Here is a 144,179-nt window from a genome sequence, read left to right on the forward strand (position 1 = left end):
GAGTCCCATTGTGAACATCCAGTCGTAAAACGTTTGCATCCAGTTAGTAAGTATCAAACAGTACAAAGTATCTATCCTTAAATCTAATAGGATCCATTTATTTACGCACTAATAAAAAATGATCTAATTATCAAGTCTCGCATGTAGAATCGTCGATGCACATTACTGAGGAATCCCAAACTAAGACGAAATGTCTATTCAATGCTTCCAGCTTTTCAATAGTGATCTAGCCTAAATCAACCTATACAACTCATGTTACATAATGAGAAGGAAAGAAAGAAAGAAGAGGGAAGTGACAAATGTTCCTTCTTTTTAAAAAAAGTTACTAACCTGTCATTGTTAGTTTCCTATTTTTCATTGTTTTATTTATATTCTGTGTATTATTCAATGAATTGGTATTATTGATAAGAGGGAATAATCCTAAATTTTGATTCATCATATTATATTGTGATTGATGTAGGACATTGTCATTACCATTATCATTATGATGATGATGATTAGTATGTACACCATATTGTTCCATATGTGTATTTAACATGGAATGTTCATTATCAATATATTGTGATGGTTGATGTTGATTTTGATGTTGATGTATTGATTGTTCATGACGATGATTATGATGTTGATGTTCTAATTGATGATTTGTTACATTTACACTTGCTACAGCTGCTTGTGCAACAACGGCAGCAGCTGCCATAGCTGCTGCTGAATGATATGCTACACTTAAATCACCAATCATTTGATCATCTTCAAATCCTCTTTGTCTTTGATGTTGTTGTTGTTGTTGAGGAGGAGGAGGAGGGAGATTTGAATTATGATGCATTGCTTTACATGTATCTAAATCATTCTGTATTAATGAATCATTATTTATTCTTCTTGATTGAGATTGTTGTTGTTGTTGCATAGGACTATTGAACTTCGAACTAACATTCATTTCATTTAATTCATTATTACTATTAGTGTTTACATCAAATTTCATTTCATCCGAAGATATTTTATTAAAATTGTCTACTTCACTACGATTTAACATAGAACTTGAATTCAAATCTAAATTAGTTTGTAATATAGAAGGTAATGGTGATGAAGATGCACGACAGTCTGATTCTTGTCTACTATTATTATTATTGTAGGTGGAATAGTTTGTAGACTCTATATTCATATTTTGATGATGATTATTATTAAATATTAAACATTTTCTAAAAGCTATCTCATTTGAACAAGTTGAATAGAATGATGCTAAATGTTGAGGTAAAATATTAGTTGGATACTGTGATGATATTGATGTATTCCATGTATCTGTAGTAATAGTCGTCGTAGTAGTAGTAGTCGTTGTAGTAGTAGCAGTAATAATAGAAGTAGAATTCATAATAATACCATGATCATTATGATTACTAGTACTGATCATTGTTTTATATGCTACTTGTTCTTCTTCATCTTCTTCATCAACATCATCATCACCATCTCCTTCATCATTCATTGAATTCATTATATTCTCTGAATAATTATGTTTTAATGAATAATTTATAGATAAACTATTATAATGATTATCATTATATTCATTTGATAATAATTGATTTGTATAATCATTCACTTTTGTAGGTAACATATTAAATGGATAACTTAATTGTTGCTGTTGTTCTTCTTGTTGTTGCCGTTGCTCCTGTTGTTGTGATGGTGGTTGTTTTGTATTAGATAATTTTGCCTTAGATACAAGATTGGTTTTCATAAATTGTGATTGATTTTTTTCATTTTCTAATGATGTTGTTACTTTATTATATATCATATCTTCCATAGATTCATTTATATATATTGAAGGGGGTGGTGTTTTTTCTGTTGCTGCTGTTGCTATGCTATTATTATTATTATTAATTATTGATTTATTTTCTATAAAATTCATAGAATTTAATTTAGTTTTTTTATGACGTTTTCTATGATCATTTGACCAATTCTCATAATTGATCATATTGGTAATATCTGATTTCATTGTATTACATAATGATGAAGAGGAAGGGGATTTATTTAAGGAGAGTGAACTTTCTGATTTTATAATTGGATCAAATGTAGATGATTTATTAGTGGTATCCATATGAGATTTCTCATTTGATAAATGTAAATCTGTATTATTACTATTAACAGTACAATCAGGAGTACTACTACTACTACTAGTAGTATTAGTAGTAGTAGTAATGGTGGTAACAATGTTCTCATTACATTGATTTGATAAATCTTCATTTAAATAACTTGGTTGAATACGATTTTCTTGTGATCGATAAGTTTGATTAAGACCACAGGTATAATTAGGTCGTGAGAGAAAATTTGAAGAGCTAGTAAGTATTGCTGATGAAGTATTATTATTATTTACTGAGTTTTGATTAGACAATGAAGAATTATGATTATTATTAATATACGATAAATTATCACAATTCAATGCAGATCCAATGTTTTGTAATGCTTCAGTATTAGACCATATTAAATCGGTTGATGATCGTCCACAATTCACTGGATTCAATGGAAATGCTGTCATTGGAAACATTCTACAATGTTAATACAAGAAAAAGTCATTAGGATTTTATATATTAATTATTTAAAAATAGAACGAATTGCTTATTTTAATTTCAGAACGGGTTTTGTGAAGATTTCAGTATTTTTCATAGTTGAAATCATGAGTGAATTGAAGTTAGACTACCATGGAAAATCTGGAAGCACTAGACGGCCTTTTCGTCCTATTGTTGGACTTCTCAGCAGTGTGCATCCACGATCCCGCTTCGCAAGATTCGAACCCAGGACCTATCAGTTGTGAGATATCAACTCATTGAAGACAATTGGTGAATGGTTGCTCAACTTCCTGGATTGGTTGAAGTTAGATATTAACACCGTTGGATGCCGGCTTAGTGGTCTAGTGGTTAAGTGCTCTGGCGCGAGACTGGTAGGTCCTAGATTCGAATCTCGCGAAGCGAGATCGTGGATGCGCACTGCTGAGGAGTCCAACAATAGGACGAAACGACTGTCTAGTGCTTCCAGGTTTTCCATGGTGGTCTAGCTTTAATTGACTCATGATTTCAACTATATAAAAATACACTATCTAGTTATCTATGAAGCTTTCACACTTTCTATTCGTCACAGTCGCGTATATGTACTAAATGAATCCGAGATGATGATCTACTATAAAACAATAAAGCACTGGATAACTTTTTTTAGATACAGGTTGTTCAGAAGTCCCTACCACAAAATTTGGTCAATGGGATCGAACTCATTAACTTTAAATCTCATAGCTTTATCTGATTCAAATTTATACTGACAAGGAATCTCCAATAAAAATCGATAAGCTCTCCAAAGCTTCCCTAGTTCACCAATTGAGATTGGTTCCTGATATTTTAATCATTTAGTTAATTTTAAAAGTGGATAAAGTTAATTCTTCCCTTTAAACATTAATGATGACATCACTTTTGTTCACTCCTTTTATGGCTACTATTTCATCGACAATGATTATGATAATTACACTTATATATATACATATAGTTAACACTTTAAATTACGTCATAATCACTGTGCATATGAATATATATTCATTCTATACAAGTAAATTATAGTCTTTAAAACTGTTACTAATATATTAAAATGATTTAACTTGTTCATAGCATAATTATTCACTATACCCCTTTACCAACCAGAAAAAAACTTTTGATTACTCCCTATCTAGATTAATCAGGACATTTATTCATTACATAACTAGTGATTACAAGGTATCCAAAAATAATAATAATTACTACTTAAAAGAAGTTCTTCATTTTGAATAAGGGAGAGGGGGAGAGGGAATACAAAAAAAAACAGAAGACATGAAAACTGATTTTCCTGGTATTTTTTGTTTTACCGAGTTGATCAATAGAATGTTCTGGTTTTCATATTTATACAAAAAAAATTTAAAACTGATTATAGCCTGTTATAAAATTTTAAGAAATCCAACTCTAGTTTCATACGGAACCTAGCAAAAAATATCTTTTACATGTCAAAAGAGTGATCAAAAGCATGGAAAGTCTAAGATGTCCAACATACAGGTTTCATGAGATATACGTGTGTATATACATATACCAATCAACAGAATCATTCAAATAACAAAATGAATGATACACAGAACGAATCTCGCGAGGTGGGATCGTGGATGCGCACTGCTGAGGAGTCTCACAATAGGACGAAACGGGCGTCCAGTGCTTCTAGGTTTTCCATAGTGGTCTAACTTCCATTGACTCATGATTTCAACTATATATACAGAACTATAAACTTGTCATCATTGAATATTTATTCAGTGGGTTTTTTGTGGAGTCTTTAAAAATCAAACTTCTTATTCTTCGTTATATATCTTCAGTGTATTCTAGTTAATGTTTCTTCCAAATAAAACGGGTTATATGACTTTTAATACTTTTCATAATAGTCCAATTGACTGTCTAAGTTTTTAATTCATAATATTAACTAGAAAATTTAACAAACTCTACGAACCTCTGAATTATTATTTAAACATATAAATATTGGTACAAAGGGGTACCAGATATATATGTGCCACACAAATCTCATTTCATTTGTGTGAGGGCTATGATACTGCCCAGGTGCCCAAACTGAAGCAGGTGGCTTTCTTAGGGAGCCACACCTGGAGCTCTCGACATAAAGGTCTGATCCACAAGGCAGTGGAGCATCGTGAGAAGATGCAGTCACATGGTAGCCGGTGACCAACGATTGATTCATACGCCATTTGTTCACTCAGGATACTGGAGTCCATGTGCACCATTGGTTTGGAATCAGGGTTTTCCAACTCCCCTATGTGTATCCTCCGTATCCACCACTTCAGTTAAAGCGCCGAACATTCACTTTTCATCCTCTCAATTTCGTAAACGACACCCCCACCACGAGAAGGTAGTGAGTAGGACTTCCCTGGTAGAGGCTATTTACGCGTGGCCATATGAGAGCATTTCGAGAGGGAGAGCGGACTCTCCTCCCCCTCGACCGTACCAGGGCTTTTGAGGGCAAGTATACTGAATAGATGAAATGAATACTGGATCGTATGATGTATGCTACTTATGTCCGTCAACATATGTAGTATGTTATACCAATTAGAAGTAGAATGCCTGGTAGAGCAAGGTTAAATTGGTCGAATTGAAGAAAATAGAAAGGAATTTTGAAGTAGATGAATCATACCGAATATGAAAAGACAATTGGTGAAAGATTTGCAAATAAAGTATTTAATGTATGATTCTTGTTCATTGAAATATAGTTCCTACATCATTCAGAAGATTGTAACCATCTTCAAGAAGTTATTCACTTTGAAATTACATCTATTACAAACATCTTAAAAAAAGTAAATTCATTTAGTATTGTTTGTTTGAATCTTCCCATCGATATGTTAAGATTGCAACTGGTCAGTCTCTAATTGGTATATGTGCACAGAGTGAACATCAACTCTGAGATTCAGGTACATCCAGCTGACGAGTCCCGAATAGGACGAAACGCGCGTCAAACTGGATTCCACTGCTAGCCACTATCCATCTTTGCTTACCATCTTAAAAATAGTCCATGAATAATAATCTTCAACTGATTAACACCCTTACTAGTGTTTAATTAACCCTGAGAAAAATTACTCCTGCTATAAATTATCCATTAGTGATAAGAAGAGAAAATATTTCATCTACAATTATTCACAATGTTGAAATTTTGTTTTTAACTAAACCAAATAAAAAGTTGTAATTAGTTGTAGAAAGCAGAGATATATATATACCTACATTATATACATAAAACAAGTGACAGAACGAAAGTGAGGGGGGGTAGACAGAGAGTGAGGCAGGGGGGGAGAGTGATACCCAGAGTAGGGGGAATATCAACAATGAAAAATAAATTTTTCAATGTTCCATATTTCTTCCCTTTTTTAAAAAAAAAATAAAACTGCCTGTCATTCTGTTATCATTAAATCAAATCAAGATCGAAAATTGAACGGAAGGAACTAAATATATGTGATTATGTATGTATCTTTACATAACATAACATATTTGACACAAATTTTCGTGTCAACTCAAATATGATCAGTCATGTAATGGTAACTCTATGTGTAACTGTTCAATTAAAGGTGTATTTCTGTGCACATATGTATCAATGTATGTATGTGTGTTAATAAATGGCAAGTAAATGAATGTGGTCATATTAATTTATTCATTTATATAGTTGAAAGCGTAAGTCAATTGAAGCTAGACATCTAGGGAAAACCTGGAAGCACTGTATGGCCGTCTCGTCCTATTGTGGGACTCCTCAACAGTGCGCATCTACGATCCTGCCTCGCGAGGTTCGAACTCAGGACCTACCAGTCTCGCGATAGAGCACTTAACGAACAGACCCCTGAGCCTACCGGCATCTGATGGTGTTTATGTCTAACTCCAACCAATTCACGAAGTTGATCAACCATTCACCAATTGTCTTCAGTGAGTTCCTACCTCACAACAGACGTGGTTTGAACTCCACTGGTAACTGCTTCTCATTAAAACTCCTGAATATACCTCTCGAATTCAGTCACTCGTGAGCATATGCTTATTATTATAAGTTTTTTTTCTGGAGATTTAGTATTTTCATAGTTGAAAGCGTGAGTCAATTGAAGTCAACTATTCATTTATGCTACAATTAATTTATATCACAATGAACAATGCTATAGACATTATTTTCTCTCATTTCAATGATAAACATATATTTTGTTAAAAAAATATTTCCACTTTGTTTGTTGAACACGATCAAATATTTGTATGATGGAGAAGATTTGTAGCTCAGGTAGATGATTTTGATGGAGTTTTGTTCTCTGAGCTGGATGGTTTAGTCGTGGAGCTTTCATCGAGGTGTACAGGACAAGCGGTGAACTACATGTGGAGAAATTCAAACACTTCACTTCTACCTAAAGTTTGTGCTGATGATGTCGTTTAGAAGGACGATGTAAGCTCCATGACTAAACCATCTGGCTCAGAGAACAAAACTTCATCAAATATTTGTGTATATCTATCCGAAGGCGGTCTGCTTGGATATCTGAGTTACCTGTTCCTATCATCTAGATATTTCAACAAGTTATGTATTTCGTTGTTTGTTTTAACACATCATTATGTTTATTAATAGCGTGACCTATTCAGAAGTGCTTATGAAAAGTTTACGATCTATAACTGTACAAGTTACAAAAATATACAACCGGAGACATCGTGATGGCTGGCCACATTAATCGAAAAGAATGAATATTATTCAGATGCCGACTTCTGAAATGCTAATATCTAACTGACGATCACTCAATATTTATTGTCAAGATCAAACAAGAAGTAAGGAACGGAAACTTGTTGAAATACTTTGTGCTGAAAACTCTATATTGTGCCAAAAATATGATATTGAATGGAGTTAATAATAATAATAAAAGCGCATCCAGCTGACGAGTCCCAAATAGGACGAAACGCGCATCAAGCTGGATTCCACTGCTAGCCACTATCCATCTTTGCTAATAATCAACTTACTTGTACTTGTAGCTATTTCTAACAACTGAACAAAAAGAAAGTAAACTAATCTTTCTACAAACTATTGACAAAAATATGTTTCAGAAGTGGTTTTTTGGAGATTTCAGTATTTTTCATAGTTGAAATCATGAGTCAATTGAAGCTAGACCACCATGAAAAACCTTGAGGCACTGGACGGCCGTTTCGTCCTATTATGACCAGTGGATTTAAACCAAGTCTGTTGATGAGATATCAACTCACTGAAGACAATGGTGGATGTGCCGCTCAATTTCGTGGATCGGTTGAAGTTAGACATGAACACCATTGGATGAAAGCTCAGTGGTCTAAAGGTTAAGCGCTCGTGCACAAGACTGATAGGTCCTGGATTTGAATCTCGCGAGTGCGGGATTATGGATGCGCACTGCTGAGGAGTCCCACAACAGGACGAAATGGCCGTCCAGTGTTTCCAGGTTCTTCATGGTAATCTAGCTTTAATTGACTCATGATTTCAATTATGTATATTGTACTTGTTAATATATTTCATTTCATTTCTCCACCCGTTTCATAATTCACTTAATTAAATCCTATTGGTTAGTTTATTAAGAACAGAATGTATTTTTTTCTAAAAAAATGCGGGTTTTGTTTTGTTTTATTGTTTAGAACCATGACATCTGGTTTCTCTTCTCTTTTAGTCTATCCTTAATTCTTTCTATTTCTCTTTACCGATTATTGTTATTTCAATGAAAACATAATTATGTTCTATATATAGGTATATACATAAAGATGATATAGAAAAGGGAATATTAGAAGTAGGAGGGAGTAAATAACAGATAATCTGTAATAGTGAAATAGATCTTTATCATTATAATTCATTACATTCTTGTATAATTTTGTTATTTTGAATGGTTCATGTTTTGTTTCCTCTCCTCTTCTTGTTCTTCTTGTTCTTCTTTCATTCTATTAGTCTCAATAGATCGACATTATATTCAACGACAGAAGTGAATGTTTGTGTATATGTATGTATGTATGTATGCATATGTGTGAGTGTGTGTTCACAGGTCAAATATACTGATCATGATGATTTCATCACGATCTAGAATAATATACAACTAAATTTTAATTTCAACATATTTAAGTATCCAGGTTTTCCATGGAGGCCTACCTTCAATTGACTCATGAGTTCTACTAGGCAAAGAGTGAAATCTCCACAAAACCCCCTTCTGATAAAACATACATTTGTAATAAGCTTCAATATACTTGATAATTATGTTTTTAAGTATACATTGTTAAACATATTGTGAATCAGTATACCATGATACACACATCTACACCTATGCATCGGAAAATGATTGTTTGATTATCAGATGGGGGGGGGTTTGTGGAGATTTTTAGTAATTTTATATATAGTTGAAATCATGAGTCAATTGAAGCTAGGCCACCATGGAAAACCTGAAAGCACTGGATGGCCGTTTCATTCTTATTGTTTTATTCTATACTGATCTAATCTTACTTCTTTTTTTTCCTGAACCCAGTTCACTTCATTGTTACTTTGGTTTATTTCACTGTATTGTACTCTTTTAATAACATCTTCAAACCCCAATCTTTAACATTAATGCTTATACTCTTACTACTTCTACCACAATGGGATTTGAATCGACAACTTTATCTCTGTGCTAATGTGTTATGGCAACTCGAACTGATGTACGTATGTACGAAGTTCTACGTTGTGACTGACTGACTGACTGAATTTGGTTTATTTAACTTCTTTAGTTTATAGAAATCTACTTTGGCCAATTATAGATCCAAATGAAATTCTTACATAATTTCTAATATTCATTCAGATCTCTATTGATATGAATCTGTATCATGCTTAATAATGAAATACAACTTACACTCATTATTACTATTATTATCATTAATGGTTCTCATTAATTCTAACCTACTTGGAGAATAGACAATTTTGTTGGATAGTAACATAAATTTTTAAATCTTTCAATACACAAAGGGAATTCATTCATAATGATAATGATAATAATAATTTATTCGACAGATGAAAATTCTCTAGAGATTATAACTATAGTCAAATAGGTTCAAGTTGTATTTAAGATCAGAAAATATGATATGAAATAATGATAATAGGGCTGCGACTATCAACTATTGAATGATGATCAGAAAGGGGGGTTTGTGGAGATTTTAATAATTTTATACATAGTTGAGATCATGAGTCAATTGAAGCTAGACTACCATAGAAAACCTGGAAGCACTGGACGACCGTTTCGTCCTATTGTGGGACTCCTCAATAGCGCATATCCACGATCCCGCCTCGCGAGATTCGAACTCAGGACCTATCAGTCTCGCGTAATTATACTTTAACTAATTCACTTGTATTGTTGATAAACCTGATACAGTATTAACTAGCATAAATTTGTACATGACTGATGCATTAGATTGATTGTCTGTTCGTTTTCCTATTCCAGCGTTTTATACAACAATAAAAAAACACTTATACTTGTCAAGGTGTATATATTTCATCTTGGCATCAATGATGAATGGATCCAATTAAACTAGATCATACAATACAAATATAGTAATCATATTAACATATTATGCAACATCAATACTTAATATTCCCTGTTCATTTTACAATTTCTATCATTTAATTTCATTGTTTAACCAAAACAAACTATTACGTCATAAACAATGGTCACTTAGTGACCAAATATTGAATTTGTTACATATATATGTATATACATATTCAATGTATTTAAATGCTGTACAATTGAAGAAGTTCGATGTATTATATAGGATTTTAGTCACTAAGGTATTTATGTCTTGTATATAGATTGAACATTCATTATAACAGATTAATGACAGAATTTACTAGAAACTAATAGTTGTCTAATATAAAATGAATACATAGTTAGTTACCTTTATTTTCGTGTGTGTGTGTGTGTGTAACCTAAGAGATCAAAAGATTAAATGAAAACAGTGAGTTTCATCGTGCAAAATAACATAAGCCAAAATACAACTGGAAATAAGTAAGCATAGCTGTGTTGAGGAACATTCACTCTAGATTCTACTGTTGATCATTGCCGAATCGACTTAAAACTTGTAATTTAAGGCTATGTTGAACAAAATCTACATTTGGTATTGTTTGTTTGAATCTTCCCATTAATATGTTAGGACTGCAACTGGTCAGTCTCTAATTGGCATATGTGCATACTGTACGTATTGCCTCGATATAGCCTTAATTCACAAGCATTGTAAGCAAAGATGGATAGTGGCTAGCAGTGTCTATCAGGACTCACTGGCCGAGTGGATAACGCAATGGCGTTTGGAGCGAACGGTACTGGGTTCGAGTCTCAGAGTGAACATCAACTCTGAGATGCAGGTGCATACAGTTGACGAGTCCCTTATGGGACGAAACGCACATCCTGGATCTCACTGCTAGCCACTATCCATCTTTGCCTAAAATCTACATTTAGATTTTCATTTGGCAACAGAGAGTGATCAATCGTAGTCTTAAGCATCAACGATTGGAAGTTATAGACCGTTATATTTAAGTTCAGAGCCGATAAATGTGGTAGTGATGACTTCGAATCGGTCTTTCAGTTTCTAATATGTTGATGTTTGAAACGACAGGCACTGGGTTCGAGTCTCGGAATGTACATTTACACTGGGATGTACGTATATCTATGCGACAAGTATCAAATACAACCAAAAGCATATCTATAACTCTGCTGCTAGACACATACTAAATATATAAGAAATTGTCTTAGTTTCTATACCTCATGTTCAAAAATCAAGAATCTACAAACTAACTAACGAATATCATGACATTAGTTGAAATCTAACAGTTTGTAATTTTGATTTCTTGAAGCAAATTATTCTTCAATGTCATCGGTAAACAACTGTAAGCCTTATATTGATTTGGATTCACTTGAATAAAGACTGATTTCCTGAAACCAAACAGTGATGGATAAAGGTTTTGCATGATTTAAATAATTTGGTGAGGATTTTAATTTAACCCGGAGAGTAGTTAGTTACCTTCCTTATATTAGTAGATATAAATAGCAGATTACTCGTACGTTATTGTATTCATTGTATGTATTATGCAATACCTTTAGATATTACTAACTTTCATATCTAATCAAAGTATATGAATTTGAATTTAAACATACAGTCATATAAAAGTCATATCTGAATAGGCCAGTTATTTAAATCATTGAGCTATACCCCTAGCAAACTCATTAAATTTCAATTTATTAATAGAAGTAACTATCTTTATTGTTGCTGCATGCGTAACTCTTTTAATTCATAATTTATCCGATGAACAAGGAGGATCGGATGCAGATGTAAAGGTGAGGATTGGCAAAGCAACAGTGGCATTCCTAGAGCCAAAGAATATATGGAACTCAAAACAACTGTCAACTAACATCAAAGTCAGAATCTTCAGTACAAACATCAAGACAGTCCTACTGTACGAAGATGAAACTTCGAGAAATACCACAACCATCATCAAAAAAGTACAATTATTTATAAAAAAAATTGTCTACATGTGTCACTCAATGTCCGTTGACTGGATACCATCAGCAACAGCTTACTGTGTGAGAGAACAAATCAGCTTTCAGCTGAAGAGGAAATTAGAAGAAGACAATAGAGGTGGATAGGATATACATTACGGAAATCATCAAACTACATCATGAAGTAAGCGATAACTTGGAATCTGAAGGGAAAAAGGAAAAGAGCAAGACCGAAGAATGAATTGCACCGGGAATTGGAAGTAGACATCAAAATGATGAATAGCAAGTGGAAACAACTGGAAAAGATTGTCCACGGTAGAGTTGGATAGAGAATGCTAGTGAACAGCTTATGTTTCTCCACGAGAGGTAATAGGTGTAAATAAGTCAACATCCTGTTATTCATTCTATTGGTTCAATCAATAAATGAATCCATTTTAGAATATATATTACTAGGTTTTACTTTAGCTTGATCTTCCATTATAATTTTAACTGTTAATCCGTTCAGAGTCGTAAAATGTATCTTAATAAGGAAATGAATACCTGCTTAATAGACAATGAACTGAGCTTAGTTGTTTAAAACTATCGGTAGTAGCTTATTGATTAAACATTAGTATATGGTCAGGTTAAATGAATCATATTTTCAACATAATTTGTCAAAAAAGGAGGAACAAAAATGGGATAATACTTTGATGATAGAGAACACATCAAATCCGACTAGGTGGTATATATCTTACGACAACTAGAAATCTTTTCGGATAGTTTACTTTAACATTGTCTGTGTAAATTTTCCGATTATATATATATGGTTGTATTTTTCAGTCGGTATAAATAGCACTTTGCTTAATGAATACTATCTAGTGATTGACTTTTAAACGAACATTTTGTGATGATCTGGTGATTGGTAGAGTTTAAATGTATGTCATAAGTTTAGGAATTATATTGAAGTATATCAGAATGGGAATTTGTGTAGATTTTGGTAATTTTAACAATTGAATTTATGAGTCAATCTAAGCTAGATCACTATCGAAAACTTGGAAGCACTGAAAGATCGTTTCATTCTAGTATAAGACTCCTCAGCAGTGCACATCCAGTGAAGTCCAACCGTGTCTGTTATGAAGGCAGTTACTCACTGAAGGCAATGGTGAATGTTGGCGCAATATCGTGGATTGACTAAAGTTAGACATTAGCAGCATCGGATCATCAGCTAAGTGGTCTAGAGGTTAAGCATTCGTGCGCTGAGTTTGATTGGTGTGTGTGGGATTGTGGATACGCACTGTTTAGTAGTCTCATACTAGGTTTTCAATGGTGGTCTAACATTCCTCCATTTATGTTATTTAGATCTGTTTAAAACAAAATCTTCGGTCTGAAAATTCACCAAACTGATTTTAATTGAACTATATATTCCAGTATAAATTTGTTAAAACGTTATCAATAAGTATAGTAAAGATTATCGTTACACATTGTACTGAGTGAAATCTAATATTTCCAAGATCGATTATGCATGTAACTATAATCTCAATGATATCCCAGTATTTCATTAAAATCAAGATTTGTATGACTAAACTACATTATACGAGACTACTTCAAATGAATCGTAATTAAATCTCAATTAGTGAGAATCATTCGGGACCCATAATGTTTCGGGAATTCTTTCCAATTTCCTTGGCTTATTTTTTTTATTTGAATAGAATACATAAATGGTTCACACAAAATAGTAAACAAACTAATAAGTCTATTATTTAAAATAGAGGGTATTCCTTTCACTTAGTTTTCCCATGAAGTTTTTACGTTTGAGGAAGTAGCACTTTCCTGTTTACAAACATTTACATTCCTAAATAATTCTTTTGAACTTCAAACTGTAGTTTTAGACACTAGAAAGTATTTTATTAACCTTAAACAAACCAGTTGACTCTTCGTAATAATGAATTTACCCCATTCATGATCTCTCCTGATATTGAATTGTTTTTTTCGGAAGGGGAGGAAATATCTAATGTTTACTCCATGAAACATTCTGTATATTAACTTGTTGTTGGTTACTTATATCTTCCCACTGTTATTTTGGACTGCAATTGATCAGTCTCTCGTTGGCATATTTGCATCCTGAGCGGACTGCTTCGATATTGTCTGAAATCACAAGCTTTATAAGTAAAGATGGATAGTGGTTAGCAGTGGAATCCAGGGGGAGCGTTTCGCTCTATTTGGAACTCGTCAGCAGGATGTTGATGTTCACTCTGGGACTTGAACTCAGTACCGTTCGCTTTAAACGTCATTGCGTTATCCAATTAGCTACTGAGTCCTGATATTTGTTGTTCTCCTATAACTCTATATAACCTTATATTTGATGAATGTATTATTCAACTAATATGTTAGAAAGGCAATGTACTGACAAAAAAACTACCTAACAACTCAAGACATTTCAAGTGTGCATTAAAAATTTTGGATGGGGGGATCTTTTGCTTAGAATTCATTATTATGATAATACAGAGTTACTACAGTACCTTATACTGTAATTTTATATGAAGTCTCCTAGAAAGTTTTATTATCAACCTTATTATAGTAATTGTGAAACTTTTGAAAGTAAAAACGGTGATATTATTCTAATAGTTGACATCATGAGTCCATTGAAGTTAGACCACTATGGAAAATCTGGAAAATCTGGTAGTCTAACTTCAATGAACCCATGATCTTACCTATTTAAATTACTATAATATCCATATAACCCCCCCTTCTGATATTATTTATTCCATAAATATATCAAATGTTACAAAAAGTTGTCAATTCATACCCCTCCCATCACCAAAAAAACAACAACAACCATTTAAATGATAAGTAAATAAATTTCTTGTTTTCACTAGTTCATATAAAAGGATACGTGATTTTATTGAAAGAGAGGGATCTTCAATGATTAAGATACTTATTATAATAGATTTACATATATATATAATATGAAGATTACCTACTCTACTGATTACATAATATATTACATTATCAATATATGTATATATATGTGATTGATCTAATAATTTGGTACCCCTTTGATAAGTTCCTTTTTTTTTCAAAAAAACAAACAACTTCAGTATTAAAATCTAATGGTATGGTAATTTGTTTGTTTATAATAAAAGTGATCTTCAATATACATTGACACGTATACAAGGTGTATACATTTCATAGATGAAAATCGCACCTTTTTTATTTGTTTGTTTACCGCATTAATTATCATATATTTTTTTCATTATTACTGCTACTACTCCTACCACCACCTACCACTACTCCTACTACCACCTACTACTACTACTACGACTACTACCACCTACTACTACTACGACTACTATTTTGTCAACATTAACATCTTTACACACTTACTTGAATTTATATTGAATAGTTCTCATTCCTATAGTTTTAACATGTTTAACAAGGATCTTAACACTTTACATTGTAAATGATTTCATTATATTGTACATAGATTAACCACATTCTAATGCATACATTATTCCTATCTTGTAAGAGATGACAAGAAGTGTGTGTGTGTGTGTATGTATGTAGGTAGGTATGTCGGTAAGTAGGTAAGTATGTTTTGTTTACCGGAACACTTCTGTAATGTAAACATGAAATCAGGATAATTTTTACCAGATGCCACATCTGCTTACCTTTTCAAAGATTTAACTCCTCTAATAGTGATGTTATTATGAAAATGAATATTGAAAAGTCAAGTCTTGTCGAATGGATCATGAATTTACACTTATTTATTAAGATTTTGTTTGTTTATTTAACATGAATGAATAAGAGAGAGATAGAGAAAACAAAAAATGTTTATGTTTATATTAAATTAGTCAAAGGAATTGCCCCCAAAATCGAACAAGCTAATATGAATGGTAATACTACTACTATTACTACTACTACTACTACTAATAGTAATAATAATAATACAGTATACTCATTTAAAGTTTAGTTGACACTTCATCTGCGTGGAATTCTCCATATTTGACCTTTATATGATCATTATCTATCGATATATATACTGTATTTAACTAAACATATTAAAGTGAAATTACACTGATATGATTATTTTATGTATTTAAACACAAAAAACATTGGTAAAAGGAGGCACCAAATGGATATGCGCCACATAAATCATGTGGTTTATGTGAAAGCTGAGATATTTCCCGGGTGCCGAGACTGAAGCAAGTGGTTTTCTTACGGGGCTACAACTTGAGTCTTTGATCTAAAGGTCTAGTTCATAAGACTGTGAAGCAACATCAGGAAATGCGATCCCATGGTAGTTGGTGACAAACAATAGGTTCATATGTCCTTTGTTTCCTTAGGATCCTAGAGCCCATATGCACCATTGGTTTGGAATCGGTGTTTTCCAACTTCACTAGGTGGATTCTTCGTATCCACCGACCCGGTTAAAGCGCTGGACATTCACTTTTCGTCCACTCAATTTCGTAAACAATAGTAACGCCACAAGAAGACAGTAAGTAGGACTTCCCTATCAGTGGTTGTATACGCTTGACCATATGAGAATATTTCTAGAGAGAGACCTGACTTTCCCCACTCTTGGCTGTACCAGGGCAATTGGGGGTCTACACTAATATCAACATGCTTTAACAATAAAAATGTATTTTATACTTTAGAAAATAGTGAATCAAATTTACATACTAATATCAAATTAACTTTTTATGATTAACTACATAGTTAGTTATTTTCCGAATAATTTTCATTGTAACTATGTTATCTTGACTTAATGTCGGCAGTGTCTAGAAGGACAATGAAAGCTTTACAATTACACTATTCAAACTATAGAACAATAGATATTTAATATTCTCATTCTGAGCTACAAATTTTCCCTATTCTCTAATACTTATAGAGTGATTATAAAATTACAGATGAAAGTAAAGATCAGAAGGGGGATTTTGTGGAGATTTTATTAATTTTATATAGTTGGGATCATGAGTCAATTGAAGCTAGACCACCATGGAAAACCTGGAGGCACTGGACGGCGAGACGGGATCATGTATGCGCACTGCTGAGGAGTCTCACAATAGAACGAAACGGCCGTCCAGTGCTTCCAGGTTTTCAATGTTTGTCTAGCTTCAATTGACTCATGATCTCAACTATATGAAAGTAAAGATCATTAAACTAGAAAACAATAGTTCATACTATTCATTTAAGTCAGTTACTGAATTAATGATCTTTTCACTTATTGTTATCAGTAGCATATTTTATTCAGATTCAATTTGACTGCACATTACTAATGTTTACCATATGAAAATATCAGTCATTCAGTCAGTCACAACGTAGAACTTCGTACGTACGTACATCAGTTCGAGTTGCCATACCACATTAACATAGAGATGTAGTTGTCAATTCAAATCCCATAGTGGTAAAAGTAGAGTATAAACAGTAGTCGGACAGATTAGGATTTAAAGATGTTATTCAAGGAGTATAATCCAGTGAAATAAATTTGAAAAGAGAAAAAAGATAGGGACGTGAAGAATTCAGAATATTAGAGTTTGGGAGAGCACAATGAGTGGATGCACCTTCGCCATTGCAAACGATTTTGAGCCATGTCATTCAAGGTCACTAACCATCGATTGCTATCATCTCGCGAATCCCAACCAGGTAGTCTACACCTACCAGCATGGCTCAGTTCAATTGTCAGTGACTTCATGGATTTGTGTCACGTTTTGGTCCAATCATTAATTAACAGTTTTCTAATGTATTACATTAATCTAATGGGTAAATACGCTTATTCATGTTTAGACACATCATACATTTTACAAACTATAAAACTGAATTCTCATTCAAATACTTTTGTAGTGTGGGCTACTTATATCTATACAAATAGTATATAACGATGGTTGGGCATTGAATGTATTTCAGTAGATGGATAAGGAGAGAACGGGAACGGGACACAGTTGGTACAAAAATACATGAACAATAATAATCGGAGACGATGGACTGAAATTTTCAGAAGGAACGGTCAAGATTGAGACTATTGATTGATAGTTTGCACATTAACTGTTTACTGTATGTTTGTCAGATTGTAGTGAGATAGTCTGTAATTTTGTGCTCAAATACATTCGATTGTCCTCACTCATGTTCTCATTCACTACACTTAAATGTGTAAAAATAGGAAGTATGACATGAGACTAACTTATTTAAAGTTAGGTGTAACAATTTGATTTACACAAAGAAGATTAAATATGAAACTTGAATGGATAACTATCTCTATTTCATTGACATTCTTCTTAGAAATAAGATCTTAATATTCGAGGATTCCACTTTATTTATCTGGCATATATAGATTTACTTGAGTGTAAATAAAAGAGTAAAATGGGGTTCAAACCTATGTAGTAACTGTAAGTAGAATAAGTTAACTACTAGTCCACCATTTCATAGGAACAGTATAAAGAACAAAACAATGTTAACTGAAATGCAAAATTTCCAATGTGATTTATTCACTGAAGTACTTGTACATTCAGCTAACATGTTCCAAACAGAAGTGAATCCGTGTCTTGAATTTCATTGCTAGTCGCTGTTTCAACTTTAAGTTATCAATATACTTTAACAAACAAATTTCATTTTAAGGTTTGTTCGGACAGTTTGCTCTTACAATTTGATTGGTTAAGGAAAACTATTCCTTCTGGTTGTTCAATAAGAGCCTATTATCTAACATTTTCAAATACTTTCATAACCTTTTAGTATATCAGTGCCACACGGTAGAGTGTAATTTACACTAGTTACCCAAAGTTATCTACATATGCCCCCCCTCCCCGGTGAACATATTACTGAAATGAATACCAAATTTCCGGATAAAACAAGGCTGATAAAGTATTGTCTGGAGCCTAAAAAATGAAATTCCCAATGAAAAATATACTGCTCACTTAATGAAGAGAAAAAGAGTTAGATATTGCGCACTTATTGAACAATGAAGAGTAAATATACTAAAAATTCACGGACATGTATCCTATCCCATCTAAATGACTTAGAATTCTTAATATGAATTTACATAGGATGAATAATTTAAAACAAATAAATTGTCTATATTCAATGTTCCGCGAATCATTTAGAAGTATTGGTGAAATATTATTTAATATTGAACACTAAAATTATTTAAAACACCTATCTTTTCGTTAAATAAAAGTTAATGACCCGGCATTCAACGGTGTTAATATCTAACTTCAATCAATCCACGAAATTTCGCCACCATCCGCCATTGTCTTCAGTGAGTTACTATCTCACATAAGACCTGATTGAACTCCACTGGTTACGGCTTCTCACTAGAACTCTAGGAAATACCGTAGATACGCACTGTCGAGGAGTCTCACACCAGGACGAAACGGCCGTCCAGTGCTTTCAGATTTTCCTTGGTGGTATATCTTTAATTGACTCATGAACTAAACTATAAAATTAATAAAATGTCCACAAAATCCCCTTCTGATAAAATTTAAATAATAAATTGCTACCTTTAATTGTATGAAGAACATTAGAAAAACTAGTCTACAAGAAAAATTGCCCAATTATCCTTCATACTAACAATTAGTTGATACAGAAATTAATTCAATCGAAACTGAAACTGTTTAAAAATGACACTTTTATACTTCGACGTTTTAATATAGTTCCCAATGACATTTCTAAACGTTTATCTAACAATATTTTGTTTAAATGTATATTTAAATGTTATATGAAAACTCCATAAACAAATATAGGAAGTGCTAGCAGTGGGATCTAGGACGCACGTTTCACCCTATTTGGGACTTGTCAGCTGGATGTGCCTGCATCCTAGAATTGATGTTCACTCCGGACTCAAACCCAGTACCATTCGCTTGAAGCGTCATTACATTATCCGCTTAGCTACTGAGTCCTGATAGCCACTAACCTATGTAACAGGGTGAAGTTTAAATTCACTTTCTATTGTTTGTTAGCTAGCCACCATTTATCTTTGCCTATAATGCTTGTGACTTAAAGGAATATCGAGGTAATCCTCACATGATGCATATATGCCAATCAGAGACTAATCAATTACATTCCTAAACATCAATGGGAAGATTTAAACAAGCAATTCAAAATGAATTTATATGAAGATAGCTATGTAGTTCAAAGATGAATAATAGTCCAAATTAACAACAATGTAAAAGAAATCATTGAACATCAAGTTTAGACTAGACTGATATAGTTACATTCTATTTGTCAGTTCGTTTTAAAGAAATCCACTTTACAATATTCTATATAATTTTAAATTCAGAAAAGGATTTTATGGATATTATAGTAATTTAATAGTTGAATTCATGAGTCAATTAAAGTTAGATCGCTATGGAAAACCTGGAAGTACTGGACAATCGTTCAGCAGTGCCCATCAACTCACTAGAAAATTGTCATTTATCAACTATCCAATTGATCATAATTATCTAGTCTCAAATTAGCATTAAAATATTCACTGTTCAATTTTATTTTAACTAATTTAATACAATTCAATATATATTCATTGTGTTACCATAGAAACTCATTAATAATGATAATCGATTTGTATAATATGGGAAATAAGGTAGCCAACATATTGCAATACATAGTTGATATTCTTCACTTTGATAGTAATAGAATTCCGTAAGCAATAAAATGTATAAAAATAATGGAGAAGTTTCTAAGGTCATTAATTAAACTGCCTCTAATTTGTTATATATGTGTGTTGTGTATCTACCCGAATTATGTGCTGATGATGTCGTTTAGAAGAACGATGAAATCTTCACTACTAAACCATCCAACTCAGAGAAGAAAACTCCATGAAAAATGATGATTTGTACCATTATCATGTGAGCTTATAAAGTGATACTGGTTACCATATAATTCTACATTATTAATATGTGTCTTCATTGATCTGTGAATATATATATGCGATCTTAGAAGACTATGACAACTTTAAGAATAAACTAGTCAGTTTACAGAATACATTATTATGAATTGATCAAAACTATAGACATAGTCATCATTTCGCTTGAAGTTAACTTAAAGAATGAAGCAAACATTAACTCATGAAGTTGAAATTGGCAATGTTCTTCGAAACAACACTAAAACATTAACAACTTAATCAATGCGATTGGAGAATCGACATAGCATCGGTTTCATATAATTGGGTATGAATATCATCTATGCATATTTATATATACTAGTATTTATCTAATGAGAATCTTAGTATGATTATATTCTTCTATAGTCTTTTAAGAGATGTCATATGCTTAAGATAGTTATCAGTATGAACTAAATTACTGGATATATTTCATTGAAAAAGAAACATAAGATACAATACATCGAATGAATCATAACTAACTACTAAAGGTGGCCTATTTGAACATCGGGGCTATTTGTACCTCCCATCTAGATATTTCAACAAGTTATTTGTTTTTTATGAGTTTATGAAAAAAACAACTTACAACCTGTACAGGTTACAAAAAAAGATCCCAATCAGAGACATTGTGGAACGAAAACAATGTACATTATCCAGATATCTATTCATGAACTGTTAACATTTAATTGAAGATCATTCAATAATTATCGTCAGAATTGATCAAGAATAAACAAAAAGAAACTCGGATCGTGAATGCGCACTACCGAGGAGTCACACAATATGACGAAACGGCCGTCTAGTACTTCCAAGTTTTCCATGGTAGTCTAGCTTCAATTGACTCATCATCTCAACTATTATAAAATTGTTAAAATCTCCACAAAACCCCTCCTTCTAATAATGTACTATTTGATATCACATAAAAAAGTAGTATCCACAGTAAAATATACATTCTACTAGTTCAATAGTTCATGAATAGCTTTTATTTTAATGAATATAGGTAACTTCACATTTCAAATAAGAAAAAAACTACTTTCAACAATTATGATTAAGTTGAAAGGCAAATTTTAAAATAGTGACTAAGTTCTAAAGCAAATGATTGATGAATACTAGTTATGGACAAACTAGTTTTCCAAGCAACCACTTCTCAATTATCAGAAAGGGTTTTGTGGAGATTTCAGTATTTTCATAGTTGAAATCATGAGTCGATTGAAGTTAGACAAACATGGAAAACCTGGAAGTACTGGACGGCCATTTCGTCCTATTGTGGGACTCCTCAACAGTGTACATCCATGATCCCGCACTCAATTGTTTAATATATATATATATAAAAGATGGATTCATTATTGAAATTGTAATTACATACTACTACTACTACTACTACTATTACTACTACTACTACTACTAATAATAATAATAATAATAATGGTAAACTTACATATATGTTTATGTAGTACTATATATATGTGTTTATATGTATATATCAATTTCAAATAATGTGAAAGACCAATTTCGATACGAATCTTTTTGTTGTTGTTGCTGAGTAGTCACAATAAATTAAAACAAATTTGATGGTTCTATTACAATTTCTCTGTTTAATGTTCAATGTTAAATTCCATTACTATTTTTCATTTAAATAATTACTGTGTTTTATTTTTGTCACTATGGAATGGGTAATTCGTTTCCTTTTCCTCTTGAATTCATTAAAGTATTCAATGTAGATATCTATCTATTATGTAATGGTTTACTTGGTGTATAGAATAGTAGTACCAAAAATTGTATAAAGAATAATTTGTATTTACTGGGATATTTCAAATATCAAATGTATTACATAAGATGATTAATAGACAAGTGATCATTCTATTCAATTATAAGTAATATAGGTGTATTTGTAAATGAAGAATATATTAGTTAAATGTTAATTAGGAATAGGAAACTCTTAAAGATGTACGATATTGGCTTGTGTATATAGTCGTAACCGTCTATCATTGTATATGTATGTATATATGTATGTGTGTATATTTGTATGTATGTGTGTGTATGTGATGATATTCTTTAATCATCATTGTATTGGATACATTTCATCGTTATAACTAGATTATAGGAATGTCACCCAAAAAATTACAACCAATCAGCAATAAGCTAATGACGACCACCACCACCACTCACCCACCCCACCCCTTCAAAAAATGATTAGTCGTTAAAATAATATTTTTATTAGAGAATCAATGTGGACATAAAAATAAAAAAAATAAATAAATAAAGGAATCTCAACCAACTTTTCATCTAATTTTTTTTTGTTTGTCTTCATTTTCATTTACTACCATACAAACAGTTTTTCCAATACATATTCGTTGTTAGTGTATTTACATGTTTGTGTGTTTGTATATATGTACATAATTAACCCATATACTACTTACCTCATGTCTTTCCAACACTAACCCATTTTATCTATACATATAATGGAAAATTTGCCAACCATCAAGAATCCTACAGAAGTAAACAAAGCGTACCAATTGAATTTCTATAGGTTACATAGAATATTTTTACTCAATCATGTAACGCCCTTATTACTGATTGGTTTATTCATCTTTTTATCAATGATTTACATCGGTTATATAGAATGATTATCAATAATGATTATTTATATATGGAGAGAGATAGAGAGACAGAGTGATAGAGAGAAACAGAGAAACATTTCACAGGGAAGGATTATTTTCCATGTCTATAAAAGTGATAGAATGAATGAGTTTAACAAATAAGCCAATAAGAGATATAAAGATATAGATATTAGAATTATATGAGACAAGAATGATATAAGATAATTATAGACTTAATATAGACATTATTTATGTAGCAAAAAGTTAATGATCTATTTTGAAAAGGATCCAATTTAAGACCTCCTCGTGATATTCCTGGGCAGTCGGGGTAACCCTACTAGTCAACTTAGGTTGTCTCAGAGATCGAACTGAACACTCACTCTGTTGTAGTTGATCAACCCTGGGTCATATATATACTAAGGGCTAACTTTACCACTAGGGATACCCGATGTGTATGCTTATATATGAGAATTGTAGAAGTTCTCGAGCCTAAGTAGTTTCTAGTATATAGTTATGTACAAATGGTACGGATGAGTTATCGTACAAAGGAAACGTTGAGCTGAAAAAACAATCTACCCCATGTCTAATAAAATCAGTGGTTTATCTACCAGGTCGCAGATATAACAAAAAAGAGGTGATAGCAAATACTAGGGTAAGGCGACCAACAATTTCCTCTGAGAGAGCGTTTATACTTATGTATGTGTGTGTGTCAAGAAATATGGGGGCGGTAGCCATAGTGTGAATGATATGCATATAATGTGTAAGTCAGTTTAGTGTAGCAAATACGTTTTTTTGGAAGCGGTGAGCAACTACTCTCCTAGGTGGGTGAATATACTTATGTGTAGGCTATAGGATGCATGGAGTAAAACCTGTGTGTTACCGGTGTACATGTTATGTATATTTGTTCATAGGGTATGTACACCTGCATGTATACCAAGTGATACTTGGATGAAAGTTCGTGTGTTAACTAGTATGCAATTAGGCTATACATATCCATGGCAAGTGAAATCGCAAACTTCTTTACTTGTTCTTTTGGTGTGACACTATTATGAATATAAAGACCCGTAGGGCTGTGGTCTCCACTAAATCACATTCACGTGGTGAGTTTGTGAGCCTCTAAGCAGTCAAACTAAATACAGATTATATCAGAAGTAACGCAAATGTACATACTAGAAGTTGTCACCGTTCACGTACAATATAGACCGAGTGAAGAAATGAAAAAGGCGAGAAATCCTCTATGAGAAACAATATTAAATATTATAAAAAATAAAACATAAAAATTGTACTTCAGCGGGAATAAATAAAGTTGAAGAATGAAAAGAATATATGTAATGCCAATGATACTAAAGTTGTAGCGAATGTATGGAACGGTACTAGTGTTATCTTGTTAGAACCATATCATTGAAAGTCTTCATCATTATAGACTATCTGGTGAATAATAACCTGGGAATTTGTAACCTCTTATAAAACTTAGATTAATCGGGAAACACAAGAGTTTATGCAATTTGCTATTCTGTGATTTTCGATGTTTCTCTAACGGATGTTAGTTTGTAGACCTGGTTGAACTCCACTGGTCACTGCTTCTCACTAGAACTCCAGGAAATATCTCTTCAAGTCAGTCACTAGTGAGCATGTGGTTATTATCAGGAGGGGCTTTGTGGAGATTTCAGTAATTTTGTATAGTTGAAATCATGAGTCAATTGAAGCTAGACCACCATAGGAAACCTGGAATCACTGGACGGCCGTTTCCTACTATTGTGGGACTCCTCAGCAGTGCTTATCCACGATCCCACCTCGCGAGATTCGAACCCAGGACCTACCAGTGAACAGTTGCTCAAACTCCATGGATGTTAGTTTGTATTGTGAAGTATTTCAAGTTATTTTCCAGGTAGTTTGTTTCAAAAAATTCTCACTTAATCGTAAATTCGAGCCAATTAATGCAAGAATACTCTAATGTTATTTAATGGAAAAGCCATCATCCAGATCTGATTACAATGCTTGTGACTTAATGGCGTTATCGAGGTAATCCACACAGGAAGCACATATATTAAAAAAGAAACTGATCAATCACAGTATCAAGTATCAATGCGAAGATTCAAATAACGAATACAAATGAATTATAATTATTTTAAAAAATAAGCATTTTACAATAAACCAAAAATGTACTTTTTAAATTTTACTAGTATTCACATACGGAAGTAGTCACTGTGTGTGCGGAGTCGTAGATACGCCCTACTGAAATGCCCCATCCCCGGGTGAAAAAGCCGTCCAGAGCTTCCATGCATTTAGCATAGTATTGATAAAACTACAGAATGGTTTGTTATAGATTGATTAACACACTTTTAGGTTTAATCATAAGAAATGAAGGTCTTAGGTATTATCCAGATTCAGATCATGATTGCTTACAGTTGAATAGTCACAGGATAAAATAAAACAACTGTCCAGTTCTATCTGGATCATCGACGGTTCTATATCTGTTGTCAGTCTGTTCTGAAAACTATTTCTGATAGATGATTTAATATCTGTAACTCCTACCTTCAGCTAAACAACCGTTAAAAAAATGTACTAGTTTTACGTAATTTTGATCTTATTAATAGATTCCATAAAGAGGCTGTTATGTTGTTGAACGAAAATATTTTTCTCGTATAGATTATATTTACAAAATTATTTTACAGTTCTATATAACGTGATACCTTTAGAATAGCCGTCGGATGCCGACTCAGTGGTCTAGTGGTTAAGCGCTCGCGTGCGAGACCTATAGGTCCTGGGTTCGAATCTCGCGAGTCGGGATCGTGGATGCGCACTACTGAAGAGTCCCACAATAAGATGAAACGGCCATCCAGTGTTTCCAGGTTTCCTATGGTGGTCTAGTTTCAACTGACTCATGATTTCAACTATATAAAAGAACTGTATTTATATGATTAGTTTACTCATGAGTAATATGAAGTGTAAGTTGAAAGAAAAAAAGGTTAATAACTAGATTGAATTTAAATAATGAACGTGTTAGCAAGATACATTCTGAAATTATATTGAACATCTTGTTTAGGTTGTAGGTAGAACACATATACTATTAGGTAAGGATTTTACTCAATGTATTACTTAACATGAACACAGAGTTATTTCATCAATTGAAGATTACAGTAAATAAATGACTGATTCTTATAAAATAAAGGAAGTGGATATGTCTTCAGTGATACTATTGTATAATCGTAATGTTATACTACTAGATGAGTGCTGAGGTCAATTCATGGATATTAATCAAGTAGTTCAAATAATTGAGGATTTCCCTATAGACCTGCTAGTCATGGATTTGGTGTGCAATGATGTCATAGTTGTATAACGATAGGGAGCCTTATAAGACAACGAAAATACTATCTAGTGCTTCCTGGCTTTTAATACAATCCATGGGGCTGTGGAGCAACGTAATGATATGTAGTATCATGGTAGCCGATGACCAACGATTGATCCATATGCCATTTATTCCCTCAGTATACTGGAGCCCATGTGCACCATTGGTTTGGAATCAGGGATTTTTTAAACTCAACCAGGTGGACTTTCCGTGTCCACCAACCCGGTTAGAGCACTGGACATTCGCTTTTCGTCCTCTCAATATTGTAAACAACACCCCCGCCACGAGAAGATAGTGAGTAGGACTTCCCTGGACGGCCATTTCTCCCTAGTATGGGACTCCTCAGCAGAGTGGGATCGTGAATGCGCACTGTTGAGGAGTTCCATACTAGGATGAAACGGCCGTCCAGCGCTTTCACTTTTCCAATGGTGCTCTAACATTAATTAACTCATGATCTCAATCAAAAAGAAAATGACAATATTCGTTTAATCATAACACTAATACAATTACAGACATTTTCAACTATAGCTTTAAATCAGCAACTAACCAATGGAAGTCAGAAAGGACTAAACATTTTAAGCGAAAATGGATGATGATTAGCGATGAAATCAATGACGCACCTTTTGTCTTATTTGGGACTTGTCAACTAGATGCATATATGCTAATAGGAGACTGATCAATCGCAATCTTAGACATCAATGGGAAGATTCAAACAGACAATAGAAAAATGAATTAAGACTGAACATTTGTCTCGTTTTAGCATGAGCCCTTTCAGCAGTGTTTACTCAAGACCCCAGAAAGACTCAAACCCAGGATCTTCATGCCTGATCTATTATACAGTAGTTAATTCTTTTAACTTCAATCAATTCACAAAACTCTACAATCATCATTCATTGCCGTTGACGATGTTTGTTTTAGGTTAGACCTAGTCAATAAATACCCATTTACATAGTTGAAATCATGAGTCAATTGAAGCTAGACCACCATGGAAAACCTGGAAGCACTGCTTGACGGCCGTTTCGTCTTATTATGGGACTCCTCAGCAGTGTGCATGCACGATTTCGCACTCGCGAGATTCGAACCCAGGACATATCAGTCTCGCACCAGAGCACTTAACCTCTATACCACTGAGCTGGCCGGCATCCAACGGTGTTAATATCTAACTTCAACTAATCCACGATTATGAGCAACCGTTCGCAAATCGTGGATACGCACTGCTGAGAGTCCCATAATAGGACGAAACGGCCGTTCAGTGCTCCCAGGTTTTTCATGTTGGTCTAGCTTCAATTGACTCATGATTTCAACCTTGAAAATACTAAATTCTCCACTAAACCCCTTTTGATCAATACCCATTCAATTTGTTTGCTTAACTTCAATCAACAGTGGTCATTTCACTACAGAATTATTATCTGACAAATAAACTAAAACAGTTGTTAACTATTAATAGTACACATATACTTATCTGAAAACCTGGTTTCCACCGCTAGTCACTACCCATCTTTACTTAGATTACTTGTGAATTAAAAACAATATCGAGGCAATTCTTACAAGATACACATATACCAATAATAAAACTGATCTATTGTAGACCTAAACAACAATAGGAAGATACAACCAAACAATCTTATGTAAATTTAACATATAACAGTTTTTATCAACAGCGGGGTGGCGTTCAACTTTCTTCCATATTTCATTACCCCCACCCCCACCCCACCATTCCTTTTTTGTTGATATTCAATAAAATAAGAACAATATTAGATAACACTATTAAGATTTCAATACTATAATATTATGGAGAGATATTGAATAACGGTTTCCTATCTTTACACATCATATACAACAATATAGATTTAATATTTCAAATATTGTCTCTAATGCATTCCATATGAGATATTATGATTTTTATAGTAATTCAATGTTTCATCATTCGTACTACTACCACCACTACTACCACCACCACTACCACCGCCACTACCATCACTACCACTACTACTACTATTACTAGTAGTAGTAGTAGTCAAAGTAACAAAATGATCATCAATAAAAAGAAGAGAATATAAATAAAACACTTCAGTTTTTGTGATCACTTAGACAACGTTTGTCTTTTTCTCACATTTACTTTGTTTGTTTAATAGGCGAAGAAGTAAAACTTACAAAATGATTAAGTGTATTTTAAGTGTAACTTCTTTTATTTATTATTGTCAGTTGATTTATTTAATCCTGCTGTGTTGCATAGTACAACTAAGAATAGTTAGTGTATATGTGTAACATTATGTGTATGTGTGTGTGTAAAGGGTAGGATAGATAGATAGATGGATAGATGGATAAATGGATGGAGATAGAGTTTAAGCCAAAGCATAACAATATGGAAAGCGAACTATGATTGTTGCCGTAGTTGTTGTTGTTGGCAGAGATTTTTTGAAGTGATGCTTTAAAGTATAATCTATACAAGTTCTGTAGAACTATGAAGTATAAACAATAAAGAACAGTTATGATCTTTATAAATAGTTAAGGACAATAAAAAAAAGTGTTTCTGTAATGTTCTATATGTGTAACTAAGTTACATGGAATAATATGGATCTTCCACTTTTATAGTTTGTCATTTATTCTATAATAATAATAGCAATAATAATAGTAACAACTATGTGTTACTAAGATGGAATGGATTATATATGTAATGAATAATGTTGAATGATTTTAGTCAATGAGGTATTGAACTAACATAAAACTAACATAAAATGAATAGATTGATGAATGGTGAACATCCTTTTTAGTTTTTCACTTTATTCAAATATATATATAGTTATTCATAGTTGAAATCATGAGTCAATTGAAGCTAGACCACCATGGGAAACATAGAAACACTAGACGGCCGTTTCGTCCTATTGTGGGACTCCTCATCAGTGTACATTCACGATCCCGACTCGCCAAATTCCAACCCAGGACCTATCAGTCTCGCGCGCAAGAGACCGCTTAACCGATAGACCACTGGGCTGGCATCCCATGGTGTTTATGTCTAACTCCAACCAATCCACAAAATTGAGCAACCGTTGACTATTAAAAAACAGGAGTTCCTATCTCACAACAGACGTGGTATGAACTCCACTGGTCACTGCTTCTAACTAGAACTCTTGGATTTACCACAATAGGACGAAACGGTCGTCCAGTGCTTCCAGGTTTTCCCTGGTGGTCTAGCTTCAATTGACTCACGCTTTCAACTATGAAAATACTAAATCTCCACAAAAAATCCTTTCTGATAATACATATAGTTGTAAATCAAGATGAATGGTGGCTAACAGTGTAATCCAGGATGCGTGTCTTATCATGTTTTTGAACTTATCAGCTGGATGTAACTGCATCCCAGAGTTGATGTTCACTCTGGGAATCGAACCCAGTACCATTGGATTCAAACATCATATACATATATCAATAAGAGACTGATCAATTGCAGTTCTAAACATCAATGGGAGGATTCAAACAAACAATATAAAATGAATTTATATATATGGTTGGTCTAATTTTAATAGTTTATATAGTAGACCAATCCTAATTAAACGATTCATTGAGGATCAGGAAATACTGAATAGCTATTTTGTCTTAGTATGTAACTCGTCAACAATATGAGTCAACAATCCCACCAGGGAATGTACACAGGAATTCAGGCCTCGTAACAGTCAAGCTAAACAGTTGAGCCTTAGTGATTATATTTCTTACTTCAATCAATTTGCGAATACGTTCTGCTAGAGAATGAAACAGATATTTAAGGTTTCTTATTTTCAGTGGCTTTCAAACATTCAAACATTCTTAAATGCAGCTCTTGACTTGAGCTTCATTTTCATAGTTTACAAACTGTCCAAATTGAGTACTCATAGACCGATTTGTTATCGGGGTTAATGAGTCAACATTTTAAATACTTTATTGGTTTGTTTGTTCACTGTAAAGGAGCTTTCATGAATTAATAATGATATTTTGAATAAAGATGCATTTTTATCAGAAATAAATAACAATAATTCACTAAAGAAGAGGAGATCAGTCAAAATAGGTTATGTGGAATACACTTATTTTCCATTTAAGTTATTGTATAGCTTAAATACATTATTCCATTGTCCTATTTACTGCCTTATTGGAATTGGGTTCATTGTCTAATAACCGTTCATTCAATAGTTTTTTCAGGAACATTTAGGGAACTTGTTTGGCTAAAATAGTGTTTTACGTAATGTAATAGAAGAAATCAATGTGTTGATAGTAGTCTGGAGTTTTTATTTATATATTTTTATTTAAACACATAAATATTGGTACAAAGGGGCACCAGATATATATGTGCCTCACAAATCTCATTTGATTTGTGTGTGAGTTATAATACTGTCCGAGTACTCAAACCGAAGAAGGTGGTTTTTTTGGGAGGCCACACCCCGAGCCTTTAACCTGAAAGTCTAATCCACAAAGAAGTGGGGTATCGTAAGGAGATGCAGTCCCATGGTAGCCGGTGACCAACGATTGATTCATACACCATTTGTTCACTTAGGATACTGGAGTCAGCCCATGTGCAACATTGGTTTGGAATCAGGGTTTTCCAACTCAACTAGGTGAACTTGCCGTGTCCACCAATCCGGTTAAAGGGCCGGACATTCGCTTTTCGTCCTCTCAATTTCGTAAACAACAGTAATGCCACTGTGAGAATGCAGTGAGTAGGACTTCCCTGGTAGAGGCTATGTGAGAGCATTTCGAGAGGGAGAGCGGACTCTCCCCACTCTCGGCCGTACCAGGGCATTTGGGGGCCTAGTCCAGAGTAATAGTGATTACAGACACTGTTTATCGGCAAACCTAAGCTATGAGTCTACCGACTACTATTTTCAACCATCTAACATTGTTGCTTCTAAATATGAACACATTTCAAAACACATTTTTAAAGATACCATTTTCACATTTTTGTGTTTGAATCTTACGTTTATAGGTTGTTGTTGTATGATCTATAAGATTCATTGCTGATATTCATCCATGCTTTAAGTGTTATATCTTGTGCCTGATTGCCCTGTTAGTGTATAACGTGATAATACTGCCAATTAGAGGGAAGTGAATTATCGATCGGATCAATAACACACGAAACCCATATGAGCAGTCTAGAGTCCTTATCGGTCCTGCTTTCTACCGAGCCTAGCCAGTTAAGTTCAGAACACCAACAACAGCCTCTGCAATATGAATCATTTTATTTCAAACATATTGAGTTTATATACCAATCAAACAGACCACATCGTAACATAAAATAGAAAATAACATTTGTACAAGATTCAGCCAAAAGTGGCTGTGAATGTTGAGATCAGTAATTAATAAACTATTTATGATATAGATTAGAAGGGGTTTTGTGGAGAATTTAGTATTTTCATAGTTGAAATCATGAGTCAATTGAAGCTAGACCACCATGGAAAACCTGGAAGCACTGGACTACCGTTTTTTTATGATATCTTACTATTTACTTTATACTCATCAGTACTTCGTTAGCACGTAGTTGTTTTGTTAGTAAATTATAAGGATTTAATTCTTTCTTAGAAATCATTTTGTTCGTATGAACCTTCTAACTTCCTTTAACGGAAAAGGTTGTTTATGATTATCTAACTAGATTAACGTGTAATAAATTTCTTTCAATTATACTAGAAATCATCTGTGTTCTCTTTGGTTCATGGATAGAATACTTAGAGTTTATAAATGGATACATTGATGGGAAAACACTGTAATGTCTAATTCGAAGACCTATTTGGTTGAATTATCCCCCAACTTGGCTTAGACTTTGATACGTTTTTAACAATAGTTTATGTCATAAATTGAAAATCGAATGGAAAATCTTTAAAAGCCAGAAAACAATGAACATCTGTTTAGAAATTTTCGACAGTGTAAGGAAATAATTGTCAGTGAAGGAAAATCCAGTAGTCCATAATTTGAACTTTGGCTGACTTTTTGGTATGAAGTGACTGTCACACGAACACCGAATAATTGTCTCACTAACTGAAATCATTTCCTCCATATCAGATGACAGTTCCATCTAAGGTTACCGTGCTAGTAAAAAAAAGCTCAGTGATCAGCTTTGGTTGGTTACTTTTATGGTCAATAAATCGACCCTGTTTGTACCCGATAGTTGGGTCAATACTTAAAATAAAGAGATTAATTGATATTTTTCAATTACTGTACGAAACGGCCGTTCAGTGCTTCCAGGTTTTCCCTGGTGGTCTAGCTTCAATTGACCCACGCTTTCAACCACAGAAAGCTGTATTTAACATGACAAATATTTCAGAGAAATGTAGAAATTCAGTAATTTTCATTAGCATAAAAATCAACCGATCGAAATCAGTTTATCCAACAAATAACCGAAATCAATTTACTATTTAAAAAACTCATTTTCTACGACACCGCCATTTCTATGTGTTATCTTGTACTACTTAATAATAGTAAGTAGTTTGAGCAATATTTAATAATTTCTATGGTCTACAACAGGTGCAACTGATGTTGCAGCGAATCACCTAACTTTTACATTTGTACTCGGATATTAAGTGAAGATTGGACAACATCATCAACTGAACAGTATTAAAATTGTGACTGACTAGATTTCACTCAAGGTACTGTAAAATGTTTGTCAAGGGAACCACAAGTATACAGATGACGATACTCAAACTAGGAGTAAACAGCTGTTTAGTAGTTTTCTAAACTATACTCCTCTCTAAGAAACTCTATGTTAAACCCCAAGTTCGATTTATTTACATCTTATATATAATTTTGATAAGATATCATACTAAAATAATAAAAAATGGCTTACATTGGCTTGACGTTATATTGTAGTGAACAAGAACACGGATGGCGACAGTCGAATGTATTTGACACGAAAATTACAGACTGTCTCACTAAAATCTGGTAACCATACAGTAAACAGTTAATTTGCAAAATAACAGTCCATTGTCTCAATCTTAGATGTTCCTTCTATAAATATCAGTCCATCTTCTCTGATTTCATTGTTCATGCATTTACATACCGATTGCGCTTCGTTCCTGTTCTTTCCTTATCGACCTTCTGCCAAAATACATTCTATGTCTGACCATCACCATATACCATATACTACAATATGACGTACAGAATTGTTAGGCAAAATTGAGTGCTGTAGATAATGATTTAGGTTTTCTTTATTAGCTGTAATGCTCGCAGTTATGAGTTGACATTGTCGTTTTATATAAAAATATATCGACTAATCATATACGAAATACCGTATTCTACTAATGATTTAGGATTTATGTTTTAAGCTCATATAATTAAGGGGACGGTTTGCTGTCCAATGTGGTAGTCTGGAGTGTATCAGGCTCCTTCTTAAGCTTTTAACACACAGAATTAACATACGATTTGTTATCAAGTACGATAAAACATTGTTCTGTGAATGATTTGTCTTTAACTTGATAAAATATCGAGTTACTTATGCTTTATCAGTATACAATTCATATTGGCCTTTATTTAAGTTCTTTTCCTATTTTGAATAGCTTCTAGTTATCTAGTCAACATTTTCGAAAACAACTTGATGAAGTATTTGGTAGCATTCACTCATTTTCCCCTTCCTACTGGTTCACCCAAGTGACTGGCCTTCGATTTGACTCTGTTATCTCAACAAAGTACTATCTCACGACAGCAAGAAGGATGTCGTAGAGATAAGCTAGGTTCTAGAGTTAATGGTTAGCACTGTGGTGAGAATAATATTGACAGATGAAGTAAGGTGTTTGGTAACTTTTCAAAACAGTAAACAAATAACAAGTCATGACTGTTTCCAATCAAATCATTAATCTACATACCAACTGTAAATAGGCGTAATTTTTATGCGAATTTGATAAATAGCTAGTCCTTATTTCAGGACAAACGTTGATTTGATGGTCTGATATTCAAAAATAGAAATCCCAATAGATTCCAATGATTTTTATGACTTTTTTCCACAAATTGATGCTTCTTAATACTAACTATTGTGGATTGAAAGTTACGTTTGACATAAACTTTAATCATGATAAGTGTTGCTAAACAATGTATCAAAAGAATAATAGTTCAGAAATGGATTTCCAAAACGTCCACTAAAGAGCCTATGCTACACTAACGTTTCATTATCAGATTCATCATTGTTATATTTGAGAGATAATAGGGGTAACTCTAACAACACTTGGATACGGGATGAAACAGCTTTCTTCTCTCCTACGTTGTACAGAAGACTTATTATGACAAACAGAGAAGAACTGATTTACACCTGAGACAATTCAATTATAACTCTATTAGACTCAATGATTGTAAAAAATAAATGATGTTGTCAATTGAACACAAGTCTACAGGGAATAAGTCTTTGCAATGAGAACTCGCATGAGTACTTTGGCCTTCACCTGATTTTTAGGGCTTCATCACCCACGTTAAAAATATCACTAAACTGATATTGATTTAGCGAAATTTAGAGCCAAAGAAATGTCATTGAGCCCCAGCCAAATCATCCGATAGTCCGGTCACAGAATGTTAAACAGTTCACTGATCCTCCTCAAGGTCAAAAACAATCAATGCACATTAGTTAACCACACGACATGAACTAGCCCATGCGGTGGTGGTCTCTCTCTTCATTGTATCTGATCTTACCAATATATTTCTGTAATAACGTCCTTTGTGTTGTACGGTCAATAAACCAGCCATAGAACTTGGATACGACGAAAGGGTAATCCACATTAGGCTCTGGCACTGAAGTGTGACTTCAAAGTTAGCTGGTTCACCAAACTACTTACGTCCAATTTGAGTGGGCCCCCGATCACTTGACACAAATCATTAACGTTGGTGATCTAAAGAAAGATCACTTCCAGGCAGAGTTCAGATAGGTCACAAACAAAAGAGGGATGGAGACAAGTTCATTTTAATTGCAAAAATATAATGGGATTGTCTTAGCGGAAAGTAAACGTACAACTCACTTCAATAAAAACCCCACCACCTCTAACCGGATAGCTTTGAGTAGTCATTTTGCCAAACAGTACTATTCAACTTATATGTTAGAATGTATAAATCTGAGAAACGAAGATTAAAAGATGTTCAGTACGTACTTCTAACCTTGGGATTTTCAACAAAAGTAACTAGCTTAAGGTCTGTGGATAAATTATGAAAACAACCGTGGGGATATTTCTTTCAACTGAGTTGAGAGGCGTAGCTCACCATCTTCACGCTACATTTTCCAGTAAATATACTATTTATCCTGTAGTTGTGACTGGAATACAACATATGAGGATGTGGACAACGTGTAAAATACCCTGCATTTGTGTGTGCAGGCATTGTTTGAACCTTCTTGCTATGATCTTAAACATGATTAGTGCTGAAGGGTCCAAAAAGAAAAGATATGTTAACACACGAATCGTTATTGAAGATGCGGAGTGCCAACATAAGGTAACCTGACGTTCTACGATACGATAAGAGGAAAAGGTACGGGCGTTTTAAGCTCTCGCAGTGGCATTGGTTCTAACCATACAATCCTCGGAGCTGAGCATAAGATAAATGAGAAAATTCATAATCAACACGGAAAGAAGGTCGGTAGTAGTGAACGCGGGAATAATTGTTCAGCATAGCATGGCTCGGCCATACAGGCGTAGTCATTGTGTGCGACGTATTTCTATTCAAGTCAGATATATTACTCCACCCACAGACTAATTGTGTTCTTCAGAAGTACTAAAAATCATATTGTTGATTGTCATTGTATGAAGAGACAATATAGATAGTGGTGTAACTTTCACGCATAATCTTACGGATTAGGTAGACACATCATGACAAATCTACGGTTTTGGGATTAGGTATATCATAACGGTAGAGAAGATAAATGTACTAATACCGGACTAAACCATAAAACCACACGCTTATCGCAGGGTAGTTTGGAAAGACCCATCACTAGCTTAGTTACCACATGCTGAACAAGCTAGAGTGTGTCAACATCTCTAATAACACATGGATCAGCTGTTTCGATGCAGTACCCCAGGTGTGGCCTTATATATGTGGGGTATAAAACCCGAAATATACTTTCTTCAAAACACTTGAATCCTTGGCAAGGTGACCACAACACTCAAAAACTCTCGGTGGCTATCGCATTACAATGTATAATTTCTTTAGTCATGACATTTTTTACTCTGAAGACTTTTGTTCTTGTAATGTACTCTTGATGGCATGCTGGTAACTGTCCTGTGTCCTATATGCATTAGTACATTACTCTTGAAATTAATTTCCATACCCCAATTTTATGATCGTCTAACTAATTCATCTAGTCCAGCTTGGGGATCAAGATAATCAACCCCATTACTGATCACTCTCCAGATTTTGACATCTGTAAACAATAGTATCGGCGAATTAAGCAGTCTCGGTAGTTCGTTGACGTAGAGAACAAACTTTAGGAGATCTTAGATGATGACTTGAGGTACATCACTTTAAAATAGTTCCCATTCAGTGTCCCATTTACCCTGACCCCCCGTCTTTGACCGCAGAGGAAGTTTCGTGCCCCTCCTTCTTCAGCGTATGTCAATCTAAAGCTCGAGAGCTTCTGAATAAGCCCTAAGTGAGAAACCCTACCTAAGGCTTTACTAAAATTTGTGAATATCATTTAGACGAGCAAACCACCACTTGGTGTTCAATTCTCTTTCACAACTAGTAAGTAAGCTAAATATGAATGCTTACTGGAAATCTATGTCGCTGGGAAATTAACAGACTGCATGATTCCACGTGATTCAGTACCTTTGGTGGAATTGTTTTTTCAAGTAACTGTGTTGGTTAAACTGACAGATAGCTAGTTAAAGGCGACCTACCTCTTTCCACAGTTAAACGTGGGGCTAATTATAGTACCCTTTCAATTCCTATAGAGTCGAGTTTGGAAAAGTAACATGTTGAACAGAATCGTGAGTGCTTATGAAATAATGTCTACGAGGGATGGCGGCAACCGTCGGTATAACCCATCGGGACCCAGTAACTTAATAGATTTGTGTTATGACTTTCGCCTCTGTCAATTATCACGTAAGAAAATCACCAACCAGAATACTAGCTTATATAACCTCGTTTCTGTACTAAGCTAATAACACTCCATGTATCACTAGAAGCCTTACATGAAATGTGAATCCTTAGTGGTTCTCAAAATAGTCCTGCCCGTTGAGTCCAGAAAACAATCTCAGCCTCCACTGCATGAATCGTATATTTCAGAAATGCATGGCTTATGAAAAAGCGCATCAAACCACATTACACCATAAAATGAAGGACAATAATTATACAAGATCAGGTAAAAAAATGCAGTGAGTGTAAGAGATTGTTACTGGTAGATAGGGGATATCTCGAGAATTGTAAATCCCATAATGTTAGTCAATAGGTCAAATGAAAGCTTATGGTAAAAAGAATATCAATATACATATAATATAGTTACTTAATAGTTATCAAATTAGAATATATGTAAAAATAGTCCATAAATAATCCCTGGGAACTGCCATTTTTTTCGGACGCAACAAGTTCAGGTTGGTAAGTAATTAAAAAACAGCTTTCCGGTCATAACCGATGGTTCTATAATGGGTATCACAGCAGTGTGGTTATGCGAAGTATTATTAACAATACTCTCAGAGTAAACCTAGCCGAAATAGTCTAGTAAACATTTCAGTTCTTACCATATCTGATTTATTTAGTATATCTGAATTGTTGAGATAGAATTGTCTCCGACTGTCAGAATGTTAGACCATTAGATATTGGGATGGGGTGGAGCAAATACATACCCCATATCATGTGCTTGAAACGTAAGGTACAGTGCAATATGATCATTGTTCGATAATCATCACAGTGGTGTCTAAAGACAAGGTCCAGTAATGCTGGTTCATGTCGGTTCAGTGATACGTTTTACAAGAGCACAGAGTGACTTGGCTCCACGAACATCCAGTTAGCGCCAGACCATTGGAAAATTAGTTGGAATCGAAAACATCAGTGCATATAGCTGACTTCACCGTAACACTGAACACAGTATAGAGTACCGTAGTGCAGACGAAGACATGAAGGAAAAGGTTGTCCAAAGTGCCGGAAGTTATAAATTGAATCTAACAAGTTAGATGCAGAATGGAGAATTTCGGTGCTCAGGAAGTTTCATAGCTCCAGGATTAGTGCTTCAAACCCCCTAATAATGACTTCCCAGCTTCCACTTATCTCGAAGATATAAAACTGTGTACAAGGCTCTGACACTGCTGGAAGTGTGGATGAGAAATTTTGGCCTAATATTCGCCCTTCAGAAAACCCAAAAGCTGTTCCCTCGCACTCATAAGAAGTAAACAAATAGCTATGTTTACTGCAAAGACTTTCTATTTCGAAGATAAACAGAGAGTAACAAAAATCTCTCCAATTGACAGCAAACACTAGCAATAATGAAATTCCACATTTTAGGGCTGAGAGTACGTATATTTTGTCTTGCTTCATTAGATTGTAGTGACCGGCCAGTCTCGATAAGAACACGATTGGAATAACAGAAAGAATTATTATTATTGTAACCAATTGTACCAGAGATTGTTTTACTGTATTTGTTTAACTGTATCAGTTTCACTTCTTGTTTCGCTTTCCTCCTTGTTTGGTTCGAACTTGCTCACGCACTGCCCATTTCGCCTGTACCCTTTGGCACGCCTCGGTATTATTTCGATACCACGAGATCGCCAATAAATATACTTGATCTGGATTAATAAAGCCTTCTGATTTACGAGTTATCAAAGGAACCAAGTCGTTTGTGGGCGCGTAATCGAATAGTAGTGGTGGTCATAGTCCGTCCGCGACTCGACATCCACTACAAACTGGTGAGCCGTATTTGGAATACTCACTACAAACTGGTGAGCTGTATTTGGAATACTCACTACAAGATAGTGTGACATTGGTCCCCTCAGTAGATAGCTTCAGAAGGCTGGACAGTTACATCCACATCTGTGAACAATTCTGCTGCGGCCAGAGAGATGAATGAATAACTCGGGAAATTTCACTCAACTCACCAAAAATCCTCACCTTTTATCCCCTTACTTCTTTATTATTGTCATTATTTTTTATTAATAGGTCCACGTCTATTCTGTTCTGAGCTCTTTCCAATCCTCGGATTATCCCTATCTGTTTTATTTTTCCTCAAACAGATAACCCCCGGTGGCATAATAGTGACTTCTCTACATATCCCTTTTGTCTCTCAACAAACGCTACCAATAAAAATCACAACAACCCATCTTTTACATTTCAGCCAGATTCTTCAGGAACTTTTTCAAGAAGTGACCAAACCAACAACACAGGTTGCTTGGAAAGATCTTGGATTTTGATACGGCTTCGAAAGTGAAAAGCAAAGAAATCGATTGTTTTATAATAACTAGTTAAAAAAATAATGTATACTTACGCACCCAATATTAGTTTAATAGATATTTTCCATTTTTTCACTGTGTATTTATCGATGGCTCACTACTTCTTAATTTAAGAAATTGCTGAATTGGAGCTCTTTTAAACTCTATGCTCATTCTTTTGAAACTACTTACACTGGGGAGTGTTAAAACATGCTTGTTTTCAAGGTCGTGTTAAGTTTTGTGTTTATGCCGCTAATTCGAATAGAGCACTTCCTTGAGATGAAGAATTATTTATGTTTGCTAAGCATTTTACTGTCTGTAAATCATGCTCTTACACGTGAGTAGTTATTCAATGGATCACGAAATCCACATGTTAGGGCAAATTACTTTATCTGAGCGTTCCAGCTAGTAAAGGCAACTAAATTCGCACCTAGCTTATTTCGAATGGTGCACAGGTCTCCAGATAGGTTTGCCGAATTTGTTGCGATACACATTTTACATTATAGGTTATTGCAATTTTGGTGTTTTAGTGACCATTTTAGTTACGATTCTGTTTATCTAGCTTTAGTACTAAATACATTCACTATATAATCGTAAGGGCTTCTAATTGCGTCTGTATACAAGTGAGGAAAATTAATACCCTCCTGTGGTATGAACACGTCACCACTCAAAAACCACAATGATAACAATCTCGGTTCAACTTATGTATCATCAAGCTGAAGCTACCAATTTTATCGGGCATTTCATTTTTCCTGGCCACTAATAATTAGAATTATATATTTAACCTATTTTACCGTAGATTTCGAACTTGCTTACGATTAGTATTTATTCGTACAGGAAGGACTTACTAAACATTAGTAATATCACAACCATATTTTTAAATGTGTGACGTTAGTTTGTTTCGAAACAAGACAAGAGGTAGGGTCTAAATACTATCGTAACGTCCTACTAAAAGGTTCTGTATTTAGCCAATAACTCAACTCCCACCCTATTGACAGGGTCATTCATATAACCTTTTAGATATTTTTACTTCCTGCTTGAGTCCATTATTGAAAACAAAACTCAAGTTACCTTTGTGTTTTGTTAGTTAACTTTATAGTCCTTGACCGAGGAAAAACTAACTCAGTAAAAACTAGAGTGCAAATGTTCTTATATACATCTCAGTAATTGAATTCACTAGCATACATAGAAGTAATAAACAGTGAACGTATTAGTAGACTGGGCAGACTGGGATAACAGTAGTACTAGATTAACAACAGAATTAATCCTCTTTGGCAATAGACTGTTCAGCAATTGTATTTTAGTGAAATAAATCCAAGGCTACATTGGACTAATCTAGTGGGTACTGTATTGAAATGAATCAAAACTGTCCAGAATGTCCTTCAGTCAGTCTCAAGTATTTAATAATAAAGAACAATCAACATACATATATACAACCAATTAAAGGAATATTAGAAGGATTCACATTTAAGGAATTCGAGTTAATCATTCATCTGAACACAAAGTAACTAATAGAAATGAACTGATGTATTTGACAGCCGTGTGATCAGTTAGGTATAGTATTCCAACATGTCTGTCTTAAATACCACACTTTAGTATAACTTCTTGAACATAGCTCTGCCTTAATATTTGGAAGCTGTGCATACCAACTGTTACACTGGATAAATTTTGGTTTCATTCTCATTACAATATTTTGTTTTTACGTTCGCGGCCTATAATTGTACCTGAGTCTTTTGGTTTTAAAGATTATAATGATAATATTAAGTTCACAGAGGAGAGGTGATGTTTCTGAAATGCTTATTTATCATTTTGCTGAATGATATAATTTATATGCAGAGAGTTTTTGATGAAACCTAAAGTTCCTCATTTTTCTCTCACTTCCGCCACAGTGCGTTTATGGCGATAACCAGTTTCACTTCATTAATCTTCTTCTGAAATACTTAGTCTGATACAATCAGGATATTTTGGCCCCAAATCTTTTGTTCATTAATCAAGACTACATCTTTTTTTGGGTAAATAGCACTACCCTTAAAGTCCTGCAAGATTCGGTACCGCTTTCAACTAATTTAACAGACATGGTAACCCTAAAACACGCACTTCAAGAAAAGTTTCCAAAAAGAGGTTTTTGAATAAATAATTTAACAGACTTCAGATTCTGGGAGTTGAATTATATTAGCCATGCGTCTTGTTTGGATATTCTTGGATCAATTACTTACACCTTAAGTTTTTCCAATAAGATCTTCGGTTCCTATTACAATGATTCTGTCTTTCTTTCCTAGAATGTATTTCTACAACTAGCTACTTAGCCTGTATATACAGTTTATCATATTCGTAATCCCTGATCTGTTCACAGTTCTTTTCCAATCCTGATTTCCACTGCCTAGTCGTCTTCACAAAGGGATGCATTTGTTGAGCATTATCATGACTTGTTAAAATTTAACTTGGATCTCGTAAGTCATTGTGGATGTTTAATCTGAGTTGGCAGTTTGACATGCTCCGACATACTCTTATAAAAAACACATCTGTCAAGACCACAAGAGGGCTAAACCCTTCAATGCTTCAATAAAACTAGTAAGACCCTTTTTATGTAAAGTTGGATCTACCAGATGAGAATCATGATGTTTGTCTTAGAGTAAACGCAGACTAATTAAGATTATGTCGTATTGAATGAGAATCTAAAATCTCTATCAAAATGGTTATTAACCATGAATTTTAAGAATCCCACCTGATCATGTAGTCAAAATAGTAGTTTGAGAATAATTATTGTTAGCAGTGAAAGAGTTTGAAGTTTATTCATCAGAATCATGCCACTTTTATATTATATTTAGTCAAACCATGCTACCCGTCTAAGAATTTTCCATTTTATTTAGCAGAGCAAATTTGATTGATGGCTTGTGAAGTTAGTCTAATCCTTAGCAGGTTCTTTTAAATAATTTGTGAAGGTTTGGCAGATAGGACAGGTTTCGAAATCGAACTGGAATATGGCTTTATTATTGAACTTGCATTATGATAAGAGGTGTATTTTCTACATTTATTCATCTCTCCCACTCACTCTGTAAGATTTTGTTAGTTGGCATGTAGGTAGCCAAACCTCAGAAAATAATAACCCATCGCTAAAAGCAGGTGATTTTAATTATGGAAACTATTCATATGAAACCACTGTCCCCACAACACTTATTCAACGAAAAAAGACCAGTTGAATTGGAAACCGACCAGGTTGGTTGAAAAGTCATCACTGCTCAAATCAAAAGAAACTATACCTAGTTTACCGACTTTAATTTACACTGATGAACACACCATTAAGTGAACTAAATAATGTTACATTTTAGTATGAGAAACATCAGATGACTTCCGTCGACAGCCAATTTTATCATGCTTGTTACCTAGGAATTTCATAGTAGATTAAGCCAAAACATATATATATATATATATATATATATATATGTAAGCATATGTCAGTTCACTTGAAGATACGTATCGGAAAAATAAAGAGGATGAAGGAGTACTTATTTATAAGTCTAAAATCAATAAGATGGATGGCATAACCATTATAGATGGTTTGAAAAGCTTACATAAGTTCATGACAAGGACTAGTGGAACGATAATTTTAAAGGGGATAACGTAGAAGGGGATAACGTAGCACTTAGCCATGGCAAGATTGGATAAAAAAGATACAAACAATAATTATAACACTGGTATTTTTAAATAGAGATGAGTAATAGTTAGCGGTAGAATCCAGGAGGCGAGTCTCATATTATTTGGGACTTGCATGCTGGATATGCCTACGTCCTAGAGTTGATGATTTCCCCGGACTCGAACCTGATACCGTTTGTTTCAAACGTCATTGCGTTATCCACTTAGCTACTGAGTCTATATGACTACTGGTTTGTGCAATAGGGTGGATTATAATACTACCAATAGTAATAAAATGCGTAATAATGATGATAATAAGCATTAGAAAAGATTTTAATCAGAATTACAAATTTACCATGATAGTGATAAACTGACAACTAACTCTTTCCGAATGTATAAATTCGGTTTGAGTTTTTATGATAGGAACCGTTTCATCGAGATGTAAATGAGTTGCGTTTCATCTGTCAGTAATTTGAAATGCTTTTCCAAAAGTGTTGATTTGCCCAATATCGATTGAATGTTGGGATATTGTAGTGTTGAAAGTCATAGAAACAACATTTAATCTGAACTTCTTTGAAACGGGATTAGAAATACAAACAATTGCTCTTCTCTATGCGAATCAATAAATGCAACTGGATGTACTAAGAAAAGAGAAGTTATTAATTTTTGTTTACTTCAGGAAGTAGTTCTTTTCACACAAGGCACTACTCCTTGCCACTCGATAAACAATCTTCATTGAAGCATTCATATTCTATTGATCTCCTTTGAAGTCAAGATATAGGAAACAAGTTTTCTTTTCTATTGAATTATATCTGACGCATTATTTTGTTTGAGTTTACGTATTGATGTATCTATAGGGGTTATAGAATTTTGCGTTCTTGTTCTAAGCTTTTCCCTAGCAAAGAGTTTACCAATAAGGTTAAGGTGATTTTGTACAATACTTTTTTTAAAATTAACTTTCATAATTGTTTTATTTTTTCCGCTCTTCCCCCTCCCCCCCAAAAAAAACAAACAAAAAATATAGAAGAATGTGATTATTTTCCATATATACCACTTGGAATGACAGATCGTTATAATGGAATAAAAGACAGTCAAATTACAGCATCATCATCATTTTCCGATCAAACAATGCCATATTATGGAAGACTTCATATATCTGATGGTAACATTTGATTTATCCTTTACTACTTATTACCTCTTTTTTGTTTAGCTTATTTATTCAATCAAGACTTACGTAATTCATTATATATTGAATAAACTTAAATTTTATAAATATAGAAGGTGCTGGTGCATGGATATCGTTAGATCAAGATGATAAACAATGGATACAAATTGATTTATTAAAACGTAAAGTAATACAAAGTATAGCAACACAAGGTAGACAAGGTGCTAGACAATGGATACAAGATTATTATATCTATTATACTGATTCAAATGAACCAATACATTGGTCTATTATAAAAGATGATTTAGGTCAACCATTGGTAAATTCATATAAATAGATGGATATACATAATGATTAGTTATTCGATGGTAATGTTGATGATAATACAGTGAAATTTAATAATTTCACATATCCAATTGTTGCACGTTATATACGTTTAAATCCTCAACGGTGGAATAATTTAATATCAATGAGAATGGAATTATTTGGTTGTGATTATAGTAAGTTAAATTAGATGACTATATGGAAATCTTTCAATTATATTAGGACCATTTGTTGCATATATGGATGGTACAAGTTGGATTGATTTAAGATTAGATTTACCAGGACGTGCTACACAAACTTATGTAGATGAAATTAGTTTTAGATTTCGTACAAAAGAAATAAATGGTTTAATATTATATGGTGATTCAAGTCAAGGGGATTATTTATGTGTTGAATTATATAGGTAAGTAAAGTTTTTTTCCTTAATAAGTAATTGATCGTTAACTAATGTTGACCGCTTCACTTATCTTGGAAGTCTTATCAGCCCTTGTGGTCTAGTGTGTGATGAAATATCATCACGGATATAGAAGGCTCATCTAGCTTTCGTCAACTTGCGTCATTTGTGGCGTAGGCGAGATATCTGTCTAGCAACCAAAGGACAGTTTTACTGTGCAGCAGTTCGTTCCGTCCTACTTTATGGCAGTGAAACATTACCGATAAGAGTAGAGGGTATTCGTAGACTGCTAGTATTTGATCATAGGTGTCTTCGAAGCATTGCTCTTATACCCTGGAAGCACCGAGTAAATAATGGAGTTGTTAGGAAACGGGTACTGGGTAAGGATAATTTTTTTCTGGTTAGCGTTTTTTTAGCGAGTTGATTTTCTACGGGATGGGGTCGCTAACCCCATGTCCAACCCTTCTCCTTTACCCGGGCTTGAGACTGGCAGTAACCCCCGGAGGAGCTACAGGCGGAAGACAAGCCCTCACATGGAATCCTGAAGGTCAAAGGAGAAGAGGAAAACTAAAGAACACATTACGCCGAGAAATGGAGACAGACATGAGAAGAATGAACAAGAACTGGATAGAACTAGAAAAGAAGGCCCAGGACAGAGTGGGTTGGAGAATGCTGGTCGGTGGCCTATGCTCCATTGGGAGTAACAGGCGTAAGTAAGTAAGTAAGTACTAGGTAAGTATGGCGAATCGATTGATGAAGTAGTGAAACTTCATCAGTTGAGATGGCTTGGACACGTGTTACGTATGCCCAACCACCGACTGCCCCGACGTGCGATGTTTTATGGTGTAAAAGTGGGTCGGAAGAAAGCTAGAGGCGGCCAGACCAAAACGTGGAACAAATCCATGAAGTCACTGACAAGTGAACTGAGCCATGTTGGTAGGTATAGACTACCTGGTTGGGATTCGCGAGATGATAGCAATCGATGGTTAGAAACCTTGAATGACGTGGCTCAAAATCGTTTGCAATGTCGAAGGTGCATCCACTCTTTATGTTCTGCCAAATCCCAATCTTTTGAATTCTTCACATCTCTATCTCTTTTCTCTTTCCAAATTTATTTCATTGGATTATACTCCTTGAATAACATCTACAAACCCTAATCTTTCGGATTGCTGCTTATACTACTTCTACCACAATGGGACTTGAATCGACAACTGCATCTCTGTGCTAATGGGGTATGGCAACTCGAACTGATGTACGTACGTACGAAGTTGTACGTTGTGACTGACTGACCGATGTAGTAGACAAGAACACAAGTGTGGGGACAATCGACTGTCTCACAAATAATCTGATAACCATATAGTAAATAGTTAGTTTGCAAAATAACAATCGATTGTCTCAATCTTGACTGTTCCTGCTGTAAATATCAGTCCATGTTCTATGAAATCATTGTTCATGAATGTTCATACCGATTGCGTTCCATTCCCGTTCTTACGTTATTGATCTTCTATGCCTGACCCTCGCTGTATGCTACTTATGTGGATATAAGTAACCCACACCACAGTGATAGCTATTGTCATGTTTGTTTATACCTTTTAATGCTGATCGAATTCTATCGATCAAGTTACAATACGAATACTAGTTTAAGTTACTGAACATTCTATAGACTATATTGAGATGTTAAGTGATTGGAGATAGTTAACAAAAAAAACCACTTGTCAGTAAGGTCTTCTATACTAGCAATCTTAAGGTAAACCTGGAAGCAGTTGAAGACTGTTTCATCCTATTGTGGGACTCCTCAGCAGTGCACATCCGCGATCCCTCCCCACGTAGTCTGCATTCAACGATGTTAATGATTAGCTTCAACCATGATTTCAACTATTAAATTACTATAATATACACAAAACCCCTTTTCGATATTGAATGTTGTCTGTTTACCATAATTTGATCAAATTTTGTTTTTATTTTCAGTAAACTACTACTAGGTACTAGTTAGTAGTATGATTTCTTAGGGATTTATTCAGAATTTTGGGAAATAGTAGTTTTTTTTAAGAAATTTAGTATTCACTTACAGTAAAACACTGTTTACTGATGAAATCTTCTGTATTACTTTTTGTATCTAATATTAATCCGTATATTCTGTTTACAGAGGAAGATTACGTGTTCGTGTAAACTTAGGCACAGTACCATTGTCCAATGAACCTACAGATAATATTGTCGATGCAGGCAGTCTATTAGATGATGATCAATGGCATGATGTACAAATTATAAGAGAAGAGAAAAATTTAAATATATCTGTTGATAGAATTAAAGTTTGGCGAAATATTTCAGCTATATTTGTACATATGAACATGAATCGTAATGTAAGTTTAAGTATAGTGAATGTATATCTATGAAGTAATCTTGACTTTTGTCATCCTCTTGTAATCAATTTTGATGTGGGTTTGTTCTCTGAGCTGATGATCTCGTTCAGAAGGACGATGAAAGCTCCACGACCAAACCATACAGCTCAGAGAACAAACCCACATCAAAATCACCCACCTGAGCTACAAATCGTCTCCACCATCTCTTGCAATCAATGTTAAACCGTGTAGTGAAGTTAATAAGTCGAAAGACTGGACTTTATCATACAATTCCAAATGGTTCTATGTAATCATAAATGAATAATGGTTACATTTCCACTTGATTATTGGAATAACCTTGATTATTATCTCTAGAAGATAATGAGTATCCTGGGGAGAATGTAGACTCTTCCATCAGCTGACGTCGACGGAGAGAAAAGTTTCATAAGATTTGTAGACTGGTACCAATCATTCAAAATCATTTTCATGAGAACTAGATTACCCATGAAGAAAGTTTATTTTACTCTATTTGCCTTGTTACTTTCTTCATTTACCATACTTAATCAAAATACAGTGAACGTGTATACCATACTTGAACTAAATATCTACCGGAGTAATCCGTTTTTCAAAATGAATGATTCTTCTGAACACATGACAAAATAATTAACCTAATGGCTAAATGTGTTGGAAAATGGAATATTTCTCTCTAAAGCTAAACAATTATGAGCTAAAAAAATAGTTTGAAAAACTGTTATTTTATGATTCATAACCCTTGTATGTAAACTTGAATCTGGTACGTCGAAACTTTCATTTTTAGTCCCAGACTCTGAAGGATACCTTGGAGATTTTTTTAAGTACTCCTTCACACTATGTCGTGGATGCTCACTGCTTAGGAGTCACATACTAGGGTAAAACGTCCATTCAATGTTTAAAGGTTTTCAATGATGGTCTAACTCAGGTCGGTTTATGATTTCAACTGTGAAAATACTACAATCTCCATAAGTCCCCATATTAAAAACTTATTTCGTGAATACAAACCTACAAATGGATGATAAGTGTCTGCTAACCCTTGGTTAGTATTCTTCAAGAATTTTAGTCTACTTAGATGCTTTACCAGAAATTTCCTGTAAATTAAGAAAAAAATTGTTTTATTATGGTATTAGGGAATGATGGTAAATCAGTTGATGAGGTTGTAAATTTACGTCGAATGAGATGGTTGGGCCACGTATTACTCATGCCCAACTACCGATTATCACTGTGCGCAATGCTGACGAATGTTGAAGACAGATGGAAGAAAGTTAGGGGCAGCTAAACCAAAACGTGGCATCAGTCCATAAAGCCACTAACTTCTGATCTGAGCCATGTTGGTAGATGCAGACTACTTGGATGGGGTCCGCATGACCATCGTAACCAAAGCTTGGAGACTCTAGGTGACATGGCTCAGAGTTGATCACAATGGCATAGGTGTATTCACTGTTTGTCTTCCCTTAAACTGTCAGATTAAAATTGCTTTATATCTTTCTTTCTACGAACTAAATAAGCAAGTAAAAAGTTTGGTAATATGACTACTTAATTTGGATGTATTTCAGTAGTTATACAGTTATTTTTATGTAATAAGTCATGTAAGTTCTTTTCGTTGAAGTTAATGTTTAAAGACAATTCAACATTCTTCTCATCATCTTTACTTGTTAACTTTTGTGATAATAGGTTAGATTTGTCCTTTGAATTGATTGACATGAAGCTTTCATTGTCCTTCCGAACAATATCCTCAGCTTAGACTCGACAAAAATAAGGATTATTAGATAGTTCCTATAGACAGAGTTTATGTTGATGATGTTATTTGAAGTGAATAAAAACTTCATTATTAAATCACTCAATTCACAGAATTCAACATTGTCTGCACTTTGATTAAAGCAACTAGCAATACTTTAATTCATTAATTAATTTGAGTAAATAAAAGATAATAGATGTGTAGTGATAGATAGTTGGAATGATTTAGATAGTGAGCACATGAGTGATGATGTTTAGTTTAATGAATAAAGTAAGTAATTGTTAAAGTTTCTCTATACTTACAACTGACTTACCACAAAACCTTAATAAAGTATGTAACTTAGTATACAATGGACAGTTCTCTCATTATATCTGTACTAGGATTGATATCAATAATGTTGATTTAATAGAATAGCTCATGAACTAATATTCACATTGGATAATGGCTAGCAGTGGAATCCAGTTTGACGCGAGTTTCATCTTATTCGGGACTCGTCAGCTGGATGTACCTACATATCAGAGTTGATGTTCACTCTGGGACATAAACCCAGTACCTTTCGCTTCAAACGCCATCACGTTATCCACTCATCTACTGAGTCCTGATAGCCATTTGCTTGTGCAATGTGGTGAAGTTTAAATTCACTTGGTATTGTTTGTTTAAATCTTTCCATTGATGTTTAGGACTGCAACTGGTCAGTCTCTAATTGGCATATGGGCATATGTGCGTAATATTCACATTTCTTATAAACAACTTAAATCCAACAGTGTTAATGTCTAACTTCAACCAATTCACAAAGTTGAGCAACCGTTCACCATTGTCTTCAGTGAGTTGATATCTCACAACAGACCTGGTTGAACTTCACTGGTTACGGCTTCCCACTAGAACTCTAGGAAATACCGTAGATACGCACTGCTGAGGAGTCCCACAATAGGACCAAACGACTGTCCAATATTTTCAGGTTTTCCATGATGATCTAGGTTCAATTGACTTTTGATCTTAACTATTAAAATGAATAGATTGAATATTAAACTCTTCTTTACATGTTTTTCTAATTCAAATTAAGCTTTCAATTGGTGGTTTACCAGATTATTCAAATCGTCGTGGTATAAGTGTCAATCAAAATTTTATTGGATGTTTAGAAGAATTTATTTTCAATGGTGTACATATTATTAGAGATGCACAACGTTCATTAATGAAACTACCACAATTATTATCTGATAATCAATTAGAAATACCATGGGAAGAATTACTTGGTTATCCAAAACGTAGTTCATTTATATGGTGGGGTCCACCTATAACACAAGAGAAATTAAATATTACTGGATTAACTATTAGTGGTTCTGGTATATTAGGAACTGAATGTCCATCTACTGTAATTGATAATACTGTATTAACATTTCCAGATATTCAACAATATATTGTCTTTTTAAAGATTGAACGTAATGGTGGTACAAATATATTACAATTTGAATTTGATTTTCGTACTCTTAATAAAGGTGGAATACTGTTCTATCATACTGTTGATAAAGATAATAATTATATATCTGTAAGTGTATTTCATTATTATAACTTTATATTATTGAATTATCTTATTATAAAGAATTATTATAAGAAAAAGATTGATAATGGCTAGCAGTGGAATCGACGACGCGCGTTTTGCCCCGTTTGGGACTCGTCAGCTGGATGAACCTGCATCTCAGGGTTGATTTTCACTCTGGGACTCGAACCCAGTACTGTTCGCTTCAGACGCCATCACGTTATCCACTTAGCTACTGAGTTGTGATAACCACTTGCTTGTGCAATGAGAGACCGATCAATTGCGTCAATGGGAAAATTCAAACAAACAATACCAAGTGAATTTAAACTTAACCCTATTACACTACCAAGTGGCTATCAGGACTCAGTGGCCGAGTGGATAACGTGATGGCGTTTGAAGCGAAAGGTACCGGGTTCGAGTTGTGGAGTGAACATCAACTCTGAAATGCAGGTACATCCAGATGACGAGTCCCGAATAGGACAAAACGCGTGTCCTGGATTCCATTGCTAGTCACTATGTGTCTTTGCTTATAATGCTTGTGAGTTTAGTCTATATCGAGGCAATTCGCACAGTATGCACATATAGCCAATGAGAGATTGATTAATTACAGTCCTAAACATCAATGAGAAGATTTTACCAAACAATACCAAATGAATAAAAAGAATCAGTTAAATATTATCATAGATACTTGTAAATCATGAGTATCTTGTTCATTATTATAGATCAATTAACTACTAGTGATGTTCAACGTTATCGAACAGAAAATATATAATTGTCAATAACACTGGATGATTTTTGCGCTATATATTGTGTTATGTTTGAAGCGGTTACGAGTTCACTTAATCTGCAAACGGAACAAAGACTTGTGACCAAAGACCAATAAACGATCTATTCTGACGCGTTCCAGACCCAGCTGTCTAGAGTGAGAAGTTCAAGTTGGAAGTGGAGAAGATATATTCCGTAAGCAGCCAGAAGCACAAGCTATCCCAACAAGAAAAAATTAAACGTATATATACAGCATGAAATTATCCTTGGAAAGCATTACAAAATAGCGTATTAAAAGATACAACAGACTAATAGTGTTTAAGATTTTCTCAAGTGAAGGTGAAAAGAGCGCTTTTGGGGTGAAAACAAAAAAATTACAAATTCCAAAAGTATGCTATTTACCAAGTAAGTTCCGAGGATCTAACATCCCCAACACTTTGAACGACATTGAAGTGATCTTGAGAATGGAAACCTACTAAGACTAAATAAGGTTTATAAACCAATTAAAATTATGATTTACAATTGATGGTTAGGGTTAAAATTTAGATTTAAGAGTTTTTCATCACAAACTAATATCAGCTATAATGCCGAGATGCTATTTAGCCAAGTAGATGAATGAATTTCGCACCAATATTCATGACTCGTTATCTTATATCTGATTGGTTCATCCATAAATTATAGTCTCGCTTCTTTTTCTTTTCTTGTCTCATCTTGGTCATTATGTGTTCAGCAATAGACTGAATCGGGATTATATATTGTCTTAGAATCTATTCACCACTCCATATATTTCATTCATTCAGTCAGTCAGATACAACGTAGGACCAGGCACATATATGCATCGGTCCAAGTTGCCATCATATGTTCCATTAGGTTCTTAATAAACTGGTGTTATTTCTATATCAAGCACTGTCTTCATGGTTTGTTCATACTATCACCTACTTCATGTGTACATTCTTTTCTTTTATAGTTTGGTATGGAAGATGAAAGTGGACATTTAGCATTAGAAATTATTTTACCTGGTGTATATATTATTAAATATACTGTAAGAAATAAAGATTCCGCTGCAATTAATGGTACATTTGCTGATGGTTTATGGCATTCAGTCAAATTTAGTATGTCACAAAATTTGGTCATACTTATTATTGATAATATTAAATATACTACTGTACAAAATATGACTTTACCAGTAAGTATAATCATCAATAATTGATTTATTATGGGTTTTTTTTATTACGGAATTCTGTTTATTATGTTAATGCCCTGGTACGGCTGAGGGTGAAGAGAGTCCACTCTCCTTCTCGAAATGCTTTCACATGGCCAAGCATATACAGCCACTACCAGGGAAGTTCTACTCACTGCATTCTCACGGCATTACTGTTGTTATCAGAAGGGGTTTTATGGATATTATAGTAATTTTGATAGTTGAGATCATGAATCATTTGAAGCTGAACCACCATGGAAAACTGGGAAGCATTGGAAGGCCGTTTCATCCTATTGTGGGACTCCTCAGCAGTGCGCATCCACGATCCCGCCTCACGAGATTCGAACACAGGACTTATCAGTTTCGCACGCAAGCGCTTAACCACTAGACCACTAAGTTGGCCGGCATCCTACGGCGTTAATGTCTAACTTCAACCAATCCACAGTTGTTTACAAAATTGAGGGAAAGAAAAGCGAGTTTCCAGAGCTTTAACTGGGTTGGTGTACACGGGAAGTCCACCTAGGGGAGTTGAAAAACCCTGATTCCAAACTATCGGTGCATATGGGCTCCAGTATCATGAAGGGATCAATGACGTCTGAACCTACTGTTCGTCACCAACTACCATGGGATTGCATATCCTGACACTGCTCTATTGTTTTGTGGATCAGACCTTTAGATAGAAGGCTCGGGGTGTGGCCCCTTAAGAAGACCATCTGCTTAGGTCTGGGCACCTGAGCAGCATCACAGTCCACACACAAATCAAGTGACTTGTGTGGCATTTTTTGTGAAAAAAATATTAGTTTCTGTTTAACAAAAAATTCTCTAAATGACTGTAATAATATCCAATTTGAAATGACTTGGATATTATTGCATTCCTGATAATTGTGAATGAAATTTGATCAGCCTTGGTTGATATATAGGTTTCATGTACCGATTTCCTCAATATGGCCATTATGAAACAAGTTAACATCGAGTAGATGGAATGTAGCCAAAAATGGCATCCAGGATGCATCCATATACCAATCAAGGTTAATCAAATTTCAGTTAAAATATCAACAACGTGATAGTCTAGGCTATTTCAAATGGAATTAAAACTCATACTCGTTGCACAAGTGGGTAACTATTTGGACTAAGAAGCTAAGTGGATTACGCAAAGGCGTTTGAAACGAATGGTACTGGGTTCGAGTCCTGGAGTGAAAATCAACTCGGATACTGGTGCATTCAGCTTTGTTCTGAATAGGATGAAAAGTGAGTCCCGAATTCTACTACCAGCCAAAATCTATCTATTGTATAATAATATCAAGTTGTCATAAGCCAGTATATTTGAATAGTTTAGTATAATTATTATTTCGAAGTTATGAATTCTCGACTTTTATTGTTAGTTTAAATAGGGTATCTTTCTTAAGAAATTAGCATGATACGTTATCAGTAAAACTGTATTATACTGATGAGCCGACGTGGATCAATATAGATATATTATCTATCCTTCTTCTGTAAGTGCTTTGAAAACCTTGAGTGTTTATTGGATCTCATGTGGAGTAAAAGCTCCAAGATTATTTTTCACAACTCTGATGTTCATCAAATCTTGATAGTTTTGCAACTGTTGTATCCCGTGGAGAATTATGAATGGTAACTTTGAGGACTATTTATGGACCAATGTGATATGTATACTTCCCATTGTGTACTTGTTAAGTAACTTAACTATTCATATTCATGTTCTTTTTATTATGAGCTTTATTTCGACCTATAGACTATTATTATACGATTTACCGTTCTTGAGTTATCCCCAGTCTATTGATTACTGTTCCCCCTATCCACAGTCACATTTGGCCAAATCTTGTACAAATATTGTTTTCTATTTTATGGTGCGATGTGGTCTGTTTGATTGTGGTATATAAACCCAGTATGTTTGAGAATAATGATTCATATTGCAGAGGCTGTTATTGGTGTTCTGGACTTAACTGACTGGGCTAGGCAGAAAGCAGAACTGATAAGTACTCAAGACTACTTATACGGCTTCTGTGTATCATTGAGCTATCAATAAATTCACTTCTCTCTCGTTGGTGGGCATCAGCACGTTCATATATCAAATAGGGCACGCGCGCAGTCAATCGATATAACAACTGCAATATCTAAAAAAACATGCAATAATCAAGATAGACATTAGATTGTCAGTACTATCGAGTAAATGTTATTCAGTTTAATTCGAAACTATTTAATTCAACTTCATTTGCACTATTCAGTATCACTGAACTTCCTTTCACTTGTTCTCATCCTACTGTAGTGTCGGTTACTATGTTAAGCCTATATAACTTATTCTAGCTTCTGGAAAAGCCAATTTATCCATTCTTCTTGAGTCACATTTCGACCTTATCAATCTTGACTGTTTTTTATATGAACACATGTGTGTATACTGCTTACCTTATTCATCACATGTCTGTAACTTATTTTTATGTAACTATAAATATCGATTGATTCAGTTAGCTCATACGCCTTCCCCACTGAGCATCCTTTGGTTTCGCTTCGCTCTCTCTTCTTCGCTGAGATTCTCTAATTGTCTGTTCCGATCAACGAGTGTACGTATTCAAACATCCACTCTCATATTTGGCATATTTAATTTCATTATTCACTAAGGCTAGTTAATTCCATAATTATATACGAGAATAGTTAGAATGTATATTTTGACAACAATCATATATACGATCTAATATGGATTCAGATATAGGGCCACAAAACTACCCATCAAACAGTTTAAATTAATTCTTGATCTCTTCACTTATCACTACTAAAATAAACTGTCATAAACATTATAAGCAAAGATGGACAGCGGCTAGCAGTGGAATCCAGTTTGACGCGCGTTTCGTCCTATTTGGGACTAGTAATCTGAATGTACTTGCATCTGAGAGTTGATGTTCACTCTGGGACTCGAACCCAGTACCGTTCGCTCCAAACGCCATCACGTTATCCAATTAGCTACTGAGTCCTGATAACCACTTTCTTGTGCAAGTGAATTCAAACTGTCATATATTTCTAAAACTCATATTGTAATCTTAATATTTTGATCAAATGTCATCTCGTCATTGACTGTACATGAATTATTATCCAGTATGAACATCCTCATTAATTATTAAAACGACTATCTCACATAATTAGTTAATTTCATTCTAACGATAATTAAATATATCTTTGTTGTAGTTTTGGGCCTCTAACCTATTTAAACAGCTTGTATAAGTCTGTATAATCCCTATTTTAAAGGTAATGGATAAGAAACTGTATACCTAGGCTTTGTGCTATTTGACACTCGTCAGTAATGTATACCTGTAATCTTGAGGGAACTGATGCTCCTTAGCCCATGTGTTATGAATTCAAAGGAAAGAATAAGACCGTATCTAATTTGTTGTGGTCTTATGTCCGGTTTTTTATCACGTGGTTTATCCACCAATCGGAATACGACTTTGCTGATTGTAACGCTGTACCAAATCAATGGCTCTCAACTGATATGAGCAGTCTAGAGTCCTTATTGGTCCCTTGTTCGACTAGCCTTTCCAATCGAGTCCAGAACACCAATTACAGCTCCTGCTATGCGAATCATTTATTTCAAGCATGCTCGGTTTATATACCGAACAGGCAGACCGCATCACACCATAAAATAGAAAATAATATTTGTACAGCATCAAGCCAAATGTGGCTGTGAACGTGGGATACAATAATCAATAAACTGAATATAATTTAGGGGCAGTAATTCGTATAATAATAACCCATAGGTCAAAATGAAGCTTGTGGTAAGATGAATATAGATATACACAATCTAGTTACTCAATAGTTAAACAATAAGAATATATATAGAATAACCGTCCATTAATAGGTCCGGGAAATTACCCGTACTTATGTCTTCGCCAGGATATAACACCAAGTCACTCAGCTTCAAAAACAATGAGAATTCAAGAACTCAGTTTCATAATAAATCTACCAAGTTATGATCAATTATGTATGGATTCTACATGTATAAAACATTTAACCATTTTATAATCCTGATTATTTTACTATTCTCATCTAGTTATATTTTGATAAAGTTTCATATATTGGTGGAGGTCGACCACAACGTTATTCATTTCAAGGTTGTCTACGTCAAATACGTATTAATGGAATTGATGTAGAATGGGATAAATTAGATCCAGCTACACGGCATCGTAGTATTATCAATGGTAGTTGTATGATACAAGATCGTTGTAATCCTAATCCATGTAAACATGAAGCTCCATGTTCACAAACAGGTTCAACATTTTACTGTGACTGTACAAATACTGGTTATGCTGGAGCTGTATGCCATCAAAGTGAATATTTTACATCATGTTCAGAAGCTGGTTTATTTTATGCATTACAACAGTCCACAATAAATATTACTATTGATATGGATGGATCTGGTGTATTGGAGCCAATTGAAGTAACATGTGATTTTACCGGTAAGAAGTGATGATTTATTATACGAAAGATATTAAATTTATGTACTAAATATGCACGAGATCTCGGTTCATAGTTGACTGTCATCAATTTTCAGAAAAATCGAACATTTCGAAACAGCTTGTGCGATCTCAAATCACGCAGACTAGTGACTAGGATATAACTTAATCGATAGCATTCTTTCAGCTCTAAGGACTCAATAAACATAATGCTGGTCACTGAATGATACCAATCAATGTAAATATTCGTCTTACAGTAGGTTAATCGTAGCCCTAGTTGCTCAGTGATAACACCACGAGCGATAAAGCTGAGAGATCCTGGTTTAAATCTACCTGTGAGCATTATTTACTACGAGCTTGTAGGCAAACCTTGTTAACCAGAGCCAACTGTCATGAAAAACAGGTTCAGGGCTTTCAGGAGATTTCTTCATACCACCAAGCACACTAAATGTGTACGTCCTTGAAATTTTTACAGTTAATATTGCCTTTGCACAGATAATCTGTTCAGATTGGACCTTATTATGAATAAATCATTATTACTTTGCCGAAGTACACAGCGCCAAACCTCGGTATTATTTACAAGGTTTTCTCATCGGATCTAAACAATTCGTCGTGGACAAAAATGATCGAACACAAAAGGTTATCAAACAGCTTCAGCCATAGATTACCATGTACTTCCTTTACAGCTGTTTCCAGGTCAGTAGATCATAATCTTTTCAAGTGTTTGTTCAAATACTTCAAGATAATTTTTATAATTGGTTGAATAGACTTTTGGACTGTACTCCAAATTCTAATTTTGTGTCGACTTTGGTCACAGTTGTAGAAAAAATAGGATTTCCAACCTAAGGAAAGTTAAATAAACCAATTATTTAATTCAAACAGCTTATACAACAAATATTAAACAGTGATCCATTACCATATCTTCTGCCCAAAAGATGACCTCTTGAAAACCATCCATCTTCTTAGCCTTCTCATGCTAAGGTTTCCACTTCCGATTGGTGTCACATACTACTTATATCTGTCCACATAAGTAGCATACACCAAAATAGTAATTCAGAATAATTATAGTTATACTATATATTCGTGAATTGGTAGAAGTTAGACACCATTGGATCCCGGCTAAGTGGTCTAGAGGTTAAGCGCTCGTGCACGAGACTGAAGGTCCTGGATTCAATTGGTGTGTGCGGGATCGTGGATGCGCACTCCTAAGGAGTCCCATACTAGAACGAAGCGACCGTCCAGTGCTTCCAGGTTTTCCATGGTGGTCTATCTTTAATTGACTCATGATTTCAGCTATTATAATTATACTACTTACTAATGAATAAGTATAATCATTAGTTTCAGAACAAATGAACGCTTAATCATCTGTGATTTCTGACATTTTCATTTTTAATGCGATACACTTGATGTACATATCTCCTTTCATTGTATATTTATTTAAAAACTTTCACTGACCAAACCCGATTCTTTTCTACCCTTTAAATAAATGACTAGAAATCTCTTCTTTCTACCAACTCTTACTTATTTCCCATTATATTCATACAATATAAAATCAGTTACTGAACATTTATTAAGACTTAATATTTTATTGAATATACACATATTCATTTTTATACTTAGGAGGTGTTGACAAATTTTCTTTTTCCTCATTAAGTTAGACCATTTCATCGAGAAGACCTAGTAAGGATCTGCTCTCTGTTTAACATCATGTCAATCAGTTAGTAAGTTACAACTTAGGACCGGGCACATATACGTATCGGTCCAAGTTGCCACACACCGAGTTCATAGAAGTAGTTACTTCAACGGTAGTAATATATAAGAGAAAGATTGCGTATAAGGATAGTACAGGAAGAAGGAATTATTTGGTAGAAAGAAAGACTTAAAGCAATTTTAATCTCACAGTTTAAGGGAAGACAAATAGTGAATACACCTATGCCACAATGAGCGATTCTGAGCCATGTCACCTAGAGTCTCCAACCATTGGTTACGATAGTCGCGCGGAACCCAGCAAGGTTGTTTGCATCTACCCACATTGCTAAGACTAGAAGTTAGTGACTTTAAGGAATTATGCCACGTTTTGATTTGGTTGCCCCTAACTTTCTTCCATTCGTCTCTAACACTCGTCAGTATTGCGCCCCGTGGTAATCGGTAGTTGGGCATGCGTAATACATGGCTCAACCATCTCAGTCAACGTAGAAATCTCTGAACATAGTAGATTTTGATCTGATCACCACTTATGAGTGATGGGTGTTATTCGACCAACATGAAGTGAATTAGATGGGTGCTAATAATAAAAATATTATGAAATACTGAAACAATGGTATTTATTCAGTCGGCCTCGTGACTAATCAATATTCGATTGGTTTGACAATCTTTTAAAGCATGCCATATCATCTTCCCTACAGATTTTTAGATAACAATTAGGTATTATGTCATTCAACTTTATGATTTATGTATTTCAATATTACAGATCCAAATACTGTAATGACAATGTTACATCATGATGCTCCAGATGATGTTGTAGTTGACGGTTATCAAGCACCTGGTTCATACAGGCGTAAATTAAATTATGGACGTGCTGATAGAGAAACACTTGGTGAATTAGTTCGTCGATCAATTGAATGTGATCAATCGCTTACTTATCAATGTTGGAATGCTAAACTTCTTCAACTTCCAGCTGGAGGTTAGTTTAAGTCAAAACAAAATTCTTCTTATCACATCAGTATGAATGTGAACTATTTGTTTAAACGATAAAGAATTCTCTTGTTGAATCAGCTTTTTTTAATCTAATAAGGATAAAGTTGAATAAGGTTTAAATCATTAAGCTAAAATAAAGATCATGTTCCTTTTACTGAATGTCATCGGACTTTATTGATTACTTAGTAAAAGTACGTAGGGCGGGACTAAACTTTATGGACGAGCCAATCAGAAGCTTTTGCGGGTTTTCAAGGTCACGGCGCTAAGTTCGGTACCTGATGCTTACGTACGATCGGTTTACAGTGGATTTTAGAGAGGACGTGATAATTTAGCGTCTACAAGAGAAGTGATTATTAAGAAGTTCCTATACCTGTGACTGTGATACTCAAATGACTTTTTTCGCTCGATCACGATTAAGGTTAAGACGCTAATCCTACGTACGTAGCATTAGTTATCATTACCAGAACAGTATTTTTTGATTATCTAAGAACTTCAGTGTAGAATACATGAGTATTTCTTTTTTATTGGTAAGGAGTTTTGGTCATGGATTGACATTATCTACAGTGAAATTGTCTGTAAATGAGAATTGAATGGTTGTTTTGTCCCAGTATCGTACTCCGTAGTGATGCCTATTCAGAGCTGAAACCCATCGCCTTCAAGTATTGGAGCAAAACATTAATATTTATACCACTTAGTTGAAACCCAATAGTTCACATTTTAAATTTTAATCAATTTATATAACAGCACTAGTCTTTCTTTTCTATCTTGATAAGTAATGGATAGTGACTGTGCTACAACTATTCACCCTATAAATATCAGATCTGTTATGACTGAAGATCCTTTAAAAAAACATCTGATGACGTATCTGCTGTTATAGAATTTTCCTGACAAAATAAACTGAAAGCGTCAACCATTTTAAATCCTTAAATGAACTTTAAAATAGATTTTTAGGGGTTCTGTTTTGTAGCTATGATCTATGAAGTCGATCAAGTCAGCGATGGGCCACTAACTGGTTTATAAAACTGAATGAGGAATTCACTGATTAGTAAATTGTGATTGAAAAGTTTAAATTACTGGATACAGACTGAATAAATGAAAAAAACATAATGTTCTCAATAAGACCTAAAGGTATTTGTCTATACTCCGTGTGTAGTTCATGGTAAACATTATTGAACAGTTAAGAAATGGAATGAGATCGCCCTTAAGTATCCCTTAATTTTGAATCATTCTGTGCCTGATGTCAGTTTTGGACGCACAATAACCTCAACTAAATTACTAGTCTAATCGATAAATCAAATTTAACTTCTCAACCTTTGTTAAGGTTCATCTTTAAGTACTATTTTCTAATGGTCAATAATAGAATAGAAAAGAAACAATAACCTATTGACTTAACACATAATGTTCCATTAACAAAGGTGATGTAGTGGTGGTGTGGTCTACTTATATCCACATAAGTAGTATATGGTGATAGTCAGACATAGAATGTATTTTGGCAGAAGATTGATGAGGAACGAACAGAAATGAAGTGCAATCGATACGAGAATGTATGAACAATGAAATCAGAGAAGATGGACTGGTATTTGCAGAAGGAACAATTAAGATTGAGATGATTGATTGTTATTTTGCAAATTAACTGTTGACTGTATGGTTATCAGAATTTAGTGAGATAGTCTGCAATTTTTGATAAAAACATTCGATTGTCCCCACTCCTGTTCTGTTCACTACGATACTACTTATGTGGACATAGGTAACCCACATCGCATTTTGACTAACATGTTTATGTATGCTTATATTGATACGTAATTTGTTGAAAAAAAAATAAAACAACAAAATATTGTTTCTTAGGTGGAACAACTTATGAGAATCGTGCTTGGGGATGGTGGGTTAGTCAAGATGGTAGACCACAATTTTACTGGGGTGGTGGTGTTCCTGGCTTACAGAAATGCGCATGTGGTGTTGAAGGTACATGTACAGGGGATTCATTGACATGCAATTGTGACAGTGACGGTTCAACAACTCCACCATTAGTTGATACAGGATTATTACAATTTAAAGTAAGTAATTAATCTATTTAAAAACGATTCATCGAGACTAAAACTTATAGACGAACCAATTAAATATTAGTTAACGAGTTTTGGGTTTTGGCGCAAAATTCATTCATCTATTTAGCTTAATGGCGTTCTAACATTTTAGCTGATGTCAGTTCGTGATGAAAACCCTAAATCTAATTCCTTGCCTTAACCATCAATCATAATTCTAATTCCTCACACAAGTTTATAACCTTCATTTAACTCTAATTAGTATATGAACATTCTCAAGGTCACTTTAGCATCTCTCCGATTTGGCCATAAATTATAGTCTCACCAAAAATTCATTAAATATTGAAGTGTGAAGTCAACTAAGTCAGGAAGGAGTAGTAAAGTTGTATTCGAAAACTATGAAGATTTTCTTACCAGTCAAATGGATAAATAATTATGATTTTATGGTTGAAATCATGAGTCAATTGAAGCTAGACCACCATGAGAAACCCGGAAGCACTGGATGACCGTTTCGTCCTATTATAAGACTCCTCAGCAGTGCACATCCACGATCCCGCACCTGCGTGATTCGAACCCAGGACCTACCAGCTTCGTGCCGGAGCACTTAACCGACAGACCACTGAGCCGGCATGCAACGGTGTTAATGTCTAACTTCAACCAATCCACGATGTTTGAGCAACCGTTCACCAATTGTCTTCAATGAGTTGATATCTCTACAACAGACTTGGTTGAACTTCACTGGTCACTGCTTCCCACTAGAACTCAAGGAAACATTCCTTACAGTCAGTCACTAGTGAGCATATGATTATAGATCAGAAGGGGTTTTTGTGGATATTAAATTGGTTCCCCCCTTGAGTTTTCTTTCATTACTATAACATGACTTTGATGTGGCACACTACTCAAACCTTAAAGAAGATCTATGTTAAGACCGTGCAACTAAAGTAATGAATCCTTTATATTTTGCATTTATTTTAGCGAATTAATTATGTTTGTAAATCATTGTGCTTTTGTGTATATCTCACAATTTATTATGATTCCAAATTACTCACTTACTTACTTACTTACGCCTGTTACCCCTTGTGGAGGAGCGTAGGCCGCCCACCAGCATTCTCCATCCAACTCTGTCCTGGGCCTTCCTTTCCAGTTATCTTCAGTTGTTATTCATCCTTTATGATGCCAAATACTAGAATATATAAGAGAAAATAACATCATGACTGGGATATTTATCTTATTGTCCATAATTTAGAGAGACAAAAGGATAACGCAATGACACTTGAAGCAAACAGTACTGGGTTCGAGTCTTGAGACGACCATAAACTCAGATGTAGGTACATTCAGCTTGAGAATCCCTAGTAGGATGAGACACACATCCTAGATTCCATTACTAGCCACCATCCATCTTTACTTATAAGTCATGTAAATGGTCAAGAGGTTTTTGGCTTTCATTATAAACGATTGTTGTTGATAGTTTAAACATATCAATCTTCTAGTTTCTGCAGCTTTAAGGTTCTAAATAGTTTAAAAAACAGAACAATATTCTATGTAAGAAAAACCTATCAGAATTACTGATGGAAACTTTACAATAATTTACCAATGGATCATTTTCGAGACCTAAGTAGAGATGGATGGTGATTAGCAGTGGAATCTAGGATGCGTGTTTCATCCTATTAGAGACTCCCAAGCTGGATGTATCTACATCTGAGTTGATGGTCGCCTCAAGATTCGAACCCAGTACTGTCTGCTTTAAGTATCATTGAATTATCCATTATGCTATCGAGTCTATATAGTCACTGACGTGTGCAAATGAATGAATTTTCATCCATAGATATCGATTGTTTGGATCTTTCCAGTGTTTTTTCTGTATCTCTGCTGAAAATATTTGTGGTTTAATGGCTATAACAAGAAAATCTGTACAGGATGCACAAATACCAAAAAAGCGAACGGTCAATTACGGTCCTAAACATCAATGATAAGATTTAAACAACCAATATACATTCTTGGATGCAGGAGAAAACGACCAGTGTAGCAGCAGCCTCAGCAGCAGTAGGCCTCAATATAAACGAAGGGAAAAGCTAGACTCTCCGATGCAATACAACATGAACCAATCGAGTTACAATTGACTGAGAAGCTTTGGAGGATGTGGAAACCTTCATATATCTGGACAGCATCATCGATGAACACGTTGGATCTGATGCAGATGTGAGGGCGCGGATCGGCAAAGCAAGAGCAGCATATTTACAATGGAAAAACATCTGGAATTTAAACAATTGTCAACCAATACCAAGATCAGAATTTTCAATACAAATGTCAATACAGTTCTACTGTGTGGGGTGGAGACGTGGAGAACTACGAAAGCCATCATCCAGAAGATATAAGTGTTTATTAACAGTTGTCTACGCAAAATACTTAGGATCCGTTGACCAGACACTATTAGCAACAAGTTTTTGTGCGAGAGAACAAATCAGATTTCGGTGGAGGAAGAAATCAGGAAGAAGCGCTGGAAGTGGATAGGACACACTTTGAGGAAATCACCCTATTATGTCACAAGACAAGCCCTCACATGGAATCCTGAAGGCCAAAGTAGAAGAGGAAGACCAAATAACACATTACGCTGAGAAATAGAGACAGACATTAGAAGAATGAACAAAAACTGGATAGAACTAGAAAAGAAGGCCCAGGACAGAGTGGGTTGGAGAATGCTGGTCGGTGGCCTATGCTCCATTGGGAGTAACAGGCATAAGTAAGTAAGTAAATACATTCTTGGAGCTGTTTTATTATTTTTTTTCCCATCACATCTTTTTTTCAGGATCATTTACCTGTAATGGAAGTACGATTTGGTGATACCGGTGGAATTAATGATGATAAACGTGCAATTTATCGAGTTGGACCATTACGTTGTTATGGTGATACATTATTTGATAATACAGTAACATTTCGTAAATTAGATGCAAATCTTGAATTACCACCATTATATTCAGAATTTGCATTTGATATGTCATTTATATTTAGAACAACTATAACAGATGCTGTAATTATGCAAAATAATGGACGTGCATCAAAACAATTCTTTGAAGTTCGTATTCGAAGTGAGTATAGATAGGTACAATTCGAATTTCTACATTCATTGTTATAGATTTCAATCTTCTTGTTCATACTCTTCATTGGATTAATTACTAAAGTTTAGAAGATGATTATATTGTGATAGTGACTCATAGTATAATCCAGGAAATACATTTCATTATGTTTTGGAGTTGTCGACTGGATGTATATGGACCGATCCCTGGTACAGCCAAGAGTGGGGAGAGTCCACTCTCCTTCTCGAAATGCTCTTACATGGCCACGCGTATTTAGCCTCTGCCAGGGAAGTCCTACTCATTGCTTTCTCGTGGCGGGGGTGTTGTTCACGAAAGTGAGAGGACGAAAAGCGAATGTCCGACACTTTAACCGGGTTGGTGGACACGGAAACTCCACCTAGGGGAGTTGGAAAACCCTCATTCCAAACCAATGGTACACGTGGGCTGGCTCCAGCATCCTGAGGGAACAAATGGCGTATGAACCAATTGTTGGTCACCGGCTACCATGGGACTGCATCCCCTCACGATGCTCCACTGCCTTGTGGATCAGACCTTTAGGTCAAAGGTTCCGGGTGTGGCCCCTTAAAAAAACCACCTGCTTCAGTTTGGTCACGTGGGCAGTATTACAGCCCTCATACAAATCAAATGAGATTTGTGTGGCGCATATATATCTGATGTCCCCTTGTACCAATATGTATGTGTTTAAATAAATAAATAAATAAATAAATAAAGTATATGGACCCCAACACTAATATTCCTCTAACATCATCTACATCCTGACATTTGAACAAATGGTTTGTATCATAACTTGAAAGATTAATGGATAGCACACTTCTGAAGCTATGGGTACTGAGTTCAAGGTTCAACGTAACTATCATGAAAAATACAAGTATATTCAGTTGAAGATTCGCATAATCATTGTTACTTATTATCCATGCCTTTTATTTACGACCTAATAATATATAAAACATTTCTATCCATCTATCCTCCCATAAGTTTAAATATCACACTGATACTATTCAGTTCAGATGACTTTTTGTCAGACTTACCTAACTTAAGGCAGTCTAAACATCCCTTCTTTTCAGTTTTCCAAAATACGTTTAAACCTCATGTCAGATAACCTCCGGTAAAAGAAAAAGTTATCCATACCATTCATATTGAATAATTTATAGATGAAAACGTGATAGATAGTTTAATCTCATCAATACTTATATAAAATAGTATTTTTATTTATTTATTTATTTGAACACATAAATATTGGTTCAAGGGGACATCAGATATATATGCGCCACACAAATCTCATTTGATTTGTATGAGGGCTGTAATACTGCCCACGTGACCAAACTGAAGCAGGTGGTTTTTTTAAGGGGCCACACCCGGAACCTTTGACCTAAAGGTCTGATCCACAAGGCAGTGGAGCATCGTGAGGGGATGCAGTCCCATGGTAGCCGGTGACCAACAATTGGTTCATACGCCATTTGTTCCCTCAGGATGCTGGAGCCAGCCCACGTGTACCATTGGTTTGGAATGAGGGTTTTCCAACTCCCCTAGGTGGAGTTTCCGTGTCCACCAACCCGGTTAAAGTGTCGGACATTCGCTTTTCGTCCTCTCACTTTCGTGAACAACACCCCCGCCACGAGAAAGCAATGAGTAGGACTTCCCTGGCAGAGGCTAAATACGCGTGGCCATGTGAGGGCATTTCGAGAGGGAGAGCTACTCTCATCCCAGCTGCGGTTCGAACCCGAGACCACTCGCACTTAAAGCGAGTATCATACCCCTAGACCGCTAGGCCAACAAAATCTTATAGATTTACAAGAATGATCATTAATAGTAATTATTGGACAAGAACATACAAGTGGAGACAATCGTTTGTACTTGAATACAAAATCATAGAACATCATAGTAAAATTTGAGAACAGTATAGTTAATATTTAATTTGCAAAATGTCAATCAATCGTCTCAGACTTCATTGTTCATTCGTTTCCACACTAATCATTCTTTGTTCTCGTTCTCTTCTCTTCGATTTTTTTAACATTCCACCACCAGGCATTTCACTTTCGATTAATGATACATACTACTTATATTTGTCGACATCAGTAGCACATACGACATTATGAATCTATGGATGATTTCACAGTCAAATTATACAAGTTCACTTAGTATTACTTGTTTGAATCTTCCCATTGATGTTTAGGACTGCAACTGGTCAATCTCTTGTCGGCATGTATGCATACTGTGCGTATTGCCTCGATATAGCCTAAATTCACAAGCATGGTAAGCAAAGATGGATAATGGCTAGCAGTGGAATCCAGGACGCGCGTTTCATCCTATTTGAGACTCGTCAGCTGGGTGTAGCTGCATCTCAGAGTTGATGTTCAAGGTTGAAATTTTTATTTATCTTACAAACTAACCACAAAATCTTGGTCAACAATAAAGTTTTATCACATACTTAACATCATAACTTTTGACTATCAAGAGATTTTCTATTCAAATTTAATCATTATTATTATTATTAAATTCCCAATACTCTATTTCTTTCTAAATTAATCATCCTTTAGATGGTAATTCATTACGTGTTGCTTTTAATGTTGGCAATGGTATACAATTAACAGAAGTAACGACAGCACATTGGCTTAATGATAATCGTTGGCATGTTGTACGTTTTGAACGTAATCGTAAAGAAACACGTTTAATTGTCGATACACAAGAACCAGCTGTTATTATTGAATCATCACAACGTTCATTTAGTGGTTTTGATTTTGATCAACCTTTATATGTTGGTACAACTCAAGTATGTTTATTATTAGTATAGGTTTGTGGAGATTGTTGAGTTTAGATGGATATCATGAATGGATGAATTGTTAGACCATCATTGAAAACCTGGAATCACTTGATGGCAGTTTCATCCTAGTATGCGACTCCCTAGCAGTGCGCATCCACGATCGCGAACGCAAGACTCGAATCCAAGACCACTGGTTTCGCACCCGAACGCTTGACCCTTAGGCCACTGAGCCGGCACCCAAAAGTGTTAATGTCTAACTTAAACCAATCCACGATATTGCGCGATCGTCCACCATTGTCTTCAGTGAGTAACTGCCTCACAACTGACACGGTTGAACTCCACTGGATGCGCACTAGTAAAGAGTTTCATACTAGGACAAAACGGTCGTCCAGTGTTTCAGATTTTCAGTGGTGGTCTAACATTCATCCATTCATGATATCAATTGAAACTCAAGCATGTTTACTGATTATAGAAAAACAAATGGTTAATTATTATTTCAATTACACTGAAACTTGTTGTAAATCAGTAGTTTAATCATAAAAAACTGAACATTTTTCGTTAAAACATAGTGAAATTACCAAACTTAATTAGAATCAAGGTAGTGAGCTTGTGCAGAATACTCGATCGGACGTCAGTTCCCATAATGAACTGACATCACATGGAGATCCATATAAAATTGATACCAATAAATAACTGTTATGTTCTAGTCTTGAGACTCCTTATTTGCATTCAGCTACATCTCCAGAACTGCTGGGTACCACATTCAGTACAATATTGTAAAGCTACTAATTACTTTCATCAAGATGCATTCTTGAAGTTCTGTTTAAAAAAGTCATGACAGATAATTACTCGTGTCGAGAGTGAGACAGTTGGCTACTTATGTTGTAAAATATCTTATTTTAAATCCAACTCATTTGGATTTCAACTTAATTGTGTTAATCGTGAAACCCGTGAATCCTGGATCTCATCTTTTATGGGTTCTAAACGTAGATAAATCTAAAAAAAGTTTACCAGCTGATTTTGTATTATTCGACAGTAAGTGTACCTTTCCCTGGTTAAAAAAATAGAGTAGCTTCAATAATGTATGTGGCTATTTGTACAATTTGTTAGATATTTGTGCACTTAAAAGCCCTTCGATATCAGATGTGTAGCATATATTATACAGCATTTTGTTTTTAAGTGATTTCTGAGGAAAATCTTATTGAAAAGCGCAATCACCTAGTCAAAAAGCTTTTAACTATGAAAACTTCATAGAGTTGAGATCATGAGTCAATTGAAGCTAGACCAACTTGGAAAACCTGGAAGCATTGGACGGCCGTTTCGTCCTATTATGGAACTTCTCAGCAGTGCGCATCCACGATCCCGACTCGCGAGATTCGAATCCAGGACCTATCAGTCTCGCGCCAGAGCGCTTAACCTCTAGACCACTGAGCCGTCCGGCATGCAACGGTGTTAATGTCTAACTTCAAACAATCCACGAAATTGAGCAATCATTCACCAATGTCTTCAGTGAGTTGATATCTCCCAACAGACCTGATTGAACTCCACTAGTTACTGCTTCTCACTAGAACTCCAGGAAATACCTCATGGAGTCAGTCACTAGTGAGCACATGATCATTATCAGGAAAGGTTTTGTGGAGATTTCAGTAATTTTATAGAGTTGAGATCATGAGTCAATTGAAGCTAGACCACCATGGAAAACAGCCATCCAGTGCTTCCAGGTTTTTCAATGTGGTCTAGCTTCAATTGACTCATGATCTCAACTCTATAAAATTACTAAAATCTCCACAAAGCCCCTTCTAACTATGAAAATTGTTGACATACCTTGTTAAAGCATCAACAATGTCCGATCGGTCATTGTCATCTCCAGCTAATCTATTCAATCAAGAACCACATGCTTCAAGTAATTCAACTAAGCAAACTAGATTTATTTTATACACACTATTCATGATTTCAATCATAAACAACCAAATAAATTTCAGAGGATTAAGTGAAGTGTATCTATCTGAGTGGATAACTTCAAACTAACTATATTGTTCAACTCCTTACCTTCACAGCTTGGACTTATTATTTATTTGGTGTGATTCTTTAGAGTTTAACCATTCCCTCACTATGAAGACAAACATTTCTTTCTCACGAAGTTGCAAACAATTTGGAATATTCAGCGGTTAGTTAGCATTCTGGTTAAATTTGAGTACTTTTTCAACTACCATTCAAAATTGTAACATATTGTGTAAACATTCATACATTTTATCATTTTTTGAATTTGCTTTTTTACATATAAAAGGCTTTTACTGATGGATATGTTGGTTGCTTATCAAATTTATTAATTAATGGTGTTGTACAAGATATGCGGGGTTTAGTTGAACGTGGTATATACACTTATGGATTAAGTGCTGGATGTAAACCAAAATGTGCTTCAAATCCTTGTTTAAATAGGGGTGAATGTGTTGAATATTATTCACATTATTTTTGTGAATGTGGTTTAACTCCATACCGTGGATTTATATGTGGACGACGTAAGCTCAAATCCGATAGTACAATGCTTTGTTATTTTTCCTTATTATATTATCTTACTTAAATATATATAAGTAGTTGAGTGTTTTATGTAAAACATTTAAAGCAAAATTAAGCAATCAAACTTCATAGATCAGAAGGGGTTTTTGTGGATATTTTAATATTTTCATAGTTGAAATCATGAGTCAATTGAAACTAGAGCAACATGGAAAACCTGGAAGCACTGGATGGCCGTCTCGTTCTATTATGGGACTCCTCAGCAGTGCGTATCCACGATCCTGCACCCGTGAGATTCGAATCTAGGACCTACCAGCTTCGCGCCGGAGCACTTAACCGATAGACCACTGAGCTGGCATCCACCGGTGTTAATGTCTAACTTCAACTGATCCACGAAGTTGAGCAACCGTACACCAATTGGATTGTGGATGCGCACCGCTGAGAAGTCCCATAATAGGACGAAACGGCCGTCCAGTGCTTCCAGGTTTTCCATGTTGGTCTAGCTTCAATTGACTCATGATTTCAACTATGAAAATACAATCAAACTTCTCTCATAGACTCGAAAATGATTCTGGATCAAATGTAAATCAACTACAAAGATTGAACTTCTTCAGAATTGAGTGATCGTGCTTGCTAATTAATTCAAATCCAATGCTCAATATTTCTGTTAGAATTTGATACGTTTTAAATCAGAAGGGAATTTTTGGTCTACTAACGTTTAACCCTAATGTCGATTTTCTTGATATAATCAAGTCATCATATTATTGATCACTTACACAGCCTCTTCAAATAAGTTGTCTTTGACATCTGGGATTATTGATTTAAGTATTTAGCACTGATGATTTATCATATGTTCTTAAGCATAATGTCTCCCAATAGTTCAAATAGAGTTATCCAAGAAACAATTCTTGTAAGACTTTTAGACTAAGTAATTCAACCCGACCCAAGTGTATGTGAAACTAGCATGTAAAGTAGGTGATTTTTTCCCAAAGATACGCATTTTTTCCATAAGTACCTGATCATTTAATACTGTATTGTAGGTTGGAACTGAAATAAACTTCATAAGTTTCACATTCTACCAGTTATGATGGACTGGACCATTTAGATGTCATGGGTAGTGAAAAACTTCGTTATCAGTCTTCTGTATTGTTCTCTCAAGGTTTCAAGGAGCATAGCATTAAATGATGTATAACTGTTCGATGTGAAATCCGAGAAAATATTTTGATTGGTAAGCAAAGATGGATAGTGGCTAGCAGTTGAATCCAGTTTGACGCGTGTTTCGTTCTATTTGGGTCTCGTCAGCTGGATGCACCTGCATCTCAGAGTAGATGTTCACTCTGGGACTCGAACTCAGTACCTTTCGCTTCAAACGCTATCGCGTTACCTTCCTGTCCTTAGGAACTGAACTAAATGTAGGCCAATTTAGTATGTGCGCCTCTGAGACAAAGCTTTCACTCTTCATTAAGACTACGTACCATAAAATCTATTTGTATTGAAATGAACTAATGTTCAATGACTTAAGTACGTTAATGTCAACCGATTCATTTTTTCAACCGTACTTCATTTACTTAAAATTTATAAAGTAGTATGTGTGTGTATTTACAACGTTTAGAAATTGGCGGTACATTTAACAGTGGTCCAATGGTGAAAATTTTCTTGGATAGACCAAAAGATCGTTTAGGAACTGTAGAAGAATATATTCAAGTTGGTTTTAAAACAAAATCAAAACGTGGTATACTGATGGAAATGAGAGGAGAAGGAGAAAGCAATTATATTATTGTGAAAGTAAATAATAATGGTGGTATTACAATAGAATTCGATGTTGGCTTTAAACGATACGAAGTCACAACAAACTATGATGTAGACTTAACAAATGATCAACATCATATGGTATATGCATGGAGGACAGATTTAGGCACTAAATGGCATTTGAAGGTATTTCTTATCTATCATTACATAATAATAATAATAAAATCACTTAGTATTGTTTTATTTGAATCTTCCCGTCGATTTGTTAGGACTACAACTGCTCAGTCTCTAATTGGCATATGTGCATACTGTGCGTATTGCCTCGATATAGCCTTAATTCACAAGCATTGTAAGCAAAGATGGATAGTAGTTAGCAGTGGAATCCAGGACGCGCGTTTCGTCCCCATTGCACAAACAAGTGGCTATCAGGACTCAGTGGCCGAGTGGGTAACGCGATGGCGTTTGAAGCGAAATGTACTGGGTTCAAGTCCCAGAGTGAACATCAACTCTGAGATGCAGGTACATCCAGCTGACGAGACCCAAATAGAACGAAACGCGCGTCAAACTGAATTCAACTGCTAGCCACTATCAATCTTTGCTTAATAATAATAGTCGCTTTTTCAGTAATATGTGTTCAGTGTGAAATTGCTATAACTGGACAAAGAACATTAAAGTTTGAATAATACAGAGAATAGAAGACAAAAATGGATAGCAGATCAGAATCTTACTTATCTTATTAAAACTCGATAACATCCCTCATTACATTTATATGACGAATTATTGAAAGAACGAAAAATCTGGACGGCCGTTTCGTCTTAGTGTAGGGCTCCTCAGCAGTTAATAAGTCAGTCAAGACAACTTAGAACCTTGCATGTATGTACATCGGTTTAAGTTCATTTACCCTATTGCCTCAGTGAGATGAAATTGTCAAGGAAACTTCCAGAATGGTAGAGAGAGGAAAAGTATGAGTGATAATAGAAACGTTTAGGTACCGAATGTACGATTCAAGAAAATACCGGCTATTGGAATAAAAAATCATGAGAAATTCATTAGCTTTGAATTTAAAGGAAGGAGAAAAACAGTGGATGCACCTATGCCATTGCACACGATTTTGAGCCATGTCTTTCAAAGCCTATAACCAGTGGTTGTGATAATCAAATATATTTCAACTAGGTAGTCTACACCTGTTAAATAGCTCAGTTAATTTGTCAAGGACTTCATATACTGGTGCCATGTTTTGGTTTGCCTCTCTCTAACTTTCTTCCAGCTTATCCTTACGGCAAACAAAATTACCCGTAGAAGTACGTTGTGTTTAGGAAACGCATTACATGCATCCAATGGTTATCATAATTCCTGGTGCACCAAAAGTTTTGCATAGGATCATTTATAAGGACTCGTTTGGTCAAAGGGCCCATTCCAAATATTTCTATGCTGTGTATGGGTGTAGATTTTTACAAAATTCTAGATGGCCTATAATTCCTGGAACCAGTCGGATCAAGAGACATTCTTGTCCTACACAAACTATTAACTAACCAATGTTTCCTTAAGAAAAATTCGATGCTATTTTTAGTGTTGTGTTCATAGTTCACTTTATATTTTACATAATCACCAAGTAATGTACGGTAGTATCTTTTATTGATATTTTGAATGAAAGATTGGTTAGCCTTAAAGAGGTTGGATATTGTGTCTAATAATGTAAAGTGTATGTGAAAAAGCGATTGTATTAAGTGATTATCTTTATTTAGGTTTAAAAATTCAGTACTACAATTTATAGCACAAAAATACGTGTAACGACAACTTGTTTAACATTGCAATTGATGAGTCTCTTATTTACATATGTGCATCCTATGAGGACTGCCTCGTTATTGCCATAAATCACAAACATTATTAGCAGGGATGAATGGTGTCTAGCAGTGGAATTCAGGATGCGCATTCCATCTTATTTCAGTTGGATGTACTTGCATTCCACAATTAGTTTTCTTTCTGGGACTCGAACCCATTACCCTTCGCTTCAAACACCATGACGTCATCCACTAGGCTACTGAGTACTCATAGCCACTACCTGTGCAATGGGATGAAGTTTAGTTCATTTTTTGTATTGGTTGTTTTGAGTCATCCCATTGTTGTTTAGGACTGCAATTGATCAGTCTGTTATTGACATATGTGTATCCTATGAGTATTACCTCAGTATTGTATTCAGTCACAAATATTAATGAAAACTAACTGTTTTTTTTAGCTAATAACTCAATTAAAATTTGTAGTAACACAATCCTGATGATATTTTATGATTAGTCATTTACGTCTTTGGTTAGTGTTATAACTTGTGGTCCGCCAATCAGAGAAGTGTGACTTATTACCAGGACCAATGTTGCATAAACCCGTAAGAGCAGTCTAGAGTCCTTACCGGTCCTTCTTCCTACCTAGCCCTGCCCGTTGAGTTCAGAACACCAACAACAGACTCTACAATATGAATCATGTATTTCAAACATACTGGGTTTATATAAAAACTAAACAGACCACATCACACCACAAAATAGAAAACAACATTTGTACGAGATCTAACCAATAGTGGCTGTGAATATGAGAGAGTGTAATTTATAGACTGGGCATAACTCGAGTATGGTAGATCGTATAATAATGGTATATAGATCAAAATAAAGGTTGTAATGAGAGGAACATGAATATGCATAGTTTAGCTACTTACTAATTATGAAATAGGAAATATATGTAACGTATTAGTCCATGAATAGTTCCCATGAGTTACCATTCATAATTCTTGTCGGGATATAACAGTTGGACATTATGGAGTTTTACCCGTGAATTATACAACAACGAATGCATTTGGATAAATGGATTCCGTACCCTATATTACAGTTTAATTTAAGTAAAAATCAATCTCTTCTTATCTAGTAATACTCCACAAATGACTATTTGTATGGGTAAGTTTAATGCCGACAAATGAACACATTTCCTAATAGTTCTTGTCCTTAGGTCATCGAGTAATTTAACTCTTTATATTGAATAACCGACTATCCTATTTCCACCACTAGCTTGGTACTCATAAAAAATTGACAAAAGTTTTGTATAAATTATGATGAGAGTAGGTTTTATTAGGAAGTAAACTTCCCATCCGTTGATGAGATGACTACACTCTAGTTGGAATTTGAAGTAGTTTACTATTTAGATTTGCTTTCCTTTTGTTGTATATTCTTTTAAAGGTTGATGATTATAATGAAGTGGTAGAAGATTTCAGTAATCTTTTATCACCAACAGCTGATGTTCGATTAGATGATCCATATGTATTATACATGGGTCGAAATGATACAATGCAACCAGCTGATGGTTTTGATGGATGTATTTATGCTGCACAATGGAATAATATATTTCCATTACATTTAATCTATGAAGAACCAAGAAACGCATCGGTTGAAATGTTACCAGCAGGTATTTAATTGATTAAAGTTTTAGTATAAAAATTTTCAACTTTATTTTATCTCTACTATTTAAACTACTGAATAATTAAAAGTAGCATATAAACAACAACATAAATATTAAAATCACATGACGAAATAATGAAAAGAAATTATTACGCTTCAAGTTTCAACAAAATGTATGATTGAATTTCATTTCATTTGTAATCAATATATGTAATATCATCATGGGTTAGGTTCCTTCTTACTCAAATTTTTCAAATATACACAATGTATATAAAGTGTAGGTTATTTATTCTCTGAAGAAGTGGCTTACACTGAGACACGAAACGTCATAAAGTGTAGGTTGGGTTACTTCAAGCATCCAATTTAAAAGAAAGCATATTTCTTTTGATCTTGGGTTTCTATTAGTTTCTTCAACTTTTTTTAATCCATGACATGTTATCTGGATTTAATTTCACAAGCATGTGGCTATCAGGACTCAGTGGATAACTCGAGGGTGTTTGAAGTGAAAGGTGTTGGGTTCGAGTCCCAGAGTGAACATCAACTTCGAGATGCAAGTACATCCAGCCGACGAGTCCCAAATAGGACGAAACGCGCGTCAAACTGGATTCCACTGTTAGCTACTATCCATCTTTGTACTACAATATTGTTCACATTGATATGTAAACGAAAGGAATTTTGTTTCAAATACTAAAATATTATCCGCCAAGATGTAGCAACTTATTTGTTGAACAAATCCTGAATAGGAAAAGATGTATGTCTTGAATTCTACTATTAGCCATTATTCAACTTCTCGATAAGCTTGAGATTATGTGATATTATTAATCTGATGAGCTTGAAATGTATATATCAAGATAAAGACAAATCAAATGCGGTTTTTAACATCAACACCGAGAAAATATAAATCTTTACAGATGAAAGACAACAATGACAGTTCGTTTATTTCGTAGAATCACTTCGGTTTTTGTTCCATTTTATCTTCAACATTGATCAAAAAATAATTTCTTGTAAGTGTAATATAAACTATTCACAGAATTCAACTGAATTATTAGTGTAAATGTTGGAAGTTATAAACAGTCGTAGAAGATTTGAAGATGACCATCACTCATGCTAACCTGATATATATATATATATATATATATATATATATATATATATATATATATATAATCTCCATATATTCTATGATTCACAAATCGCACTACAAGGACGTAATTATCAGTAGTATCTGATAGTATCTTATAAATTCATATTCTAATTAGAAATCGATGGGTTTCGTCACAGATTGACATCAGTTGGGATATTGATAAAAACCAAATATGACGTCTCAGATATTCTATAGCGTCATTATAGTGTACAACAACGTGCATGTACTATCTGGATAGGGGTTTTTAATTAGGACTATCAGATCTGATAACAATCGTATTACCCTTGAATTACTGAGTTGGAAACTGATGGTTAATAATTTCAACTATAGATATTTCGTGACATAGCTCAACAATGATCTAATTCCATCATTTCAACATGATTATGTTAATACATACAGATCATAATAATGAGAAGTGTATTTACCATTCTAATCATTCTGCAATTTTTCCCCTGTTCTGTTCTTTTTCCCTCCTTAATTTTGAATATTTCTAATACTCTAAAATACGGATTACGCAATTCATGCATGCATGAACAGTTCTTATGCTTCCGTCATTACACACTTACTTATTTACGCCTGGTACCCCTCGTGGAGGAGCATAGGCCGCTCACCAGCATTCTCCATCCAACCCGATCCTCTCTAATTCTTTCCAGTTAACATTCATCCTTTTCATATCTGCTTCAATCTCCCGGCGTAATGCGTCTTTGGCCTTCCTCTTTTCCGTTTACTTTCACCATTCCAAGTTAGGGCTTTCCTCGTGATGCATTTTGATGATTTTTTCAATGTATGTCCAATCCATTTCCAACGTCTCTTCCAAATTTCCTCTTCGGGTGGAAGCTGGTTTGTCCTCTCCCATAAAACGTTGTTGCTGATAGTATCCGGTCAGTGAATGTTGAGTATTTTGCGTAAACAACTGTTTATAAATACTTGTACCTTCTTGACGGTGGATGTAGTAGTTCTGCACGTTTCAGCTCCGTACAGTAGAACTGACTGTCTTGACGTTCACATTGAAGATTCTCACTTTGAAGTTGATAACTTTTTTGAGTTCCATATGTTCTTCAATTGTAGAAATGCTGCCCTTACTTTGCCAATCCTCACCCTTACATCTTCATCCGATCTTCCTTGTTTATCAATGATACTTCGTCATTACACAACTTGATAATAATTGTCCAAATTTTGGTATAGTGCTTTGAATACTTAAATGTGAAGTCACTTTGTGAATTAAGACTTTTCTTTTCAAATCACAAATTTCATTGAATCTAATAAATTCATTTAGTATTAATTTGTTTGAATCTTCCCATCGATGTGTTAGGACTGCAACTAGTCAGTCTCTCATCGGCATATGTGCATACTGTGCGTATTGCCTTGATATAGCCTTAATTCACAAGCATGGTAAGCAGAGATGGACTCAGTGGCCGAGTGGATAACGCCATGGCGTTTGAAGCGAAAGATATTGGGGTCGAGTCCCAGAGTGAACATCAACTCCGAGATGCAGGTACATCCAGCTGACGAGCCCCAAATAAGACGAAACGCGCGTCAAACTGGATTCCACTGCTAGCCACCATCCGTCTCTGCTTACCATTGAATCTAATAGTTTTACAAGACTGTTTTGGTCACTTTATTATTTTAACCAATAGATTACAGGTTATTTCATTGAATAATATAAAACCAATATTAAATAATAATGAATAAAGCCTATTATTCCTGGTAATTTTAGATTCCGTTCGTGAAGATTTATGTGGTTTCATTGAAATATTACCAGAAGAAGAACCTGTTGAAATACGTCCATCACCAGCTATCCCAACAAATATTACATTCCCTGAAATAACAGATGATGCAGAACGAGAGAAACGAATCATTGCTGGAGGTAATTTGCTTTATTGTATATATTCAGTTTAAATATGGTATGATTAGTATTTGTTGCATGGTTGTTGACAATTAGTCATTATCAATATGAAACTTGGGATAGATGTGCATTAGTTTAAGTCGCTATATTGTATTAACCCGATGAACTGAAATGAACAAGATAAATAGCAAAGGAATCCAAATGATCTATTAGCAAAAGTAATGAAAAAACTAAGAATTGATTATATATTTCGAAAGGACAAGAAAAAAGGATATGTATGAAGATCTAAAGGTCATCACTGTGACCACTTTTGAACTACTCCACTCAACATTTTCAACCACTGATAGAATAGAATATTAATTGTCAGTATGGGGTTGTGGAGATTTTCAAGTTTTTGATTGAGATCATGAATCGATTGATGTTAGACCACCATTGAAAACCTGGTATGGAACTCCTCAGCAATGTGCATTAACACCGTTGGATGCCGGTTCAGTGGTCTAGAGGTTGAGTGTTCGTGCGTGAAACCAAGGGTCTTAGGTTCGAATCCCGCGAGTGGGATCGTGGATACGCACTGCTGAGGAGCCGCATACTAGGGTGAAACTGCCATCTAGTGCCTCCAGGATTTCAATGGTGGTTTAACATTAATCGATTCTTTTCTCTTGACAAATTTATTAAGTATTTCATCTTCTCTACCTCCGAATCCCCTAATTTTTTTTCTCTTTAACAACACAACTTTTTATTTTCCTTTATTTTAGTGGTATCCGGCGTCATCTTAATATTATCCGTTATTATCTTAGTATTATTCTGTCGTCATTTCACTTTTGAACAAGGTGATTATAGAACAAGAGAAGCAAAAGGTGCATCACGTATGAAAACTGCTGATATGGCTATACAATATGGTCGTACTGGTCAACCAGAAGTTCAAGGGAAAGAATGGTGGATTTAAAGGAGATAATATAGATACATATCTGCATATTTTTATCATAGACATGTAGATAAACCCCTTGATACAACTATAACTAAACTTTGTAATCCCCTTTATTAAAAAAATAGTGGGGGGTGTTTTATAGAACTTTTTCATTCAATCTATGCTTAATGATCAACTGAATGATTTTGTATACAAATAAATCATCGAAACCTTTTTTATTAAACGAAACTTGCTCATAGTAACTAAGCAATTGAAATATTTCAAACGATAGTGGTAGTACTCTAATATTTTTTGTATGTGACTGGGACTCCTCGTTATCCAGATGTGTCTGTATCCCAATGTTGATGTCGGGATTCGAACCTAGTACTCTTAGCTTCATATATCCAGTAGGTTATTAACTAAGATGCTGAGCCCAGATGTGGTGTGGGTTACTGATATCCAAATAAGTAGTATGTGGTGATGATCAGGCATTGAATGTATTTCAGTAGAAGATCGATGAGGAGAGAAGGGGAACGGCACGCAATTGGTGTGAAAAGGCATGAACAATTATAATCGGAGATTATGGACGGATGTTTTCAGAAGAAACGGTCAAATTGAGACAATTCTTTGATAGTCTGCAAATTAACTATTTACTATATGGTTCTCATATTTTAATGACATATTCTGTAATGTTGTGCTAAAATACATTTGATTGTCCCCACTTGTGTTCTCATTCACTACACAGATATTCTCCTAACTTGTTCAATAGGTATGAAGCTATTAAAGCTCTGCTTAGGGTGTGTGAATGTTAACAGATGCTGATAAATTGTAATCCTGAATATCCGTCTCGCGCGCGAATGCTTAACCTCTAGACCACTAAGCCAGCATCCAACGGTCCTAATATCTAACTTCAATAGATGTATGGCCTTGCGTAACCATTCATCCATTGTCTGAGGTAGATACCTGTCCTGGGTTCGAGTCCCGCATGCGGGATTGTGGACGCAAACTAATTAAGACTATTGGTGACAGGATGGGTTGAACAAACTTATTGTCTAATACACCTTGATTTCCAATAGTTTTACAAATGGTATGAGTTTATATTTTTAAGTCAACTTTAAGTGTAACGTAAAAGCTTTAAGACAGTCTCGACCAACACTTTTACTCACTTTTCTAAGACTAACAATGTTCTCAGTTGGTTTTGACTGAAAGAAAAATGAATATTTATGTGCTATATTGTTACTGTCGTTATTATTATTATCATTATTGCACACATCACTATCATAGCGTAATCAAGATTGTACATAGCTAAGTTTCATAGACTCGTATAATACATAAATATTAGCACCACAGTATAAGTTTTAAATACACACATGTCAATACAAGTTTGTTGATTGGCGGAATATCTGATAAAATTCACTGGTAAAGGTATACGTACAGTACAATGTTAATCGGACAACTAGTTAATCATGTTTACCCAGTCCTGTTAGAGCTCAGCGAGTTCTGTCGACCAATTTATAATCTAGCAACTAGTCTAAGTGAATCAATATCTCATGAGTTATTCAAGATGTTGACAGAAAACCCTGTGTTTATGTTTCTTGCTTTTTGGAACTTATAAGTAAGGTGTACCTGAGTTGCTCAGTGGTAACGTCTCAAACTATAAAACTAAGTGACATAAGGTTCAATACGTTAGAAAGAACGACCTCCCTCAGTATTAATGGTAATCCTTGCTGACATATTGTTTAAAAGGTAACAAAAGATCAAGTAACACTATATAACTGTTTAATCCCATTATCTGACTCTTCAGCATAGTGCACTTACGACACAAACACGAAGGAATATTAAACCTCCAAGTCTAAGTAAATATACAATAGGCTAAACATCTGAACTTCAGTCAATTCACAGTATAATATGATCATCATTTCATGTTAACATTGAATAAATGCTTCAATCTCAACTCCAACAACTTCACAAAAGGAGAATCAATATTCAAACTGACCAATCAACTATTATAATTCATATCAAGGTGAATCTAATCGATAAAACTATTTCGTATAATGTGTTCTAGCACACATAGAGTAACACTTCCTTCAAGTTACTTTATTACTAAAAGTAGAAATATTCTCTTTTCATTGATATCATATACAGATTTATGTCTATATGCTAAATATATATACTTGTACATAACACCTTCAAGCAACTGGCTCTTCTATCACGCACGCAACAACAAACGCAGGAGAAAACAACCAGTGTAGCAGTGGCCTCAGCAACAGTAGGTCTCAATATAAACAAAGGGAAAAGCAAAACTCTCCGATACAACATAGCATGCACCAATTGGATCGCACTTGACGGAGAAGCTTTGGAGGATGTGAAATCCTTTACATATCTGGGCAGCATCATTGATGAGCACAGTGGATCTGATGAAGATGTAAAGGTGTGGATCGGTAAAGCGAGAGCAGCATATTTACAACTGAAGAACATCTGGAACTCAAAACAACTGTCAACCAATACCAAGATCAGAATTTTCAATACAAATGTCAAGACAGTTCTACTGTGTGGGGCGGAGACGTGGAGAACTACGAAGGCCACCACCCAGAAGATACAGATTCCGGCGGTAGGAGAAATCAGGAAGAAGCGCTGGGAGTGGATAGGACACACATTCAGGAAATCATCCAATTGCATCACAAGGCAGACCCTCACATGGAATCCGAAGGTCAAAGGAAAAGAGAAGACCAAAGAACACATTACACCGAGAAATGGAGACAGATATGAGAAGAATGAGCAAAAGTTGTATAGAATTAGAGAGGAAGGACCAGGACAGAGTGGGCTGAAGAATGTTGGTCGGCGGCCTATGCTCTATTGAGGGTAACGAACGTAAGTATGTAAGTAACTAATACAGTTGAAGAGTCTTGAACTATATTCAGCTTCAGAGTTTTTTTGAAAAATAAGCAACTTCCCCAACAGGATAGTCCAAAACTTAGATATTAAGTAAAAGACTTGTTGATGGATCACTTTAATATTGATTGTATTTAAATACATTTACAGGATCATCTGTTAACATGCACTAATATAGAAAGAACAATAGATAAATTTTAATGCAAATGAAAGTCAATGAGGTTTAAGTAAATATTGAGTTGATAGATCGGGTTATTATATGATTTAATTTTCTAAGGTATATTTCTAAAAGGTTTGATACCCATGAGTTTAACAGGTGTTTTTGTTCGGTTAAACAAGTTACCCACCGACGAGAATGGAAGATGGTCGCACAATTCCGTGGATTGGTTGAAGTTAAACATTAACACTGTTGGATGCCGGCCAATTGGTTTAGAGGATAAGCGTTCGAGTGCAAGACCGGAGATCTTGGTTTCGTGTCCTTTTGGTGCAGAACCGTGGATGCGCATTGCTGAAGAGTGCCATATTAGGACGAAATGGCCGTCCAATGATGCCAGGTTTTCAATGGCGGTCTAACATTAATCGATTCATGATCTCAACTACAAAAACTCAACATTTCCTACAACCCCATACTGATAAACAAGAATGACTGATTTGATCTCAAGACTCTGACTATGAAACAAATTCCAAGTTCAATTATATTCTCGCAAATTGCATCGATCAATATAACAAATTTTTTCATAACTTCCTAATACAAGTTGAGAATAAAGTAAGTGTTTATGGCGGTTTCAATTAAATACACTGTAGCGATAAACGGACTGGTCAAATCAAAAAGTGTCTTAAAATTCAAGAAAGTGTGATATACACTGAAAAGATCTCAATACTTGTGAGGATGACTCGTTGGCAAACTCAAGGAAGCCTGAAGAAGGCCGGAAAGAGCCGAAGACATTCCATCCAATCACCGCTAGGGGAACATCCTAGAATGTCGATGTGTAGCTCCCCTATTGGATGAATAAGAAGGCCCCCCCTATGTGCTTATTGGTTGTCCGAAATGATGATTTACTTTCAGCCAAAAACTATAAATACATGGGATTTTTGTACTATATTTGACACTGTTTGGAATAACATTCCTTCTACTGGTCTTCTGATTTTGCGACTTGGGAGGGTTCTAGCATTCGAGTGTTCACGTATTACGCGATATACCAAGAATCTAAGTTCGAGATATAACAATAGTATTGGAAAATATTGCAACATTGTAGGAAAGTCAGCTTTCAAATTACAATATACTCATTAAACCAATGTCACAGTAATTTTAATAGTAGAATCACGCATCAGTTCTCTACTAACTTTGTAATGTTGACTAAGAGTATAAATATAAGATTTTAGAGATTCCTTGATTTCAGCTAGAACTGTTGTTATGTAGTACCATTTAATTAGACTTGTGCCCACCCAAAAATCATACACAATATAAAACCTAAGAACCCCTGTTCTCATCGCGCCTCAATCGATTCTAGAAAACAGTATCGGTATCCAATTGCTCACATTTCCAACACCACTTTATTCACAATATACGATGATTACCGTCTGGTGTTGTCAGTGATATCTATCTTACCTCTGATATGGATTTTAAAGAGAGCTTCGGAAATTCTTCTGGAATCGATTCATTTAACTTCCAAACCAGCTGAAGTTTTTCTCTTTACTTAATGTAGACCTGAAAAGTCTAGTACCTATTGATTTTCATCAACAAAAAGTTATCGCTACAGTAAGAAACACGAACCTATGTCATTTACCATAGTTATCAGAGATTTCACAGCGTAGTTGTCTACTCTGTGACCAAAGTATTAATGAATTAATTATTGAGCAAACAAATAACTAGCTTGAAACGTAAATTAAGTCTAATAATTTGAGGAATATATTGTAAGCACTGAGCTAAATGGCCTGAGATTCCAGATTCAAGTTCTTTTGTAAGAAATATTCATCCAATGATACTTCTCTTAAACCACAATTTCTGGTATGCACTAGTGTTAGCCATTCGATAGTTTCTTGATAGTTATACTGCTTTAAAAAGCAATACGATCTGAGCTGATTTATTCAGTCTAGAGGATCTATTATATTACTTACTTACTTACTTACGCCTGTTACTCCCAATGGAGCATAGCCCGCCGACCAGCATTCTCCAACCCACTCTGTCCTGGGCCTTCTTTTCTAGTTCTATCCAACTTTTGTTCATTCTTCTCATGTCTGTCTCTATTTCTCGACGTGAAGTGTTCTTTGGTCTTCCTCTTTTCCTTTGGCCTTCAGGATTCCATGTGAGGGCTTGTCTTGTGACGCAGTTGGGTGATTTCCTAAAAGTTTGCCCAATCCACTCCCAGCGCTTCTTCCTGATTTCTTTCTCCACTGGAATCTAGTTTGTTGTCTCCCACATTAGAACGTTGCTGATAGTGTCTGGTCAACAGATGCGAAGTATCTTGCGTAGACAACTGTTAATAAACACTTGTATCTTCTGGATGATGGCTTTCGTAGTTCTCCACGTCTTGACATTTGTATTGAAAATTCTGATCTTGGTGTTTCGGTTGACAATTGTTTTGAGTTGCAGATGTTCTTCAGTTGTAAATATGCTGCTCTTGCTTTACCGATCCTCGCCCTCACATCTGCATTAGATCCAACGTGTTCATCGATGATGCTGCCCAGATATGTAAAGGTTTTCACATCCTCCAAGTCTTCTTCGTCGATTGTAATTCGACTGGTACATGTTGTATTGTATCGGAGAGTTTTGCTTTTCCCTTTGTTTATATTGAGACCTACTGCTGCTGAAGCTAGTGAGACACTGGTCGTCTCCTCCTGCATTTGTTGTTGCGTGTGTGATAGAAGAGCCAGATCATCTGCGAAGTCTAAATCGTCCAGCTGCATCCTACCTGTCCATTGTATCCCGTGATTCCCTCCAGATGTTGACGTCTTCATGATCCAGTCGAGATTATATAAGTGTAGTTAAAACACTATAGTATTGTTTATTATGTAATCAAAGATTCAAAGAAGAGAATCACACCTAAACCTGACGAGTTCTTACATGTGTATATGCATTAATATATGAGATAACAATGTAATGTGTATTATTCTAAAAACTGAGTAATTAGCCTTTATATAGACTGTAACTTGAATGAACCTGAATATTGTACTAAAGAGATTAATAAGTTTATAGCATGAATTCACAAGGAAATAGGTATATTTCATTTTCTATGAAAAGGGTGATGCCTAGATAATGTTTAACAAATTTATAGATTCATCTAAAGTAAACTGATTGAAATTTTCATAGTTGACATCATGAGTCGATTGAGGCTAGACCCCCATGGAGAACCTGGAAGCACTGGACGGCCGTTTGATTGAATTTCGTTGAGACATGACTTGCTTATATCAATAAACTGACTAAAACTTAATATGAAGTCAAAAATCTTATCATGCATTAGTGTAGATTATGTCAAATAAAGTCTATCAATTTGTAGGAACGGCCTCCGATGAACTCAAGAAAGCTCTGAAAGAGCCCTAAGACATTCCATCCAGTCATTTTTTGAAAGAACACTCCAGGATCTTGACGTGTAGCTTCTCGATTAGACAAATACTAAAAACCACTGCATGCGAATTGGATGACTATGGTGATGATTTCGTTTTTACTAAAAAACTACAAATACCTCAGTGTTTTTGTACCATATTCGACACTGCTTGTAATAAGATTCCTTCCTACTTGTCTTCTGTCTTCTAAATTGCGACTTGGAGGGTTCTACTGTTCGAGTGACTAAGTCGTACGCCGTATAGCAAGAAATACAAATTCTAGATATAATACAGTTAATTTTTCTTTCATCTTTTACTGCAGTAATCGTGTAGGAAGTGACACAACTATTGCTGATGGCTTTAAACTATCGTCATTTTTCATCATGAATTTAATAAAGTTTGCCTTGTGAACCACTTTTATGGAGGTATTTTGTTTACCTAATCTGGAAGGTTTATTTGTGAAGCTATTGCTATTTCCCAGGACTAAATCATCAGCTCAAACTTTAAGAAGAATTGAGCTATTCGAATTTCTTCACTATTGCCCGATAGCTTGCTTTGTTGATCTGAAATTCGACTGAATTTCGTCCATATAGAAATTGATCCAACCTACGAACTAATCAAAAAAATGGATAAGCAACTATAAGATTAGGGATCAGGTCAACGAAGAAGACAACCAAAATAAACTGTTAGTCAGTTATAGAGAAATTGTAATAGTTCACTTTTTTGAATCATGTACTGATAATCTTGCCTAAAAAGACGAAATCTTTCATCATCCCAATGTAAACCGATGGTGTTGTAACAAATGGACGTCATCTGAGTGATCTGAATAAATGGTGTTCAATTCATGACTGACAAATCCTGTGTTTGATGTTTCGTGATAACCTGATAAGTCTTAGACTAAAATGAAACAGCTGCTTAGTAGTAACTAATGATTAACCATTCTCCAGATAATATCAAACAAATTTAACTCATCGATGTTATTAAAAATAAATAGTAAATTTGACATAAAAAATTTCGTAATCATAAAAGTTAATAACATCATTCCTTACTGATCGGTATCTAATTTTAAGGCAAGGACTTTCACGATATTCGAATTTTCCGTTTATTCATTCACAATCCCGCACATGGGATTCGAACCCGGGACCTCTGATCTCTCACATGGACGATTAACCTCTAAACCACTGAGCCAGAACCCAACGTTATTAATGTTTAACCTAAATGAATCCCATACTAAGACGAAACGGCCGCTCAGTGCTTCCAGATTTTCAGTGGTGATCTAACATTGATCAGTTCATGATTTCAATGAAATTCAACAATCCCCTCAACCACAAAAGTGAATATCTCAACATCAGTTAAAGTTTACTGATATATACATCTCTATCTTCACATAAATCATTGATATTTTACTGAAGTTCACAACAACATGGTGTATTATATTTGCTGTATGATTGTCCCATTTGATGTCTTACGAATGACTTAATGATTATATTCAATCATAAATAATCAGTATGTTTTGCGGTACGACTGAAAAGTTCTTTATTTTGTATATTTACATATATATAGTTTATTTTGCAGATTCATTTATTTTTGGCTCCCTTGAATTATCTTTAATGAGCTGTGTTCTGCAAATTCCTGAACAAGAAGCTCCTCTGATGAAGATTGCTACATTGTTGTTTTAACTACATTTTCATTAATGATATTACATTTCAAATAACTAATGTATTTGAATTTTAAGATCTCTTTGTCCCATTTCACTTAGTGCAGAGATAAAACACTAAACACATTCAACTATACGATTAGGCGATGAATACTATCAAAAATAAATTCACTTGGTATTGTTTGTTTGAATCTTCCCATTGATGTGTTAGGACTGCAATTGATTAGTCTCTTATTGGCATATGTGCACACTGTGCGTATTGCCTCGATATAGCCTTATTTCACAAGCATTGTAAGCAAAGATGGATAATGGCTAGCAGTGGAATCTAAGACGCGTGTTTCGTCCTATTTGGGACTCGTCAGTTTGATGTACTTGTATCTCAGAGTTGATATTCACTCTAGGACTCGAACGCATTACCTTTCGCTTCAAACGCCATCGAGTTATCCACTTAGCTTCTGAGTTCTGATAGCCACTTGCTTGTGCATCCTGGATTCAACTGCTAGCCACTATCCATCTTTGCTTACAATATTGTAACAAGTGTTTGTCTATTCTCATTGTTTTTTTTTAATTTGTATATTGTTCAGTTTTCTAACCTAAACAATCTAAACTATAAGGCTTTCAGTATCATCTTAGACAATATCATCCAATTCTATTTTGTATAGAAGTAAGGTTTTTGATCATATTTTCTAGGCTGAAAAAGAATGTTTCACTGTGAAAAGATCCAGTTCAAACAGTGTAGACCTAGTCTACACTATAAGAATGAAATCCTTTGAATATATTCAAGTTGAAGTTTACATAGTTCTGATAATCTTCGTCTTCTTATTACACTATCACAATATTCAATACTGTTAATGAAGTTCTAATGATAGTGAGAAGAGTAAATATTAACTTGAAAGTCCCTTCATTATTCACTAATCTATCAGATTACATATTCAAATAAAGAATACTGAATATCATCTGTATGATATGGATAATCTTAATAGATTATACTATATTAGATGTTTTGTGTCATTTTCAATAGCTAATTGTATAATGAACAAGAACAAACTTCAGTATGTGAATTCTTAATAATAATAGTAATAATAGTAATAGTAATAATAATAGTAATAATAATAGTAATACTAATAATAGTAGTGTAGTGAACAAAACACCGGGTGGGGACAATCGAATGTATTCAAGTACTATCTCACTAAATTCTGATAACCATACAGTAAATAGTTAATTTGTAAACTATCAATCAATTGTCTAAATCTTCACTGTTTCTTCTACAAATATTAGTCCATCTTCTTTGATTTCATTGTTCATGCATTTTCATACCTATTACGCTTCATTCCTGTTCTTTCCTTCTCGATCTTCTGCTAAAATACATTCTATGCCTGACCATCGCCATATACTACTTATATGGATATAATTAGACCACACTGCAGTGGTAATAGTAGTAACAGCAATAATAGCAATAATAATAGTAATGATAGTAGTAATAATAATAGTAATAATAATGGCAATATCGATAGTAATAATAATAATAGTAATAGCAATAATAGTAATAATAATAGTAATAGTAATGACAGTAATAGTAATAATAGCAGTAATCATAGTAATAGTATTAATGGTAATAATAATAGCAATAATCACAGTAGTAGTACTAATAGTAATAATAATAGTAATAGTAATGATAGCAATAGTAGTAATAGCGATATTAATAATGATAGTAATGATAGTAATAGTAATAATAGCAATATTAATAGTAATAATAATAATAATGGTAATAGTATTAATGATAGTAATAATAATGATAGTAATAATAATAATAGTAATGATAGTAATAGTAATAACACTAATACTAATAGTAATAATGGTGATAATAATAGTAATAGTATTAATAATTGTAATGGTAATAATAATAGTAATAGTAATGAATAAGGTGATCATGTTAAATCTGTGAAATTTTCTAATAAAAAAAAACAACAAAATCTACTACTACTACATGCAAATTATTCTTATTAAAGATTCTCTTGTCTTTTTTTATTCTTCTAAGGGTTTCAATAGCTCTACTTCTCTTAAGTGTAGTACACCCTTTTTCAATGTTAAACAAGTTTAAGCATGATTATAATGTATTACAAAACAACAACAACAACAATCATAATCATTGTTTTAATGAATATATCAATACTTAGGCGGTAATATAAATTTTATAGGGTTTTATTATGGATTGATTTATATTATTATCATTGAGAATATATATATAGATTTCAATTTATGGATAGGATATGATTGTATGTTTATATAATCAAGTATACTTATAATATTCCATAATAGTTGTTGCTGAAAAAAATGGATTTAAGTAGTATAATTCAATATAAGTGTATATTAATTATATTGATGAGAAAAATGTGCTTATTCAATGAACCGTTAAATGATCTACGTGTTTAAAAATAGAACTGTGATAAGTGTAAAGCATTTATTAGGTAATCTCATGAGAAACAGTAGCCAGTGGAGTTCAATCAGGTCTGTTGAGAGATATCAACTCACTGAAGACATTAGTGGATGTGTCGCTCAATTTCGTAAATTGTTTGATGTTAGACATTAACACCGTTGGATGCCAGCCGGTTCAGTGGTCTAGTGGTTAAGAGCTCGGGTGCGAGACTGATGGGTCCTGGGTTGGAATCTCGAGAGGCGGGATCGTGGATGCACACTACTGAGGAGTCCCACAGTAGGATGAAACGGCCTTAAATTAGTGCTTCCAGGTTTTCTATGTTGGTCTTGCTTCAATTGACTTGTGATCTCAACTAAAAATCTCCACAAAACCCCCTTCTGATAATCTCATGATATGTTGGAATTAAATAATCGGTCATCTCCTTTTTTTAAAAACCTCTAATAGTATGAAACTTTCATATGATAACATGATAGATTTTTTTTATCTTGTTTGTATATTTCAAGAGTTTACCACTAGGATAAAGCAAAATCTAGTACTTTTCTATCGCTATCACTTATCTAATGTCACATTACAATGAATTAAACAACAATTTTCTAAACAGTTTTTTAATCAGAAATGGAATATGGTGAACCATTGGATTCACAAAAAGAGTTTTGTCCTATTCTAGACTCATTAAGTAGGTTTACATACACCACAGTGTTGATATTCACATCCGCTCTCGAACTCACTACTTTCTGCTTCAAACTCCTGATAAATGGTTCATTGATCATGAGAAATTACTTTAATTATTGTATTATTGATATTCTTAAATTAATTTTAATCACCCTTTGTTAGCATATACTCACAATGATCATACTGAATGATTTTGCAAGGATTACACAAAATTATTAAAAAATTTCTTAATGCAGTATCTAATTAGTAACATAACTAATAATTTATATAGTTGAAATCATGATTAAATTGAAGCTAGACTACCATGAAAAACATGGAAACACTAGATGGCCGTTTCGTCCTATTGTGAGATAACAACTCACTGAAGACAATTGGTGAATGGTTGCTCAATTTCGTGGATTGGTCGGAGTTGCACATTAACACCGTTGGCTGTTGGCCAGCTCAGTGGTCTAGTGGTTAAGCGACCGCGTGCGAAACTGATAGGTTCTGGGTTCGAATCTCGCGAATCAGGATCGTGGATGCGCACTGCTGAGGAGTCCCACAATAGAACGAAACGGCCATCCAGTGTTTCCAAGTTTTCCATGTCGGTCTAGCTTCAATTGACTAATCATTCCAACTATATAAAATTACTAAAATCTCCACAAAACCCCCTTCTAATAATAATTTATATTAATATCAATGGCCTAAACTGACTAATCAACATTATCTACGGATTATAATTACACTATTACTACTATTACTATTCTTACTGACACATACAAATACTACTGATTAATAATTAAAAGAGTATATACCATATATGTAAATGTTTATGTGAATAATTTTAAACAAGACAAACTATATTTTCTATGAATTAAAAATGACCGATTCAATTGTCAAACAATTATGAATGTTTATGTTTGTGTTTGGTTTATTTCAATGATTCATGGTTAATCTTTTACGCCTTCTTAATATTATAATCAATAATTTGGGGTGGTGGTTTTGTTTTCTTTGTTTTGTTTGTTTGTTTGCTTGTTTGTTTGTTTGCCTGTTTGTTTGTTTTCTTTTTCTATTTCATAGGTATATATATAAATCTTTTCATAAGATTGTTTATTTCATAGATATACATTAAGGCGTAGTTCTATTTCTATCTGGGAGGGGATTTTTAAAAAATAATTTAACATTAAAAGATTATTTTAAATATGTATATTATTCAATAGTTGACATCATGACCTACGGGCGGCCTGCTTAAACATCAGGGCTACCTGTTCCTGTCATCTATATATTTCAACAAGTTATCTAATATTGTTTGTTTTAATACATCATTATGGCTATTAAACACACAACCTATTCAGGTGCGTTTCTGAAAACTGTACAACCTTTCGCTGTAAAGGTTACAAAAGGCCTAATCAGAGATGTCGTGTTTGCTGGGAACATGCAGCAAAAAGAATATACATTATTCATATGTCGATTGACTGAACTGCTGACATCCAACTGGCGATCACTGAATGTTTATCATCAGGAGCAACGAAGAAATAAGAAAAGTAAACATGTTGAAATACTTTATGCTGAGAATTCGATTTTTTACCAAATAATATAATATTGAATAAAGCTAATAATAATAATAATGAAGGAGTCAATTGAAGAAGTTCAACAATAGGACGAAACTGCTATCCAATGTTTCTAGGTTTTCCATGAAAGTCTACCTTCAATTGACACATAATCTCAACTTTGTATCATTTAAACATTAAAGTTGTATTATTAAAGTTTTATTATACTTTTTTATATAAAAAGTTATCTATTAATTTGATTGTTTTAATTGGAAGTTTAAGTTGAGATCAGAATCTAAATTTTGTATAATTCATGAGATTACTTAATAAAATTACTTAAAAAGAATATGATAATTTTTCATAGTTGAAATCGTGAGTCAATTGAAGCTAGACCAACATGGGAAACTTGGAAGCACTGGACGGTCGTTTCGTCCTAGTGTGGAACTTCTAAGCAGTGCGCATCCACGATCCCTCCTCTCGAGATTTGAACCCAGGACCTACCAGTCTCACGCCAGAGTGCTTAACCACTAGACCATTTATCTGGCATCCAATGGTGTTAATGTCTAACTAACTGGTAGGTCCTGGGTTCGAATCTCGAGGGGCGGGATTGTGGATATACACTGCCGAGGAGTCCCATAATAGGGCGAAACGGTCGTTCAGTGCTTCTAAGTTTTCCATTGTGGTCTACCTTCAGTTGACTCATGATTTTAACTATGAAAAATACTAAAATCTCCACAAAACCCTTTCTAAGATAATCTTAATCCTTAATTGAAATGATCGAAATAACTTAACAATGCTCATCTATGAACATTAGTCAAAGACTAAAAGAATCTATTCAGAGATACATTTATATAATATCAAAGTTTACAAATGAATTTTCACGATATTTAGAACAAGTTCAATGTGTTTGTAAGATGGTTTGTTTAACTGAACGTTCTAATATGTTTCGATACTAAGATACTTACTTACTTGCTACGCCTGTTACTCCCAATGGAGCATAAGCCGTTGATACTGAGATGGGTAATTGCAATTGTTATATGGAAATAATAGACCTGAAAGTGGATAATATTCTTAATAAAAAACAAGAACTTCATACAATCAATATTAATCGAATTGAATTCAATCCATCAATAAAACAGGATACATTTCACAACTTAGAACATGTTTTACACAAAATACTTTCCATTTCGGAATCAGTTTACACTTGTGAACATTAGTAAGTTCAAATTTAGATTACAATTAACAGATACCATCAATAGTCAGGATTATGTTTTAAAATAAGTAAGCTTATCACTTATCATAATGTATTGAAGAAAAACTGTGAACAGTTTAATACAACCCATTGATGAAAAAAAAACATTATTAATACTGGTAGGTCCAGGATTCGAATCTCGTGAGGCGAGATCGTGGATGAGCACTGCTGAGGAGTCCCACAATAGGACGAAACGGCCATCCACTGCTTCCAAGTTTTCCTTGGTGGTCTAGCTTCAATTGACTCATGCTTTCAGCTATGAAAATACTGAAATCTCCGCACAAGACCCTTCTGATTATTAGTACTGATTTTAGAATAAGTAAAATTTAGTTTTTTTTTACTAAAGCAAGAATAATTAATGCAGTCGAATAACATGAATTCATTATATTTCACGGTTTCTTATCAACCCCTTACAAGCTAAACATAATAGTATTAATTTATTTTGTATTGTATGTTTAAATCTTCCGATTGGCGTTTAGGACTGCAATTGACCAGTTCCAGAGCAAACATCAACTCTAAGATGCAGGTACATCTAGCTGACCACTCTCAAATAGGACGAAACGCATATCCTAGATTGTACAGCAAGCCACCATCCATCTTTGTTTATTACCATTAAAAATCGGATTACATACTTTAGATCATAATATCGAATTATTTACAAATGAGATATTAATGTTATAGTTATGTACCCTTCAAACAAAATTGATTAGCCGAGTACAGATCAGATAACAAATGAAGATTAATCGATTAGTGTCATGAGTAGGACTGTGTGACTGAAGTTACTACGACAAAACAAAATTGTTCTTACTTTATTCAAATGTATAAATGGGAAAAACTGTATACAATTAGTTCCAATCATTGTCTCAGTTGGAAAAATCTTGTACGTGTGTCCTCTTAATATACTATTTTTATTGATATGATACTTTCACAATTGATTGATCACTGGGTGGTGATCAATCAATTGTGATTGCATCTCAGTCCTACAGGAGGTTCGTTGCGGTGGTAACTTCTCTGACTGACGGGATCGAACCCGTCAGGGAGCACCAGTTCCCTCAAGATTGCAAGTACACCTTGCTGACGAGTGCCAAGTAGCACGAAACCCGAATCCAAGGTTTCCTGTTAACCACCTCCAACCACCGTCTAATATGATACTTTATTTTAAATGTTTTCCCGATTGTAATTGTATATCGTTTTCGTAATTGTAATATTGTTCGTTTACTGTACGATGTATTCTACTCAATAATGTCGTGAAGAAATTATAGATAGTTTTTTTCTCTGTATTTCATGAACACTCATATAAGTGTTCATTGGAATGAACGATTTTAATGTATTTAATTTATGGTGAATATCTCCCCTCTGGCATAATGGAATATTTAGCTAAATAGAGTCATTCAAGAAGTCGCAATTTGCTGTCAGTTCAGCGGGTGAAATTAATCCCCATGATATTGTTCAGTGATTTTAAAAATTATTCTTAAAGAATTATTGATTATACACTACTGAAGTAGATCTTGAATAGAATCAAGCAGTTTTGACTAACTGATATCTTTTTCCAGACGATAACCCCAACAGTATTCATTCATCACTTATATTGCTGTCAGACAAAAAAATCAAACGACAATACCTCATCTCTAAATGTTTGTTTTGTGAATGAATCAAACGGATTAATGAAATGCTGTATATAATACACTTACATTTGATTACTTTCTAGGTATGATAAAGATTGAAAGGTAATCTCGACTTCCCATTTTAAACTTATCTTATTTGAGAGTATCATGGAAGATGAACTAGATATTACTAATAACATAGTAGGAATGAATACACAACAAAATTTGTAATCAAAGATGTAAAAGTAGCAAGAACGATACAATTCGAAGGTCATGCCATCAGCATGACACGTAAAAGAAACAATACAAAGAACACTTACTCCAGTCTAATAAGGTTCTTTATTCGATAACTGGAAGACAAATCTCTACTTTTTGACCTCATTTATGTGCATTTTATCATCCAAATTCTAGACACCAAATAATATGAATAAATTTTATGTAGATGATTACAAGACTGTTTTCATATCTGTTTGGTATATACAAAGCGAAAATATGTTAAAGGTATTATAGTTGTCAAGTTAATTGTCAAGTTAACAGATCATACAGTTTTACTGTACCTCCAAAAAATCTATCTTGAAGTTATTGTCTTATGATGAACAAACATTAATGGTAGCAATAATGTGGTGTGGGTTACTTATATCCACACAAGTAGTATATAACGATGGTTGGATATTGAATGTATTTCAGTAGAAGATCGATAAGGAGAGAACGGGAACAGGACGCAATTGGTATGAAAATGCATGAACAATAATAATCGGAGACGATGAACTGATATTTGCAGAAGGACCAGTCAAGATTGAGATAATTGATTGTTATTTTGCAAATTAACTGTTTACTGTAAGGTTGTCAGATTTTAGTGAGATAGTCTGTAATTTTGTACCCAAATACGTTTGATTTGTGTGAGGACTGTGATACTGCCCAGGTGCCCAAACTGAAGCAAGTGGTTTTCTTAGGGGACCACACCCCGAGCCTTTGACTTAAAGATCTGATCCATAAGGCAGTGGTGCATCGTCAGGACATGCAGTCCCACGGTAGCCAGTGACCAACAATTGATCCATACGTCATTTGTTCCACCAGGATACTGGAGTCCATGTGCACCATTGGTTTGGAATCAGGGTTTTCCAACTCCCGTAGGTGAACTTTCCGTGTCCACCAACCCGGTTAAAGCGCCGGATATTCGCTTTTCGTCTTCTCAATTTCGTAAATAACAGTAATGCCACGAGAATGCATTGAGTAGGACTTCCCTGGCAGAGGCTGTATACGTGTGACCATGTCAAAGAATTTCTAGAGGGAAAGTGGTCTCTCCCCACTCTCGGCCTTACCAGGGCATTTGGGGACTAGATTTCATAGTTTGTTCTCTATAATGTATAAATAGGTAGATACTAGAAAGATATTTCAAACTAGATTAAAATAAATCTTGAATATACTCTTTCGAATCTTAAATATATCACTAATTAATGTTAGTCCATAATATAAAATGGTCCAGGATAGAGTGGGTTGGAGAATGCTTGTCGGCGCCCTATGCTCCATTGGGAGTAGTAGGCGTAAGTATTGCATAAAATAAATTATTTTCAAATTAAGCATATGACACAAATCACAAGTAAAAATGATGAGACTATAATTAATGTATAAACCAATCAGGTATAAGATAATAGGTCTCGGATTTTGGCGCGAAATTCATTCATCCATTTGATCAAACAGAGTTTTGGCATTATAACTGATGTCAGTTTGTGATGAAAACCTTAAATCTAATTCTCAACCATAACCATCAACTGTATATCATAATTCTAATTCCTTACACTGGTTTCTTACCCTCAGTTATCCCTAGTAATAAAGTGAACACTTTCAAGGTCACCGTACTGTCGCTCGACGGTTGTCTATAAATTATAATTACACCATTAAAAATCATATTATCATCTTAAATAAATGAAAAAAAATTGATGATCAATAATCGATCATATGATGTCCATCAACACCTCTTGTAAATTAAATATTATCATAGTACTGATAATATATAATTCATATTATCTAACAAGAAATGCGAATGGACAATCACTGAATCGATTGTTCTTAAATCATTCATTTATAATGAAAAAAAACATTAAAAAACACAGTAATAATAATAATGGAAGCTAACCCACCAAGGAAAACCTGGTGGTCCTGGTGATCCTCCACAAAACCCCTTCTGATAATAATAATAATAATAATAACAATAATAGAATTAGTTTGTAATGAGTAGCTCACTTGGTCTAGTTTTATCAACTATCATATTTATTCATTATCAGGATAATGACAACCATGAGAAGAGAAAGAAGGCATGAAAGAAAGAAAGAAGGAGATGGTACATAGATGATATTAACTTCAATGATGGAATTCAAACTAAAAAGTCTCCTTCTGTTCACTTTCAAGAAAGATCTGAAAGAATAACTATGTACATAATGTTTAATGTTAAAGACAACAAATTTGTCTACTGATATATAACAATAGTTTATAGCATTATATTGAGTTCTAAAGGTAATGATTATAAAAATTTAAAAAAAACTTCACCTTTAAATGATCCTACAATTTGATTGGTTGAATAGTGTATATTCATTGTCAATGGTGAAATTGTATTTGGATTGTATATCTATCTATCTATATCTATATATATAAGCGAAACCGGCTGCACCTTATTAATGGTATTGTTAATATCATATATGTATATCAAAATCACTTATTCTTCAGCATATATACATATATGGATTAAGTACACAATATGCATAATTAAAAAAAAGGCGTGCACAGAAATACTCATGTATACAAACATATTAGTAGATAGGTTGATTGGTAGGTAGGTAGGTAAGTAGGTAGGTGAGTAGGTAAGTAGGTAGATGGGTATACACAATATTAAGAAATTTTTCTACATGAGACATTAACGCTTTAATAAGTAAATGTATATAGTTAAATAAACTAATCACTATGTCTTATTCTTCTTTAAAATGATTAACCTAAATTGTAAAATGGACACTAAATTTGATTAAAAAAGAAAAGATCTTTCGATTTCAAGATAAGTAAAGACATTTATGTATCTACTATCTAATCAAGATGTACTTAAAAACAAGAATACAACTTTATTACTTACTTACTTATAGATCAGAGGGGGTTTTGTGGAGAATTTATTATTTTCACAGTTGAAATAATGAGTCTGGTAGGTTCTGGGTTCGAATCTCGCGGGTGCGGGATCGTGGATGCGCACTGCTGAGGAGTCCCATAATAGGACGAAACGGCCGTCCAGTGCTTCCAGGTTTTCGATGGTGGTCTAGCTTCAATTGACTCATGATTTCAACTGTGAAAATTACTTACACCTGTTACCCCTGGCTGAGGAGTATAGGTCACCCATTAGTATTTGCCATTCAATCCTGTCCTGGGCAATCCCTCACAGTTCTTTCCACTTAACATTCATTCTTTTCATATCTGCTTCAATCTCCCGGTGTAATGTGTTCTTTGGCCTTCCTCATTTCCATTTCCCTTCACCATTCCAAGTTAGGGATTGCCTCGTGATGCAGTTCGGTGATTAACTTAATGTATGTCCTATTCACTTCCAACATCTTTTTCTAATTTCCTCATCAGCTGGAAGCTGATTTGTCCTCTCCCATAAAACGCTGCTGCTGATAGTATCCAGCCATTGAATGTTGAGTATTTTGCGTAAACAACTGTTATATAATTTGCGTGCTTTCCAGGTCAACTGACAGTCTTAAGTTCAATCTCGTTTGGGGTTACTATACATATTTCAAAACCAAGATAAAGCAGTAAAGTTGGATAGTGACCAGCAGTTGAACCCAAGATGTACATTGAGTCCTATTTGGGACTAACCAGCCAGGTGTTTTTTGCATCACAGTGTTATTCACAATGAGATTCGAACCTAGTCTCTATGGCTTCAAATGCAAATGAGTTATTCACTAAGCTACTGAGTTTACATGATCAGTTGTTCGTTGGACTAGTCCCAGATAGCACAAGACTTGCGTCCTTCATCCCAATGCTAACCAGTATCTAAATTTTCTGTAAACTTGAAACTAAATAATGATATCAACTCAATTCCATCAAAATATACATATCCCAATAAATATTGATCAAGTGCAGTCTTTAATATTGACAAAGCAAAAATATAAACCTTAAGAAATAAAATGAAATAATTATCATACTCTTCTTGGTTTTTATAAGAGCCATCGTATTTTCCATTTAGCTACTGAGTCCAGATAGGCACTGGCTTGTCTAATGTATGTGAATTAGTTGCAAACTAATGAATAGAAGTACTCTCAAATAAATACTCGGAACCTGAACTTAAGGTTTTAGCTGTCTGAATTTATTTGTACCTAATACCCCATATAATCAACATATTCCCAAAGTTCACGGGTATTAAGATCATCCTAATCTTATTGAGCTGCACTCGTAATCCACGTGGATAGTCTTCAAGTACTGATATTTAGTCAGTAGTATGTGCATAAATAGTTCAGAAGTTCAACCATCAGATAATAATTTTAAAAGAAAACATGATTTCGGGACCTTGGAATACACTTTATAACCAAGACTATTAGTTATGAAGCTCAAGAAATGGTTTTAAAATGAAATTAAATATTTTTGAACATTTCCTAACATCTACTTTTTTATCACTTATCAATACGTCCTATTTGAATCAGATACATGTCAGAATATTTCAAGGTAGTAATAAAACTTTAGAGTTAGGTTTAAATTAGCTGAAAGGGAAACCAGACACCTCCCTCAGGCTTAACCCGAGCAATACATCTCAATCCCACCTCACAAGAGAACTAGACACTATATAGGCTTCAACACTACAATCCGAATAGTACAGCTCAATCTTGTGGCGCAATTACACAGGTACCAAGCATCCTGATGGACCATTGGCACGATTCATATACACATTCACATCACATGTATAAACATTCCGATCAATGATCGCATAAATCAATTATGCACAGCATGAACAGGTCAAAGTTGACCCATTCCGCTTATACAACAGCCAAACTCATTACTATTAACAATGACGATATGCCTTACAATGTTCCAATGATAATGACACTCGAGAAAACTGAAAAGCAACTACCAGTATAAATGAAATCGGTTAACCAGTAAATCAATTTTGAACTGAACTTGTTTGCTATCGGACTCTTAAATTGCAATGTTTGAGTCTTAAATTGTGGGCATTATATAGGATTAGTAATATATCATAAATCAATGAAATTTACATGGGTCAATTTAAAATTGTAACTCATTAACTAAGAGGTAAATATCTTATTGTTTAATTAAGATTTTAGGAAGTTGTTTGTTAACTATAAATAATGACGCCCCAATGGTCTAGAGGTTAAGCTCTCACGCACAAGACTGATAGATCCTGGGTTCAAATCTCGATAGGCAGAATCGTGGACACACACTGCTGAGGAGTCCCACAATAGGACGAAACGTCCTTCCAGAGCTTCAAAGTTTCCCATGTTGGTCTAGCTTCAATTAACTCATAAATTCAACTATAAAATGACTAAAAATCTCTGCAGGAAACCCCTTCTGATTATAAATAACAGGTTACATATTACTATGATTATATCACCATTGAATAAAACAACTTAGATTCATACAAGTTTCTACATGTATCTTACCTATTTGTTTACTTATTATGAATATAAACTTTCTGTAAATATGATATTGTATGGATATTGTATGTATATATATACTTACTCTACTCCCATTTCTTCTGATTCAAATCATAAGTTGATTACATTCAGCTAAATGATGCAAATACCTTTTACCTAATTAATATATCTATTTGTGTTTCTATGTGTTTATACTTTAATACAAATAAATACTAACTAGACCACTGAATAGATCTTAACTAAAACTCCTTATGAATTGAATGACTGATGGTTCCAACACTAAAGATCATGATATGAAATAGGATTTCATAAACAAATGAATAAAAGATATTTACATTATACATACATAGTATAACATGTTATAACATGTCTTATCAAACATAATTGTTCTTTTTCTTTGTACATTGACTGCATGAAGAATGAAAAATACCAACTATAGTCATGATGATATCAAATGATACCACTCTTGTGATGTATGCTACTTATGTCTGTCGATATATAAGTAGTATGTAGCATCAATCACGTATCTGGGAAGCATTATTGATAAACAAGGAGGATCGGATGCAGATGTAAACGTGAGGATTGGAAAAGCAAGGGCAGCATTTCTACAATTGAAGAACATATGGAACTAAAAACAACTGTCAACTAATTTCAAAGTGAGAATCTTCAATACGAATGTCAAGACGGTCCTACTGTATGGAGCTGAAACGTGCAGAACTACTACGACCATCATCAAGAAAGTACAAGTATTTATAAACAGTTGTCTACGCGAAATACTCAACATTCACTGGCCCAATACTATCAGCAACAACGTTTTATGGGAGAGGACAAACCAGCTTCCATCTGAATAGGAAATTAGGAAAGAGTTTGGAAGTGAATAGGATATACATTGAGTTAATCACCAAACTGCAGCACGAGGCAATCGGTTACTTGGAATCCGGAAGGGAAGCGGAAAAGAGGAGGGACAAAGGACACATTACGCCAGAAAATAGAAGCAGATATGAAAAGAATGAATGTTAACTGGAAAGAACTTAAAAGGATTGCCCAGGACAGGTTTGGATGGGTAATGCTGGTGGGTGGCCTGTGCTCCTCCATGAGGGGTAACAGGTATAAGTAAGTAAGTTAGTAAGTGTAAGTATGTAACGTCAATCAGAAGTGGAATACCCGGCAGTAGAAAGTTGAGAAGATCGAGTTGAATAGAACAATAACGTAAACAATGTAACTGTAATAACAATTGGAATGATGGGACGATGAATTTTGTAAGAGACAATTCAAAGAATGTGTACAAATGAAGTATTTAATGTATGGTCTTCATATTCTACCAAAGCACTATGTGATTTCGTATTTAGTACTTATGTGTTAGTTCACTACACTGTTGCTACTAATACTACACACTTTCTCGTTTCTACTTATCTGTCTTTATAATACTACTTAGTTTAATAATTACTAGTAATATGGTGTCCATGTTGGCAGATACAGACTACTTGGTTGGGGTCCGCGTGACCAATGGTTAGAGACTCTAAGTGACATGGCTCAGAATCGATCACAATGGCGTAGGTGTATACACTCTTTATCTTCCTTTAAACATTGAGATTAAAATTGCTTCATAACTTTCTTCCTTCCTATACTATATTCTTATACACAACCTATCTTTTATATATTACCTCCACTAAATTAACTACTTCTATGAATTCGGTGTTCATCTTGTTGTGCTAACGAGATATGGCAACTTGGACCGATGCATATATGTACCTGGTTCTACGTTGCAGCTGACTGACTGAGTAATATGGTGTAAATTATTCTCTCTGTTGAATATTATAGTTTAAATAATGAAAACAAGGAAATTGCACTTTAAAATGTTTTGTTTACAATATTTTTCCAAACAAAAATCATGTTTATTATTGCGCTGAACATGATGCTTTCTAAATCAGAGTTATTACTATGTAGTAACAGAAGTTGTATTAACATTACGTTTTCAGAGAACTCAAAGTAATACACTCCATTGTGATTATAACTAGTATGCACATAATAATTCTAGCTTAATAAAACCAATCATGTTACTTACAATATTTAAGTTACGAACGGATCTAAGTTGGACAACTATTGAAAACCTGAAAGCACTGAAAGACCGTTTCTTCTTGTTATGAGACTCCTTAGAAGTCCTCATCGACGACCCTGCAGCCTGGAAGGGGACTCTTGGCCTTTGTTCTCGTGCGTGAACGATTAATATTTAAACCCCTGAGCGGGGACCCAATGGTTTGCAGCTCTAACTTCAACCAATCCGAGATATTGAGCAGCCATCTTCCATTATCTTCAGTGAATATTTTCCCCTCACCCAATATGGTTGAACTTCATTAGTCACGGCTTCTCACCAGAACTCTGGAAATTTCCTCCTGAGACTATTGACTATTGAGCACATGATTTTTTTACCAAGGGCTGTTTGTTTGGATGTTAAATGATCGGGGTCATTTAGGGTTGGACCCAATTTACGTGTTAGTTAACAAAAATCAACAAAGATGTATCTACAACAATAGTAATAAGTTCGACTTTGACACTGAATGACAGACTTTTGAATTGCATCTTTTTTTTCATTATTACTGATGTACATTGAATACCGACTCCAACTGACATGGCATCTGGCTAGATTCTCCAATCTCGGTTGATTGATTCGAGACAAATTAACATTACGGTTATTGATTTATTTGGGATAGTTTTCCTTATTTCATGCTTAATTTTCCGTTTTCCTTCAGTGATCACTCTAATTATCATGTTATTAAAAAAGACTAATTTATAAATTCAAAGGCAGTAATCAATACAGGATTAATGTCTGTTGAAGAAGTATTGGGATCCAACAAGGATTGGCTAGCTTTTTTGACCTCATACTACGACCCGTTGTTACCTGTCATCCTGTAGTTTTCAAATGATTGACCCAGCTCTTGTCAGACCGTGATGACAAGACGATCTGACCGTATTTGAAACTAGTTAAACCTATTGGATACTATCTCGACTGAAAAGACTCACGTCAGGAGAGTTAATATTGGATTCCGTTTATAAAGAAGAAAAGGACTCATATACCAGAAGTAGTGCTGCCTTTGTCCACAGAAGAACACAAAACGCTTATTGAATATAAACTCACGGCTCATGGATTATCGAAACATCCTTCAAAACAAAGAAGAAAAGGATTACAATGAATCCCAGCCAATGCCATGCATCCGCTAACGATAGAAACGAAGATGATAAAGACCAGTTTCATAGGAAGCCACTGCTCATCCTAGAGAAATGAGCAGAAAAAGACCTGAACAATCTGATTGAGGACCTAAACTCCTGAGCCGAGATAAAAAAAACTTCTGGTGTAATGTCATAGAATGGTATGGAGTGGTAGAAAGGAATAAAGAATGGGGAGAGACTGACATATGATTTCAACAACATGATTATACATGACATCATATTTCCCCACAAACTTACATAGAAAGCCCAATGGGCTTTCCAGAACATACTACAGGAAACCAGATCGGTCACACTTACATTGATAAAATTATCAGATGGTCCATGGAAGATGTAAGAACAAAGAGAGGAGTTGATATAGCTTCAGATAACCATCTGGTAGTGGCCAAGCTAAAACTGAAGCTAAACAAGCATTGAATAACTGGATGACTAGAAATAAAAGATTTCATTACAACCCCTCTTTGAGATAGTAATAAGTTCGGCAAGTCAAAGTTACTTCTCAGCAATACGTTCTACGTATTTTAAGGTTTACTTGAAGAAGAAACTACCATTTAGAATAATTGGAATAAGATCAAAGTAACGATAACTTCTATCCTCCAAAAGGTGCTGAACAATAAGAAAATCCAGGACGATAAATGAATCTCTTTTCTTGATTCTAAAGGAAAAGAAGCAAACCAAGGACAAGTGGTGCCTGGAATCAGAGTCAGACATCAAGAACATGAACAGCACTTGGCAACAATTGAAAAGCAGAACCTAGGACAGAGATGGTTGACGATCCCTGATTGAAGGCGTGTACTCCACAAAGAGTAGCAGGCATTAGTAAGTTATTAGTCATATATTGATCCATACTACATATGATATCTAAATTTATGGTATTAATTGAATCACGAATAACTTTACACAATACGATAAGAATACTTGTATGACTTGCATTACAATTTATATCATCCAGTTATTTATTACTTATGAGTAGCTCATTTTGATACAAAAAATAAATAGATGATATCAACTAACTGTTAATTAAACATTTTAAATTATTTGAAATGTTTAATTTTGATTGGAAGATGTTGATGAATATCAACTGTCACATCAGAATTAACGGTTTAATAGAATAAGTAATATGTCATCCAAATTTTTTTAGTTTTTTTTAATCCCGTTACGATCTGAGCAAATAACTTACAAAGATTTAATAGTTGAGTTCATGAGTCAATTGAAGCTAGACCATCATGAAAAACCTGGAAACATTGAACGGCCGTTTTATCCGAGAGGTAGTCCCTGGAGTTCTAGTTCTGAGAAAGATTTCAGAAGCCAGTATTCAGTAGAAACTTACAAAAACATTCAGAAAAACTAAAGAATATGCTTTCATCATTCTGAGTAAAAAAAAATCGGTTTTGTTGTCGATTTTAGCATGTTTCTCAGAAGTGTCTAAAATTTCAGGGTCACATATAATCCCGTCAATAATCTTGTTTCTGTATACAAACTAATCTTTGAAGTTAAACTTCTTCAGTACACTTTTTCTCCTATTTCCTGTTCCAGGTTGAAGAGTAGAAGACTTGTGGATAATGCGACGTAACCCGAAATCTTTAGTTAGCACACCTAGAAGTTTGCTTCTGGAACAGTGAGAATTCATCTATTCACGATTTCTTTATCAACGAATTTAAGACAAAAATAATTGATGATTAATTACCAGTGGTAACAACGATCTTATTTTCTGTATATCTTAACTTCTAGTCAGAACTTCCTGCTAGAATGTGACAAAAACTCGTTGAGAAGGTATTCATGTTTTAATATTTAGCCCTAGTCATAAGTAATTAAATTTGCTAAGTAACATTCAGAAGTGACAAAATTTGCAAAGTTGAAATTTGTAGAAAATCATCATTTAAAGTGCTTGCATATTTCGCTTTGAGGTAAGAACTCAACAAAACGATTTTCAGTTAGATATCAAAGTAGTGCTATTCGTTGAGCTCTTCAGAATGCTACAACACGCAACGAATGCATACGTCCTATGAACTTAAAACTACTTATGAGTAGTATAAACGCGACAGTATAATTATACAAGCATGTCATATGTGATTAATATTTTTTTTATAAAAAACTTTGTATATCAAAGTTCCTTGTTTCAAAAAAACATGAAATAAAAAAGTATAGAACTAAATACCTTAGCACCGATTATACACGAGCAATAGAATTAAACTAGATAAACTACACTTTAAAGGTGAATATATGTTTCTATTCGAAAATCTTAAATAATTGCTAATCTAATAGAAGTCATGAGTCAATTGAAGCTAGACCACGATGGAAAACCTGGAAGTACTAGACGGCCGTTTCTTCCCATTACGGGACTCCTCAACAGTGCGCATCCACGATTCCACCTCGCGGAATTCCAACTCAGGACCTATCATTTTCACGCCAGAGTACTTAACCACTAGACCACTGAGCCGGCCAACATCCAACGATGTTAATGTCTAACTTCAACCAATTCACGAAATTGAAAAACCATTCACCAATGTCCTCAGTGAGTTACTTTATCCCAACAGACCTGGTTGAACTCCACTGGTTACTGCTTGTCACTAGGACTCCAGGAAATACCTCACTAGTGAGCATATGATAATTGTCAGAAGGGGGTTTTGTAGTGATTTTAGTAATTTTCTATAATAGAAATCATGAGTTAAAGATAGACATTAACACCGTTGCATGCCGGCCGGCTCACTGGTCTCGTGGTTAAGCGCTCACGCGCGAAACTGATGGACCCTGTGTTCGAATCTCGAGAGGCAGGGTCGTAGATACGCACTGCTAAGGATTCACATAGTAGGACGGAACGGCTTCCAGGTTTTCCATGGTGGTCTAGCTTCAATTGACTCATGATTCCAACTATATAAAATTACTAAAATCTCGACAAAAGCTCCTTCTGATAATCGGTAATCATTGAAAATTAATTCAATTTAGGATTACTATAGGAAAACATTCTAAATAATGAAGATGAATATTGGTGGATGTTTTTCCTTCACTTTTGTTAAAAACTGTCTCATCTCTATTATAATCACTACTTATATCGTTTGATAGTATAATTTATTAGTTAATAATAGTTTAGTGTTAATTAACTTAGAAGGTGATGTTGATTATGTAATCCTTAAATAATCATTGACCATTTCGAGTAGTTCGATCAATTGTCCAACATTGTAGAATGTTGACTCTGGAGTATAATTTGTACACAGTTTAAAAAAAATACATATTCAATCTACTTATTTAGAGAAACAAGTAGTACGTAGATCACATAACTAATAAACAATTAAAATGAAAGCTCCAAACAGTACTTTTTTTATTATCAACTCATATAGAAGACTTTGAGTGGTCTATAGGGCTCATATGTCTGGACTTAGAGACATTACTTTATATGTAATTATAAACAGTTGAGTTATACGTTTCCTTCATTCTCATCTCACCTATCTTATGTTTTCAACTGATCACTAAATTGTTGCCATATCTTAATCCATTCCCAAAGCATTGTGATTTAATCCTGATCTTGTTTTGTGGTTTTAGTTTCAAATCCCTTATTTGAGTCACATATCGTTTCCATTTTACTTTGAGTCGTGTTCTGTGTGTCCATTTATTTAATCATGTACCTGATGTGATCCGCAAAACTAGAAGCCTGAACAAATTACGGAAGCTATTTTCGGGGACGTTAATTCATTTAATTCAAAGCTTGTAAAACTGTAACATTTACTTTTGCCCCTAGCCTATTCTACAGATCATAAGCTTTCGTTTGATGTATAATTCATTGCCATAGCATTTTCTGTAGCTGTCGCTTCACATTTATGCCACGATGTTTGGACTGACGTTTATCTGAGGAGCAGTAACCTTCTTTATGACCAATGCGATGACATTGACGGCATTTGTGGTTCTTAAATGGGCATAACTTCACAAAATGCCATGAGCCGCAGAACCAGCATGGTGATGGTGGTTTACTAGAAGGCTGCTGTGTGTTCGCCGTCTTTTGTTTGGAAGGTTTGGAAAATCTGCATGCATTTATTGAAGCAAGATTGGAAGTCTTTGCATTTTGCTGTACCATCGTGGTATCATGTTTAAGATTTAACAACCGTTGACACTCGGTTGTGACCATTTGCAGGGTCATGTTAGGCTCCTGCTCAATGCGCGATAGAATTCTGGTACGTATATCCATATCTTCCGGATTCTTTAATCCACAGATAAAAATCAGACATTTAAATTGATCTGCTGTAATTTCATTTATTCTAAAACGTTCGCATTCTTTATTTACTTGTCCAGCGTATGTAAGATAATCCTGAGATAAGGATTTAGATATTTGAAAGCACTGATAACGGATGCTGAATAATGAGGATTGTTCACCAAAAATTTTGGACAAGGTTTGGACTGTTTCATTAAAAGATAAATCTCGCGGATTTTGTGGCAAAATGAAGTTCACATATTTGTTGTATTCAAGTGTTCCGAGTCTTCTCAAGAGTAAGCGAACTTTGGCTGCATCATCAAGGTTTGAGCATTCAACACAAAATGTGTTTTCAAAACGACGAAACCAGGAATCGAAAATAATACCAGAATCGGGATCATAATTGAATTCACAAATAGAATTTGCGATACTGTCATATTTATCTGACTGAGAATTTGATGATGAATGAAATGAGAGCTTCTGCATCAATGCATCTAAAAGCTTCATTTGGTTTGCATCATTCTGAGCTTGCTGGATTTGTAGAATAGTTTTAAGGTCGTTCAAAGAAACAGACATTTTGATTTGGATCAATCAATATTAAAAAGAAATCTCCGTCACCAATTTTGTTACGTCCTTGAATCTTTCAATGTAGAGGACATCATTCGTCCAATCCAAACATAAAAATTCTTTTTACTACAGTCATCTTCTCTCCTCCTGCTAATAAATCAGCTTCCGCGTGGTATATTATTAATCAGCTAACAGGATATTTTCTGCTTCAGGACCAAATAAGTCACATAAGAATTCATACATTCAGTCTTGAGGTTGCATATTAAGGACGTTAACTATTTAAAAGACAGCCTCCCTGTGTATCTAGTAACGGAACCAGCGGGTATACCGAGATCACAGAACTTATAATGTTTAATTTTGTATTAGTTTTGTTACCTCAGTGGTTTAAAGATTAAGAGCTTGCTGAATGACAGAACTAGATCTGCTCCCTTGGGATTACATGGATTTACTAAATCAATAAGTAAACGTAAAAAGCAAGATAATCCGTTTAAAGTTATGCTGCGGCGTAAATCTGATTCCGTCTATACTCGTATATATCATGGCTGGGAAGCCAACTTCAGAGTGAAGCTAAATAATGCGTATTGGAGATGGCGGGGAAGCCAACTCGAGAGCGAGGCGAAAGATGATGCGTATTGGAAATGGCTGGGAAGCCAACTCAATTTAAGCAAGCGTTAATCAACATTTATAGTCGGACAAAAATGAGTGACAGACATACGATGAATAAGATATGAAGTGTACACATATATGCTCATATAAAAGTATAGTCAAGGTTAATAAGCAAATGATTAACAAGATCAAAATATGACTCATAATGGATAGGCGAATTGGCTTGGCCAGCAACTAGAATAAAGTATATGGGCTTAACATATAAACTGATACTACAAAGTTTTTAGTCAGGTATTTTCCAGAGTTGCATTTATCACAGGTGAAGTTATTCACTTTAGATTCGTTAGTTGTATTTACTCACATGGTTTTATCACTGAATTAAAACTTATCGCACAGCCAATTACTGAGAAATTTCAGTCAAACATTCACAGCTGTTGGCATATTTTCCTCTTGATCTATTAGTAGGCTGAGCCAATCAGATGTGTCAGTTCAAGACTAATGACAGATGAGAGATGTTGACCTATGGACGCTACTGGTCAAAATATGGCTTAATTTTCCGAGGGAAAAAGGTATGCGCTATTATTTGAAAATTTAGCTCAATTATCTTAAGGATAAATACCCGTATTTATGAATGGGTTTGTGCATTCCGATTCGGCTAACTAATAAAATATCCCTACTTACATATGACTTCCTTACCCAATTAGCTGATTGGGCACACAGTTGGGTAGCGTGTCCATTATTATCACGTTGAAAAGACTTCTAGACACGAGAGTGTCGATAGCAAACATACATCATATACGTTGACCGATTGTGTTTTTTAAATAGTGTGATTATTATGTTATTTCTTCTCTTTAATTATCCATTTTTTCCTACCGCCTACTCGATTTCCATTTTTCTCTCTTGGTGTGCATCTAATTACTTCAAGAACAGTTAAAATTATAATAATCTGTGGATACTCTGTTCTTCAATGTCCTAATAGGTGTTGTTGTTTTAAATTTTGTAAATTTGTGTAAATTTTGTTACACGTTACACACGGTGTATGTTTTAAGTAATTAAGATTATTTAGAATCACCTAAGTATTTAAATTCACTTGGTATTGTTTACTTGAATCTTCCAGTTGATGGTTAAGATTGCAATTGATCAGTCTCTTATTGGCATATGTGCATACTGTGTGTATTGCCTCGGTAATGCCTTAATTCACAAACATTATAAACAAAGATGGGTAGTGCTTAGTTCGAGTCCCAGAGTTAACATCGACTCTGAGATGCAGGTACATCCAGCTGACGAGTCCCAAATAGGACGAAACGCGTGTCCTGGATTCCACTGCTAGCCACTACCCATCATTTCTTATAACACCCAAGTATTTGGATACACATAAATGAAGATAAAATAGAATAATAGAAAATTTAAATAAATACCGAAACAGTAAACTGTTAAATGTTGAATATGATTGTCCTGGATAACTTCTGGCTTTTCTCCTCTATTTAATTAACTCAATGATTAAAGTGAAGCCATCATAATAGTTGTTTGTTTTCGATTTCAGATCAGATTTTCTGAAATTACACAAACGTGGTTAAATCATTCAACAGATCCCCAAATCTATATGTGAAACTATAATAGTAAACCAACTGTAACCAAGAATCAAATTATGTAACATGATATTCTATTCCAAAAACTATCAACGATATCATCAAATTTGGTTTAATTTTAAAACTACCATAGATCAAATGTTCACTGATTCAATTTTGATAAACGTCAAGACTGAATATTACTGTGAGGATGGTCCACAGGTGAAGTTGAGGAAGCTCTAAGAATCCCAGAAGGAGCCGGATATATCCCATCCAATCACCTTTTGGAAGAATATTCTAGAATCACTACGTGTAGCTTCCCTATTGGACAATAATGATAACTCCCTGTGTGCGGATTGGATAACTATAATGATGATTTCGTTTCTACTAAAAACTATAAATACCTGGCAGTTTTATACCATAATCGACACTGTTTGGAATAACATTCCTTCTACTTGTCTTCTATCTTCTGATTTGTGACTTGGGAGGCTTCTGGTGTTCGAGTGCCCAAGTATTACGCGACAGACTAAGAAATATAAGTTCGAGATATAACAAATACCAGTTGATATAAGATATTATTAGTAATATAATGTGACGTAAAAGCATTTTTATACATATCTCGCATTTGTACCGACATACCTTCTAAAGGTCAAACGGTTAGTGAGATATGACAAGAACAAAGCAGGCTAGTGAATAAAGCCGATTATGCATCTGGTCAAAGTCTTAGCCTATACATCCCTGTCTGAGTCAGGAGGACAGATATATACGTGATATATGTACACTTTATTCAGTTATATCATCTTAGTCATTCCTAGTCTTCTTACTTTAGCCGTAGATTAGAAAAGCATTCAGAAGGCATATGTTGCTGTATCTGAATCTGTAGAACGTGAAAGGGATCATATGGTTCGCAGTTTAATCCTAACTACCGTCCGGTTTCGAAGGTAGGCAAACACCAAACTAGCGATATAGTTGTATTCTACCGATCTCAGTTTATCTCTAGAATGTCAAAACTATCGGAGTGAGACACCAGTGAATACACTTATCGATATAGAGAGTGGTAGAGATATATCTGGTGAGACTATAATTTATGGACAACCTTTAATCGATGCGAAAGTGGACTTGAGAATGTTCACCTACTTATTAGGACTAAATGAAGGTCGTAAATTAGTGTGAGGAATTAGAATTATGATTTTACATGTGATGGTTAGGGTTAGGAATTAGATTTACGGTTTTCATCACGAACTGACATCAGCTAAAATGCCAAAACGCTATTTTAACCAAAGAAATGAATGAATTTCGCTCCGAAATCCAAGACTTGTTATCCTAGATCTGATTGGTTCGTCTATTAATTATAGTCTCGCCATACATCTCACAGTATAGTATTCTATGTCATAAAACAGTTTTTCTATGGAAACTACCTACATAAATGTTTCATGAGTTGATAGAACAAACTTTTGGTTTTTCAGAAATTACTTATTAGAGAATATATATTTAAATAATCTCGTTAAATCACTGATTCTCACACCATTCTGGAGCAAGCTGTGACTCTCAGAACTTAACGAAGAATTTTTATTCATGTTTTTACTATGTAATTATTCAACTGTCAGGTTACAATATGTTTATATTCACCCCTTATCATAAGTTTCTCTTTGACACTAACAGTTATTATATGTCTTACCTTCATTAAATTATTGTTGAATCATTATCTCTTACTCCATTATCTATTACTTATCCCATGGCTATGTTCAAATTACAACTTCCCATTTGCAGTATGTTGTGATTTGGTTATTAATGTATATTAGTCTCTAAGTTTTTAAGTTATAGATAAACAATAATAAATGTCTTTTTCTTCTCTTTGCATTTAACTTCCGATTGGGTACCCGAAATAGAGAGAATCTAGATCAACAGGAACAAAGGTAATAGTGGTTATCGTTCAAGTTAATTTACTATCACTCAAAGCGTGTCATTGGTCAAAGTGAAGATGATGGTCTAATAAGTTTTAGGCTTTTGTTTTCATTTGCTCTCCAACTGATGGCTGTCTGCAATGAAAACTCTTTAATTATATATACATCTGAGTTGTTTAAAATAGTACATCCTATTAAACTCCTTTAAATCAATACATCGAAGAAAATGTATTATTGTTATTATTAGTAGTAGACTTATTCAGTAATATAACTTTGGTACAATATAGAAGTCTCAGTGCAAAGTATTTTCACAAGTCTCCGTTTCTTACTTCTTGGTCCATCCTGACAATAAATATTGAATGATCGCCAGTTAAAAGTTAACAGTCCAGTCAATCGACATCTAAATAATTTGCATTCTTTTGCCACCAACCACGATGTCTGTGATTGGACCTTTTGTGACTTGTACAACGAAATATTGTACACTTTTCAGAAACGCACCTAAATAAGTTATGAGATTAATACTCATAATGATGTATTAAAACAAACTTGTTGAAATATCTAGATAATAGGAACAGGTAGCCTAGATGTTTAAGCAAACCGCTTACGACTCAACTCCTTCAGTTATCTAATCATTTCAAAGCAGATACATAATCTAAATTAAGTAAATATTTCAATGATGTCATTTGTAATCAAAAACCAATATTATCAATTTTTTAAAACCTCATATATATAATGATTGTTACCGTTAGGGTTTTTGTGGATAATATAGTAATTTTAATAGCTGAAATCATGAATCATTTGAAGCTAGACCACGATGGAAAACCTGGAAACACTGGATGGCCGTTTCGTCCTATTGTGAGACTCCTAAGCAGTGTGCATCCACGATCTCGCCTCAAGAGATTCAAACCAAGAACCTATCAGTTTCGCGCGCGAGAGCTTAACCGCTAGACCACTGATATTGATATTACTTTATAATGAAGAAAAAATTGTTGAATCCCTATTTCCTTCTTTAATTATATGTATACAATCTAATGTTATTGAACATCTGCGTTGAAAAAAAAACAATCACTTAATAATAACCCATAATAATGTAAGTTAATCAACAATTGCATAATACTTGTTGATAAGCAGAACTATACAAAAGATGATAGATAGATAGATAGATAGAAAGGTTCATTTTTCAGTCTATGTAAAAGTTCTATGCTAATTATTCTTTCTTTCTTTCTGATCTTCACATTTCATAGATATTTCTATAATGATAAATAATTTAAGCTCATAGGTATGTTAACACACACACACACACACCCAAGCACACAGACACAACATGCACATTACGTACAGAATTACGTTTTAACTATTACATTACATTGACCTTATTGTATATTGATTTATGCGTAGGCTAATGAATAATACACCATTCTCTAGATAATGGAGGCCAATTTTTGTGTTTGTATTTACAATGAATAAATTTCTTTGTAAATAGATTTTTCTAGAAATATGTGTATGACCTGTTTACAATTTTATGTATTACTGACTGTCATATAATAAAAAAAAGGTTAATTTTGATTTCATAAAGTTTAATCGTGATTTTAATAGTTGAGATCATGGATCGATTGAAGGCAGACCAACATGGAAAACCTTGAAGCAATGGATGGTCGTTTCGTCCTATTGTAGGGCTCCTCAACAGTGCGCATCTACGATCCCGACTCGCGAAATTCCAACCCAGGACCTATCAGTTTCGCGTGCGAGCGCTTAACCTCTAGACCACTGAGTCAGCCGGGCATCCAACGATGTTAATGTCTAATTTCAACCGATCCACGAAATTGAACGACACATCCACCAATGTCTTCAGTAAGTTGCTGTTTTACAACAAACCTGGTTGAACTACATTGGTTACTGCTTCTCACGAGATGCATGCGCACTGCTGAGGAGTCGTACAATAGGATGAAACGGCCGTCCAGTGTTTCCAGGTTTTCCATCGTGGTCTAGCTTCAAATGATTCATGATTTCAACTATTAAAATTACTATAATATCCACAAAACCCCTTCTGATAACTATAGAATAATTGAAAAATGTGGAGTGCTAAACATCTGTTTAATCTTAATGTAGGACTACTTAGCTCTATATATATCAACGACCCTATCTGAAGAAAGGAAATTCATATTTCTTGGTTAATTCAATTGAGTGGTTGATATATATCTTACTAGAAAGAAGTCTAGACACTGACTTCCGAACTATCCCTTAGTCCCCTAATGTATTTTACTCTTTAACCTGAAACAGAAGACAGAAAAAGGTAAAGTACATCGTTTAAAGTTATAATATGTGAATTTTGCATTGTTAGACAAAATAAAATGATTCATGTTGAGATGATTCATATGCAATGTTAACTTGAATAGGTTATGTGAAATTACAAGATTCATGATCAGAATAGATATGGGTCAAATAGGATAAGAAAAATAATAGTGCATTGATAAATTCAATCAAATGTTAAGTGTAAAATTTTATATAAAGTCAGTAAGAAATAATAAAGTAGGATGAGTGCTAAGTACATTGATCATGTACTCTGGAGATTAATAGTAACGGTAATTCAGTAATAATAATAACCAGAGAGGGGTGGTTGGTGGCGCAATTTCGTGGATTGGTTGAATTTAGACATTAACACCATTGGATACCGTCTCAGTGGTCTAGAGGTTAAGCGTTCGCTCGCGAGCCCGAGCCCGGGTTTGAATCTCAGGAGGCGGGATCGTGGGTGCGTACTGCTGAGGAGTCCCATAGTAGGACAAAACGGTCGTCCAATGCTTTCAGGTTTTCCATGGTGGTCTAGCCTCAATTGACTCATGAATTCAACTAATAAGTTATAATAATAATAATACAAAGATATGTGAATAAAGAAAACAAAACAATCAAATTAGGTCATTCAGTAGTTAAGATTACTATTGATTAATTGTCCCTGAGGTTGGCTAAGAGAAGCGGTTGAGGATATTCATTTTCTATACACAGCTCCGGTTTTTTAGCTGAATGGCTACTGCTTCAGGCAGTTGAAGGACTTTGAGTCCGACAGATTTTAACAAAAAATTACTGACCTGATCAATAATTGAGAAGGATTGATTTATACTGGCAGCATGACCAGTTTGCATTAAATAGGCCGACATCGAACTGTTTACTTCCTTCATTAGCCATTTGCTCAACCACTCTGGGAGGTGTTCGTGAACACGAAAATCTATTTTTTTAGAACTGCGAATCGATAAATACAAAACGAGTTAGTCAGTCTAGATAATTCATTTTTTAGCCTCTGTGTCACCATTGGGCAAGTAGAAAACACTAGTTGTAGTTTTTCGGCGTCGGTTTGTTTTTTTGGATTATTCTGAGTAATCTTTGGATTAATATTTCACTGGCTGCATCCCCTCTGAATTCTAGGCACACTAACAAGAATTTCTTATTCACTGTTTGTATTTCGTCTATTATAACCTTCATGATTATATATTTGTTAATAAACGTCTCCATATATCTGATTTCCCTAAGTGTAGTACGCAAGGCATTCAGTCCTTCTTCAACTATATCTGTAGAACATATAGTAAGTATTCGATAACTAAGAATTTTGATCAGGTTTCTTTTATACCGTAGAGGTACAAAGTTAAGGGAATGTGTGTACCATCCTATTCAGGTAATTTTCCTGTTTAAATTCATTTTTATTGATCCATCAACTCTATTGGTTAAGAGGACGTCCAAAAAGGTCATTCTATCTTCATTTTCTTATTCAGATGTAAACTTAATGGCTGAGTTTACTTCATTAAATTTCTTAAGACCGCCTAGTTGTGATTTACCACCACTTTTACAGAGGATGAATTAGTCGCCCATATATTGACAGTAAAATGTGAATTTTTAAATAAATGTTTTGAAGTAGACCATTTTCTAGTTTATCTGGAAAAAAGGGTCAGCTAGTTGTATGGGACTTAATAGTGAACCATTTGCTCTAAACGTGACCACTTTTCAGATTCTTAATTTGGACATGTTTTGAATATATTTCAGTTTGATGGTATATCAGCCACAGTTTTCAACTTCCTATTATAGATCTATTCATAATACAGAACTTGGTAAAAATAACCAAATGTTTTATTACGCTTAGTTTGAAATAAGTAAGTATATTCATGTTATATCCCGAAGAGAACTGTGAATGGTAACTGTTGAGGACTATTTATTGAGCAATGTAATATGTATATTTCCTATTGTCTAATTGTTAAGTAACTTAACTATTCATATTCGTGTCCCTCTTATTATAAGCTTTATTTTGAATTATAGACTATTATTATACGATTTACCATTCTTGAGTTATCCCTAGTCCATTAATTACTGTTCCCCTTATTCACAGCCACATTTGACCAAATCTTGTACAAATGTTATTTTCTATTTTATGGTCAGCTTGATTTTGGTATATAAACCCAGTATGTTTGAGAATAATGATTCATATAGCAGAGGCTATTATTAGTGTTCTGGACTTAACTGACTGGGCAAGGCAGAATGTAGGACTGATGAGTACTCAAGACTGCTCATACGGTTTTTCGTGTATCATTGGGTGATCAATAAATTCACTGCTCTCTCGTTGGTGGAAATCAGCACGTTCATATATGTATATATATATATAAACAGGGCAAGCACATCACACGATATAACCAGTCCTTTTTAACCCATTAATTCCCAACCATTTTGTACTGATCTATCTCTGGTTTAAGCTAGAAGCGAAAATGTACAAAGGGTGTGATTATATGATGATCTCATTCAAATTTGTTTTAATGATAATTTGTTTTTACCAAAATCATATGACATTCAATTAGATGTCACATAAATAAATTTATCAATTTTTGTGAAGATTCCTTGCCCTATAGGCATATGATCCTAGCCCATATTGACTGATCAATTTATCAGGATCAGGTATTTAAAGTTAAGGTCATCTAGAGACCTGGAATATGTTGAATGAAGGATTTTCCGAAGTTTCATCACTTGACACATTTATAATCTGTGATCTGATTTATTAATCATATATATAGATAACAAGTTTACACAGTCAAAAATAAAGAAAGCAAATGGTTAACGACAATGGTTAAAAAACTTCTAACAAGTAATCATATTTCAGATTCTTTAAAGATGACTAGTTTACATATAAGAACTTTTGTCGAACAGTATTTCCGTGAAAAAGCTTGGAGCAGATTGCCAGGCGAAAAGTTGGATTTGCTTCAAATTCACTCGCTGAGATTTTACAAATATATTATTCCTATTTAATGGCTAGTTTACGTTTTATTGTAAAACAACTAATGACAATAACATAGTAACCTAATATCAAATCTACACTGATCATATTCACACATCAAAGAATATGTTATTTCATTAATAGTTGGGCTCAGTCATGTCGAATTTGAAATAGATCTTACCAAGGTTAATGAATAATGACTAGAGTTAGAAGTGTAAACTATTGAACATTAACTTACTGTTCACTGCAAACCTCAAAGTTCCTGGGTTTAGTCTTTGACTGTGTTGTGGTTATGAACTACTGTGGAGTCCATATCAAAATAAAATATGCTCTTAGTACTTCTAAGTTTTCTATGGTCGTCTAACAATAGTTAGTGTATGATGTATAACTTCAAATTCAGTGATTCATATTAGTTTTAGTTACGTCGATGTTAAATCAAGTAAACTGATAGTTGATTCATTCTGTTCAGTTTCCTTTGATATTTACATCAATATTGTGTTTTCTATTTATAGGGAGAATCATCAATTTGAATGAACAAAGACTATTCAATTCCTACTTTAGGCCATGTCAATATGTATCCATAGGTTTACTTGTCCTTATAGAGTAGGTTATATCAGCCTCATAAAGTGAGCTCATTCAAAATACATCTATAGATGTTGCTGTGTCTGAGTATCCAAGGGAGTTTGCACGTTTATCATTAGTTTAATTCTTGAATATCTTATCGAATTCTAGTCACTATCCAACCAGAATCATCGTTAACTGTCATCCATACTATCAAACAAACTGATTCAGTGGGTAAGAATTTAAAAGCTTATACACTATAGACACCTTAACAATCTACCAATTCAAGCCTAAACCTCATGTACACAGGTGACATATCTAATCTTTCATACCAAATAATCAATTTTTATACATCTTTACTATTTTTTCATAATGATTAATTAGTTATCATTATATTCTTCTATTATGCTTTTCTTCATATGAATCAATTGAACTGTAAGAAGAGGTTGTAGACCATCAACGTTGATGATCTATGTCGAATGTTTGGAGGCCTACTCGAGTTAGACGGGAACGGTGTAATGAATAAGCTAACTTAGAAGTCACACCTCGTGATCAGCACCTTACGTGGATTGCCCCATCGACGTATCAAGGGACCATGGATGCTCTGGAGACTGTGCAACACAAAGGACGTTATTACAGGAATATATTAATTAAAGTAGATACAAGCGAAAACAGAACCACTGCCGCATGGGCCAGTCCATGACGTATGATTAAATGATGCGCGTTGATTGCCCTTGACCTTGACGGGGATCGATGATCCGTTCGATATTTAGTGACCCAAATGCCGGATGATTTGGTTAGGTTTCAGTGACATTTCACTGGCCCTACAAGGTAAAAATATAACTCAATAGTTTAATCACATTTGTTAGTTGAAACAGTTTAATCCATCAGAGTTGGCAATTGAATGAATCCATTATGTTACTGATTATATCAACTACTACTCAATTCAGTTTATTCATGAATTTGACTATTGATCGGATAGTGGTATGTACTACTGATGCAGACAGATATAAGTAGTATGTATCACCAATCGAAAGTACAATGTACGGCGACAGGAGGCTGCGAAGATCGAAGAGAAGAGAATAAGGACAGAGAGTGGTTGGTATGGAAATGAGCGAACAATCAGATTTGAGACTATCGATGGACATTTTGCCAATGATTTATTTACTGTATGATCCTCAGATTTTACTACGTGATTCTGTAATTTTGTGCTCAGATACGCTTGTTTGTCCCCGTTTGTGTTCTCGTTCATTACAGAATAAATAAATGCGACATAATTCGGCTTTATATATAGTTTCGACTTACTCGTGATGTATCATAAATCCTCATTGTTGCATTAAAGTTTCAATTCGATATTTGATATATATCTAAATAAAGTACGCCACAATGTCACCCTATTTTTCAAAAGTTTAAAATTCATGTTAACTATAAATATGGTCGCACAGTTTCACTATGTGATTTCGTTGAAAAAAGTGTCTTTTTTTTCTCTGAATAGTCTTCATATTTTTTTTTATTAATGACACAACGGGTTTCATTAGTCGTCTTTGGTGATTTAAAACGTTGACTTTCCATAAAATTCAACAACACAAATATGTTTTGGACTTTCTAATAAAATTAATTTGATAGATTTCTGAAAGCCGATGTAAGTCATATTAAATGAAATCAGTTTATTATGTTCACAATGTCTAGTCACTCAGTGGTAACCAATATCATGTTCGTTTAGTTCTTAGTACTAATAGAATTTTATCGGTCAATTTATTATCGATCGGAGCAATGATACACAAAAGCCGTATGAGCAATCTTGAGTACTTGTCAGTCCTGCTTCTGCCTAGACCAGCCAGTTAAGTCCAGAACACCGATAACAGCCTCTGCAATATGAATCATTATTACAGTAAACTGTGGTGATAAAAAAATAATAACTGTTACGGTAAAAACAACAACAACAACAACAACAAAACAACCGTCATTACGCCAAGTAGTAAACTGTTCAAATATCAAACCAAGGGGATACCTCATTTTGTTTTTGTTTTGCTTTTCAATTCCGGCTTCTACCTTACGTTGTTAACCATTGAACAGATATTACACACTGAAGTAATAGTTGAGTATTGAATAAATTGAATACGTCAATTTTATTTACCCGAAAAAAAACACTCCAGACTGAAGAACTTTGATACTTGTAAAAAGTTCATAAAATACCTACCGATATAAGGGAATAAGATAGAATAAGATTGTAAATAAAATAAAGTTCAGTTGATTTAGAGTAAACAAAAAACAAAAATGAAAGATAAGCAAAGATGGATAGTGGCTTGTAGTGGAATCCAGGACGTGCGTTTCATCCTTTGCTTACAATGCTTGTGAATTAAGGAAATGTCGAGACAATACACACAGTATGCACATATGCCAGTAAGAGACTGACCAGTTGCAGTCCTAAACATCAATGGGAAGATTCAAACAAACAATACTAATTGAATTTAAACTTCACCTCATTGCGCAAGCAAATGGCTGTCAGGACTCAGTAGCTGAGTGGATAAAGCGATGGCGTTTGAAGTGAAAGGTACTGGGTTCGAGTTGTGGAGTGAACATCAACAAGTCTGAGATGCAGGTACATCCATCTGACGAGTCCCAAATAGAACGAAACGCGCATCCAACTGGATTCCACTGCTAGCCACTATCCATCTTTGCTTATGATGTTTGTGAATTAAGGCAACATCGAGGCAATACGCACAGTATTTACATATGCCAGTAAGAGACAGACCAGTTTCAGTCCTAAGAATCAATGGGAAAACTCATACAAACAATACTAAGAAAAACGAAAGATGATTATCATTGATTTCGAATAGACTGTTTCATTTCATTGATAATATCTTTGAACGAAGAATATTCTTTTCGATAAATTCTCTTCCGGTTCTACAATTATATTATCCAAATTAATAATCCGAAAAAATGACCAGGTTAAAGGTAAAGTACATCGTTTACAGTATGTAAATTTAGGATTGTCAAACCAAATAGAATAAAATTGTTAATGTTAATATGACTCATATAGAATGTTAACTCGAATCTGTATATATGTTAAGTGAAAATATGTAAGATCTATGATCAGAATAAATATGGGCGACACCGAGGCTAAAAGATGAATTACCTAGAATAACCACCTCATTTTCCATTTATCAGTTCGACTGCTCCTATGGAGCAAGTTATATTAGTCGCAGTTCTAGGAAAATACATCTTCGTGCTCGCGAACACTTCCCAGAGTGGCTAAACAAAGATTTGTTGAAGAAAGTAAACAGCTCGATATTGGCCCATTTAATACAACCTGGTCATAGTGCCAGTATAAACCAATCCTTTTCAATTATTTATAGGGTCAGTAATTTTTTGCCAAAGCTTGTCATACTTAAAGTTCTTCAAACGGCTGAGGCAGTAGCCGTCTGGATGAAGAAACCGGAGCTATGCGTACAGAAGAAATATCTCCAACCCCTCCTCCTCCCCTGGTCAACCATAAGGCCAATTAATCAATAGTAATCTTAGCTATTGGATGACCTAATTTGACTATTGTTCTTACGACCTTTCGTAGTCAAATGTAATTGTCTCTCTTATCTTCACTAACATTATTATTTGTCTCATCTTGTCGACAAATTGTTCCTCTTTTTTCTACCATTACATATCTTCATATCAACTACTCAATCGAGAGATTGTTGAATTTTGTATTCTAACACTACAGAATGATCCTAATTAAACAACTATTGAAAACTATAAAGGACTGGACATCTATTTCTTCCTCTCATAGGACTTCATAATGGTGTACATCCTAGTGATCTTCATTTTATGATCTTATTTAGGTCACTTAACCTGTTTACATGATTAATACAAATTATTCTGTGCTCTTATTACTGATTACTTATCATAGGATTCACCTTTTACATTATGTAAAGATGATTATCAATATTATAGATTTATTTGTAGCATAACTGAATGTTTTAATAGTTATTACGAATCGTACTTTATTTTGATAAGTTATCTCTTTGTCACTGACTGGCAGGAACTAAAAAACTGTTGAATACAAGGAAGAGCTTGACATTTATTTCATTGCGCTATATAATTACTAATTAGTGTTCACATATAGATTCACACAAAACTGAATTTAGGATGTTTAAGTTTTATGGTGATTGTTATATTTTTAGATCATTGATACGGAATTCAGTAGTCCATATTTCACTCATTCCATATTGTATGACATCTATACAATGTCATCAATATAGAACAAACCCACTTTAGACGATATATCTAGCACATAGTGAGATTTTAATTTCCTTTGTTCAGTCAAACACAGTTCTGGAGAATTTCAAAACTGGGTCGAGATAACCTTAGTTGACTCTTTGGTCTTAGAATTATTCTCCGGGGGATCTCAACACATATATATATAATTTGTTCAGTTAACTTTATTCTTCCTCCCTTCTATGAACCAGGATGTCAGTGAATACATACTATAAGATTCTTAATTCTCTCCAATTTCGATATCTCAGTTTCTAACATTTATTTTATGTGAAATATTTTACTATACCATATAAACCCTAAGAATATAGAATGGTAAAAAATTTAACGATTTATCCAGCTATTTCGTTTGTTATTATCAGAAGGGATTTTGTGGAGATTTAGTATTTTCATAGTCGAAATCATGAGTCAGTTGAAGCTAGACCACCAAGGAAAACCTGGAAGCACTGGACGGCCGTTTCTCCCTATTGTGGGACTCCTCAACAGTACGCATCTACGACCTCGCCTCACAAGATTCGAACCAGGACCTATCAGTCTCGCGCCAGAGCACTTAACCAATTTGTATCATCCAAAACATCATATAAATAAAGTTTGGTTATGTAGACGAATCTTTGAAACCAATGAAAGTAGTTTCATTTTGACTCATACATGATTTTGTGATATTGTTACTCAGCGAATGATTGAAATCTAGAACATCATGTAACTGTAAATGTAATTCTTCATTATTTATAACATATATGAACATAAAAAGACAGATTGTTACACAACTGTATAACAAGGTGTATAGTCATGATATTATCTTATTGAAAGTGAGTGAGTTTACTAGTTTCATCTTAAGTATCATTCGTGATTGTGCAACTTCACTGATGAGATGTACTAAGAATTCCAAATTATTGTGAGTATTCTCGACAAGAAAGTTGGCACCTTCTGACATAAATCAGTGAACAATTAGTGAATTGATTATAACTTAATTTGCCATCCACTAACATTCTTACAATCCACAGATTATAATTAGGATTTTATTACAGGATGACCAGGTGTTAGATATATTTAAGACTTTCCCGAATCACCACTTTTAAAGAATGATTCGAAGATAAGTACGAACACCTACTTACTCATGACTTCTACCTTAATAGTTCATGTTTCGCAGCCATAATTTAATACAGAGTGAAAGTCTCTGGCCTCTCGATATATCTTGCCTTCGCTACAGGTAGCGTAGGTTGGAAATAAGCAAATCAACTTTTGTATTCGTATTGAAATTTAATCATTTACTAACTCGTTATGAGTGAGGAAACTAATTAATACTATGTACCAGTTCACTTTGTATTTTTATAATAGACTATAGACAGATCAGTCCTGAAGAAATATTTTACAGGTTCTTTACCTGACCAACAGTATTCATCCAGGCAACCCTTGTTAGACTGTTGAATATCTTAAGGCTTATTGATTATTAATAATTAGGACAGAGGCCTTGTAAATAATAACTCAATCATAATATCTGTGGATACATTCTGCGAGTGACCACAAATCAAAATATGGAGAATTACAGGATAATAAGATCGATCCAAAAGTCATTTATGTGCTTTTAATTTATATATGCAGTTAATGCTTATTACAGCATCAAGTAAAATACAAAATATATCTAATCTCTTAGTGAGTTAATGTTTTACCATATGAATAATGAGGGCGTTAACTTATCACAATAATTAAACGAGACAATTTATCGATTGACCTTCACGAGATCCAATCAACCAATAGAATAGTGGACCAATAAGCCAATCACAAACTAACTTTATTCTTATTGGTTAACAATCTTAACGACTTAAATGTTTAGTTCTTGTGATTTCAGCAACGCATTTGCACATGATTTCTTTAATTCAGGAGAATGGTATGTATAGAACATTTGGAATACTTATGTGTAATATTATTTTTAATCGAACTCAAGATTCACTATGGGAGTTTATTATTCTTTAAATAAAGAAAATGGTTATATTCATAATAAGATTGTAAAAGGAAAAGTTATTTCAAATATTCATACAAACAAACGTAAACCTTTTGGATCACGGAAATATTTACATAAATCAAATTCCTACATAATAAAAGTGATAAATATTACTGCTAACAATAAAAATATCTTAAACCATATGAATACAAGTTCAGAAACTAAACCTATAGATAAATCACAAATCAATTTCATTTCCTCCATGAACTCAAGAGGATGTATTTCGCCTACTTTACCTAGACGAAAGTCACCAACACATGTACATGCTAAAATCTTTAATAGTTGTGTTCCACTATCTGGTCTACGTCGATCATTATCTCTTCCGAAACAGAATAGTCTACTAAATAAGAACTTTTCTCCTGAATCAAGATTAGGAATACCAGGATCAAAATGTTTGTCAAGAAACAATTCAAAGTGTTCGGCAGCAGAGGGAAATGCATCACCTGTTGATGTTGAGCTTTCATTTTCTTCTGGTAGTTGTTCTAAAGACCTGTTAATGAAGTGGAAGAATGGTAAGCATGGCCAGTCGTCCCGAGATAAACGAGATAAGGAGTTTGACTATGGTCAAGATAATCTTGTATTCGAGAACTGCTTGGATTGCATCGATGATCAAACGACAAATACAACCACTCTTTCCAGTGATTATACATCTTCTATAGATGACTGTTCCTCTATTTTTTATGATCCTATATTGGCTAAACTTGAAGCAGAATTGCCTGTTCCACCCCCTCCTCCACGTGCTTGCCCACCTTGGCTTAAAGCTGCTCTTGCAAAACAAGAAGCTTTAAGCAAAGAACCAGTGAAAAAAATTGATTTTAAAGATAGATGCTGTGTATCATCCTCGTTGCAATTACCCACATCTCAGTTGTCCCCTCTTCCATCTGACTTGGATCAACATAAAGCTTTAAGCCTTGGAAATAGCCGTTATAATGTTCGCATTTATCCAATTATACAAAATGGAGTAAAAATAAGTGATACACACTATTGGCTTCTCGATCCCCCTCGATCTAAAACGTTACGCGATAATTCTACACTTATGCGTAGAGCAACTGAATGTGTTCATGTTCCTCCATCTTCACCACTGGACTTTTATTCTACAATTGATGGTTACACAAACATTGACTCTACTAGTTTATGTCCTCCAAACGAGTTACCACTGAAAGATGTTAAACTGAGACGTGGTAAATCTGAAAATTGTAAAGATTCTTTAAAGAGTTTCCATAGAGAATTAGTTTTACGTCTAATGAAAGAAGTTCCACAAGCTACTGAATCTGAATGCCAAGCTGTACTAATAGGCAGCAGTTATGATTATGAAGAAGCTACTAGAAGGTTAAAATTTGAATTACTATGCCGTAAAGGTTATGTATCTCGATCACATAGTAAACGTTTATTACATAAATATAATTGGGATTTAGATGCAGCTATCTCACGAGCTCATTATGAGTATGAATTTCGAAAGTTAAAACGTCAAGAAAAAAATGAACGAATACTATTTGATGATGAAGATCAATTATCATATTTTAATCGGACTAAAGATTGTAGTAAATATTTAACACCTTATTCATCAACTTCATCAGATTCTTCTTTATCACCTTTACCATGTTCTGTTAATCATCAATCAGTTATTTCACCATGGTATGATGAAGGTCGAAAAAGTAATCTATTTTAATTGAATATTTTAACTCTGTGAGATATAATTTCTGTAGAAAAATGGTATATGTATGTGATACATACTATTGGCTTCTCGATCCTCCTCGATCTAAAACATTACGCGATAATTCTACACTTATGCGTAGAGCAACTGAATGTGTTTGTGTTCCTCCATCTTCACCACTGGACATTTATTCTACAATTGACAGTTATACTACTAATCTTCCCTAGCGAACTATCGGATTCATCACCAGAATCAATATTTGACAATTATTCTATATTAAAGGGTTTATATAAAGAAACATACGGATACATACACATACATTGATCATGATCATTTCAGATTATAAATAATGATTTTTCTGTTACCAAAGGTAAACCAAGTCTTTATTTTTTTTGTTTTTTTTGAACTTACAGTTTTCATTTATATATTGATTCTGTATCGATCGATAAATTTGTTGTATTTCTCTCATGTTACCGGTGTATTCACATGTATGGAATGTTCTAAATGACTCGATTGTTTTTAAAGGTAGGGAAGGTTTGATAGAGAGTTTATTATTATTATTCATTTACTTACCTTTGCATATATATATATTTAAGCATTTACAAATTATCAATGCAAAAAGAAGAAAAACAAACAAACAATGTACTTTATAAACAAAGTTTCATAACTAAATTATCCTTTTTTTGATGTTGGTTTATTCTCTGAGCTGGATGGTTGGGTCGTGGAGCTTTCAAACTTCGGGTACCCGAAGTTTGTGCTGATGATGTCGTTCAGAAGGACGATGAAAGCTCCACGACTCAACCATCCAGCTCAGAGAACAAACCAACATCAAAATCACCCACCTGAGTTACAAATCTTCTCTACCATCTAAATTATCCTTCTTAGTAACTCACTTTGTGGAAAAGAATAAGCACACATACATACAAATACATACATGTACACACACACATATATATATATATACCCTCTAGTTGTATATAAACCCGAACACAGTACTTACTTACTTACTGATATATACTGATAAATTAACAAGAACCTAATGATAATCTATGAATAAGAAGTCTAGTCAGTTAGCATATGTCTTCACTTAAACATGAATTCTTTATTTTCTACTTCTTCACTTACTATTCTCTTAACTTGCTTAGTTCTTATATTTAATCTAATATACAATCAGTATTTTACAAGATTGTACTTAAACTATTATACTTTTTCTTTTACAATCAACTTTACTGTATGCGGGCATGCAATAGTTGCTAACTAATCTTTTACTGTTACTACGGTTTTTTCTTTGTTTGTCAAAGTTGCCTCATCAGTATCATCATGATCATCATTATATAAACATTATCATTTATTGAAATGATTTATCTCTTGATCTCTTATTTTTCATTGAATGTCATGATACATGATTAGTAGATTATTATTATTATTAAATTGTACAAGTTTTTGTATATGCATCTGTACGTGTACATGGATACACGCATATATTTGTGTGTGTATGTATGTGGCCTTAATCCATGTTGTTATGTGTAAGATAAATATTAATTAATCACAAAGAACAAATCTTGTATATTATTGATTATTTTTTTTGGTTTTTCCTTGTGTTTTTTTTTGGTGTTAACGAAATGTAGAAGTGGAAGGAAATGTGTTTCTTGTCTTGGCAAATATTTTCATTTTTTTTGTATAGTGAAAGAATAGGATAGAAAAGAAATTATGAAATAATTAATTTACTTCACTTGGTATTATTTGTTTGAATCTTCCCATCGATGTGTTAGGATTGCAACTGGTCAGTCTCTAATTGGCATATGTTCATACTGTGCGTATTGCCTCGATATAGCCTTAATTCACAAGTATTACAAGCAAAGATGGGTAGTGGCTAGCAGTGGAATCCAGTTGGACGCGCGTTTCATCCTATTTGGGAAGATTCAACCAAACAATACCAAGTGAATTTAAACTTTACCCCATCGTACAAGCAAGTGGCTATCAGGACTCAGTAGCTGAGTGGATAACACGATGGCTTTAGAATCGAAACGTTCTGGGTTCGAGTCCTGAAGTGAACATCAACTCTGAGATGTAGGTACATCCAGCTAACGAGTCCCAAACAGGACGAAACGCACGTCAAACTGGATTCCACTGCTAGCCACTATCCATCTTTGCTTATAATAAATTGACTGTTGATTGAACTTTTCATGTCCCAGTATCTATGGTGTATGTTTCGGAGATAATGAATCATTTTGTGGTTAATTCCGTATGCATGAGTATATAAAAAGAAAGCCAGATGCTTACAAAAGCAATGAATGGTTAGAAAAAGAAAATCTTTCATTTGAAGAACTGTGATTTTGTCAACAGTTGTTTTGTTTGAATTTTACAGCACTGAATAGTGTGTTCATTCTTAAAACTTTAAATAAATAAAAAAAAACTAGAGAAAAGAAATTCTTACAATAAATACTGACACTGAACTACTATAATAACACAGACGCTGAGAGCGGGAAGAGTCCGCTCTCCCTCTCTAATTGCTCACATGGCCACGCGTATATAGCCTCTGACAGGGAAGTTCTACTCACTCCCTTCTCACACCAGGGGTGTTGTTTACGAAATAGAGAGGACGAAAAGCGAATGTCCGGTGCTTTAACCGGGTTGGTGGACACGGAGGGTCCACCTATGGGAGTTAGAAAACCCTGATTCCAAACCAATGGTATACATGGGCTGGCTCTAGTATCCTGAAGGAACAAATGGCGTATGAATCAATCGTTGGTCACCGGCTACCATGGGACTGCACCTCCTCACGATGCTCCACTGCCTTGTGGATCAGACCTTTAGGTCAAAGGCTCCGGGTGTGGCCCCCTATGAAAACCACTTGTTTCGGTTTGGGCACCCGGGCAGTATCCCAGCCCTTACACAAATCAAATAAGATTTGTGTGGCGCATATGTATTTGGTGCCCCTTTGTACCAATATTTATGTGTTCGAATAAATAAATAAATAATAACTTTATCGTGAGTTTCATGACACTACATAACGGTTTTTCATCTAAAATTCGGTGTAAACATATTCACTGAACATCTCACTCGGTATCAGTATAAAGGAAAGAAAAATTAACACAGTAAGGGAATTAACAATAATATATCTTAATTTAATAGTTTGATTCATGAGTCAATTGAAGCTAGACCACTATGGAAAATCTAGAAGCACTGGACGGCCGATTTGTCCTATTATTATGGGACTTCTCGCCAGAGAATTGCGATTAACCAAAGATCTGATGCCCAAAACTTAGGAGGAAAATAGAGAATTAATAGACCTGTATTATCATAATCACTTACTTTTTTGAATTTATTTTTAAATTTATTCGTGAGTTGTTTTGCACATGCTAACAACTAGATTCATCTTGCAACTGTAGATATTTGTGTTCGAAATTGAAGGATACGATACGATATTGAGCATAATTCTAATTTCAAACAATAATTATGGTTTATTCTAGTAGGTTGATAATTTAAAACAGTACTGTTGAGGAGTCCCATACTAGGACGAAACGGCCGTGCAGTACTTCCAGGTTTTCAATAGTGGTCTAGCATTGATCCAATCATGATCTCAAAATAAAGTTGATCAATCAGTAACAATCGCTGGAAATCTGAAAACTTCTAGATTAATATTTATGTCATTTACTAGAGTTCCATAGTAAATGACCTACAGATCCATCAAAACATGAAAGAGGTATTATAATTTTCAACAACGTACATATGCAAACAGAGTTGTTTTCAATCAGACCCTCATTAAGCTTTACTCTAATATACAGTAATGTATATATATATATATATATATATATATATACATATGAAAATACCGAATTAATCTAGTCACTTAATGAGATATTGATGATAGTGGAATACACGCACTGGGTAAACATGCGTAAACTGATGGTGTGATAATAAGTGCACTAGTTGTGATAAAAATGATAAGGGCTTGAAACGATGTTTCATAGTAAAAAGTAGGTCAGCAACTTGGAAAAATAGACACAGAAGTAACATTCATTAAAAATTATTAAAATTTCGCAATCAGTGTTTGAAGTGTATAATTTAAGAAAAGCGGTGAAGAAAAATAACCGAATGATGAGTATGGAAAATAATGATAAATAGGATCGTTTGTTCAAGACAACTCGGTCGAGGAAGAGATAAAGTTGGTACAATTTTTTATTAGCATAAAGACCCGTTGTTAGTGCTTCTGGTGTATAAGAGACGAGATCAAACCCTACAAATAAAGGTATTAAGTTTACTATAAATTACTCTAAACGATTTATTTCTATTTACTTCATGGCCGCCATCGATGAAATGTGACAGAACAGAGCTACGTATTGTTTTGATTATGCCTTTACCCAACCACGGAGAGAGTTCTACATTAACTCGTGAGTTCAGTTGTCTGATTGTACAGTCAATATAGCTTTCTCCATACGAGCAGCTGAATTCGTAGGTACAATTGGATGTGACTAAACCAGTTGACATATCCTTTAATAAGGAATCACCATAGATCGGACAGAAGATGATAGACGGGTTAGCTACATTACAACTCCTCTTTATTTCTTTAATTAGTCTATCTGGTAGTGCATCTCTGACTATGTCTCCGTCGAACTGTAGGAACTAGCCCTGTAATCAGTTAATATAACATCTTATATTTCTTAAAGAAGTTTATCATAATTATTTTCAGTTTATTCCGAAACCAGTTATGAAAAAATAATCTAAGATCTACAAATTTAATCAGAGATAGTGGATGAGTTTTTTAAATTATCTCCCAATATCATATAACAAACTGTATAGTTAATCAGAATGAAGAGTGAAAGTGTTGATATTTGTGGATTTCAAGGGTATGGACTCGTTCCTGAGTTTGAAGTATTATTTTCATATATTTTTCTAGAACTCTTCTTAATTATTTGGTGGTACGGTTTGTCTATTTTATTCTCATGTATATATGTGCTTTTGTGACTACAGTTTTGAATAATCTAAATGTATAAAAGTCACTAATATAATCTAGTGGATACGACGAACTACACTACAAACTCATGCATGGAGGATAGATGACAGATGTATTCCAAGTGAGGATCGGAGTTAGATAAGGCTGCCTACTCTCCTTTTTTTCTTCTGATGGTTGACTGGATTATGAAAACCTCTACATCTGACGGAAAGCACGGAATACAATAGACAGCTCGGAATCTGCTAGACGATTTGGACTTTGCCGACGACCTAACCCTTCTATTTTATGTACACGAGCAAATTCAGGTCAAGACAACTAGTGTAGCGGAAGCCTCTGCAGAAGTACTTCTCGACATACACAAAGGAAACACCAAGATCCTCAAATACAACACAGCGAAAACCAATCCAATCACGCTTGATGGAAAAGCTCTGGAAAATGTGGAAACTTTCACGTACCTGGAAAGCATAATCGATGAACATGGAGGGTCTGATGCAGACGTAAAGGCAAGGATTGGCAAAACAGGGACAGAATTCCTACAGTTGAAGAACATATGGAACTCAAAACAAATGACAACCAATATCGAAGTCAGAATCCTCAATACGATTGTCAAGACAGTTCTACTGTATGGAGCTTAAACTTATAGAACTACTACAACCATCATCAAAAAGGTACAGGTATTTATAATCAATTGTCTATACATGATACTCAGTGGTCCGATACCATCAGCAACAACCTACTGTGGGAGAGAACAAACAAGCTTCCAGATTAAGAGGAAATCAATAAATGACGATGGAGGTGGATAGGACATACACTACGAAAATCATAAAACTCCATCATGAGGTAAGTGCTAACTTGGAATCGTGAAGGGAAACGGAAAAGAGGAAGACCAAAGAACACACTGAGTCGAGAATTAGGAGCAGATATCAAAAAGGATGAATAACAACTGGAAACAACTTGAAAGGATTGCTCAGGACAGAGTTGGATGGAGAATATTGGTATGCGAACTATACTCCTTCACGAGGAATAACAAGCGTAAGTAAGTAAGGAGCCACAAGGTCAGTGAATTAATTAAAGCTAATAATGTTATTGGTAAGCAGAGATGGATAGTGGCTAGCAGTGGAATCCAGGACGCGCGTTTCGTCCTATTTGGGACTCGTCAGCTGGATGTACCTGCATCTCTGCTTACCATGCTTGTGAATCAAGGTATATCGAGGCAATACGCACAGTATGCACATATGCCAATTAGAGACCGACCAGTTGCAGTCCTAAACACATCGATGGGAAGATCCAAACAAACAATACTAAGTAATAATGTTATTGTTTTCAGTCTATGAACTATTAAAGAGACCCCACAAAACAAATGAGTTTTCGTATTGTTGTGTTACGTGATTGTTAGTCAAAATTTTAGATGGACAATATGGTATTAAATTTTATTGCTATTCAACTGAAATGAAAGATAGTAGCTTCTTCTTTCTTCTTGTCACATATGAAATATGTTTTTTGAATGATTATATCAAATAGATGAAGAGTTATGTCATAACTATTACGTGTCGATGTGGGTAGTGTTTAGATATATGTAACACATGTCGTGATCACCTCAGTTGATGAAAATTTAAAACCTCACCAACAGATTTCCCACCTTTGCCGAATATAATATACCTAACGTCAATACTGGCCACTCGGTTGTTCCACGAAAGGCGAATTATGCTCTAAAGACACTTATGATCAAGATCATGTGGCCTACTTATGTCTTTTAATTTCGGATTACATGTTTAACGGCTATAAAGTAAAACAGAGCTTTCTGAATCCATTTCGATGCTTTGTCAGAAGCCAACATCAAATTGCTACCATTCAATAAGTTCGATAGTAACAGGGAATTATAACTAAATGCGATGTATTTTGGGTAGATTGTTGAATTTGATGGTTTATATTACAAAGTGGTCTTGTTTAGAAGAACGTTGAATACGAAGAATGATTTCTTAAACATAACCTAAGTCATCTAATTGTATACACACGTAAATTTTTTAAACATATGTAATACAATGACAAAGAGAAAAATTAGTAAAGGCTCAGCTAAACATGACACTTAAAAAAACGGAATAATCACAGAATACGAATGCAAAGAAGTGGTATCTTTAAAAGAGAACTCTTCTTTGCCATAAGCCATCAAAGATTGACTTTTTCATGCTTGTTATGAAAATTTCAGTAGAGTATACATTCAGTAATCCTATAGCTAGATTCATGGAGTGTAAGCTCAATAGTTATTGATTTCTAATCTCGATTGTAATACCAACTAACTATCATTTAAAAAATCAATCATAGATGCTTTTTAGTGTGTCTTGTTGCAAAAAATGTTTCATAACTTCAGACTGAAGTATACATTTCATAAAATGCTTTACCACTGTGTACCTAGGAGTGATGGACAGTTACTTCATTTTAGTATATGACCCCACAGTGGATACTCACAATTCCACCATGGATCTAATCAAGGACCTGACTAGTGAAAACCATGAATATATGGAGTGAAACAGTTGTTACAGCCACCACCGATTGATCATCAAGCTAAATCTTGATTTATAAGCAGAGATGGTCGGTGGCGCGTTTCGTCCCACTTGGGGCTCGTCAGCTGGGTATACCCGCATTCTAGAGTTGGTGGGAAGATTCGAAAAAGCAATCCCAAAAAGGAATTACATCGTGAACTCTTTGGAGTTGGAAATTTGTAAAGGCCAATTCTATAATTCTAACGATTAAGCAATCACCATGTGGCCTGAAAGTTTTAATATAATCAGAAAACCTCCAATTAAAATATATCTGATTGTTTAATAGGAAGTAATTACAAAAATATTGGGATTACCGGTTAGCCTATAGTAGATTCTCTTTACAAATAATTGAAGATACCTCCAATATGATGCAACTATAGGAATCCGAATAGACCAGATATCCATCACACAACAACACTTCAACGTTAATAATCCACGGTCTAACAAAGATGGTTATACTTACAGGGTAACTTTATACTCGATTTCGACCTTAGAAAACATAAAGTTAGCAGACTAAAAGCGATAACAACTAATCAGGTAAAAGGAAATTTGACCACAGATGCCTTAGAAATATTCCCAGCATCTGCTGGGATCACCGGGTAAGTAATAGTGAGGTTAGACACAGGGTATTAGGAAACGATGGTAAATCAGTTGATGAGGTGATGAATCTTCATCGACTGAGATGGTTAGGCCACGTGTTACGTATGCCTGAACACCGATTACCACGACGCGCTATGATGACTAGTGTAGGGGATGGTTGGAAAAGAGTTAGGGGCGGCCAAACCAAAACGTGACATCACTGCTTGAAGTCACTAACTTCTAGTCTGAGCCATGTTGGCAGATGCAGACTACCTGGTTGGGGTCCGCGTGATTATCTCAACCAATGGTTGGAGACTCTAGGTGACATGGCTCAGAGTCGATCACAATGGCGTAGGTGTATACACTCTTTATCTTCCATTAAACCTTGACATTAAAATTGCTTCATAACTTTCTTCCTTCCTATACTATATCCTTATATACAACCTATCTTTTATATACTACCACCATTAAATTAACTATTTCTATGAATCCGGTGTTCATCTTGTTGTGCTGAGGAGGTATGGCAACTTGGACCGATGCATATATGTGCCTGGTCCTACGTTGTAGCTGACTGACTGACTGAAAAGGAAATTTTATTGAGAAACTAGGAAGTAAGAAAAACGTTATTCAGACTACCCTTTAGAAAGAACTAATATGTAACAACAACAACAACAAAACTAGATAGTCTGAACTCTTCGCAGCAGATATTCAAAAAAACCCACCAGTCAACATTGTAATTGCATGTATTTTATAGCCAAATACACATTAAATTATTTTACCAAGATAGTCTACCTATACAAAAACATTTTGCTAATTATGAATTCATTAAAAATTAACTAAATACTTATAGACTATTCTATAGGATATATTTTCATCATTGTAACAATATATTCATAAACTGTATCAAGTACCTAGTAATGTTATTGGTTTCAATAATTAATTATATCAGAAGGGAGTTTTGTGGAGATTTTAGTAATTTTATGTAGTTGAAATCTTGAGTCAATTGAAGCTAAAACACCCTGGAAAACCTGGAAGCACTGAACGGCTGTTTCGTCCTATTGTGGAACTCTTCAGCAGTGCTCATCCACGATCCCGACTCACGAGATTCCAACCCAGGATTTATCGGTCTCCTCGCGAACACTTAACCTCTAGACCACTGAGACGGCCGGCATCCAACGGTGTTAATGTCTAGCTCCAACCAATTCATGAAATTGAGCAACACATCCAGCAATGTCTTCAGTGAGTTACTATCTCACAACAGACCTGGTTGAACCCCACTGGTCACTGCTTCTCACTAGAACTCCAGGAAATACCTCTTGAAGCTAGTCACTAGTGAGCAAGTTCTCTATGGTGGTCTAGCTTCAATTGACTCATGATCTCAACTATATAAAATTAATCATATATTGAAAACAGAAGAAGATTGACAGTGTAGTCTTTTTTTAGATGTGTAAATTTCTATAATTTTGAAAGTGTATCTTTCCAATACTTAATTGAGGATTAAAATTTTTTAATCAGTTAGTAAATTTAACCTAAATATATGATGAGCATATGTAACATAACTAATTAATAGAACTCTTTTATGTGATCTAAAAATAACCATCATAGTCTACTCAACAATCATGATGACATAAAGATCCATCTTACTCTAATTAACTTAACAATAAGCTTCTTGACTGTGAACTTAAAAGTGGAGTGATAATTTAATGAATTAAACCGGTCAGTTTTCAGTTATCAAGCTTTAAGCTCTAACTCTACCAATCTCAATATGTGAAGTTGAACAATATAATACATAAATAAGACTACTAAAAGTCTGTACTTGATAAGTGAGTAAAATTTCAAGTTTAAGCATCATGTAAAGTCTTATTACAATCATAAATCGTTATGATATCAGTCGTAGACTCTTAATTACATCACAACTAAGTTTGTAAATCAAATAAATTTTGAATTGTTTAAGACTTTTAGTATATTTTATATAGTTAAAATCATGAGTCAATTGAGGCTAGACCACCATGGAAAACCCGGAAGCATTGGACGGCCATTTCGTCCTATTGTGGGACTCCTCAACAGTGCGCATCCACGATCCCGACTCACGAGATTCCAACCCAGGACATATCAGTTTTGCGCGTGAGCGCTTAACCACTAGACCACTGAGCTGGCATTCAACGGTTTTAATGTCTAACTTCAACCAATACACCAATGTCTTCAGTGAGTTACTATCTCACAACAGACCTGGTTGCCTTTTCTCATTATTGGTATTATGAGCAAAATCATATTCTCTGCTAGTCACAGACTCGACTATTATAAAATATTAAGTAATTTCTTGCTTTGCTTTGGTTGTTTAGACCCGAATTTTCTATGTTTATATTCACTTATCTCTTTAAGCATACTATAAAAGCTATCACACTAATTTAAACATATCTATCAAATACTTACTCGATCAAATCAAGATAAAGTTAAAGATAACAATACATTCAGTGAAGCAGTTGAGGAGTCGCATACTAGGACGAAGCGGCCGTCCAGTGCTTTTAAGTTTCCAATGATGGTCTACCTTAGATCGACTCATGAATTCAACTATTAATATCACTACAATCTCCACAAATCCCCACTCTGAAGCTAGAATTCTCGAAATCAGAGTTCATATCAAGAAGTTGTTTGTGAAATGATAACACAATAAATAAGAAGAACTGCATTGAAAGCATTAACTATCATCTGATTGTATACTCTATTCAAATTCCTTACAAGTGGATAGATAGGTAAATCGATAGAATTCACCTTCTCCATGTATATTTACTGCTTCAATTCTTCCTATAAAGTTAGTTTAATCGGATCTACAGTTAAATAAAACTTTCATCGATTTTAATCTTCAAACATTATTCTTTACAATTGAGTAAAAAAACAACCTGTGGTAATCAAAACCTTCATACCTACTGAAGTTGAATAAAACTTTTCTAGTTGACCACCTCCAACCACCATCTTATCCCAACATAGTGCACGCAGTGTTGAGCCACCTAAACTAGTGGCCACATTGCAACTTGATCGATAGCATTCGATCAGCACTAAGAAGGACTTGACACGCATGACATTGATTACCACCCAGTGATCAATCAATTGTGGTTAAATCTCAGTCTTACAGGAGGTTGGTCGCTGCCCGAATAGCTTAAATGTAACGTCTCTGACTGTGAAACTGAGTGACACAGGATAGAGTCGTCAGGGAGCATCATTTTCCTCAAGACTACAGGTACACCTTGCTGACGAGTGCCAAGTAGCACGAAACCCGGGTCCAGGGTTTCCTGTTGACCACCTCCAACCGCCATCTTAGCTTTTCTAATTATTTACCAATATTAATGGCATCAAGCTTAACTTATTATTCACTTATACACTGAACAAGTTAAATCTGAAAATAAACTGAACACAATGAATTTACTGACAATAAAAATGAATCGATAAGGTCGAATAAAAATGATCATTCTAATCAATTATTACTAAATTTCTTTACTACTGGTCTTGTAATTCATGTGACATTATTATTATTAGTGGTAGTAGTAGTAGTAGTATTAGTAGTAGTAGTAGTAGTGGTTGTTGTTGTAGTGGTAGTAGTAGTGGTAGTAGTAGTAGTATTAGTAGTAGTGGTAGTAGTAGTTGTTGTGGTAGTGGTAGTAGTAGTAATATTATTAGTATTAGTATTATTGGATGCCAAACTATTTGTAATCCAATATATGAATGACATAAGTTTCTTCAATTTTCAATTATAATCATTACTTACCACTTATTCGTTGAAACATTTACTAGTAATACGTCATCAATGTTCATTGATTGATGAATGACAGGAGTTTCTGTTTGTATATGTATATTACCCCATGTTATCTTTTTCTATGAAAATTCTGTATCAAATTTAACTATCTATGGATGACTAAAGACTATAAATATGTGTGTAGAGGAGAGAGAGAGAATAAAGTGTGGGAATTGACGAAAAATGGAGACATTTGTATAGTTAATGATCAACAGAACATGTCAAAATGAAATAGAGAAACAAGATGTTTCAGCAAGACCTAAGTATAACCAAATGCAATGCTGACGGTTGGAATGGAATCCATAAATATCTCATTTGATTTAATTAGTGGAAAAGTAGTATTGTATGAGTTGGACAAAGAAGCTTTAGACAAATAGGATACACCACCTGTTAAGTAAATAATGGATTATAGCTTTTAAAGCCGGACTGATTTGATATTCCATTTAACCCCTCTCTTTCTTGCATGATTTGCCCCCATTTAGTATGATATATGAAGTTTCATGGAACTGAATAACTTTAGTCAGACAGAAATCGTAAACGAGTTAGTACCAGAAAGTTGTTTTATGCAAGTATTTTGAATTCTCAGTAGTACTCTTCCACAACCTCCATCAAGACAGTGAAATCAGCCTGTGGTTGGCTAACAATTCAACCAACGAGTTGGTATCCAGTTAGCTACATTTCTAACTTTAGTTCACGATATTATGCAGTCATTATTCATTGCTGTTAGTGACATTTGTCTCACATACGATATGGTTGAATAGTATGGTATACATTTACTAGATTATAGTAAGCAGGAATATTTTATTTATGAAAAATTAGAATCATTAAACGTTACCTAGATATAATATTATTCACTGTATTGAGTTTATAGTTATTTTTTTGAAAAGTATGTAGGGCCAGTGAAATATCACTAGGCCTCAGCCAAACCATCTGACAGTAAGATCACTAAATTTAGGACAGTTTGCTGAACCAACTATTGCGCATCACTTCACTGCACGCCACGGACAGAGGTAGACGGAAATGATCACACTCTTTCTTGAACCTATTGTTACTAATATATTTCTGTAATAGCGTTATGTTTGTACTATACGTTTATCAAAGTAGCCATAGTACCTGGATACGACGAAAGAATAATACACATTAAGTATTAACCACGAGGTGTAATTTCGATGTAGGCTGTGAAGTCACACCATCCCCGTCCAACTCGAGAAGACCCGCGATCATCGAAAAAGATCGCCTACATTGGCGATCTACAGCTCAATTATCCATCTGTTTTCACTTCCTTTAAGACTCTTACTGCTTATTAAATTTCCATACTATTATACAAAACAATTTTTCAAAAAGTATTTTATAGAGATAAGCAAAGATGGGTAGTAGCTAGCAGCGGAATCCAGGACACACATCTTGTTCTATCTGGGACTCGTCAGCTGGATGTACTTGCATCTCAGGGTTGATGTTCAATCTGGGACTCCAACTCAGTACCCCACTCGTGTTCTCAGTCACTACGCTACCACTGAGATTTCTTAGCAGTATGTAAACTATCATTTTGTAAGACATTGATTGGGGTAATGACTTTTGTGCTTCATATCAAGCATAATAGTGCAGAACGACTTCAACTGTATACCAGTTGAGATTGGAGTGAATATTATTTATTAACTAGTTGTTTCACATAAAAAAATGTTGGCTATTAAACAAAGTCAATACCAAGTAGAAAATTGCTTACGTATAAATGTCAGACTAATCCACCAGCATATTTTAAAACTAACATTTTTCTTAGATAGCAACTCTCCGCTCTAGGTGTCCTTATCAAAAATGCTCATTTCTGACCACTGAGTTAATGTTTTAATATATGGCGTTTTTTGTTGCATTATTGACATCTACCAAGTAAATAAATATTTGTTAGTTAAGTTTATGAGTCAATTAAAGCTAGACCACCATAGAAAACCTGGAAGCACTGGATGGCCGTTTTGTCCTAGTATGGGACTCCTCAGAAGTGTGCACTGGTGAGGAGTCCCATACTAGGACGAAACGGCCATCCAGTGCTTCCAGGTTTTTAATAGTAGTCTAAAATTGATCGGTTCATGATCTCATTTAAAACTCAACATTCTCCTCAACCCTATTTATTAGCTTATGTATTATTATTAACTAATTTGCCTGTTCTGTATAGGTTATTGATGTTTTATTTATCGTTAGGTGTAAAAATATTGACTTTATGATTATATTTCTAGGCATTTTTAAATAAAACTGAATAGTGGATTAAGGTGGAGTCCAAGACATGCATCTCACAGTGCTGATGTTCATTCACGGACTCAGCAGTTAAGCAAATAACGCTTTGAGAGTTAGAAGAGAAAGGTACTGGGTTCAAGTCACAGTGGAATGCAGATAAATCTAGTTGACAAGTCCCAAATAAGAAAAAAGATCAACATCCTGGACTCTTCTGCTAGTCAACATTTCTAATTTGCTTGAAAATACTTGGAATTTAATGGAAATATCGAGGTAATCCGCTCAGGATCCTAAAAGATACTGGTCAATTCCAGCCCTTAACGTCAATAACGGGTAGATACAGATACTTACAAGTGAAATTTCCAGCTATTCACTGTTATGATTTTATGTCCGGCTTTTGTCACGTGATTTATCCACCAATCGGAATACGACTTTTCCAATCTTAGCACTGTGCCTACCAATGACTTCGATAGGTATGAGCAGTCTAGCGTCCTTATTGGTCCCTTGTCCGCCTAGCCCTTCCAATTCAGTCCAAAACACCAATTACAACTTCTGCTATGTGAATCATTTATTTCAAGCATACTCGGATTATATACCAGACAGACAGACCTCATCACACCATAAAATAGAAAATAATGTTTGTACAAGATCAAGCTAAATGTGGCTGTGAACGTGGGAGACAGTGATCAATAAACCGAATATAATTTAGGAACAGTGAATTGTATAATAATAATCCATAGGTCAAAATGAAGCTTATAATAAGATGAATATGGATATACATAATCTAATCACTCAATAGTTAAACAATAAGAATATATATAGAATAATCGTCCATTAATAGGTCCTAGGAGTTACCCGTACTTATGTCTTCACTAGGATATAACATTCACTTCTCTTTTTTTATGTAAAATAAAGTGAATATATGTCACTAAAGATTTTCAAGATAAGTTGTGGTGATAATGAAAATATTAACTCTTGGAGAACATCATACAAACATTATTCTTATCTTCAGCTAAGAATCCTTCGTATCATTTCAAGACAGTTAACGTAGATTACAATGGATGATAGTTAATTAATACAGTGAACTGATTTAAGCTGATGATGTAAACCAATGGATACCGATTTAGTCGGTCAGTCATATTAACGTGGAACTTGGTATAAATGTGGATTAGTGCGGGTTACCACATCGTATCAGTACAGCAAGATAAAACTACCAAGACAGATGTTTGAATAATAAAAATAGTAACAGTATCAGTGGTAGTAGAAAAAACTAGGTGTATAGAAGATGACTCAAGAATAAGGAATAAATTAGAGATAAAAAGTGAAAGATAATTTCGAAACTCACGATCTAAGAGAAGAGGAAGGGCGAATAAATTCACACCCTTAAGACAACTTTGAACCATGTCACATGGTGTCCCCAACTATTAAGTACGATAATCTTGTAGACCCTAATCAAGTGGTATAAACTTACTAACATAAACCAGTTCAACAGTCAGTGATTTCGTGAAAGATGCCATATCTCCATCTGACCATCTCTAGCTTTCTTCTAACCCATTTCTACACTAGGTAACATCATATCTTAGGGTAGACGATGGTTAGGCAAATGTAATACGCGTTTCAGTCACCTTAACCAACGAAAATCACTGACAACACAATGCTATGAACGTAATTCATTTTTTTTCAGTGTTCGTAGACACAGCACTAATGTACTAAAACGAAATATCTATCCAGTATCCGATTGTTCTGTTATATCTTGTGGCCGAGTGGATGCCCTGTTGATGTATGAAGTGATAAGACCGCCAATCAGAGAGCTGCGAATTATCGATTGGAACAGTGACACACGGAAACCGTACGAGCAGTCTAGAGCGCTTATCGATCCTGCTTCTGCCTAGCCCAGCCAGCTAAGTCCAGAACACCAATAACAGTCTCTGCAATATGAATCATTGTATTTCAAACATACTGAGTTTATATACCAAACAGACTGACCACATCGTACCAATAAAATAAAAAATAACATTTGTACAAGATTTAGCCAAATGTGGCTGTGAATAGGGGGAGCAGTAATTAATAGACTGGGTATAACTCAGGAATGATAAATCGTACAATAATAGTCCAAGGGTCGAAATAAAGCTCACAATGAAAGGAACATGAATATGAGTAGTTTAATTATTTAGCAAATATACGATAAAAATTATCTGCATAATATGGGTCCATAAATGGATCCCAAAGTTACCATTCACTATTGTGATCGGGATATAACATGTTCCTAATATTTATCTAGGCAAATTCAATTTGTAACATTACTTATATTCAAATGAAACAACTTGCATAAGCCTAATGTTATATATTGTAACGATAACAAACTAGTTCTTGGGACCAGAGACAAACTCAAATTCTCACGACTCAAGGAAAAAGATCAAGACTGGTGACATATTATAATCTTTTTAAATCAATCTTTTGAAAATCGCTGAACCTATAGTGATTAAATGTCTGAAATTAGATTTTTAGAGGTTAATTCACTTATATCTGACTCCAATAAGTAATACCCTGTTAACTGAGTATTTGCTCAGACTAAATCTCCTAATAGTATTATGAATTTACTCGAGATTATTCAAAAGTCAGAATACCAGTTGTATGAATAGTGTAGTGTTAATAATTGATAAAATCCGCAAGCAACGCAGAAAGCAAGCACAGAGGGGAATAAGTAAGAGAGAGCGTAGGGGACAAAACGAACGAACGGGAGAAGGTATGTGAGCCAACTCAATTTAACCAAACGTGAATCGATATTTATAGTCCAACAAAAACAACTTACAGACATGTGATAAGTAAGATAAGAAATACACACATATACTCTTACATAAAAACAGTCAAAGTTGATAAGTGAATAATTAACAAGGTCAAAAATGTGACTTAAGAAGAATGAATAAATTGACCTGTCTGGAAGCTAGAAGAAGCTTCACATAGCAACCAATACTACAGATTTACGTGTTCAAAAAGAAATAGTAATAAATCTTCTTTTAACCAATCATTCAATGTATATTAATTCTATGGTTTTTAATCATTGTTTCAATGTTCATCCAACATTCGGGTCACTGAATATCGAACAGATCATCGATCTCCGTCAAGGTCAAGGACAACCAACGCTCA

The 144,179-nt window shown here is 34.5% G+C and overlaps 3 protein-coding genes and 2 non-coding genes across 5 annotated transcripts in view; 3 read left to right on the forward strand and 2 right to left on the reverse strand.

The window, feature by feature from the left end:
• The window catches only part of Smp_159560 (putative gata binding factor), a gene marked incomplete at both ends in the record, with an annotated part of 15,463 nt that extends 14,304 nt beyond the window's left edge, over window positions 1–1,159 (reverse strand). Inside the window, 2 exons of the mRNA XM_018793047.1 lie at window positions 331–420; window positions 658–1,159. Coding sequence (XP_018647598.1) covers window positions 331–420; window positions 658–1,159 — 592 coding nt within the window. The remainder of the gene's footprint in view (window positions 1–330; window positions 421–657) is intronic.
• A 9,642-nt stretch (window positions 1,160–10,801) lies between these two features.
• Window positions 10,802–10,868, forward strand: Smp_tRNA_01069_Gln_TTG.1.1. Its single transcript has one exon. It is a non-coding gene (tRNA).
• Window positions 10,869–44,845: 33,977 nt separating this feature from the next.
• Smp_159570 (septate junction protein) lies at window positions 44,846–79,970 on the forward strand (the record flags this gene model as incomplete). The annotated part of the gene is made up of 17 exons (XM_018793048.1): window positions 44,846–44,948; window positions 45,065–45,270; window positions 45,310–45,451; window positions 45,498–45,678; window positions 47,816–48,029; window positions 50,843–51,122; window positions 53,062–53,271; window positions 57,356–57,706; window positions 60,213–60,425; window positions 62,285–62,493; window positions 65,285–65,564; window positions 68,111–68,343; window positions 70,622–70,853; window positions 72,461–72,783; window positions 75,816–76,041; window positions 78,896–79,045; window positions 79,780–79,970. 17 exons carry the CDS (start codon window positions 44,846–44,848, stop codon window positions 79,968–79,970), a joined length of 3,744 nt encoding a protein of 1,247 aa, XP_018647599.1.
• Window positions 67,274–67,344, reverse strand: Smp_tRNA_01677_Pseudo_TAA.1.1. Its single transcript has one exon. It is a non-coding gene (tRNA).
• A 45,191-nt stretch (window positions 79,971–125,161) lies between the features above and the next one.
• Smp_159590 (hypothetical protein) lies at window positions 125,162–127,252 on the forward strand. The gene has a single exon (XM_018793049.1). It carries the CDS (start codon window positions 125,240–125,242, stop codon window positions 126,956–126,958), a length of 1,719 nt encoding a protein of 572 aa, XP_018647600.1. The 5' UTR covers window positions 125,162–125,239; the 3' UTR covers window positions 126,959–127,252.
• Window positions 127,253–144,179: the final 16,927 nt, after the last annotated feature.

Source organism: Schistosoma mansoni, chromosome 1 (assembly GCF_000237925.1).
Source record: "Schistosoma mansoni strain Puerto Rico chromosome 1, complete genome".
Lineage (NCBI taxonomy): Eukaryota > Metazoa > Platyhelminthes > Trematoda > Strigeidida > Schistosomatidae > Schistosoma > Schistosoma mansoni.

Coding starts and splice junctions, on each gene's coding strand:
- Smp_159590 (XM_018793049.1), top strand. CDS start 125,240: ATGGGAGTTTATTATTCTTTAAATAAAGAAAATGGTTATATTCATAAT.